General features: G+C 44.6%; 4 protein-coding genes and 2 long non-coding RNA genes across 14 annotated transcripts; 3 read left to right on the top strand and 3 right to left on the bottom strand.

Annotated features, from left to right (window-relative positions):
- Window positions 1-13,392: 13,392 nt before the first annotated feature.
- On the bottom strand, window positions 13,393-17,758 carry LOC113607362 (uncharacterized). Its single transcript, XR_003427922.1, has 2 exons — window positions 17,292-17,758; window positions 13,393-14,175 (listed from the first exon to the last, which is right to left on the bottom strand). It is a non-coding gene; the product is annotated as an uncharacterized LOC113607362 (long non-coding RNA).
- A 16,040-nt stretch (window positions 17,759-33,798) lies between these two features.
- UTP25 (UTP25 small subunit processome component) lies at window positions 33,799-62,399 on the bottom strand. 3 transcript variants are annotated; one of them, XM_027082890.1, is made up of 13 exons: window positions 62,212-62,399; window positions 61,012-61,051; window positions 60,081-60,312; window positions 57,904-58,074; window positions 55,589-55,677; window positions 53,477-53,887; window positions 51,576-51,795; window positions 44,268-44,470; window positions 42,917-43,099; window positions 42,668-42,780; window positions 42,262-42,300; window positions 41,698-41,943; window positions 33,799-34,381 (listed from the first exon to the last, which is right to left on the bottom strand). In XM_027082890.1, the coding sequence occupies exons 1-13, from the start codon at window positions 62,316-62,318 to the stop codon at window positions 34,138-34,140; spliced, it is 2,298 nt and encodes a 765-aa protein (XP_026938691.1). In that variant the 5' UTR covers window positions 62,319-62,399; the 3' UTR covers window positions 33,799-34,137. The 3 variants fall into 3 exon arrangements, with proteins under 3 accessions (XP_026938691.1, XP_026938692.1, XP_026938693.1); XM_027082891.1 differs by lacking the exon at window positions 42,262-42,300; XM_027082892.1 differs by lacking the exons at window positions 60,081-60,312; window positions 61,012-61,051 and having other exon boundaries at window positions 62,212-62,321.
- Window positions 62,400-62,482: 83 nt separating this feature from the next.
- On the top strand, window positions 62,483-70,149 carry LOC113607494 (uncharacterized). 2 transcript variants are annotated; one of them, XR_003427968.1, is made up of 2 exons: window positions 62,483-62,596; window positions 67,698-70,149. It is a non-coding gene; the product is annotated as an uncharacterized LOC113607494 (long non-coding RNA). The 2 variants fall into 2 exon arrangements; XR_003427967.1 differs by having other exon boundaries at window positions 67,674-70,149.
- A 12,558-nt stretch (window positions 70,150-82,707) lies between these two features.
- IRF6 (interferon regulatory factor 6) lies at window positions 82,708-98,462 on the top strand. Of its 4 annotated transcripts, none has more exons than XM_027082895.1 (8): window positions 82,709-82,924; window positions 87,339-87,515; window positions 91,082-91,286; window positions 92,306-92,434; window positions 94,651-94,809; window positions 95,845-96,237; window positions 96,952-97,070; window positions 97,727-98,462. In XM_027082895.1, exons 2-8 carry the CDS (start codon window positions 87,342-87,344, stop codon window positions 97,949-97,951), a joined length of 1,404 nt encoding a protein of 467 aa, XP_026938696.1. In that variant the 5' UTR covers window positions 82,709-82,924; window positions 87,339-87,341; the 3' UTR covers window positions 97,952-98,462. The 4 variants fall into 4 exon arrangements, with proteins under 4 accessions (XP_026938698.1, XP_026938696.1, XP_026938697.1 ...); XM_027082896.1 differs by having other exon boundaries at window positions 82,710-82,838; XM_027082894.1 differs by lacking the exon at window positions 82,709-82,924 and adding an exon at window positions 82,936-86,318.
- Window positions 98,463-99,288: 826 nt separating this feature from the next.
- Window positions 99,289-104,519, top strand: CUNH1orf74 (chromosome unknown C1orf74 homolog). Of its 3 annotated transcripts, none has more exons than XM_027082898.1 (2): window positions 99,289-102,618; window positions 103,320-104,519. In XM_027082898.1, exon 2 carries the CDS (start codon window positions 103,415-103,417, stop codon window positions 104,204-104,206), a length of 792 nt encoding a protein of 263 aa, XP_026938699.1. In that variant the 5' UTR covers window positions 99,289-102,618; window positions 103,320-103,414; the 3' UTR covers window positions 104,207-104,519. The 3 variants fall into 3 exon arrangements, with proteins under 3 accessions (XP_026938699.1, XP_026938701.1, XP_026938700.1); XM_027082900.1 differs by having other exon boundaries at window positions 99,289-102,622; XM_027082899.1 differs by having other exon boundaries at window positions 99,289-102,696.
- On the bottom strand, window positions 104,420-127,858 carry TRAF3IP3 (TRAF3 interacting protein 3). Its single transcript, XM_027082893.1, is given in 17 exon segments — window positions 104,420-104,667; window positions 105,270-105,383; window positions 106,156-106,238; window positions 106,241-106,282; window positions 107,376-107,435; window positions 108,925-108,987; window positions 109,522-109,657; window positions 111,650-111,787; window positions 111,910-112,050; window positions 114,334-114,405; window positions 121,031-121,126; window positions 121,220-121,249; window positions 121,511-121,535; window positions 121,815-121,878; window positions 122,011-122,158; window positions 123,793-124,196; window positions 127,751-127,858. Coding segments are annotated over 16 exon segments (1,629 nt in total). The 5' UTR covers window positions 124,138-124,196; window positions 127,751-127,858; the 3' UTR covers window positions 104,420-104,595.
- Between the last annotated feature and the right edge of the window lie 14,644 nt (window positions 127,859-142,502).

The following is a 142,502-nucleotide window of genomic DNA, read 5'->3' as shown; positions in this document are numbered from 1 at the left end:
CAAAACTATTTGTCCATGACAGATAGGGAATTTTTTTAAAAACATACTGGTTCATCATCACAGACAGTATGCAAAGGACTGAAGTAACACGCGTTGAACACTTAAAACGGCACCGGACATTTAGTAAGTGCTTAATAAATGTTAGCAAATAATAATAATAGCACTAGATTCTAACAAAATGAGCTATCTATCCCAAAGATGTATGTTCCTGAGATTTATCTTCCAAGTCATTGTAAGTTCATCCTCAGTTCTATTAAATCTCTTTCCTACAGTGTGAGCCATTAAGGGAAGTGCTACTCTACTCCTTACTCGTTTATCATATATTATCAGACACTAAATATTTTAACAGCTGGTGTCTGCCATTGGTCCCAAAGGGAGTATCATCAGCATCTTATGTAGCTATTCTGGCTGTTATTCTGCCACAAAAGGTGACATAATCTTACACTGTGCCCCAACTACCAAGGGGTCAGTCTCCCTGACTCATCCTCAGGTAGATGTCAAGGAAAACCAGAGCTAGACAGTAGTTACAGTGGTCAAAACAGATTCTACTCAGTATTGTTGCAATGTGAGAAAAGAGACTTTAGTATAGAACCGGGCTTGATTCCAAATACAGCATGGGCAAATGGGAATTTATAGCCAAGGAGCACGGTGGGGGTCAGGGGATGGAAAATTTCTAAGAGGAAACAGCGGGGGTCGGGAGATTCTGCTAGACTGACCTAACAGGATTCTTGCTGAAGACAGGCCAGAGTGATCAGATATCATCTGGTGGAGGATGAGGAATGCCATCAGATAAAGAGGGTGATCAGATATCAAGGGCCAGGGGCTCTTGCTAAAACTGGATTTTACAAGGAAGTGCACAGACGGGCCTAGGGAGAAGGTCCAGGATCCTAACTAAAGTTTGGTCAAGCAAAGAATCTTGGTCAGAGGGAGACCACTGACTCACCCTTCCTGCAGTATCTTTCCATGGTCCAGCGTCCCCTTCCTGAGGTACTACACTCTTTACCAGCCCAGGCATTACTAGACCACTGTTCTGCAGTTCCCTTCAATAAGGCATCAGAGGTACACTTTCCAAACAAAACAAATTCCAGGATCACAGAAATATTAGTGCTGAAATGGTTATACCTCTCCTTGATATTATTGACTGACTACAAGTTTTCATTTAGTAGATAAATGCAAGGGGTGGGAGAAATAAAAAGAAAAATCCATCACATGTAGGTGGTCCAGCTCGCCGGACAAGAATGCGCACTGACCTCCTAGAATTAATGTTTGCCTCCCTCCCTCTGACCTACTCCGCGCAGCCTATTTTCTCTATCCTCTCTTGAACCATTAGACTCATATCACCTTCTCTTCTGAAAGCCCCAGTGGTTTTACAAGGTCATGGGCAGGCAGGTCCTGACTCTAGCCAGCCTCACTGTTCTTCCAAATTAATGCTGCCCTGATACCCTCTGACTTAAGAATCTCTTGAGAATTTGGTGATGCCCTTTAGGATAACCAAATTTGCAATGACTCATTGGAATCACAAAACAAAGGTCTAGAACAATTTTCCTAAAGACTCTCATGGCTCACCAGGCCAGGTACCAAACTGAAACTTCCTGTGGAACAGTATTACGCGAGCCCTTTTTTCCAAGAGTTTTTCATCTGGAATAGGAGTCAGAGCCCTTGGAGAGTCAGGACGCGGGGCTCACATTTTCTTCTTTATTGAAGCTCCCAGGGAGGGCCTCTTACCTGCTTAATCATTCACATCATGATAAAATCTCTTCGCCCCAGGGGAACGTGACTAGATTTCTTTTGTTCAAATCTCATTAAAGCCTGCCTCAGCCTGTAATAATTTGTTAATAGATGGCAGTGCTATTTGGCTGCTACTGGGTTTTCCTTCGTTTCTTCTCAGGTCTCATAATTGTTGCCTTATCTCCAAGGCATTTGATTGTCACTGAAGTGTAAAAGATGCTACTGCCACTGCAGACCGCTGGGGGAACAGCCCACATTATCGTGAGGAAAGGGACGCCTCATTAGTTCCTTCATTCCTCTTTTCCCTTTTTAAGAGTCTTTTTATTCAGCTGAAAAATATGGCTCTTCTTATAAAGCCAGGCCAAATCCTAGGTATTTTCCCTGCTCAGTAGTTTGAGTTAAGCCTACCCGCTGAGGGTCTCTCCCTTGGGTTGTGTCTTTACAAAACCACCACAGCAGATAGTTTAGATTTTTTCAAAAGGTGTTTTCTGAGTGTCCATGCAAATGGAAGCAACTAGAGCATTTCTAGAGGTATGTGACAGTGTCTGTCTATGGGTGGGGAGATAAAAACCTCAGAGGTTTGTGGTAGAAATCACAAGGGATCATGGAGGTGGGAGTGCCTTATAAACTCTAGCCCATGGAGACGGAGGATCAAGAAGTGATTTGGAGTACCTGGCCTCTGGCTGAATTTTGGGCGGCCCTGGTGCCCATAAGCCTAAATAGAGGCACAAGTACTCAATACTAGACCTACCAGGCCATGAATTCCCTTTACAAAATATAAAGCAGGGCGTGTGGGGAGGAATGCGTTGTGTGTTTTCATCTGTACCGCTCTATCTGTTGATCAATTTCTGCCATCAGTCAGAATACAAACATGATGCCTGAATCACATAGTCATCCCATACTCTCTCTGACAGTTACGGGGGTAAAGATTCTTCTGATGATTTGATAGGGAAAATGGAATTCTATAAATACTACTACTAGTACTAGTCTTACTGCTACTGCTAACATCAATAGCTACCATTTACTAAACACTTACTCTCTGCCAGCCACTGTTCTAAGATCTAAGATCTTTACTTGTATTAATTCCTTTACTCTCACAATGACCTTGTGAGATAGGATTATTATTAGTCCCATTTTAAAGAAAAGGAAACTAAGGGTTTAGTGATGAGCAATAGAACACGAGCATTCTGACTACAGCGGTTCCTTCCTTATCTATTTAAGTTCTTTACATTAGCTAAGCTAAAGTGTATTTCAATTTATACTGGAAACAGAGGGTCAGTTCACCTTCCTTATGCCAAACCACCATAATGGACATAAGAGTGGGAAGGCAGTTGAATTATCCTGAGCTATTGGCCAGCTACGTCATCATTATTGCTGTGCCTTAAATCTAACTTCAGACTTACCTGCTAGAGAGGGAGGCTCTCTTGGAACAAGTGACTTAGCATTGGCATCAGTGAGAGGCAGAGGAGATACAATGAATAAGGTACGGAGATGTAAAGAAGTGAGGATGGCCTGGAACAAGGCCGGTGGGAAGGGGGATGAGGCAGGTGGGGGCCTTCACTAGAGATAAAGTTGCAGAGTTAAGCAAACTACCTCAAAGACCATCCTAAAAAGCTTGGATGGTGTGCTGAGGGTTTTAATCAGGTGGGAAGCATGAAGAGTCTGTCATAGCGTTGCAAAAGATAGATCAGGGAAAACCCTTACTACTGGAGCAGTGCAAGGGAGAGATGATGAGAGCTTAAGTTGGGGTTGGGAGCAGTGGTAGAGAAGAAGTGAGGGGTCAGGAACAGAGAGGGTAGGAAGATGTAAGATTTGCAGGTAGTTATAGGGGTGTGGGGATGGAGCAGAAGTTGTCTGAGAAGGTTCCCAGGTTTGGGGTTTAAGTGATTGGGTGGATGTGGAAGCCAATATAAATAATTCAGGCGGAAGAGCAGATTCTGGGGGAGGCTTAATGAATTTTGTTTTTGACATGCTGCGTCGGTCCTGGATGGAGAACACTGAAGTGAGACTGTTGATCCTACAGTTGGATGTGGAGGTTTCATGCTCAGAGAAAGAGCTGAGACCAGAGACGGAGACTTGGAAGGTTTCGGCCTAAAGATGGCAGAAGTGCAATCGTGTGATTACGCAGATCTAAGAAGAAAAGGGGCCAAGGACTGAGCAGCCGTGGGAGGATAATGGTATGGGACAGTGCCTGGAACAACTCATCAAAGTTCTGGAACTTCTGTGTTCATCCCACGTTTGGAACATCTATGTACCCTGGTTTTTTCTTTCTGGTGGCAACTGGATAAAAACGAACAAAAGAGCCCGGGTGTTTGTCTTTGAGGATAGCAAGAAAGAGTGTAGTTAATGAGTGAATAACCTTCTCAGAAGTTAGTCCTGAGGAGAAAAGTGGTCTTAGAAGAGTAGGTATGAGGGACACCTATGAGGGGGAAGGAATGCAAGCTGACCCCTGGAGAGGCATCGGGGATGAAGGAAGGGGAACCAAGGCCCCTGGAGCTGGGCTGAGACAGTGTTTACCTGGCAGGAGACCCCTGTGTTTTCTGACCTGAGCTGAAGGAATGGCCTTATTGTCTTCCAGGGAGCATGGATAATGTCACCAGATCACAAAAAGCTGACTGCTATGAATGCCAGGTTGGTGCCAAAGGGATTTCCTTCTCTGGTAGGCGTGGCTTGATACTCCCATAGAGGAACAGGGAATCATTCAACAAGACTGCTTCGGGTCTTCTGTGTTGGGAAAGAAGAGGTGGGTTGTCTCACCTCAGACCCTTCACCTTCACATCTGATTTTTCCTTCCCAACTGGAAGAAAATATATCATGAAGACACTTTGAAGCCTATTAATTTTTTTAGCATCTTTATTGGAGTATAATTGCTTTACAATGGTGTGTTAGTTTTGCTTTATAACAATGTGAATCAGCTATACATATACTTATATCCCCATATCTCTTCCCTCTTGTATCTCCCTCCTTCCCACCCTCCCTATCCCACCCCTCTAGGTGGTCACAAAGCACTGAGCTGATCTCCCTGTGCTATGCGGCTGCTTCCCACCAGATATCTGTTTTACATTTGGTAGTGTATATATGTCCATGCCACTCTCTCACTTCGTCCCAGCTTCCCCTTCCACTTCCCCATGTCCTTAAGTCCATTCTCTTCATCTGCATCTTTATTCCTGTCCTGCCCCTAGGTTCATTAGAACCATTTCTTTTTGTAGATTCCATATATATGTGTTAGCAAACGGTATTTGTTTTTCTCTTTCTGACTTACTTCACTCTGTATGACAGACTCTAGGTCCATCTACCTCACTACAAATAACTCAATTTTGTTCCTTTTTACAGCTGAGTAATATTCCATTGTATATATGTGCCACATCTTCTTTAACCATTCCTATGTCGATGGACACTTAGGTTGCTTCCATGTCCTGGCTGTTGTAAATAGTGCTGCAATGAACACTGTGGTACATGTCTCTTTTTGAATTATGGTTTTCTCAGGGTATATGCCCAGTAGTGGGATTGCTGGGTCATATGGTAGTTCTATTTTTAGTTTTTTGAGGAACCTCCATACTGTTCTCCTTAGTGGCTGTATCAGTTTATATTCCCACCAACAGTGCAAGAGGGTTCCCTTTTCTCCACACCCTCTCCAGCATTTATCGTTTGTAGATTTTTTGATGATGGCCATTCTGACTGGTATGAGATGATACCTCATTGTTTTGATTTGCATTTCTCTAATGACTAGTGATGTTGAGCATCCTTTCATCTGTTTGTTGGCAATCTGTATATCTTCTTTGGAGAAATGTCTATTTAGGTCTTCTGCCCATTTTTGGATTGGGTTGTTTTGTTTTTTGATATTGAGCTGCATGAGCTACTTGTATATTTTGGAGATTAGTCCTTTGTCAGTTGCTTCATTTGCAAATATTTTCTCCCATTCTGAGGGTTGTCTTTTGGTCTTGTTTATGGTTTCCTTTGCTGTGCAAAAGCTTTGAAGTTTCATTAGGTCCCATTTGTTTATTTTTGTTTTTATTTCCATTTCTCTAGGAGTTGGGTCAAAAAGGATCTTGCTGTGATGTATGTCATAGAGTGTTCTGCCTATGTTTTCCTCTAAGAGTTTTATAGTGTCTGGACTTACATTTAGGTCTTTAATCCATTTTGAGCTTATTTTTGTGTATGGTGTTAGGAAGTGCTCTAATTTCATTCTTTTACGTGTAGCTGTCCAGTTTTCCCGGCACCACTTATTGAAGAGGCTGTCTTTTCTCCATATGTTCTTGCCTCCTTTATCAGAGATAAGGTGACCATATATGTGTGGGTTTATCTCTGGGCTTTCTATCTTTTTCCAGTGATCTATATTTCTGTTTTGGTGCCAGTACCATACTGTCTTGATTACTGTAGCTTTGTAGTATAGTCTGAAGCCCAGGAGCCTGATTCCTCCAGCTCTGTTTTTCTTTCTCAAGATTGCTTTGGCTATTCGGGGTCTTTTGTGTATCCATACAAATTGTGAAATTTTTTGTTCTAATTCTGTGAAAAATGGCATTGGTAGTTTGATAGGGATTGCACTGAATCTGTAGATTGCTTTGGGTAGTAGAGTCATTTTCACAATGTTGATTCTTCCAATCCAAGAACATGGTATATATCTCTCCATTTGTTTGTATCATCTTTAATTTCTTTCATCAGTGTGTTGTAGTTTTCTGCATACAGTTCTTTTGTCTCCTTAGGTAGGTTTATTCCTAGGTGTTTTATTCTTTTTGTTGCAATGGTAAATGGGAGTGTTTCCTTAAGTCCTCTTTCAGATTTTTCGTTGTTAGTGTATAGGAGTGCAAGAGATTTCTGTGCATGAATTTTGTATCCTGCTACTTTACCAAATTCAATTGATTAGCTCTATTAATTTGTTTTGTGGAGACCAGCTGTCTGGGCTGCATGAGATGTACCCTTCAAAGTGTCCTAGATTTGTAAGCTCCTTAATGACGAAGATTGGAACTTCTACTTACTAAATTTTCCTTTGTCAGACTATGAAACAGGCTCCATTTCAAATCCACTTTTTCTTGCTTTTCTGGAACTATACTCATTATCTCTCTACCATGTCTATATTCTTTTTCCCCTCCACCGGGTCCCAGAGCCTTCCTTCAAAACTCATTCGTGAGAAAGAGTCTCAAATTGTTCATGCTGATAACACTTAACAGGGCTGCCATATACAGCTGTGCAGGCTGGCGCTGTGCAATTCTGAGGCTTAATTGGTGACACTTCAAAGGCAAATATCAAGCCAAGGAAAAAATCTGAAATGGTGGGATTTTAGTCATCACTTGAGCAGATGAGGGGTGTCTGAGGAGGACTAAGAAAACTTCCCCCAGTCCCTGAAATGAAGTAAGCAGCTACTTCTCCCGATGACAGAAATCTGTTCTTGCTCCCAGTGTAAACTCACAGGCAATTAAAGTCAATCCCACGTTGTCATTAAAAAAAAGCCAATTGACATTATGTTGAAAGACATCATGTGTCAGCCATTTGCCCTCTCTGTAGACCTCCAGCTTTTCTCCTGCACTAAGGCTAACTTTCCTTCAGAGGTTTTATATAAGGCAGAGTTATTTTTGCTCTTTGAGCCTGTGGGATTTTTCTACTTCTCAAGTAAATACTTTTGGTGAAATAGGTCCAGCTCTTTGGAATACAAATCCTTAGCTTGAGGTTGCTTGAGTGGAAATTTTTAACAAGCAGTTCCCTCGGCTACAGAGCCATGCAAAATGTGATTTTCTTAATATGTGTGTTGCCACAGAAGCTAATAAATGGACATTCCTCTGGTATGGACACATCCTGTTACTCAGCTTGACCCTGATATCACTGGCAAAAAACCCATTTGCTGCACTAGCAAACAGCTGAATTCATTATGTCCAGCTGCATGAATAATCCTCAGACAGATTCTTGTTGACACAGACAGAATGCCAGTCACTGAGGGGTGACAGGGCTGCCAGGAGGAGCAGCCGGTGTTGCCATGGTCCCTCCTGCTGCACCTGTGGTATCCCACTAATCAGAAGTCACCACTTGCTGCTGATAGGGTGATGGATGGCAAACTCATGATATCTCGTTATTTCTGAGACAAAGGGGGGAAAAAAAGGACACCAGGAAGGAAGGAATAATCTCCAGGTTTAGGTTGGGGGGTGGGGACTGATGCACATCGGAAGATGAAAGAGTTGAGTTAACCACACTTGCCATCACTCAGGGAGCTGAAAAATAGGTCTTCAGTATGCTGCCAGTTGCAAGGAGTAATCTTGTATTTTCAGGCTGAATGGGCTCTCTGAAGGACATTTGGGCTCCTCCCTGCCTTGGGGCTGAATCATCCCCATGCCCATACCAGCCTGGGTTGGGAAGACTTCACTGAAAGGAGACTGCATGGTCACCCCATCACTCATTCTGGGTAGCACAACCCTGTAGAAAACAAATTTGGGAAGGACTCCTGGATTCAAGCAATGACAACCCTTGAGAGAGACAGCACCTGTCATCTCTTGTGAGAATTCCAATGGTCAGTGGAGCTTTCAGTGAGAGGCCTTGCCTTGTGGAGCATGAAGTGACCCTGCAGGCCACCAGGCAGTCCTCTTAGCAATCCTTTCTTGGCCTGAAGCTACCTCCATTTTCCTGACAATTTCCCAGACTAGTCAGAGGAAGGTAAAATCATCCCACCAACCCACACAGGCACACATCTGACTGTAGTTTCCATTGTATTCAAGCAAGAGTTAATTGTTAGAGTGTTCGTTCTTTCAAAGTGTTACTGTTCCAACTGGTTGTGTCCCCTGTTTGTTCTCAGCAAAGTTATTTTCTTCTTGGGTTATCCTTGAACTCCAGGCATCCAGTCCCCTAACTCTTCATTGAAAAACCTTCTCCATGAAGCTCTTTCTAAACCAAGCCTTCAACCTGATGTAGTTTCCTCCTCCCTTGTACTCCTATAGCAGTTTGTATGCTACTGTCATTCCACTCATTCATTCATTCATTCATCCAACAAGTATCTACTGAGCGCGTACTATGTGTAGACCAGGCATTGTTCTAGGCCGTGAGGACATAGTTATGAATAAGACAGATGATGTCCTGATCTCATGGAGCTTACAGTCTAGTGGGGGAGATATTCAGTAAACAAGTTCCATCTACTGTTGCTGAGAGTAGGGTCAAAAATTTTTACAGCTGAGGAAATAAAAATTATAAGCCCACCAAATTCTCTGATTCAGCCTTGGTTCAAATTATGACAACAGTTCACAGAGATGTTTGACAAGCCTTGGGGTGAAACAAATTTCTCTCTTAATAAACAGTGTCCATATTCTGTTTGAAGTGCTTTCCTGAAGCTGCCAACCTCCAACTTTTTGTGATCCCCAATTCCCCACTTCTCCTTCTCCAACAAGAATCTTTATTCTTACAGGGCAGCCGCTTAACTAGGTATGAGAGAAAGCAATCTTCCTGAATTAATTCATACTAATGTGTGAATGACTAATCCACACATAATTCTCAAAGTGTTTTTGACATTTTGTGATAATCTTTACTGACCCTAAATAATATCTAGATTTTTTTCAGTCCTCAGTATGAACTGGAAAAAGAAAGGCAATATAGGAAAAGTTTCTATTAGGTTGTAGGTTATGGGTTCCTTGAGGGCAGATACATTCTCATTTTTGGATGCTCAGTTACCTAGCCCAAATGATTGGGTATCTAATCAACATTTATTGAATTGAAAAGAATGGAGTAATTCAGAGAGAGATGATAAGAAGAGGGAGGGAGAGGGTAGAAGAGCAAGGCACGTGAAGGAAGGGGGGAAAAAGAAAAAGGAAGGAAGGAGGGGAAGGCAAGAAAATCAGGAGGGAGAAAGAGAACTAACAGAGCCCAAATTATGGTACGGTTTCTGATTTATTTTGCAGTCAAGGCCCTCAGAGAAACTGTAGCAAGGAGGAATTTATTCCAATAGAAAAGGAAAAAAATGCTTTTGCTCCAGAGTGCCGGCAAGAGAATGGAATCAGGAGATGCCGAGCCCTAAGGATACATATTGATCAAAGCCATAAATTTCTCTTTTCCAACACGATAGAAATGACTCATGACAGATGCCTGGCCACTGTCAATTAGCCTCCCTGAGGGTCTTTTGGACCCAGAGGAATGCGTCCGCGATCATCTAACAAGCAGAGGAACTCAGGAACTAACACTGTTAGGGTTATAAAAATTGATCTCTGTAAATTCAATATAATTAAAGAGTCTGCATTCATCCATAGAAGGCCGCAGTGGAATTTTCCACTGAAGCCAAACTAAAACAGAAACTTGAGAGAAAAGTGGAGGTAAAAAGGCAGGGAGCCAGGACCACCAATTTTCTTTTGGGTTTCAGGAAATAAGAGAAGAAATATTTTTTAGATGCTAAAGAAAAAAAGTGAAGCCGCAGACTCTGGATACAGGGTACCCAAGAGACCAAATGTTCCAGCATTTAGAGAGAAATGGGCTCAGGGACTCTGAGCAATGGAATCCTTGAGCAAGCTGGGCCCAAGAACCAAAGGGAATTGGCATCATCTTTGCCAAGATACACCCCAGTGAGTATAATCTGTATGGTCTGTGATGGGCCTTCTCTAGACAGATCAGAATACTTCTGCTCAGTTCACAGCCAGTAAAACTGTATGTATGTATTATTTATTTATTTTTAAAATTTATTTATTTTATTTATCTATTTTTGGCTGTGTTGGGTCTTTGTTGCTGCGTGTGGGCTTTCTCTAGTTGCGGCGAGCGGGGACTACTCTTCATTGCAGGGCGCGGGCTCTAGGCACACGGGCTTCAGTAGTTGTGGCACACGGGCTCAGTAGTTGTGGCTCGCGGGCTCTAGAGCACAGGCTCAATAATTGTGGTGCATGGGCTTTGTTGCTTCGCGGCACGTGGGATCTTCCCGGTCCAGAGCTTGAACCCGTGTCCCCTGCATTGGCAGGTGGATTCTTAACCCCTGCGCCACCAGGGAAGCCCTAAAACTGTATGTATTTAAATGTTTGCTTCGATGCGCACCAACAGTGAAACCATGGTGCTTGGATTTAGAGTCAAACAAAACCCTGACCCTACCGCTCACTAGTTTTATGACCTTGTTCAAACTACTTAATTTCTCTAATCCTCCATTTCCTCTTCTGTAACGTGGAGAAAACGGTCTCTCTCTCTACCATTTAATAAGTGTTTTCTATTGCACACACTCTTCAAATACAATCTTCTTTATTCTTCACTACCACCCCAAGAGGGAGGTGTTATTCTTGTCTTCTGACAGGTGAGGAAAATGAGGCTTAAAGCGATTGCCACAACTTGCCCAAGGCCACAACTTGCCCAGGGCCACAGAGCTGCTAAGTGTTAGAGCAGGAACTGACACTTGGTCTACCTTCAGAGTCCACAGACTTACACTGGGTGGCATCGCCCCTCCAGCTGTCCTAAGACCGTGCAGCTGAACAGAGGTGAAGATTTCCCATGTTTCTGTTCAAATATAGCTGAAGGAGTACCCTCCTTTCCCCATCACTTCAAGATCTACGAACAAAAAAACAAAAAGTCCTCTCCTGCTTCTTTTTCAGTTAACAGAAGGCACAGAGACTTTTTTTCTGGGTTTGTTTTATCTCAGTGACATAGAATCATCCTAAACCTAAGGATTGGGAAACACAAATCTCAGCCCCCAGGTCTCCAGTGAACAGAATTGTTACAAGGAACTGCCATTTGTCAGGTTTCCTCATTACCCTCCACAGGGCAAGGGCACTGCCAAAGCATGGACCCTGTTTCTGTGGACCGTCAGTGGCTACAACCTTGGGATTCAACCTCTCCAGCTTATTAGGACAACAAATTACACAATACGAGAGCTGCGGGGTGCATTCAGGTGGAAAATGGTCTCTTTTTTATGAAATGATTTAATTAGGAGCCATTTTCCCATCAGCTCAGTTATCAGAGCACAGCCAGGGCAGCCACTGAGAAAAGCACTGGGCCTCTGCCTTCCTGGCATCCTCCGTTCTGCTGCCGCCTCTCAGAGAAGGAGGAAATTGAAACCACTTTAGGAAAGAACAGTTCAAGCTGCGAAAGGAGCAGATCAGGCCTGAGGGCCATTTTGTACAATCTTCCGGGAGTCCACTGTCTCAGGCTGTGATTCCCCTATTTGTAGACTGATTCTCCAGCACAAGGATTTTTCAAGCTCTCTACTTCCTGTGCTTCTCCCTTCTGCTCCTTACCCCCTAGTCATGACCTCCTGCAGCTCTGGTAGCTGAGAAAACAAAATGAATTTCAAAGGGATCCTTGCTGAAAGTGTATAACTCTGAAGGATGTTTGGGGTGGAGTACTAGTGGCAGGTTGAATCAAGTTTGGTCTGTGCTGTCCAGAGGCTGAAAAGTTTCTACAATGGTATTGGAAATCTAATTATATATACATATAAGAGCCTATGTTCCATTCCAGACCAGCACGATTTGGACATTTTTGGTGCACTGCCATTACATTTTCAGCACTCAAATATACAGAATTTGGATCTGTAGAGATGACATGTCACTCTGTATTACAGATTGGCGCCTCCATCCCCCCTCTCACAGACTTGGGAATTAGCAGGGCATGAGTCTCCCAGACACCAATAGGCATTTTTTTTCTTTGCAATTTCCTAGAAGGAATGAGGTAAAGATGAGGTTTAGGATTAGTGACCGCAAAAATGTACATCAGTGTTGAGAGGATCAGAGCTCCATGAGTTTAGTCTGGAAGGAATTCACGGAGAAAGTGATCTTTGAAAGTGGTTTGAAAATATTTGACAGATCTGTGGCTCCCTTTATGCATATTTAAACTTCTTTTTACCCAAGAAAACCCAATATTCGCAATTCTTTCTGCTCACTTATGGAATGTAGCATACACATGTAATCTTTTAAAGGGATATATTTGTTCATATTGTTGTAAGAAAGTATTCCTTTTCGTTTGGTGTGAGGTTGTGATGGCATATGAGTAATGCCTAGAGCAGTGTTCATCAAAAACCAAACTGAGCTGAGACCTTTTACTGGGTTGTAAAGTCAACTGAGTGGGTCATGACCAGCACTTTTTTTTTTTTTGCGGTACGCGGGCCTCTCACTGTTGCGGCCTCTCCCGTTGCGGAGCACAGGCTCCGGACGCGCAGGCTCAGCGGCCATGGCTCGCGGGCCCAGCCGCTCCGCGGCACGTGGGATCTTCCCGGACCGGGGCGCGAACCCGTGTCCCCTGCATCGGCAGGCGGACTCTCAACCCCTGCGCCACCAGGGAAGCCCATGACCAGCACTTTTTAAAAGGTGATAATCGAATGGAGGAGAAAAGAACAGAAAACATCAGTTTAGGAATTTAGGTGTGCTCTTGCATGCACACTGGGTCACAGTATAAAATGCAGTTCTTACAGCTCTGAAGGCAGCATTGGAAGACCTAGGTTCTAAATTTGGTTCTTCTATCAACTAACTATGTGACTGAAAGCAAGTACTGAATAACCCTTCACTAAACTTGCCATTTAGCATCTGTAAGATGAAGGGCTCTGGTAAAATTCTAAGCTTCAGTGAGTCCATAAGATATGAAAAATATACATTTATTCCTGCACAAATGTACTGCATCCCAAAGTCAAGTAGAAATGGGTTGAGGGTGTTTTCAATTATCTGCACTGTTGCTCCTCCAATGACATACATGTGGCCATTGAAGACTTGGCTAAGATAAGACTTTGGATCCTCTAGCCACACTGTCAAAGGCATGCTGAGTTTATTGCAGGTTTTATGGAAAGGATATATCAAGTCATGATGACATTTTAGAAATAAATATGTCAAAGACAGAAATCTTGGCACAATATCTTGCTTGTGGTCTAAGCATCTCCTCTACCAACACTTCATCTCCCTGAAAAAAGAAGCATAACAAGAAATACAAAGCTTTGTGGAGCTGGGGACGGTGCCCCGTGAGGGTTGACACACACTCTCGCCACTGTTTCCCATTTATATGTAATGTCGCGGACGCATTCCAAAATGAGAGGTTCCCTTCACGTGTTCTGTACCCTAGGCTACTCCTCACCTACAGAAAGTCTGACTTTCACCTCCACTGGCCGCCCCTCAGGCCTCAAGTGCCACCTGTCATGACATTGCTCTGTGGACCAGTCCCAGCCTGAGTCAGGACTTCTCTGAGAAATCATGACCATCGGTTCTCACAGGAATGCACTTCAGGTAGTCCAGCCGATTTTCTGTATATCCTACACGTGTGACATGGCAAAGTCCTTGAACCCGGTCCCCTCTATCCTCTGAAACTGAGATGTAATGGAACTTGATTTGTCTCGATAACTGATTATAGCACAATTATCGCAATAATTGTAATGTTTTGTAATTATGTAATTACTTGATTATCTCTTTCATTACCCTGTGAATAACTTGAGGTGTACAATTTAGTCATTATATCGTTAGATTCCCCTACAGCATGAGCACCTCCTGGCACATTCTAGGCTCTTCATAAATGCAGCTGAAATTCAGTTCATCACTGGGGAAGACAAAAGAAAAGATGTTATCTAAAAAACAAGTAAACTGGTGGTGTTCTTACATTTGGGATCTTACATTTAAATGTATTGGTGTCTGGTATCGAAGTAATTCACTTCTAACCTAAAGGAACTGTTGAAACTTAAAGAGACTTTGGAGACCACCTAGACCAAGGGTTGACAAACTATGGCCTGCGGGTCAAATCCAGTCCACTGCCTGTTTCTATAAATCATATTTTGTTGGAATGCAGCCATATGGTGTCCATACGTAGCTGCTTTTGTGCTACAACTGCAGGTTTGAGTCGTTATGACAGAGACTGTATGACCCGCAAAGCCTAAAATATTTATCTGGCCCTTTACAGGAAAGGTTTGCCGACCCCTGATCTAGACAGAGCACCACTCTGATTTTACACGTGAGGGCAGTGAGGCCAGGGAGAGGAAATGACTTGCCCAGACTTGTTAACAACACAGTTGACATGATGCTCTGGGTCTCCACTGCCCTGTATCTCTTCTTCATTACCTCACTTTTTCTTCACCTGAGTAACAAGAGCTCACTTTAGAGATATGAGTCAGAAGAGGTAGGAAACTGTCCCGTGTTCCTCTGCTTTGCCAGGGAAACATTCCTGAGCCTCTCAGAGCTGCCGGGTGATGTCCTATTTTCCCATGTGTGTCCATTTGAAGGAGTAATGGGGTCTCAGCCTGAACCTGAACTTTGTCCAGCCTGGATTCAGACAAACTTGGGCGTGTTTGGAGAATCATAGCACTGGGCCTCCTAAGAGGGCTTTCCCATGAGTCTCCCAGGAAAGAGTTCATCTTATGGAGCAAAGGATAAGTCCATGTGGGAGGAGGAGAGACACGCAGATGCTTCTCCCTCCATGCACTAAGGACACCTGCCTGAGTCCTAGGATGAAAGGCTGCAATAAGGAAAGAATTAAAACTAAGTGAGCAGTTCCACAGCACCTGGCAGGGGCAAGGAGGGCGTAAGACAGGGGATTTGTGGGCCTGCAGTTGGGGGCTTCGGCACAATGAGTGGTGGTCTGTGGTTGCCTCCAGGTGGCTTCAAGGGCATAAGCGAGCTCTCTGATAGACCTCAGCCCAGCAGGCTGGGGCACGACTGGAAAAAAATGACCAGTGCTAGTGATAACCCAGAGGACTCTTCTATGTGTGCATGTGAGACGCCCCTTGGGGTCTCCTGGAACCATCAGGGAGGGCTATGACGAGGCTGGAGGGTTCACAGCAAAGGGGGCTGAACAGGTGAAATGCTATTGTTTTTATCCCTGGCTGGTAGAGCAGGTGGCACTGACAGTTAGCAGTGCGAATCCCCTCACCCGTCTCGGCTGGTGTTAGAGCACCGCAGAGGGCGAGTTCGGGCTCTTCCCAAGCCATATCCTCGGACGCGGACAGTTCCGCCTCTGAAGCTCTGTTGCTGAGTTTATTAATCCTGGTTCAATAGGGCGGGGATAAACTCCAAGTCATCCAACAAGCAATTCCCTCATTGTCAGATACCACTGCCTAAAAATAGTCAATGTAGTTGATGGTATTGGCACAGCCAACCTAAACTTGAGTGGGATCCAAAGGAATGGCTTTTGGCCTGTGAGGGAAAAAGCAAAAGAAAACAAACACTTGCTTAACAACTGTGATTCCCATCCATAGTAGGAAATATTGGCTTACAAATATTGGCTTGTAAATAGGGCTTAAAATAAGTCAGACAGAGAGAGGTAAGTCTCTTCATTCCACATGGGTGGTTACTGCCATGAACTAAAGACCATGGACGGAGGTGTGAAAATGGCAAAAGAGTGAGGGCAGGGAAAGTAGGCAGGGTCTGCAGTTTGGGTTAGATAACTTCTGAAAACCATTTTCTAGGCTTACCTGTGATCATGTGTGGTGACTTTATTTGTAGGCAAATGGTATCTTATAAGGAGTGAAGCTGTGTATTAAGAAAAATTACCTAGGGACTTCCCTGGTGGTGGTCCAGTGGTTAAGAATCTGCCTTCCAATGCAAGGGACGCGGGTTTGATCCCCAGTCGGGGAACTAAGATCCCACATGCCATGGGGCAACTAAGCCCGTGCCCCACAACTAGAGAGCCCACGTGCCACAACTAGAGAGAAGCCTGTGTGCCGCAGCGAAGAGCTTGTGTGCCACAACTAAGACCCGACGCAGCCAAATAAATAAATATTTAAAAAAAGAAAAATTATCTAAAACTTAGAAACAAGACAAAAAAATATTACACATGCCATTTAATGTCATGCCATCACATTGTCTAACAAGCCCACCTAAGGATCATCTGATGCTCAAAGAGAGGTAACTTATAGTTAGACTTACTAATTACTAATGATTTGGGCCCAGACTCTGTAAAGTTAGATGTTAACTTGAGAATATGGCTAGGCTACAAATGACGTCTATTCAGTAGAAATGCAAATGAATTCTTTCAGAAAGAAAACATAACCTCAAAGGGTCTGATCTTGTTGCCATATATGACATTAACTAGTTATATCTTCTTTGCGAACCTACTTCCACATCCTTTCTTTTAAGGATCATATGAAACAGTCCCTTGTATCCTCCTTTGATTGACTGGGCTTTGTCATCCTGCTGATTCCCTCACTAACGAATTAGATAAATCTTTGACTACATGTCTGTAGGACAGTCATGTTTTTTAACATTTTATAGAACCCCACCCCCACCAAAATTCACTGCGGGCTTCCCTGTTTATAATTATCCATCTTATTCTCTGTGCATCATAACGACTTAGACTCAGCTGGCAGATTAGACAGTCTTTTTGTTTTTCAAAAAATGAAAGTTCCTTTTGTTTCTACTTTGAAGCTGATTCACTTCAGCAAGTTGCTTAGTGACCTTTTGGGCCCAGCGTTGTACTGGTTACTCCATGAATTACAGAAGATAGGTCAGAGCCCTGTCCTTACATATCTTACAGATGAACTGGGAAGATGAATCTTACGCATTTTTTAATAGTCATCTACATTGAGACATTGCTATGATATGCTCAGACCAGTTAGCTACCTGGAGCTCTGAGGCTAATCTAATTTTATTCTAGGATCTAGAAAAAAAAGGTAGCAAGAAAGATGAGTGTAGCTGTAACAAGTTTCTGCCTCTCTTGGCTCTCACCCAAACTAATCGGCCTCAGAGATTGATTTCCCCTCCAGCCAGCATCTTGTTCAGCATTTCTGCTCATCATGCTTCTGGCACTGCTTCCTCAGAGGACTGTCCATCATTCCTAAACCATCGCTGGTTCTCTTGATAAATCAGCAGACAGATGCTGGGGATACAGGATGGAAATTCAGAAAATATACTTGATTCACAGACTCATTCCTCCCTTCTTGTTACCTTGCTTAGCCTCTCAATCAGAGAGAATCATCAGGCAGTGTGGCAGTGAACCAGGAGGAGTGTGTATTTGTGTCTGTGTGTGTGTGTGTGTGTGTGTGTGTGTGTGTGTAGGGTGGGGGTGGGAGTACTTGGACGAAAAGTGAGAAGATTCCTGGGATGAATTTAAGGGAAGAAAGCTTCTAAATGGGGTGTCCTCTAACGCCTCTGAATTTTTTTTTGCGGTACGCGGGCCTCTCACTGTTATGGCCTCTCCCGTTGCGGAGCATAGGCTCCGGACGCGCAGGCCCAGCAGCCATGGCTCACGGGCCCGGCCGCTCTGCGGCATGTGGGATTGTCCTGGACCGGGGCGCGAACCCGTGTCCCCTGCATCGGCAGGCGGACTCTCAACCACTGCGCCACCAGGGAAGCCCTAACGTCTCTGAATTTTTATAGGCCTGTCTTTGAGAAATATTTTAGAGAATGATGCTGATTGTACAGTCTCTTCAAGGTCAGAAACAAAGGCCAGTGTGTTCACTGTTGATACAAAGAGAGAAGGAGGAAAGAGTGCGCTTTGGCACCCACATGTCCATTTGGATAAGAGGCTAAGGACTGGGTTGGGGTAGAGTGGGGAGGAGGTGGAGACACATCTGGCCATACTTCTATTAAACTACTTTATCAGTGAAACCCAGCTGGGGTCTCCCAGTCCCTTCGGATCCAGATAAGGTTTGTTTGAACTGCCTGGATTATTCCAAAGAGAGAGCCCTCTCCCAGATTTCTGTGAATTACTAGGGGCTCTATATGATCTTGCTCAGCTCTGGCTCTAACTTTCTGCCCCTGCTGAGTTCTTGTTCTCTGCCCTATATCTTATGACTGTTCTGTTATTTTCACCCTGGCTTTAACCCAAACATGAAAGAACTTGGTCCCCTTTCCATAAAACAACCATTCGCACATGGAGATGAAAGAGATTTATATGCAGCATATAAACTATTTAAAAGTGAGTAGTAGATATTCCTCTTCTTAAAAGTCCCTTGGCTATTCTACCCTATTGCTCTGCTATCCCCCCAAATGGTCTTGTTCTTTTATGCAAAGGCAGTGTTGTGTAATGGTTAGGGACATGAAAGCTGCCTGCTGGAGTTCGTATCCTAGTCTAACCCTCACCAGCCGTATACTTTAGGTAAGTCACTTCACCTCACTGTGCCTCAGTCTTCTCATCTGTAAAATGGAGCTAATAAGCCACTTACCTCATAAACTAGTTGTTAGCATAAAAGAAGACATATATGCCAATAAGCACATTGAAAGATGTTCGGCATAATTAGGTATGAGGAAAATGCAAATCAAAACCACGATGAGCTACTACTTCACACCCATTAGGATGGCTAGAATTAAAAGTTTAGATAATAAACAATTGTTGGTGAGGATGTAGAGAAATCTGATTACATTACATCAGAGATGCAAAATGGGGCAGCTCCTTTGGAAAACAGTCTGGCAGTTCTTCACATGGTTAAACGTAGATTTACCATATGACTCAGCAATTCCAAGCCAAGAGAAATGAAAACAAAAAACTTGTACCTGAATGTTTGCAGCAGCACTATTCATGGTAGCAAAAAGGTGAAAACTATCTAAATGTCTATCAACTGACGAATGTATAAATAAAAGATGGTATAACCATAGAATGGAATATTATTCAGCCACAAAAAGGAATGGAGTATTGACACATGCTATAATGTAGAAGAATCTTGAAAACATTAGGGTACATGAAAGAAGCCAGTCACAAAAGACCACATACTATATGAATATTTTCATATGAAATGTCCAGAATAGGGAAATCTACAGAAAGTAGATTAGTGGTTGCTTAGGGCTGAGGTGGATGGGGGTTGCTAAAGGAGTTGATAGCTAAAGGATGTGGGGTTTCTTTGTGAAGTTGATGAAGTGTGCTAAAAATGACCATGGTGATGTTTGCACATATCTGTGAATATTCGAAAAACAATGGAATTGTGTACTTTAAATGAGTGAATTGTATGGTATATAAATTATATCTCAATAAAGCTTTTTATAAAAAAGGGGATGGGGCTTCCCTGGTGGCGCAGTGGTTGAGAGTCCGCCTGCCGATGCAGGGGACACGGGTTCATGCCCGGGTCTGGGAAGATCCCACATGCTGCAGAGCGGCTGGGCCCGCGAGCCATGGCCGCTGAGCCTGCGCGTCCGGAGCCTGTGCTCCGCAACGGGAGAGGCCACAACAGAGAGAGGCCCGCGTACCGCAAAAAAAAAAAAAAAAGCGAAGATGTATGTTTATATTTATAGCAGTACTTAGCACATAGGAAAGTTCTGAGTCCTGAGAGGAAACCATGGAACATTTAGATGAGTTATGAAGGAGAGATCAATGAAAAGTCTATTCACAAAGGTATAGGAAGGGTTAGGGGAAATTAACAAGGTGGAGTGTCCCAAGGGCAAGAGGAGGGAATCCAGAGAGTGGGCTGTAGTAGCAGAGGGTGGCCAACAGGGTCTGTGGTTTTCAGAGTGAAAGCAGTCACTGCCTATCAGCAGCCCATCAGGGAGGAGCCAGGAGAATGAATGCTTCCTCATGGTCACTCCCCATCTGCTGGGGAGCCCATAGATGTCGTCCATACCAATTGTGTTTCCCCCAAATCCATCTGTTGAAGTCCTAACTGTTGAAGTACTTTAAGCTGTAACTAATTTGGAGATAGAACCTTTAAAAAGGTGGTTAAGATAAAATGGGTTTTATTGGGGTGGGCCCTAATCTACTATGATTTATGTCCTTATAAGAAGAAGAGGTACAAAAAATGCTGGAGAGGGTGTGGAGAAAAGGGAACCCTCCTGCACTGTTGTTGGGAATGTAAATTAATACAGTCACTATGGAAAATAGGATGCAAATTCCTTAAAAAACTAAAAATTGAACTACCATATGACCCAGCATTCTCACTACTGGGCATATACCCCGAGAAAACCATAATTCAAAAAGAGACATGTACCACAATGTTCACTGCAGTACTATTTACAATAGCCACGACATGGAAGCAACCTAAGTGTCCATCGACAGATGAATGGATAAAGAAGATGTGGCACATATATACAATGGAATATTACTCAGCCATAAAGAGAAACGAAATTGAGTTATTTGTAGTGAGGTGGATGGACCTAGAGACTATCATACAGAGTGAAGTAAGTCAGAAAGAGAAAAATAAATACCATATGCTAACACATACATATGGAATCTAGAAAAATGGTACTGATGAACCTAGTGGCAGGGCAGGAATAAAGACGCAGTGTAGAGAACGGATATGAGGACACAGCGGGGAAGGGGAGGCTGGCATGTAGTAAGAGAGTGGCACTGACATATATACACTACCAAATGTAAAATAGATAGCTAGTGGGAAGCTGCTGCATAGCACAGGGAGATCAGCTCAGTGTTTTGTGATGACCTAGAGGGGTGGGAGGGAGGCTCAAGAGGGAGGAGATGGGGGATATATGTATACATATAGCTGATTCACTTTGTTGTACAGCAGAAACTAACACAACATTGTAAAGCAGTTATACTCTAATAAAGGTGTATAAAAAAAGAAGAAGAAGAAGAGATTAGGACACAGACAAACACAGAGGGACCATACGAAGACACAGAGAAAGAACAGTCACCTACAAACCAAAGAGAGAGGCCTCAGAAGAAATCAACTCTGCAGACACCTTGATCTTGAGCTTCCAGAATTGAAAATAAATATCTGTTGTTTAAGCCACCCCGTCTGTGACATTCTGTTATGGCAGCCCTAGCAAACTAAAACCTCCCCATTCCAGAATGTCTGTTGCTCACCCTTCTCCTCCACCTCGGCCCTAATTCTTCCCCACCCCGACTTTTTTTAGAAGGCTGAGAAGAAGGCTCCTTGAGTCCCATTTGGGGTTTTGCTTCCCAGTTCTGCCCTATTGTTCACTCATAGGAAGAGTGTATGGGGTGCTATACTAATATTTTGATTCAAGTATACATTCTGCTCCATAAAATTTATTTTATATTTTTGGCCATGCAACGTGGCCTGTGGGATCTTAGTTCCCTGATCCCCAGGGATCAAACCCAGGCCCCTGGCAGTGAAAACGCAGAGTCCTAACCACTGGACCGCCAGGGAATTCCCTGCTCCATAAAATTTAGAATTATAAGCAATATCAGATTTCATTTTATTTCTTCAAAACAGATTGAATCTGTACTGAACCTCATCCTTCTGAGTTGCCTAGAAATTCAATCTCAGTCACAGCTGGGCCTCCCCTTTCCAGATTTGTGCAAAGGTCTTACGGAATCTTACAGTCTACAACATCGAGGAAAGGCCTTCTGAACTGGTCTTCAGTCACTCTGGCCTCTTTTGACCTGCTCACTTTCCAGACTTGTGTGATCTCTGAAAGAGAGCACTTGCATTGCTTTTGGACCAGGCTTGGGCACAGCGGGTCTTTGCAATACCCTTCCCTGTCTGGAAGAAGCCCTCAATACTCTTTTTTTTTTTTTTTTTTGCGGTACGCGGGCCTCTCACTGTTGTGGCCTCTCCTGTTGCGGAGCACAGGTTCCCGACGCGCAGGCTCAGCGGCCATGGCTCACGGGCCCAGCAGCTCTGCGGCATGTGGGATCCTCCCGGACCGGGGCACGAACCCATGTTCCCTGCATCGGCAGGCAGACTCTCATCCACTGCGCTACCAGGGAAGCCCGTCAATACTCTTTTCCTTTGGCTGCTTCTGCCTCTTTTCCTCCAAGCCCGGCCTCAATGTCCTCTTCCTCCGGGACCAACCAACAAAGTTCTCTTGGCCTAGAAAATGCTGCTTCACCTTCCTCCCGGTGCTCCCCAAGGCAGAGAAACACAAAGGAATGCTAACTTCTTGGTGGGAATTGGCAAGAATATCTACAGCAATGAAAACAGAGCGTAGATTACTATCTGGGTAAGTCACCAGAACTGCTTTGTTTTGATGCAGTTTAAGGAAACTGCCACAGTTTCCTCTCTTGAGAGCTCGATCTCAGGGGCAGTGCAGCTGGAATTCTGTCATGGAGGGAGCAAGCCCAGGACTCGGCTGGTGTTTCCTCTAAACTCAGATTCCTGGGGGGCATCAAGCAATCCTACAAACGATGGCTGCTGGGTTACATTCCTTTCTGTGCCCAAGAGCCCCAAGCTGCTTTTCTGATCAGGGGAGCTGAGTCAGCACAGCTTGATTTTGTCTTTGCCTGAGGTTTCATAACAGATGGAACACAACCAGGACACCTCCCTGCCCACACCCAGTGGCTGGGAAGAACTCTGTGACAGGTGTTGTAGATACATCCATTCCTCCTGTCAAACACACCTCCTCACCCCGTGTAGCTGGAGGTGGAAAGGAAAATAGGCAAAACCTCCAATTCCAGGGTGCAGGGTGGCCACTTTCTAGGAAATGATGAGGACTCCAGGGGGAAGCTGTGCTCAGACCCTGAGTACCTAATGAAAAAGGATGAATCTGCCACTGTGGTGCTGGAGCATGGGTGACCCAGGTGGCTGAGGGGGTCAGTGAGGGTCAGGTGGACTCATAGCCCCCAGTGTCCTTAATGTACAGGGCCTTCATTCCAGTAGCTCCCAGAAAGCCAGCTTCCTGCAGGAAGCCTTCTTGGGCTTTTTCGAGAAAAGAGAACCAGTGTCCCTCCTGCTAGAAACACCCATATGCACAGTGCGGATGTTTCATTCTGCCATTTGTTTGGAAGGTTGTTCATTTGACCCCTGTAGAGGTTCCAGGATGTCTGCTCCCTTTCTTTTCTCTCTCCACGCGAGGATTTGCCACTCACAAACTGGCACATCAGGCAGTTTCTCAGGGTGATAGTGTCAGCTCTCCTCTGCAGTATATCCAAGGAGCTTTTCTTGAGGGTGGATAGTGGTTTGGAAAGTGCAACAAGGAGTAAGACAGAGCACTTGTCCTCAGTCCCACAGATAGATTTGGACAGCCAATGGGAAAGTCTAGAGAGGCCATGATTAAATTTGATAGTGAGCCGTGATGATTTCACGGAGGGGATCATTTGAAGGGGGTCTTGAAAGGTAAGAGTTCCACAGTGGCGACAGGGCATTCTGTGCAGAGGAAACAGGATAGCCAAAGAGCTCTACCCCTTGACCTGCTCTATTTTCTTCCAGCATTTAGCACCATCTGAAATGATATTTTTATCTAGCTTCTAGTTGTTTATTTTCTGTCTCCCCCATGCACTCTAATTCTCCAAGTGCAGGAAGCAGGTCTATCCTAAGTGCCCAGAAGAATTCCTGGCACACGGTGGGTGCACAGTACATATTTGTAGCATGGATGAATCAGTAGGCAGTCCAAGCAAAAGGGAGAGAACGGGATTTGATGAGATCCACAAGTACTTATGTGGTTTCATTTCAACCTCACAATTCTACTCCCTAAGAAAGATGTCATTATCTCCATCTTACAAATAAGGAAACTGAGGTAAGACAAAGGCAAGCAACTTGACAAAGGTCACACACCCAGTAAAAGGTAAAGCTGGGATTGAAGCCTAAGCTAGCAGGTTCCAAAGTCTGGACTGTACCACAGGAAGAGGCTAACAAAGGCCTGAGCTAAGTAAAGCTGTGGGAAAGGGAGTCAGAGAGAAGAGCTCATGCTTAAGAGTTGCTGTGCTTAACAAAATGGACCAGACATGGCCACAGACTGAGAGAATCCCCTGCAGATTCATCTCCATCTGAGCCGCCAGTCCTGACCTCCTTCTCAATCACATGGGGATGACAGAAAAAACATGCAGCATTGGCCACTAACTAGCTGCTTAACTTTGGAAGACTTAGATATCTAATTTCTCCAAGCATGTTTCCCCCACATGAAAAAAATGGTGACAGATACTAGATTTACGGTTGGTATGAGATGATGCAGATACAGCACCCAGGACAGTTCCTGGCCCATAGTAGGTGTTCAATAAATATTAACTTACTGCTCTTTCCCCGTGGCCTCCTGCTATCTTTTGGTCCGGGAAATACTGTTCCCAAGAGGAGGACCAAAGAGGGAGGAAGTGTTAGGAGGGCATCTGCTCTGGGGCAGGTATGGAAATGGACAGTCTCAGGAAGGTAGTGAGTGACAAGCCAGGCCTGGAAGAGGTGGGTGGATAAGAGGCTAGGAAACTACCCAGCAGTTTTCTCTATGAGGAAAATTCTGACCGCCCCCTATAATGAAGGTTCAGACAAGCAACCAGAATTCCAAGTCATGTCCCCAATCTTTTCTCTGCACAAAAGGTGTAGCCAGAGCTTGGTGAACGGGAAGCAGGGGACCATTTGACTTGGGCCTCATACATACAAATTTGGTTGTATTTCCAAAGGAAGTTATTCATCAAGTTATTATAATTTGGGGTTTGTGTTTAAAATGTTAATTTTTAACAGTTATCTGTGAGTTTAATTATGGATTGCACCTAGTAGTGATTTTCCATTTCTTAAAACATAATGTACACTGCTCTATACAAACTGTTTCCTGAAATAAACATGTTATTTGTGGAATCATTTTTAAAAGGTGTTAACTTATAAACAATTAAATTATACCACGCGTTTTTGTAACTGTCTTTGAATTTTCATATTTCCTATGTGTTGGAATTGTTTCAAAAAGAAGAAGAAGAAGAAAAAAAAGAGGCTTGGGTTTCTGGGTCCCTTCAGCTCAAGAGGGCACAGGGCAGTGGCAGCCCAGAGGCAGCCAGAGGGGAGGTGAAGAGCCTGTTACTGAACTTGTTTACAGCACCACCTGGTGTTTATAACTCATCAAAATGTCACACTTCCTCGTCCTTAAGCCCTGGAATTTGCTGAGTAAAATCCTCACAGCTATTTTCTGAAGCCCTCGCTCTCTAAATTTCTTTTTCACTCACTTAAAAAGAATAAGGCTTGTAGGCAAGAATAACCCCAAACAGAAGCTGATGCCCCACGACTTTCCTTTGTTTTCTTTGAGCTTTGTACTGTGGGACGGAAGGTCTGTAGGTAATACTAGTTCAGACTGACTGAGCAGTGACTATGTGCCAAGCAGTACTAAGTGCCCTGCATGGATTAAGTAACTTAATTATTATAACAACTCTAGAGACAGGTATTACTATTACCATAAGCCCATTTTACAGATGTGGCTACTGAGACACAGAGAGTTTAAGGAATTTCATAAAAATCACTAGAAAGTAGCAAAGCAAAGATTTGAACCCAGGCAGCCTTGCTTCAGTGTCCATGATTTTAAACACTGTTATGCTGCTTTTCCGTGTAGGTGCATGTTTCAAGAAAAGGTATCTTCTTAATTTTTATTTGGCCTGATATTAAGAATTAAATTTCCCTGGGTAAAGCTCAATGGACCAAGGATAAACAGAGCAGCAAACAAGTTAAAAATATGCCTTCAATAATCATCTGCTATATGAGGCATTAAGCTTCTCAGAAGCCTAGACCACCCTTTAGAATGTCATACAATCCAGAAGGATGGCATACAAAACAATTTAGTGTTTGTTTATAACAACGCTACCACCACCAATAATGTATTATAATCCTGTCTTTTTAAGAGTTCAACAATTTCAGATCTCTCCTTTTAAAGGGGTAGTAATAATAATAGCTACAATCTATTGAGTGCTTTTTTTTGTTTCAGAGAAGCATCAACTAGTGAAAAACAATGTGGGTTTGGGGGAATCATACTACCTGGGTTCAGATCCTAGCTGTTATTTTTTTTAATGAATTTTTATTGGCATATAGTTGCTTTACAATGTTGTGTTAGTATCTGCTGTACAGCAAAGTGAATCAGCTATACATGTACATATATCCCCTTTTTTGGATTTTCTTCCCATTTAGGTCACCACACAGCATTGAGTAGAGTTCCTTGTGCTATACAGTATGTTCTCATTAGTTATCTATTTTATACATGGTATTAATAGTGTATATATGTCCGATGGAATATTACTCAGCCATGAAAAGAAACGAAATTGAGTTATTTGTAGTGAGGTGGATGGACCTGGAGTCTGTCATACAGAGTGAAGTAAGTCAGAAGGAGAAAAACAAATACTGTATGATAACACATATATATGGAATCTAAGAAAAAAAAATGTCATGAAGAGTTTAGGGGTAGGACGGGAATAAAGACTCAGGCCTACTAGAGAATGGACTTGAGGATATGGGGAGGGGGAAGGGTAAGCTGTGACAAAGTGAGAGAGTGGCATGGACATATATACACTACCAAACGTAGGGTGGATAGCTAGTGGGAAGCAGCCACATGGCACAGAGAAGTAAGCTAGGTGGTTTGTGACCACCTAGAGGGGTGGGATAGGGAGGGTGGGAGGGAGGGAGACGCAAGAGGGAGGAGATATGGGGATATATGTATACGTATAGCTGATTCACTTTGTTATAAAGCAGAAACTAACACACCATTGTAAAGCAATTACACTCCAATAAAGATGTTAAAAAAAAGTATTAAAAAAAAGTGTATATATGTCAATCCCAATCTCCCAATTCATCCCACCACCCCCCCTTCTCCCTTGGTAACCATACATTTGTTCTCTACATCCGTGTCTCTATTTCTGCTTTGCACATAAGATCATCTATACCATTTTTCTAGATTCCACATATATGTGTTAATATATGATGTTTGTTTTTCTCTTTCTGACTTACTTCACTCTGTATTACAGTCCTGTTTTTTTTTTTTTTTTTTTAAGAAGGCCTCTCAGAGACAACCTATAGGCGACTCAGGGGTCAAGCGGCAGATTGGACCACAAGACCTCTCTAAGTTGCCACCAAACTGGGGATCCGGACTCATTTCCTAATTTTGCTTTGCAATACACCTGGAGAAATGAAAAACAGGTGGTCACCAACTTTCAGAGAATTGAAGTCTGTTTTCTTGCCAGTTATTTTTCTGCTACCATCAGTTTCCATAAACCCTATGAGAAGACATATGTCCTCCCTCATTCTTATAGATCCAGTTGAACTGGAGATTACGGAAGTGATGGCACAAAGCCAGACACGTCTTAGCGCTCACTCTGCACCATCACCAAATGGCCAGGCGTCAACCTTGAAGCACAATGTCTATGCTGCTTCCTGCAGACAAGAAGAAAGAAGAAAGAATAGGCAGAGCCTTTGGACTTCAGGACTTGTGATCCCATTTTTGTCCTCTGTAGCCGTTAGGACTTGGCAATTCAGCCTGAGGCCAACAATACAGCCTGGCCTCAGTGGCTGAAACAAATGAGGGATTTAGGTTTTCACAGAAAAGTGTGAAGAGAGACCACGCAGAGCTGGGACGGCAGCTTCAGGATATGACCTGAGAGCCAGGCTCCTTCTGTCTTTTGGCTCCACCATCTTCTGTGCATAGGGTTCTGTCCTTTAGAGCTTCAACCATCACTTCTGTGTTGCAGGCAGGAAAAAGGGAAGAACAAGAGGAAAAAGTGGTGTCCCTACCAGTTTCAAAGGGCTCTCCTAAGAGTCTGCCCCAAGGTTAGGGCTCTTTTCCCTGGCCACACCCTACCGCAAGGGGGACTGGGCACTTTGTCAGCCAATAAAATCCAGGGTCCTCTTACTAGGGAAGTAGGAGGCGAGTACAGGGCAAACGACAGCAGTCTCTTCTACTTTCTCTCATGTCCCTCTGTCAGGATAGTGGAGACTCTACCCCACTTTATAAAGATAAGAAAGCTGAGAGGTGGCCAGGAGGACCTGCACGGAGCCACAGTGGGTTGGTGGTAATGTCGGTGCCACACCCAGCTCGGGGTCGGTTTTGAAAAATGATGGAGAACATACAAGGCAGAAAACCCATGAACATCTGTGGGCAAAGAGCAGCTGTGAGCCCAGGGCCATATCTGTGGGGAGTCAAACTGACAGATGAGAGGGGCTGCAGAGGGCAGTGAGAATGAGGGCTGCAGGACACAGGGCTCCATGTCATTCCCTGGGTTGGCAAGAGCTAGACAGCTTTGGCCTTGGCTCAGTTGGGAGAACAGATGGGCAGGAATTCGGCACAGCTTCCAAATCAGCCAAGCAGCAAAGACTGCCTTCTTTCCCTGTGTCAGCCGAGGCTACAGCTCCCACCGGTCCCAGCCAGCTGCAGAGACCCAAGCCTGGAGACCATGACAACTTGGCCAGGACTGTGCCATGCCCCGCCCACTGTGGGAGCCAGGAGGACAAGCAAGTGCAGGTGTTCCTCCCAGCAGTGAGGGTGACACCTAAGTGGAGCTGCCCACCAGGTTCAGATTTCTCTGTGCAGGGCGAGCAAGCCTTGTAGCAATCCACCCTCAGCCCTGACTCCTTTGGCGCATAGGACTCTAACGACTGAGACAGCCGGCCCATTTGATTGAGGCCCAGACCTCTGTTCTTTCTCATGCTCTCACCTCCCACAGGAATGATGGCAACGTGGCCAGGGGTGAAAGGCAAATCCAGGAATTATACTGAAATGCAAGTAATGCAGAGGGAACTCCTTCCCACATCTGAAGAAAGGAGGGTCCTCACAGAAACAAGGCAAACGATGAGGGGATAGGAACGCGTGTTCAGCTCAGAAACAGGACATGATACATAGAATTTTACTGCAGCTCTGGCTGGAGCATATGGCATAAGAGGAAGAAATACAAGTCTTTAGAAAGAAATGCACTTTGTGCTGTCAGCTAGACGTGGTAGATTCACGTGGGAGGGATGGCTAGGCCCCAAGGAAAGGAGAGGGAGCTGTCTTCTCTCTTTCCCCCTCCAAAGACTACATGAATTTTGGATTATCTGTGTATCTACTCCCAATTCACTGACTCTGGTATTAAGAGCAGACTGAAATTTGTTTAGAATTCTACTTAGCTAGAAAAGTTTTTTGAATGAGACTGAAGTTTAGAATTCTGTTTAGCTAGAAAAGCCAGAAAAGCTTTTTGTGAATGGTGCAAGGATGACTACCATAACTCCTTTAGAGAGAGAAGCTGGGGGCTTCCCTGGTGGCGCAGTGGTTGAGAAGCCGCCTACCGATGCAGGGGACACGGGTTTGTGCCCCGGTCCAGGAAGATCCCACATGCTGCGGAGCGGCTGGGCCCCATGAGCCATGGCCGCTGAGCCTGCGCATCTGGAGCCTGTGCTCCACAATGGGAGAGGGCACGACAATGAGAGGCCCGCGTATCCCCCCCCCCAAAAAAGAGGGAAGCTGGGAAAGAGATGGGCAAGAGAGTGGGAAAGGAGAGGGCGGGCCAGCTGTGAGGGCACCACCCCCAGGAGGATGCTCCCTGAAAGGAGCCGTCTGTGCATGCCCACTACATCCCTCCTCCGTGAGGCTCTGGCGCCCTGCAGCCACCTGCAGGTTGCACAATGAGGCTCTTCCAATGATTATAAAGAACCCCCAACCCTGTTCCCTTACCCCAGGACTTCTGTAATCTTGAGACCCTAGACTCATCAAAGCTACACTCTGCAGCCCGAAGATCTGTTCAGGCAGCCGAGGGAAGGCTGGGCAGAAGGCAGCCAGCAGGCTCTCGCACCACCTGCCTCCCCTCCTTCCTCAGTGGCCCCCACGAGGGCACAATCAGGGCTGGGAGGCTTCATGAGCCCCCCTTGGCCCTCTGGGATGTGAGGAGTCAGCAGGGATTCATACCCATCCTGCCGGGACCATCTGCACTCAATTATAAGCCCTTTGGGAGCCAGCAGAGGGCTGTTAAGCTGCCGCTGGTTCTCTATGATTAGCTAGTTCTTGTCTTTTGAATACTGCATATGGTGCAGCCAGCTGCAGAAAGCATTCATGACTCAAAGCTTTTTTCCCCTCAAAGAGAAAAGTGCTAAGCTGTTATTACTATGGGAAGAAAATAAAAAAGTTTAAAACTCTTACTTTCTGGTTAAGTTCCTTTCCCTACCTTAAAATTCTACCTCTTCCCAGGATTGGGACCATTCTTTTGTCTATTTTCTACCAGCACTACATAGGTACTTGCTTGCTGAAGATGAGCCTTGCTAAGAAATATCAAGATTGGGTATAATTCCAGCTCAGGTTTTATCATCCGTGGTCCAGTAGACCCTCTTCTCTCCCTTATTTTGTGTGAGTGAGAGACCTGATGTTAAGGCATGTTTTTAATGAAACCACTCCAAAAAGTCAACTCTTTGCAATCAACTCAGGAGCCAGGGCCACTGCCGAGGCTTACCTTCTTTCCCAGGTGCTGAGCCAGGAACAGAAGCAATACTGCTTGGTTCGCACTTGAAACCCTCAGTGTTCTCTGTAGGTGAGAAGCAGTTAGCTGGCTATAAGCTAACATTAATATCAGTAGGAATGCTTAAAAGAATATGTATTTCTGGGGCTATATCACAGACTTGAAATCCAGGCTCACATGTGAGTGGAGGTCCAGAGAAGATGGAGATTTGAGAGTCTTGTGAATAGTGATAATGAAAGCCATGAATTAGCTACAATTCACAGGGAAAAGAATATGGAAATAGAAGATGGGGGTAATCAGAGTCCCTTCTTCCTCATATCTCTGAACTAGGCAAATAACTCGTTTCTTTTCTCATAATACACAGGCTCTATGGTAAACACAGCACAAATATGCCAATACCCACCGGGCACTCTACGGATAAAACAGTTCTTTGTAGAGTGGATACATGTGTAACTGATTTGCTTTGCTGTACACCTGAAACTAATGCAACATTGTAAATCAACTATACTCCGTTTTAAAAATACATATTAAAAAAAATGTTCTTTGTAGCATGAATTTGGCTGGCTTAAGCCTATAAATTTGCAAAACTTTAGGAACCCATCTATATATGGAATGAATAGTTCTACTCTTCATGTTGAGAGAGAACTAAAAATGCTTATTTAAATATCTAGCAGGAAAAGTACACCAAAAGTGATTTCACTTTTTTTTTTTTTGATGAGCAATTTTAAGCATGTCCAAGAGGAAGAAAATCTGTACCAATATGGGTTGTTCCACTGAGCCTAATGGGAGCCACATGTCTCACTATGTGAGAAGGGAGTTACAAGTTTGGAAAGGGAGAAAACAAAAGGAACCCTGTGTTGTCAGTCTGAAATTGGAGGTATGGTGTACATTCATGGCTTTCAATATATGGACACAGAAATAAATTTAGATGTCGTGGGCACATAGGTATGTGTATACATATACACACATGCAGATATTCCCCAGCTCTGACCACTGAGATGGCCTGGGACCACCAGTGGCTCCACAATGGTATTGAGTACACTTAGCACTCAAATCTTCGCTTTAAGATAATTTTCCACTAAAGAAAGCAGGGCTGGAATAGGGAAAGTATAAGACAAACTTGGAATGTCTTATAGTGTCAGAAAATAAAAAAATGCCCAAGTAAAAGGGGGATGTGTCAAGAAGACACAGGAGCCAGCTTGAAGGTGTTCCTGCTGGCCATATCTGAGACCATTTAAGCATCTAAAGGAATAACGATAGTAACCAATTACAACTCACTGAATAAAAAATGAAGAATCCATACTTGTAATATTAATATAAATTAATAAAGGGGGAATGAGTGATTCTATAGTGAAAAAGTCTGGCAAGCACCACCTTAAACAAGTGGTCAGTCAGCGTCATAATGATGGGACAGGTGGAAATCATGCACCGCCTGAAGAGATGCAGCAAGGAAGATGCAGCATCGGTTCTATGCTGCTCCTGCCAAAGATGCATAAACTAAACCTAACCTAACCTAATCTGACAGGAAACACCATCCAAAATAACTGGTCTGTAATCTTCTAAAGCGTCAACGTCTATTACTCAGCCATAAAAAGAAATGAAATTGAGGGCTTCCCTGGTGGCGCAGTGGTTGAGAGTCCGTCTGCCGATGCAGGGGACACAGGTTCGTGCCCCGGTCCGGAAAGATCCCACATGCCGCGGAGTGGCTGGGCCCATGAGCCATGGCCACTGAGCCTGCACATCTGGAGCCTGTGCTCCGCAACGGGAGAGGCCACAGCAGTGAGAGGCCCGTGTACCGCAAAAAAAAAAAAAAAAAAAAAGAAATTGAGTTATTTGTAGTGAGGTGGATGGACCTAGAGACTGTCATACAGAGTGAAGTAAGTCAGAAAGAGAAAAACAAATACCGTATGCTAACGCATATATATGGAATCTGAAAAAAAAAAAGGTTCTTAAGAACCTAGGGGCAGGCTAGGTAGACGCAGATGTAGAGAATGGACTTGAGGACACGGGGAGGGGGAAGGATAAGCTGGGACGAAGTGAGAGAGTGCCATGGATTTATAATATACTACCAAGTGTAAAACAGATAGCTAGTGGGAAGCAGCCGCATAGCACAGGGAGATCAGCCCAGTGCTTTGTGACCACCTAGAGGGGTGGGATAGAGAGGGTGGGAGGGATACACAAGAGGGAGGAAATACAGGGATATATGTATACGTATAGCTGATTCACTTTGTTATAAAGCAGAAACTAACACACCATTGTAAAGCAATTATACTCCAATAAAGATGTTAAAAATTTTTTTTAAATTTTTAAAAATTAAAAAAATAAAGTGTCAAGGTCAAGAAAGCCAAGAAAAAGCTGAGGTACCATTCAGAATAAAGGCCACTACAGAGACATGACCACTCAAAGCAGTATGTAACTCTGAACTGCATCCTTTTGCTATAAAGGTTATTATTGGGACATCTGGCAAAATCTGAATGGGGCCCAAGGATTAGTGTCAATTTCCTGATTTGACGGTTGTTTTGAGGTTACATAGAAAAATGTCTTGTTTACATGAAATACATACTAAATTCAGGAGTGATTTTTAGGAGTGACAGGCCCAGCAACTTGGCAATTTATTTTCAGATGATTCAGGTTCTGAATTTGTAATTTTTCTGTCTGAGAATAGTTCAATTTTTTTTTTTTTTTTGGCTGTGCTGCGCAGCTTGCAGGATCTTTGTTCCCTGACCAGGAACTGAAACTGGATCTCGGCAGTGAAAGCACAGAGCCCAAACCACTGGACCGCCAGGGAACATCCTAAAAATGTTTTTAAAACTGTAACTTCTTTTCCTTTTCATGTTCTATGACTTAAAAAAATGACTATAGCAATGAAGACAGTGATGTTGAAGATGAATTTGCGACATCAAGAATTTCACAAAATTATTTCTTGAAATAAAGTAGAAATTAATGTTATTTTATATAATGTGATTTTTAAGTATATATTTTCACCAAAACATTTAGGAGTTAAAAAAAGATCAGTGAACGAATGTGCTCTTCTAGGTCGAATTAAAATAGAATATTTAAGGTTTAAAAAAGTTTGGCTGGGGAAAAATAACAGTTTTGCAAAACCTGTGTGATCCAAAACTAAGATGATATTCAACAGCAAGAAGTATTCCAATTTCTCATAACCAGTTCTCACAAGCAAAGAAATGCATGCCTCACTTTAAGAAGGTGTCAAATAGAAACAGGCAAATCTGAAAGAATTTACCAAGTGTAATAAATTAGAGGTGAAGTCACAACAAAAGAATTTATGGCGTACAAAAAAATTCACAAGTAGAAGATTCCTTCTATCAACTTCTCAGAGTCCCATGAGCTCTCTCCCCTGACCTCTGAAAGATGGGTTTTACCAAAATCTGGTTTACACTGAACTTTTCAGGTATATATCATCTGAAAAGAAGGAAGTATCTGATAAGAACCTGCCTGGTGCTCCTTCCTTGTTGCAGCCCTTCTTGGTGTAAGTGATCAGAATCAGGTCCAAGCGACACAGAACCAAGCATGACATATCACACCAAACACCATTTCCTGTCCAACCAATTCTCATCTCTCTCCAGTAATGAAGAGGTGGACGTTCTTCTTGGACTGCAGCATCTGTGCAGCCCGCTCCACCCCGACCACAGCAGCCAACCTCTGGGCATCGTACTTGGAGTAGAGGACAGTGCAGGTCCAGGCAGCTTCCTCTCCTCTGGTGGTGGCTTGCAGCATGTTACAGACTTCACTGTAGAAGTGCGGATATGTTGGCAGTTCATAGAAAATCAGGTTCCTGATGCCTTTTATTGTGTATCTGTTAGAAGGAGAAAGAGAGGCTATGTCTACATGAGAAATTTTATGGAAAAGCCACCGAAGAGTTTTACAGGGACACAGTCACTCTCGTTGTTTCACGCAAGGAGAAAGACCATGGCACAAATAACACACAGACCAAAAGTTACTCTAATTTGAGCCGGAGGGGCTCATTTTTTGTGACAGCGTATTTGAATTCCTAATGTTTGGCTTAAGATAATGATAAAATGAATTTGCACTTCTTGAGCCTAATCTGAGCAGACTGAGGTAGGGTGGGGAAGAATAGTAGACAAGGATTAGAAATCTGCCACAGAAAATTTGAAAAGCAGGCATTTCCAATTTAACTATCCTTATTATAATCAGGCAAAACAGTGTTCTATAATGGAGATGAGGTCAGACCAGACCCAGTACATAAAATAAACTGCATAAACTGTAAATGCACTCCCATTAGTCTTTTCTTGTCATTCTGTAGACATGTTAACTCCATGGCAGATGTCCCAAGTTCACCCATTTACAAAATCCTGCCCGAGGACCCATTAGGCATTATGGGAAGGCAATTAATTTCAACAGCTTCCTCGCTTCTTTCCCTGCTGCACAGGCCTGCATGGTGGCGGGGGGGGGGGGGGTGCATGCAGACCCTAGGGACTCGCCTTACGGTTCAGGTTGAGATCAATCATTTCCTCTTGGGCTCCATGACCAAAGATTTTATACGTTGACAAGGTTCTGATTTTTCCTGTTAGACTCTCATACAGGGCTGATGTCAGACTCCCTCGGGAATTTTATTTTATTCATGGATGATAAGTTTTCCTTGTCTTTTTATCCCTTAGCTCATCCTGATCTCTCTGGAGACCCTCCTCTCCCAAAATATAACTGCAGTCAATTACTTGGTTCATCTTTCCACATCCTCTTTCCATAAAGGAATTTTAATGGCTAATGATGTTGAAAAAACACAGTTCTATCTCAGTAGTTATCTAAACAAACAAACACAGAGTTCCATTTCTGCTTAGTATGTAGAAAACTCAAGAGAATACTGCTCCCATGCTAACAACAAAAAGATAATCTACAACAGTGTTCCTTTTCCTGAGCCTAGACAGCTGATGTCACAGGGAAACCAAGTGAACTGATTCAACGGTGCCCTGGTGTGTGTTTAACAACTGATTCTCAGTGGGGGAGGATAGGTGCTGATTTGAAGCATTTGCCAATTTCTGTGGTGTAAATACTCCATTTCAAGCTACCAGTGTCATGTTGCTGAACTTGGAACTGGGAAGAGATGTGCAACCATACCTTAAGAGCTGGTATGAGCCAGCTTCAGCCCATCACTGACTGAATTCCAAAGAGTGACAAGACTGTCTGAAGAAAGACAGGACATATGAACCATTTCACCTTTGGCAGAGCACAGTGGGGAAGAGGGCAGCTGCTAAGAAAGTGGGTAGGAAGAAAAAAGCTACACTTTTAACAAGTTCTTAAAGGGCAATTATGGGCTTGCACGGCAGTTCAGAATCCCTGGGATTCCCGGACACTCCTTTACTTCAGTCATGAGGGCTTTTCCTAGGTCTCCACTGGGAGCCCTGGAGAGACTGGAGGCAAGGCAGAAGACCTGAGACACCCCGATGGTGGTGCAGACATGAAAACTCACTCTCTTCCCAGAGCCATGTTGTACATGAAGCTAAAGCCTGAAGCCAATGAGAGGGGCAAAGGTCAACTGCCAGGGTGGAGTCAGAAGCAGCAAAACTGTGTGCCTTAAGGGAGGGGCATTAACCCCTCACCCCATTCCTCCCCACCACAGGACTTACATCCAGTGAAAAGAGCAGTCTGTCCTGGGGAAAGGGCATGAAGCCTGTTCAGTCCAAGATCCTGCACTGATGGAAGCAGATGTTTGCCACCACCGCAGAGAAGCTGGGAACTCTTTCCCACCAAGACCCCTCGTAGAACAAGGCAGAGGCTGGCCGCCGTGGAGGCTGGTGCAGGAGCCCTGAGAAAGCACCAGCTCCAAAGCCCAGGATGGACAGAACCTGCCTGCATCTGAGCTGGACCAGGAGGAGAACACCTGCCCCACTTCAAGCCTTAGGGGAGGAGCGAGCAGGAGCAGCCTGCTGCTGGGGGAGGGGCCCGAGCGTGGGAGAGGCTCTCCCTCGGCACAGGGGTGCAGGGCATGGTGAAAGCTGAGAGGGGAGCAGGACACTGAGACAAGGCCCTCCAGCACCGGGCCCCACAGTGGGCCACTGTCTGCTGGAGGAACTGGCAGTCTGTGGTAAATAGAAGGTAACTATGGTAACAACCAAATCCTAACTAGATTCACACCTGCCACACTAGTGGCCTGACAGAAGAGGTGTCCAGGCCAACTACTTACTCAGGCACTACGTTCAACTGACAATTACAAAAAACACAGAAGCAAGAAAAAGACATTAAAACCATGAGGTATCGTTTTGACTATCAAGTCACTGGAAAAAAGTAGGGTTTTACAGAAATAGGCTAATGGAGTATAAATTATTGTGAGTGTGTATTTTAGCGGGGAGGGGAGAAGATGGGAGTGGCAACACACAGCAAATTGTAAACTGGGTACAGCTTTTGAACAAGTAAGTTTTCCTTTCCAAATTTATCCTAAGGAAATGCCCAGGCAACTATGCCATCAACTACGCATAGGGATGCTCTTGGCATTATTGTATATAATACCAGAAAACAACAAGTCAATATGCCCATTAAAAGGAAACTGGCTTAATTATATACCCATACAATGTAACACTATGCAACCATTAAAAAGGATGCTATACACACCTTAAAGATTACTTATAATTACACAGAAAAGGTATTTTTACAATGTAAAGGTTTAGCAGACCTACCTTGACCAAATGATTACATTTAGTATCACCAAAAATGGGATAAACTGACACCTTGGGCCTCTTGAGGAGATGCAGGGGGAAGAACACAATATCCTCTATGTAGAATTCTTACTAAAATAATGTTTAAATCTTTGGTCCCTGAACTCTGATGCTCATTGAATCACCTATTTGTTTTTGAAAAATACCTGTAATTGGTCCCCATCCCCAAACACCATGATTTAATTGATACTGGGGTATGACCAGGGCATTCAGATTTTTTTTTTTTTTTTTTTTTTGCAGTACGCGGGCCTCTCACTGTTGTGGCCTCTCCCGTTGTGGAGCACAGGCTCTGGACGCGCAGGCTCAGTGGCCATGGCTCACGGGCCCAGCCGCTCCGCGGCATGTGGGATCTTCTCAGACCGGGGCACGAACCCGTGTCCCCTGCATCAGCAGGCGGGCTCTCAACCACTGCGCCACCAGGGAAGCCCCGGCATTCAGATTTTTAAAAGCTCCCCAAGGGGATTCTAATATGTAGCAAAGTTTGGGAACACTGATCTAAATAATAAGAAAACAGCCAAATCCAGATGTGGGACATTCTACAGGAAACTGGACTGGACTCTTCAAAAAATATCAGTATCACAACAAGGAACAAAGGAAGAGAATTATTCTAGATCAGGGGTTCTTAACCCTGGCACTACTGCCATTTTAAGCCAGGTAATTCTTTGTTGTAAGGGCTGTCCTGTGCACTGTAGGACGTCTAGCAGCACTCAGGCCTTGACCCGCTTGAACCACTAGACCACTAAAATAACCCTCCAACTGTACCAACCAAAAATGTCTCCAGATATTTCCAAATGTCCCTTGGGGAGCAAAACTGCTCCTGCTTGAGAACTGCTAAAATAGACTAAAGAAACATGTCAAGCAAATGCAATGTAGGATTCTTAACTAAATCCTGGATTGGGGGTGGTGGTGGTGAGAAACAGCTGTAATAGTCATTTTGGGAACAACTAGGAAAATTTGCATACAGACTAAATATTAGATGGTATTACTGCAGTAATGTCAAGTGGTATGTTAATGGTGTTGTGGTTAGATAAAAGAATGTTGTTTTTAGGCTCTACAGGCTGAAAGATTTAGGAGTTAATAAGTGTCATGAAGCCTCCCGTAATTTACTCTCAAATGGTTCAGGAAGAAAAAATACGAGATGTGAGTGGAAAGAGAGAAGGAGAGACAGAGAATGTGGGTGCATGAGAATGTGGCAAAATGCTAACAGCTGGTGGAGTCTAAGTGGAAGGAGTTAGAGATGTTCACTGGGAGAGTCTTCACTGTCAAGAAAAGGCAAAGGGCATGTCTTTGAAATGAAATCTTCCCAAATAAAAAGTTGGAGTGGGGGCAACATATAGTAGAACTATATATATATTAACTTAAAAATACATCCATAACATACAAATATATACCAAAATGCTAACTTGTTTAAGAGTTTTTTCAATAAGCACATAAAATATTCAAGATAAAAGAAAAAAATCCAAATGTATCCACTGTGATCCCAATTTTGGTATCCTTTTTAAAATGCCTGTGTCTGTGCACGTGCACGTTTTTTACATTAAAAAGACAGGAAAGAAATACACCAAAATGGGTATTTATATCAATAAGATTATAGGTGATCCCTTTTTTTTTTTTTTTGCAGTATGCGGGCCTCTCACTGTTGTGGCCTCTCCCGTTGCGGAGCACAGGCTCCAGACGCGCAAGCTCAAGACGCGCAGGCTCAACGGCCATGGCTCACGGGCCCAGCCGCTCCGCAGCATGTGGGATCTTCCCGGACTGGGGCACGAACCTGTGTCCCCTGCATCGGCAGGCAGACTCTCAACCACTGCACCACCAGGGAAGCCCGGTGATCCCATTTTTTTAACCTAGATTTTCTAGGTTCTCTACAATAATTGTTTAATACTCTTATAATGAGAGTATTTTTAAAGCAAAATAAAACAACAAAACCAATTCCAATAGGTATTACATTTAAAAACCAAGAAAATCTCTCTTAGTACCAAATCGTCCACAGTAGAGACTAGGCATCTCCTGGAAATAAGAGAACGTGACCAGAACCCCTTCAGAGGGGCAGTTAGTACCAACTCCCATGATCTTCTGCACCTCTTCCCCTGCCTTCCTCCTCTCCTGTATGTGCTTTGGGTCTTCAGTGACCCCTACAAATATGGCATAACACTGTGACAGGACCTAAAACTAAGGACATTCCAGATGTCTATGTTATCTGACAACTGTTAAAGATAAATGAGGCACCCACAACTGACTTGCAAGGCTGGCTCCTGCATACAGTCTATAAAGACTAGGTCTGTTACTTCTACAACTGGGGTTCTCCCTGGGGCAGGGAACACTCAGAAACACCCCACTAGCGTTTCCCACCTCCAGAAATCCTACCTCCAGAGTTTCTGATTGCCCCCTGCTTAAGAATCCTCCTTCCTGTGCTAACCCACTGATAATGCTCAAAGAAAGAACTGTGAACTGTCCTCCCCTCAGGAGGGCCATCATGACCAAATGCCCATCCCATCCTAAGAATCTACTAGTTTCATCTCCCCAAAGAAAACAAATCCTCAGGTTGAAAGTTTTTTGCTAGCTCACAAACGAACTGCAATATGTCTAACACTGCCTACTTCCATAGAGAATATAAATACAGAATTTTAAAGCTGGATACTAAAGTTTAAAATACATGTACTTTTCCCAAGGTAAAATGAAAAAAATCAAATCACAAAGACACTGCAGATCAAAATACCCATCATCACCTTGGTGACCTCTCAAGCAAAAAAATCTATAGCTAGGAACTCTGAGATAATTGGCAGTTGTAGATTATCTCCATTCAACTCAAACACCCACTAACCTGGTCCAGGGTATAAAGCTAATGGCATGTGTTCGGTTTGTCTTTATAGTGACTTTGGGGACAAAACAGTTTGGTCAATAAATGAACAGTGTAAGACAGGAGACTGTCCTGCCTACTTAAGAGAAAGGGCTCCTTTGACATCATGCCCTCTCCTTGAAAAGCTGCTACTTGAGAGCAGTCCTCATCCCAGCTTAGTTCACACTTGCTACAGACAATCACGCTGGGAAGTTTCCCAATCCATCCACTTCATTTAAAGGACTTGCTTTGATGTATCAAGCTTTTGGAAAACTGAGGGCTCATTAGACCTGCTGAGTGCAAACTCCCCCAAAATACCATTTCCAACATGAATGAAAACAACAACTCACTGGAACAAAGCAAATAATGATACCAGCAAGAAGGCATTCGTTAACACTCTTGGGCCAAACAGCCTTGTCTGGGTAGCCAAGAATGAAGCCCAGCAAACACAAATGTAGTCACTCCTCAACTCTCCACTAGCAGGTCATCTAGGCAGCAGAATACCCAAAGAAGTCATGTCACGCCAGCTTGCTGCGCTCCGGCAGGCTGCTGGATCCCTCCCTCCCCATCCTGGTAAGGAGAACGTTTCGGAGGAACACCATCCTAATATCGGCATGAACTAAAAGGCAATGCAATGCCAAGGTGTATCATCTAATATGTTCCAAAGCCTAGAAGATTCAGGCTTAGATGTTAGGGATTCTCTGAGGAAACGTGCCCCTCATTAGCTTATAATTGAGAATCAATAAAACAGTAAAGTCAGAACTTAAACTCACTGGACATTATTGTGAATCAGGAAAGAAAAGGTTATAGGATGCAATTTCCAGTCTCTCTAGGTAAGAGCTTAAAAGGGGCTTTTACATTTGGCAGCAGAGAGAATTCGCAAAACAGTAAAATAACCAAACTCTGGGGGCACAAAGGGCTGCAACTAATCCAAATAGTAACAGAAGGCTCAATATTACTAACACTCTAATTAGAATTAAAAAAAAGAAAAAGAAAAAAAAAGGTCAATACAACTTATTTTGTCAAAGTCATATGGTGGGGAAGCTAAGCAAACCCTGAAACCCTTAAATATTCAACTCTAAGCCCCTCACCTTTTGCTTCTCATAAACTTCAAGGAGCCCCTTAGTCCTGGTTCTCCTTGGTGCAGAAGTTGTGTGTGCACTGCCTCAGGACAAATGAGAACTTTCTGAACACTGACACTGTACTCAACTTCCATCTCCACAGACCACACAGTCCCCAATGTTTCATCTGTGCTTCTGTGACAGGTTCCTCCCTTTCCTGTATTCAGCTGAGAGCTGCTCAACTCTGTAATGTCTTTCTTGAGGGGTATACCCACAGCTACAGGAGGTACCCTAAGTATGGACCCACTCCAGATCTATATACAAGTTATGCTGTAGTCACTCATTTGTTTCTACCACCTTTTCCAACAATGCCCATTTTGGAAGAAAACCAACCAACCAATCAAGAAAAGTCTGTCCAGCCCCCCAGACTCTGGCTTGTCTGCAGGAGGTGAAGCAAGGGAGGACTTTATAACACAGCAAAGCCCACCATGCACTTGGAAGCAGGCCCTCCAGAGAGGACACTTGAAACCTGGCCCTACTTTACCTTTTGTAGAAATGGAAGCGCTCTGTGAGGAGCAGGAACTGCTTCTCTCCTTGAAGGAAGAAGTGTCTGGCCCTGGAGACACCAGACTTCTGGGTGTACTCGCAGATATGAGTGAAGTTCAGGTCCTCCTTCTTGAAGTAATTTCGGAGACGCACAAAGTCAAAGTAGGAGGGGACATAGATAAGCGTGTGAGACATGACTGCATCACGATACTGAGGCAAAATCTTGTTGACGAAAAAGTTAAACCTGATTTGGAAAGGCAAAGGGCAAAGTCAGTGGTCTAGAGGTGAGCCATAGTGCCACTGCCGACTGCATGACCCTGGGCAAGTCACAATCTCCTTCTACCTCCCCTAAGAGGCCAACTTGGCCTACCTCATTGCAAAGAGATTATGTAAGGATAAAACTTGTTAAGCACATTAAAAAGCAAGTGCTAACACTATTCATCATGAAGAATAGATGTGATGCTGGTATATCCCAGAGAATTATTCTAGGAAGTACATAACTGTATCATTCATTCATTCAGGTGTCAATCAGTCAGTCAACAAATAATTACTGAACACCTACCATGTGTTAAGCACCATTCTGCTACCATGGGTCCCCTGACTAAACACAATGAGAAGACAGGGGAAAATTACATAGAGAATTAGAAAAACAGATCTTGCCCTGAAGGGCTTAGAATTAAGTTGTTGACATGCGGCATTAAAAAATTAATGTAATTTTAAAACGCCACAGTCTAGGGGAAAGTACCCCTGATTTACTAACCCTGCCACTATTGGAACTAGGACAAGACACTACTTCTCTGGCCTTCAGTGTCCTCCTCTGTCAATGGCATGACTGGATTCAACTATCTCATTTCATTTTGTAAATGGTTAACTAATAAAGCCAACATGGAATACAATTCTAAATTTGAATGCCCAAGTAAAATCCCTCTCTGTGACCCCCAGGGGTCCAATGGGACAGGGGAGGGTACCTGGCATCAATCACTGAAGCTAGGTTTTCAGCTTCCATCCTCTGGAAGACATGTGGGAGCTGCACCAGGACATGACTGATGCAGCCTGTCATCGGGACGTTCCTCACAGCCACCTGCCAGGAGTCAGTGAGAACATTAGGAAGTGAGCTATCCCCATTGTTGACCAAATGCTATCCTCTCCTTCTGCCTCATGACCCAAACAATACACAATACTTCAAGAAAATTCAGAGAAAGAAGGAGAGAACCCACCTGGCCTTGCACATTGACGCAGTACTTGTTGAATACAGAGTTGATCTGGGCATCCTGCAGGGCCCCAAACAGCAGCGTCTGACGATAGTACTTGGACCAATTATTGAGGCTCCACATGCGCACTCGAGAAAAGTCCACCCCATGTGAGTCCAAGGGCAGTAGGTTCATGTGGTTCATCAAATGCTTTGAGCAGAAATAATACTCTATTAATACTTATTGAACAGTTACCTGTTGGGCATTGCTAACCTTTCTATAAGCCCATCATCTTATTTAACCCCATGAAGTACATACTATCATCTCCCAAATTACAAGAAAACAGGCTCAGATGGCTGAGTGACTTGCCCATAGTCAAGTGAACAAGAAGAAAAGCTCAAACTGGCCACCTCGTGGATCTTTCAAAAAGGATCAAGATGCTACCTATACAGAATATTTCTTTTAAAGGAAATTCTGAAATGCCACTCTGGTCACTCTATAAGCAACTCAGTTCCAGATTTGGACAAGAAGGGAAATGACATGGAAAACAGAGCTGCTGTCCTTCCATGACTTAGTTCCCAACAATGTTAGAAAATTCCCTGAGTGACTACATGTGCCTTTTGCTCAAAATAAAGATGACTCAACAATCGACATGCCTTTTCTATTTTAATCATATTTTTACCTTGTAATGTATATTGAAGGGTCACAAGTACTATAAGATTCTTCCCTACTTTATAAATAAGTACTCCCCTTTATTTGTCCCAAACTTACTCCAAGTCCTGGGGTTGCAGAAAAGGTAAATTCTCACATGCCTTAGAAAAATAAACCTATAGTTCTGTGATGAGGATTGTTCCAAAGCACAACCCTAAACCCCAAAACATTGCAGGGTATGTTGAGAGGGAGAAAAAAAATTACAGCACAAATTATAGTAGGGGGACAAAAACATCTTACATTTCTCTGCAAAGCATCACAAATTAAGAAACCATGAGCAATGTTTTCCCATCTCCACTGAAGAGAAGACCAAACAAAAGAGAACGAGCATAAATAGGAGGAACTGTTTTAGATAAAAACATTCCTGGTGAGGAGGAATTTCAACCAACCAACCAACCAACCACACTAAACTGGTCTATTACTAGAAGCAACTTTTAAGGGGAAGAAATCTTTTCTGGAGATTTGAAAATGTTGACAAGAATTTTTATTTTTCTGGATACTTTACTGACCAACTTGTGGGTAGAAGAGGGGACAACATTTCCCATTTTCAAATTGGAAAATGTGGAATATTTCCATTTCCAAGCTGAGTTTTAATCTGGACTTTAATAACCATTTCAGACTCAAACCACTGAGCTTCTTGTCTGTAAATGTTAATGACCAGCATTACCAAGACATGCTCCCAGTTCTGCATCAGGTAAATGTCAGCTTGATCAATGATGAGAAGCTCAATAGAAGACAGAAAGTCAAAATCTCTCTTCTTCTCTCCTTCTCCACCAATGATGGTCCTCAAGCCCAGAGGAGAGGCAATGAGGATGTCTGACGAATAGAAGGGGGCATAAAGTCGGATGCTTCTCTGCAGTATTGCCACTCCTATACACAAAACAGCCAAGCACACATCAGTTCATGAGTCACCACCAAGCCATTAGCTTCCACCCTCTCAAACTGCAGCCTCCCCTTGTACCTTCCACATCTTCCCCTTTGCATATAATTGTGCTCAAACTGCTTTAATTATTAAAATCATCATCATCATCCCTCCTTTGCATCTACGGTCCCTTCTAGCTCCCACCCTCTTCTTTTCCTTCACTGGCAAACCTTCCAGAAAATTGTCTCTACTTTAAAATCTCCCACTCACTCCTTAATGCACTGCAATCTGCCTCTGAGTCTCAGGACACCACTGAAATGACTCTTGCTAAGGTCACCAACAGCTCTCAGTTCCCAATTCAATGGCACTTTAGTGTTTCTTGTCACAAACGCATAAGCACACCCTCCTTGAAATGTTCTTTTCCTTACCGGTGGTTTCCACGACTTTAACACTTACTTCTCCTATTACTGACCTGGTCCTATCTATTTTTCCATATTCAAAGAGCTCTTCTACAAATCCCTGGATTCACCCACAAGTTCTCTTTCACTCTACATAAAGCTTTGGATAAATATATTCACTAATTATGGCTTTGACATTATCATCACAAAAATTTATATTTCCTGCCCACATCTCTCTCCTAAGCAACAAGTAGCAGTTTGTAGAGAGCCCAGATCATACGTGAAGGAGATTCACTTGCTAATCTTAAAGCACCTACCAGAGGGGCAGAAGCTGGCTGGGACTCTCTCTGGGGACAGAATGCTGGCAGATGCTACTTTTACAAGTTCCCTCTACCGTGATGGCACAGGTGGGTGCCGTTTTTTGCACTCTCACTCTAAGTTGCTAACAGTGGTGGTGGGTGAGTACCCCCTACCCCACTTCCCTGCACTACTTCTGTGCAGCACTGACAAACATGGCCAACCAGCAGCCATGCCTACCCCATCTCATGCCACTTGCAGGACACGACCTGAGGCAACAAACGCATGCAGCCCACACAGGGGACACTCCTTGAGCACCAGGCTCAGGCAGATGGGGGTGGGACTGCATTTCTAGACTCCATGGGAGTGAAACAAACAGAGAGAGAATTTATAAGACAACCAAGAACTAGGAAAAAGTTAAAAACACAGTTCATCTCCCACACAGGGCCACTCCTTCAAGACAGGGGGCAATAACTGTTTTGCATAATACATAGAAACAAACACAGAAAGTCAAGCAAAGTGAGGAAGCAGAGGAACATGTTCCAAATGAAGGAACAAGATAAAACCCCAGAAAAAATATTTAATGATAAAGAATTCAAAGTCATTGTCATAAAGTTGCTCATCAAACTTGGGAGGTGAATGAACGAACACGGTGAGAAACTCAAGAAAGAGATAGAAAATATAAGAAAGTTCTGAACAGAACTCACACAGCTGAAGATTATAGTAATTGAACTGAAAAATACACTAGAGGGAATCAACAGCCGACTAGATGGTAGAAAAGAACAGATCAGTGACCTGGCAGACAAGGTAGTAGAAATCACCCCAACAGAACAGCAAAGAGAAAAAATATTTTAAAAATATGAGGACAGTTTAAGGGAACTGTGGGACAACATCAAGTGTACTATCATCGGTGTTAAGGGGTCACAGAAGAAGAGAGAGAAAGGGGTACTAACATCCACATTATAGGGGTCCCAGAAGGAGGACAGAGAGAAAGAAAGGGGCAGAAAACTTATCTGAAGAAATCATGGCTAAAAATGTCCCTAACCTGGTGAAGGAAACAGACATTCAGGTCCAGCAAGCACCAAGAGTCCCAAACAAAATGAACCCAAGGAGATTCATATCAAGACACATTATAATTAAAATGTCAAAAGTCAAAGGTAAAGAGGGAATCTTAAGCAGCAAGAGAAAAACAACTAATTACAGATAAGGGAATCCCCATAAGAATATCAGCTGATATTTCATCAGAAACTTTGTGGTCCAGAAGGAGATGGCATGATATGTTCGAATATGCTGAAAGGAAAAAAAAACTTCCAACAAAGAAGGAAGGAAATAATAAAAGCCAGATGAGAAATACTGAATAAATGAAACGGAGACAAAAAAAAAAAAAAAATCAGTGAAACTAAGAGCTGGTTCTGTGAAAAGATAAACAAAATTAACAAACCTTTAGCCAGACTCAATAAGAAAAAAAGAGAAGGGGCCCAAATAAAATAAGAAATGAAAGAGAAGTTATAACTGGCACTACAGAAATACAAAGTATCATAAGAGACCACTATGAACAATTATACACCAAGTCAGATAACCTACAAGAAATACATAAATTCCTAGAAACACACAATCTTCTAAAACTGAATCATGAAGAAACAGAAAATGTGAATAGATCAATTACTAGTAATGTGATTGAATCAGTAATCAAAAAACTCCCCCAAAACAAAAGACCAGGACCAGAGAGCTTCACTGGTAAATTCTACGAAATATTTAAAGATTTAATACCTATCCTTCTCAAACATATTCCAAAAAACTGAAGAGGCAGAAACACTTCCAAACTCATTTTATGAGGCCAGCATAACCCTGATACTGAAACCAGACAGAAACACCACAAAAAAAGAAATGTACAGGCTACTATGCCTGATAAACATAGATGCAAAAATCCTTGACAAATTATTAGCAAACTGAATCCAACAATACATTAAAAGGACCATACACTATAATCAAGTAGAATTTATTCCAGGGATGCAAGGATGGGTTGACAAAGTGGGTACAGAGGGAATGTATCTCAACATAACAAAGGCATATATGATAAATCCACAGCTAACATCATATTCAGTGGTGAAAAGCTGAAAGCATTTCCTCTAAAATCAGGAACAAGACAAGGATGCACACTTCTGCCACTTTTATTCAACATAGTATTAGAAATCCTAGCCACAGCAACTAGGCAAGAAAAAGAAATAAAAGATACCCAAATTGGAAAGGAGGAAGTAAAACTGACTATTTTCAGATGACATGATACTTTATGGAGAAAACCCTAAAGACTCCACCAAAAAACTGTCAGAACTAATAAATAAATTTAGTAATGTTGCAGGATACAGAATTAACAAAAATCTGTTGCATTTATATACATTAATAATGAACTATTAGAAAGAGAAATTAAGAAAACAATCCATTTACAATAGCATCAAAAAGAATAAAATACCTAGAAAAAAATCTAACCAAGAAGGTAAAAAACTTGTACTTGGAAAACTACAAGGTATTGATGAAAGAAATTAAAGATGACACAAACATGCAAAAATACACCATGCTCATAGATTGGAAGATTTAGTACTGTTAAAATGTCCATATTGGACACCAAGGGGGGAAAGTGGTGGTGGGGGTGGGGGTGTGATGAATTGGGAGATTGGGACTGACATGTATATACTAATATGTATTAAATGGACAATAAGAACCTGCTGTATAAAAAAATAAATAAAATTCAAAAAAAAACGTCCATACTACCCAAAGAAATCTACAGATTTAATGCAATCCTTATCAAAATACCCATGACATTTTTCATAAAACTAGAATAATTCTAAAATTTGTAGAGAGCTGCAAAGGACCCTGAATAGCCAAACTGATTATGAGAAAGAAGAACAAAGCTGAAGGTATAACACTACCTGATTTTAAACTACACTACAAGTCTACAGTAATCAAAATTGTATGGTAATAGCACAAAAACAGACACAGTTCAACAGAACAGAATAGAGAGCCCAGAAATAAATCCATATTTATATGGTCAATTAATCTATGACAAAGGAGGCAAGAATATACAATGTGGAAAAGACAGTCTCATCAACAAATGGTGATGGGAAAACTAGACAGCTACATGCAAAAGAATGAAACTGGACCACTAGCTTACACCATCTACAAAAATCAACTCAAAATGGATTAAAGGGCTTCCCTGGTGGCGCAGTGGTTGAGAGTCTGCCTGCCAATGCAGGGGACACGGGTTCGTGCCCCAGTCCAGGAAGATCCCACATGCTGCAGAGCGGCTAGGCCCATGAGCCATGGCTGCTGAGCCTGCACGTCCGGAGCCTGTGCTCCGCAATGGGAGAGGCCACAACAATGAGAGGCCCGCGTACTGAAAAAAAAAAAAAAAAAAAAAACACCCAAACAATCCAATTAAAAAATAGCAGGGGACCTGAATAGACATTTTTTCCAAAGAAGTCGTACTGATAGCCAACAGTCAAATGTAGAGATGTTCAACATCACTAATCATCAGGGAAATGCAAATCAAAATCACACTGAGAAATCAAAACTACAATGAGGTACCATCTCACACTGGTCAAAATGGCCATCATTAAAATGTCTACAAATAACAAATGCTGGAGAGGGTGTGTAGAGAAGGGAACCCTCCTACACTGTTGGTGGGAATGTAAGTTGGTGCAGTCACTATGGAAAACAGTATGGAGGTTCCTCGGAAAACTAAAAATATAATTACCATATGATCCAGCAATCCCACTCCTGGGCATATATCTGGACAAAACTATAATTCAAAAAGATACATGCACCCCTATGTTCATAGCAGCACTATTCACAATAGCCAAGACATGGAAACAACCTAAATGTCCATTGACAGATGAATGGATAAAGATGTGATACATATATACAATGGAATACTACTCAGCCATAAAAAAGAACCAAATAATGCCATTTGGCAGCAACATGGATGCAACTACAGATTATCATACTAAGAGGAGTCAGTCAGAAAGAGAAAGACAAATACCATATGATATCACTTATATATGAAATCTAAAATATGGCACAAATGAACCTATCTACAAAATAGAAGCAGACTCACAGACCTGTGGTTGCCAAGGTCAGGGGTGGGGAGAGAGAGATGGACTGAGAGTCTGGGGTTAGTTGATGCAAACTATTACATTTAGAATGGGTAAACAACAAGGTCCTACTGTATAGCACAGGGAACTATATCCAATCTCCTGGGATATGCCATAATGCAAAAGAATATAAAAAAGGATGTATATATGTGTATAACTGAGTCACTGCCATACAGCAGAAATTAGCACAACACTGTAAATCAACTATACCTACTCCAATTAAAAAAAAAAAGAAGAAGAAGAAGAAGAATGTATCAGGTGGCTAGTAAGTGCTGTGATCAAAATGAAATAATATAAAATGATAGGCTGTGATTTTGGAGTTATAAATTCTTACAGCCACCATGTATTGTAAGTTGCTATTAACCAAAGCATAGAGAGAAAAAAAAATACAATGAGATATCACCTCAAACCTCTCAGAATAGGCCTTATCAAAAAGACAAGAAATAACAAATGCTGGCAAAGATGTGGAGAAAAGGGAACCCTTGTGCATTGTTAGTGGAAATGTAAATTGATGCAGCCACTATGGAAAACAGTATGGATGTTCTTCAAAAATTAAAAATAGAACCACCATACAATTGAGCAATTCAACTTCTGGGTGTTTATCCAAAGAAAAAAAAACACTAATTCAAAAAGATACATGCACTCCTACATTCACTGCAACATTTATAATAGCCAAGATATGGAATATGGAAGCAGCGTAAGTGTCCACAGATGATCATGTCCACAGATGATGAATGGATAAAGATGTGGATACATCCACACACACACACACACACGCACGCACAATGGAATATTACTCAGCCATAAATGAATGAAATCTTGCCATCTGTGACAACAAGGATAGACCTTGAGAGTATCACAGTAAGTGAAATAAGTCAGACAAAGACAAATATCAATAGCATGTGATTTCACTTAGATGTGGAATCTAAAAAACAAAACAAACAAAAAACCAGAGTGATAGATACAGAGAACAGACTGGTGGTTGCCAGAAGGGAGGGCGGGGTTGGAGGGTGGGCAAAATGGACGGGGGAGATCAGGAGGTATAAAACTTCCAGTTATAAAGTGAACAGGTCACAGGGATCCAATGTATGCCATGGGGAATATAGTCAATAATATTGCATTAACTTTGTATGGTGACAAATGGTAACTATACTTATTGTTGTGATAAGTTTGTAAGGTATAGACATTGAATCACTATGTTGTACACCTGAAACTAATACGTCAATTATATATCAATTAAACAAAAGACTGATCTATCAGCTGCTTGTTGGCCACCTGCATATGTTCAAAACTAACCATAAGCTCTCATCCCCTTGCACTGCACACTCCAGCCATGCTACAGCCTCTGAATCTTAGGTCTATTTGGTTTATTCGCCCTGATGCCTCCACACATGCAGTTTCCTGTCTGAAACTTTTTCTTCCACTCTCATCACCCCACTTTGTACCTGGCTAAATCCTACTCAGGTTTCAACTTAGTATGGATGGTACCTCCAACAGAAGGCCTTCCCTAACGGTCCTGTGCCCATTTTGAGTAAGGATATTTGCTTTAACTACTTTAAATAGAACACCCACTATCCTCTAACCATAACACATCTCATCCCATACTGTCTGATTTGTCTTAAGGCTGGACTTGTTTAACAGTAACTTTTAATCCCGTATCTCCAGCTTCTTAACAGTGCCTGGCACATAGTAGATGCTTAATAATTGGTAAATAGGCATACGTGACTAAAAATATTTTCCAGGAACTTTTTCAATGTACAACCAGCCAAGTACATGGGAGCTGAATGACAGACAAGCAAAAATGTGCAAAGCTGGGTGGGAGTCAGTAAGTCCAGAGTGGAGATAATTCAGGTGTGGGCACTCCACATGGCAGGCAGGAGGTAAGTCCATTATGTACAGATGCTCTAGTTTATTCATCTTCCCCAGACTGACCCACCCAGCCCTATCACCTCCAACTCCCCCAAGAACCCCTGTAGCATTGACCATGAGCTACCAGCTATAGGCATGCTGAGACATTTGTTATAAACATGCATGTGCCTTTCATACATGCCTTCACAGACACTCCAACCCATTAGCCAAGTATGTACCCCATTAGCCAACGCAAGACTCTCCCCTGGCAGACGAGTCGTCTCAAATGCATCCTGGTTCTGCTAGGAGGCTGAGTCAGTGATCCTCTGAAAGAATGCCTAATTCCAGGCTTCTAGCTTCCAGCTATGTGCACCTCACACCTCAGGTCCCTCAGGGTCTCAGTTTTGACAAGGAGGAATTACCAGTCCTGAAGTGGTCATCGATGTTGCCGACAAATACAGCTTCATAATCCTCAGGCCTCTTCAGGTTGGGTGGTCTCTCCTCGGGATCTGAGCCATACTCTCCATTAAACCTCTTTTTGTTGCTTACAGTTATTTTCTTCTTGCTGTCGCCCTCAAGAAGACTGATGAAGAGCTGTACCACCCGCAAAGCAGCTTCCCGGAATGGCACCACTATCAGCACCTGTGGAGGGAGTGATGGGCAGCCTTGGACGGGCAAGGGGAAGGAAGGACAGCTCGAGGTGAGCCTGCTGAGGACCTAAGGAGCCCTCTGTTCCGCAGCCCCTGGCCAAGGACCACATCCGTGTCACCCTCTTTACACAGGACCTGGCTCAGTACTGAAGGCTGAGCATCTTTCCGACCCACAGCACCATGTCCTATGGACTTCAATCTCATGGCTCCTTGCGGGGCGGGGGGGGCAATTCTTAAGCAGAATGTAGAAATATTTTTTGAGGTTAAGTCAATGCCTTTAACAGAGGTGTCCATTAGCAAAAACCCAAGGGCATAAACACACAAAGCTCTTTCAGGACAAGAAATGTTACTCATTTCTGTCTCCCACAGAACTTAGTTCAGTATTTTGATCCGTAAGACCCAAGGAATATGCTGAACAAATGAATTAGATGTATTAAGTAGAGAATAAAGCTAGTAAGGAGAGGACTAAAACATCATTACTTTTCTAGTACATTTTTCAGAAATGATGATAAAGGATTTCTGAAATAAGATCATATTTCAATGGGAAATATAGGATTCAGTTTTCCAAACATTTCGAAAAGTGCTTAATTTTAACTGTTGAGGAAAAAAACCAGAAGAAGCTTAACAAATGATTAACTTCTAACTACCCTTGTGTAAACAATACAATCAATGGATATAACCCCAGTCAGATCAGGCAATTCACCAAATTCTGAATGTGATTCATGGGTAATCTACCTCATACTCTATTTTGCAGTTCTAAATGGAAACAGATAATCTTATTATCCTGATGTTCAAGATTCTGAGGTAGTTTCCCAGAAGGGCAACCAGCACAGCCAGATGGGTGTAGTGATTCAGTTTGGTACAGTGCAGGGATGATGGATCAGTTTTGAAGAGGGCCAAGTTACTGTCCCGGCTGTCACACTAAGTAAGTGTCTAGGCTTTGGTTTCCCCAACTATCAAACAAGAGGGTTGGACTAAGAAATCTCTAAGAGCCATATCAGTATTAAAATCCTAAAATCCTATTAAGCTCAATGAGAAGAATCTAAGAAGATGAGGCTTCTTCAATATAGACACAGAGGCTAAGGGGTAAGGGGGTATGGGCGGCACAGAATCTACCTCCAGGACATCATGAAAAATGTAGACAGAATTAAAAGATGTAAGCCCCCAATCCACTGGAGCTTAGGCTTATGAGCCCACATAAATGTAATCATCACTTTAAGCAGCAATAATGATACAATGCAAAAATAGGGATTTTGTTTTCCAAGGTTTACATATTTATGTGGCTTAGTGAAGAGAGTCCTTGGTCTCTGTCCACAGGTGTAATAAGTAGGGATTGAATAAAAGGCTCCTTAAGGTCCCATCCAGCTCTCACAATCACAAAGAAGAGATTTATAGTGGAGTGTTACTTAGGTAGGAACAGGGTTTATCTTTAAGGAGAGAATTATCATGGAGGTACCTCCTGCTCCAGTTTCCAGTTAGATCTGCTGTTAGAGACAGTCCACTGAGCTGTCTGCAGCACTTCTCTGACATTACCTGGCCCATCTAATACGCTCATTCTTGGACTCATTCATTATTCCAATCATTAAAACATCTGAGAACCTGCTAAGTGCCAGGACCTATATGTTAGTGCCTTACAGCCTCCTTGAGGGCAAAGTTCTGCTGCTGCCACTCACCTTGGGCCTCGTTAGCCCTTGGTCCCTGAAGTCATCATCATCACCCACCCCAAGTTTCTGGCTTCGGCATCTGCTGTTGTTGGCAAGCACCTGGGCATTGGCTTTGAGGACGTGATTTATCACATGCAGGCAGTACACGTGGCGGATCTCTTCCCCATTCTTCAGGGCAGTCCTTTCTGGGTAGAATAGGTCCCGGTAAGAATTCATAATTAAGAAGAGCTCTTTCTGGAGGGGTGTGAAGGGGCTACTTGAATTTGGGGGGCCAGAGAGGAACCGGCTGTTGGTCTTGATCCAGGTGGATTCCAGAGGCTTCTGGAGATGAAGTGACTTTAAGTCAATGTCCTTTGGGGGTTTAAAGGTTTCCAACTGTTGAAACCTGGATGAAAAGACAAGCTGGCCCAGGATGGGCCACTGTGGGAGGAATGATCAAGAACTAAGTTAGAAATGAATTATAGTACCTTACATTCATATAGTGCTTTATAATTTACCAAGGCCTTTCACAACTTACAGATCCTCTCACTTTATCCTCACAACAACCCTACAAGGTAAACACTATAATGCTCTTCTTGCAGTTTAGGAAATGCTGAGATTCAGAGGTTATAGGATTCAGACAAACAGGGGAGAACAGAGCTAAGGGTTAGAGCCCAAGGTTTCTGACTTTAGAAACCTTGTGAGCTCTTCACTAGATCAGTGGGTCACAAACTGTCCTGTGGACCACACTGTAGGAAGTCAAAATTTACTCTAGACAAAAGAAAAGGGGGCCCGACGGTCAAATAACTTCGGTAAACACCACAAAACCTAATCCCCCTCAGGGAGAGTCACATGCAGATCAGACACTAAAGGTTCTGCTGAGTCCTGTAACAAGGACTCTGTTCCACTTCGTTTGACCCAGAGTTTTCCAAATTTACTTGGACATGGAACAAGGTTTTTATTGTTGTTTTGGATTTTTTTTTTGGGGGGAGACATATATTAGAATCGTAAAGAATAATATTTTGTGGAATAACAGTCTGGGAATTTTTGCACTGTAACAAAACAGCTGATCTTAGCAATAAAGAAAGGATGACCTCTGCAATAAAAAAGAATTAACTATTGATATATGCCAACAACTGGGTGAATCTCCAGGGAATTATGCTGCGTGAAAAAAGCCAACCGGTATGATTTTATTTGTATAACGCTTTTGAAATAACAAAATTATACAAATGGAGAACAGATTAGTGGTTACCAAGGGTTAGGAATGGGGGAAGGGAGGTGGGTGTGATTATAAAATGGCACCAGCGAAGAGGAGGGATCTTTGGTGCTGGAAATGCTCTGTATGTTGACTGTGGTGGTGGCCAGGGCAACCTACACGTGATAAAACAGTACAGAACTAAATAACACAAAGGAGCAGGAGCAAAAGTGAGGAAATCTGAATAAGACAGGTAGATTGTATCAGTGGAAATTTCCTACTTGTGATATTGTACTACAGTTTTGTAAGATGCTACCACTGGGGGAAACTGGGCAAAGGGCACACGGGATACCTTTGCATTATTTCTTACAACTGCATCTATAATTATTATCTCAATAAAAATTTCAATGAAACAAGGAAACAAGGATGACCAACTCTTATGAATAGCATCAGTGGTAAAAAAATATCACCGAAAAAAGAAGCAAAAACTGCTCCATACTGAATAATTTAGGTGTGAACTTATCTCAGATATTTCAAACAAATGAACAGCAGTAGCTACTATTTGACTGAACACTTTGTACGTATTTTCCAGTAAAATACTTTATTTTGATGCAGGCATTACTGTCCCCCTCTAACAGATGAGAACAGTGGAGATTAAAAAGGTAGATTAACTTGCCTTAGGTCATGAGATAGCCTGTTGCAGACGTTGGTCTAAACCCTGGTGTACCTGTCTCCAAAGCATTCTTATCTCATTGGTCCCCACCTTCCAGCTTCCCAGTGCCTTTGTTAGCTATGTCTGTGCCTTACTGGGCTCTTCCAGTCTTCCTCTGTCTTGCTTCCTATCAAGCCATCTGCCACAGGTGTGTATCATACATTCAGGGAGACCACTAAAACCCAAGACCATTGCTTTTCTCCATTTGTGACTGTGATGATGAAACAATGCTTACTTTTAGTTGGTGGGTAGTTTTGGGATTTGTGGCAACAGCCTGGATTTCTTTTTCTTTCAGTTCTTTGTTTACATGTTGTGCAAATGGATCTAATTCAGAAATAAAGAATATTAGAACACTTAAAGCAAATGACAGGGATTTTCCAGTCTTCCCCTGTGAATGACATCCTGTTTTCATGATGTTAACTCATCTTTTTCCCCATCAACTTTCCCCATCATTTATCCCAGTCCAGAGCTTAAAAGTTTCTGACAGGTTCATCTCCCTAAAGCATTTCTTTAATCACATTATTCCCCAGCTCAAAAACCTCTGAAGAAACGTCTCGGTCTGAAATTCAACATACACCTCTAACTTACCTCTCTAATGTAATTTTTGAATTACATGGCTCTCAAATTCTTCTGCCACTGTGGCTTTCCTTCCTTTAACTGAAAATTCTATTCTCTGGTTCACCACATTTCTATATATCCAAATAGTATCAGTTGAATGTTACCCCCTATTGTGATAGCTATACCCCCTATAGCTATCACAATAAATAGCTATTTCCCAGGAGCCTACTGTGTCAGGCACAGTTCTGGCTCCAAAGAAGCCATCTCTGGTCCCCTACAGACAGTCATCACTTTCTCTCAAGTGCCCCACCCTGCCCTCAGTTATCCACACCAACACATATATGTGCATGTCCTACCTCACCTAACTAGACTGCAAGATCCCTGAGGGCAGATTCCATGTCTGATTTAACCTGCACTGGAAGACAAATATAAATGCTCAACACTCAACTGAGGTGAACAAATGATCAAAATGGTAGGGTCATTGCTCAGGGTATCAGTGCTCTGCGCTGGCCACCCAATCTTCTCTTCCAGTCCCACTCATGTAAGAAGCAAAGTTAAATGACCCAATCAAGGACCCAGGTAGTAAAACTTCAAATGCAGTGCACCTTACATTAAGACCTAAGATAAAGGTGAACAATAGGAAATAAGAATTCTAGGTAATAATATATCAGTACAGACCAAACAACCAGAGAAACTTCAGGATAGTCAAGCTTCCTAGTGTTTCCTCCAGGTTTTTTTTTTTAAGTTTTTTTGAGTTCAGAATGCAGTTTGTGCCCAAATTCTACCTGCTACTTCTTCCTCTTGTCTAGAATAGCTAACAGAACCAAAGGAGGATTAAAATTTCAACTTCAATGGCACAGCTGGTTGAAGAATGGCACTGGGACCAAAAAAAAGGCAGTCAGGACACAGAATGAGACCAACCTGACTCGCCCACCCAGGCACAGGCTAAGACACAGGGATCTGAGAGACAGCAGAGCCCTGTCTCAGCCTACCAGAGGCTTGTCTAAGTGACAGTCATGGGGACAGAGGCATGGCCCAGAGTGTTCTGTATCTTGACTTTGGCGGTGACAATATAGATATACACATCTGTCAAAACTTATCGAATTACATACTTAAAAAGGGTACACCTTGTTGAATGTAATTCATACCTCATTAAAGTTGATTTTAAAGTTAAATTAAAAAGTCACCTATGGGGACTTCCCCAGTGGCACAGTGGTTAAGAATCCGCCTGCCAATGCAGGGGACACGGGTTCGAGCCCTAGTCTGGGAAGATCCCACATGCTGCGGAGCAACTAAGCCCGTGAGCCACAACTACAGAGCCTGTGCTCTAGAGCCCGCGAGCCACAACTACTGAGCCTGTGTGTCACAACTGCTGAGCCCGCGTGTCACAACTGCTGAAGCCCACGTGCCTAGAGCCTGTGCTCCACAACAAGAGAAGCCACCACAGCGAGAAGCCCGCCCACTGCCACAAAGACCCAATGCAGCCAAAAATAAAGAGAGAGACTGGGGAGACAGGGTGGAGCTTTCTGGCTTCTGAGGTGCTTCCTGGTAATAAGGACCAATCAGATTAGCCACTGCCGGGTCTCACAAATCTGGAAAATTACTGCTCCAATGAGGAAGAGCAAGTGAAGGATAGAGAGAAAATTGCAAAGTACTTTTCTCCTCTTTCTCTCCCTTCCCTGCTTGGGGAAAAAAATCAGAAGTCTTCCCCTGACTCCAGCTGTGGATGTGAGCTTTGGGGAACTGGCCTTCCCTGCTATCATTCTTCAACTGTTTGTTCTCCTGAACAGCCGCGCCCACTCCCAACACTGCCTAACCCTGAAAAACACAAAAGATCTTGGAGAAGCATTTCTTTCCAGCTCTACATCTAGCTGCTAAACTATCTGTTTCTATTACTGCTCATTCCAATAACAGGAGATTTAACAGGTATTAGACCACAACCACCCATACTAAGCACCAGCTGAATTCAAACATCACGAGCTGTGCTGTGACCTTGTAATGCTTTCAGAGAACAGTTGCCTTCTCTTTCCTCTTCGAGAAAGTTGGTTTCTAGGCTGAAGAGTGACTCATGTTTTGCATCTGTAAACTCCTCTGGGGATTCCTCTAATGTGCCAGGTGGCCCGTGCCCATCTTTTCCCTTAGGGTCAGCAGGTAAGGCTGCATCTGCAGTTTTGATAAAACATTTTGTGAAATTATTTACTACTCATAAATATAATTACACTTCTGTTGACAAATGAAATCGAATTCCTTAGGCTATCATTTACTTTTAAGCAAATTCAGGTAGAAGACATAAGTTTCAAAATTGAGCTTGACTACTGACCCGGTACATGTAAAGATGTTCAAATCAGCGTTGATATAACAAATAACTAGAAAAAAAATGATTTTGTCATTTCTATCGATGGGGTACTAATTAAATTACCACATATTATTTACAATGGAATACTATGTGATTAAGCTAATGTGAACCCACAGTTACACACGTTATATTATTAAAGAAAAAAAGTAAGTTACAGAAATGTACGAGACCATTATGCACATACACACAAATATATGTAGATACTTGTATTCACTCATATCCATAAAAATGTAGTCTGGAAGGTTCTATAAAATGTTAAAGGTGTTCATCTCAGGGTGGAGGAGATATACGTTAACTATATTACCCTCTTAAATTTTACAGTAAATATATATTACTTTTATAATTAAAAAAAACAAACTTTTCATTTTTAAAAACCCAAAACATGAAAGAAAACTGGAAAACCAACAAAATTAAACAAAAAAACCCCTAAGTCTGAGGCAACGAGTTTTTTATCCCAGTACAAGTGATAAATTAAAATACTAAGAATGGTGTGTGACACCTTAAAGTATAGAAAAAAATACAGTAAGGCAAATAGGCATTAAGATAATAGGATATAAAAAGTTACCCAGATATATTCAGACAATGGACTACTATTCCAGTAATAAAAGAAATGAATTACTAACATGAACTATGCGGATGAGTCACAACATGAGGAGCCAAAGAAGCCACACGCAAAAGGGTACTTATTGTATGCTTCCATTCATATGAATTTCTAGAATAGGAAACACTAATACATACAGAAAGAAAGATGTCAGTGGTTGCCTGATGTCAGGCCTGGGAAACTGACTGTAAAAGGACAAGAAGGAACCTTTTGTAGGTATTGGAAGTGTTTTGTATCTTGACTTTGGTGGTGACAATATAGATATACACATTTGTCAAAACTTATCAAATTACATACTTAAAAAGGGTACACCTTGTTGAATGTAATTCATACCTCAATAAAGATGACTTTAAAGTTAAATTAAAAAGTCACCTATGGGGACTTCCCTGGTGGCACAGTGGTTAAGAATTCGCCTGCCAATGCAGGGGACGTGGGTTTGAGCCCTAGTCTGGGAAGATCCCACATGCTGCGGAGCACCTAAGCCCGTGCGCCACAACTACAGAGTCTGCACTCTAGAGCCCACGAGCCATAATTACTGAGCCCGCGTGCCACAACTACTGAAGCCCACGTGCCTAGAGCCCATGCTCCACAACAAGAGAAGCCACCACAGTAAGAAGCCGGCACACTGCAACAAAGACCCAATGCAGCCAAAAATAAATAAATAAATAATAATAATAAAAAAATAGTCACCTAGATGTCTGAGTGAGACAGAGTTCCTTGAAGCTTTCAATCCCAGCTCTTCTCTGAAGCCTCCCCTCATTTACCCTGGCAGCATGTGACCACTTTGCATCTCTTTAACACCTTATATTTTATCGGTTCCATTCAAATTTGATGCTTGAAAAGTTTTGTATATTTTATGTCTATCTTCCATTAAACTTGGTTCCTCTAGCGGAGGAACAATAATCTTTCATAAATTGAGACCATTACAAAAACAGAATTATGTTCCCTTTCCTCTCAATCAGGGGAATTTGAACTAGGATTGATGAAATCCTGGAAATCATAAGCAAAAATGTCATTTCTGCATTATTATGGCCAGAGGGTCCTGTGTTTTCATCAGATTCTTGACGATATCACAGAGCCCAACAATGTTAAGAATCTCTGCTTTGAATCCATGTGCTTTCACCCAGCTCATACAGTACAAGGCACCATGCCCCTGGGGCAATCTGTCTGTGGTCCCTGCAAAGATGATAAACCCACATCAAAGACACTTACTCTTCTGCACGTCAGTAGACGCTACTGCCGTCTCTTCCTCCACACTGATGTCACTATCGCCATCTTCAAGATTCATTTCTGTCTCATCTATAACACTGTCTTCTTCCTCTTCCTCCTCCTCATCTTCCTTGGAAATATCCTTTAATGTGGCAAGTAGTCTGTTGTAACCAGAAACTTGTTCTGGTTCACTCTCTGCTTCACTTTCAGAACTTGAAGTATCTAAACTCTCTGACTAAAAGGAAAATAGGGATTTTAAAAACAAAAATTATATTGTTCTTGTTGCTACCCCACGACTATCAGGCCCACAGTGGAACCAAGTTCAGACTTTTCTAAATAAACACTAGCTTTTCTGCAAATATGCAATCCTATCTATTCAACCAAATCTAGCACCAAATTTGTTTAAAACAGCTTATCTAGCTATGATTCTAGAAGCTCTTCCTCTTCTTTGAACTGCTAATGTTCCACATGGAAAGACAGCAAACTAAACACATGGAGCTTTAGGTTATAAGGCGATCTAACCTATGTGTCAGACATGTGGCATCTTTAAAAGAGCAACAGGAAAACTTACAACAAAAAAGTGTAGTTTACTTTTGAGTCTGTGGTAATGAAATAAGACCTTTGATGATTTTGCACTCTATTTTATGTTAAGCAAACAAGACGTTCCCTCTTAGGATTCACCAAGAGCCCTCTGGTAAGCTTCCTTAACAGGTTCTAACAGGCTTATCTCTCAGGACAGTTTCATACTCTATACTATATTAGTTATCACAATGGCATTTTAACAGACATCTGCACTTAAAACTAAGCAATATTACTAAAATATAGCTTACATCTAAAATCAAAGAGTGGAAATATAGCCAAACTTTATTACTATATATAGTCTTAAAAGTAACAGTCCAGAATCAACTATCATAAAGAAGTTATAAAGCATTACCAGTTGACAAGTCTGTGGTTTTGCTTCCTTTCTGGAAACCCTGAGAAGAAACAGGTAATGTTAAACTTTAACTACCAGCATGTAGCAATTAGGAAAAGTCTAATCATACAACTTTAAATGAACATGGCAGACTATACTGTTATAAATACATTATATCTATTGTCAAGTAAAAACTCCATATGCATTTGGACAGGTTTTGTAACAATATGCCAAACAGATAATAAGAGACAAATGAAAAAGTCTAACAAGACCACATGACAAATACTACAGTCACACAGTAACAGGCTCTCATCCAAAAGATGGGAAATTTTGGCAAATAAAAGCCCTCGGGGTTCACCTTTTCTAGCAAGTTTCTTAAGTAGACTATCCTTCTAACTGTTGATAAAGCAGCTCAAAGTGGTGGGATGAGCGCTAAGATCATAACTGAGAGTCTGGACACTTATAGAGGAACCCACAACTACCCAAACATTAGTTTCCTCATTGTCATTGAATAGATCGGTGATGTCGAGGGTCCCAAGCAATTCTTTTTTTTTTTTAACTTATTTAATTAATTTATTTTTGACTGCTATGGGTCTTCGTTGCTGCGCCCGGGCTTTCTCTAGTTGTGGCGAGCGGGGGTTACTCTTTGTTGCGGTGCGCGGGCTTCTCATTGCGGTGGCTTCTCTTGTTGCGGAGCAGGGGCTCTAGGCTCGCGGGCATCAGTAGTTGCAGCACCCTGGCTCAACAGTTGTGGCTTGCGGGCTCTAGAGTGCAGGCTCAATAGTTGTGGCGCGCGCACGGGCTTAGTTGCTCCGCGGCGTGTGGGATCTTCCCGGACCAGGGCTCGAACCCCTGTCCCCTGCGTTGGCAGGCGGATTCTTAACCACTGCGCCATCAGGGAAGCCCCCAAGCAATTCTTTAAAAACATATAAAACGAAAACAAGCTTATAAAATCTCTGCCCAGTCGCCACACAGGAGGCGTGCCGTCTAGCATAAAGCTACCGGCTAAACAAAAGGTAGAAAGACCGGTGAAGAACCCCATCTCAGGCGGGAAGCCGCCAGGATCCCCGGGCGAGCTAGGCCGGCGCCGGGGCAGCGTGGGACGCGGCGGGAGCTGCCCTGTCACTATCCCCGGGCACCGGCGGACCAAACGCGGGGACACGCGGGCTCCCACCGGGAAAGGACGCCGGCAGCGCCGGTCCCAGCCTTGCCTCTCCATACCTGTCATAGAAGGGATGCTCCTCGCCGAAATCCCTTAGATGCTTCTTCTGCTTTTTGGTTAGGGAGTTGAGCAGCTGGCTCTGGCTCCGGCTCCTGCGCTTGCCCATGGGGTAGACGTCAAGTCAGCCAGCTTCCAAGAACCGCGTTTTCCACCTGGAAGTAGTCTCGTCAACCCACTCACGCGGGATTTCCGACGGCGCTTTACGGCGGAAGCAGGGTGCCGTAAAGCAGACCCGCTTTACGTCGCGCTTGTACGACAGGCGTTAGAACTTCCTGTTTCCCATTCCGGCCCCTAGCGAGGCTCTTTGGAAGCGCATGCACGCGTGCGCAGCTTTTCTCCGAGCCCTGTAAGGAAGGCCGGCAGGCAGGCTTTGGGCCTCCCCAGGTGGGTAAATGGGTGAGTGTACTTTGTGCGTCTGTTTTGGCTGTGAGAATCAGACTGCATAAACGTGTAGTAACCGAGATGGTTGAATGCAGTGCCTTTATATTATGCCATAATACAAATACCAACTAACATTTAAGGCTGCCGGCGCATCTCAGTTCATCCTCACAACAGTAAACAAATAGGCCTTGTTAATAAGCCTGATATTGGAGATGAGAAAGCTGATGCTTACGAAAGGTTACATACACACTAGCAAGAGAGGAGATGGAAACCACAGGCGACCACAGGCTTTTCCCACTAGGATCTGCCACATGCGTGTGCTATGTGAAGAATGGGGACGCAAGGCTGAGATTCCCGCCCTTACCCTACCCCCTCATTTTCTGAAAGTATTGCAAGAGCCCCTGGTAACAAATGTCTTCTGGCATTTTTCATGTTATAAAAGCAAAAACACATCCAGAGAGGTAAAGTTCCTTTCCTAAATCACCCGGAGAGTCGATGTTAGAGAAAGCAGTAAAACTCAGTAAAGTGTCTCAAAACTGAATTGGGGCAAATTGGGATGGAAAACTTTTAAAGGGTAAGTAACTTTTCTATATCTGGATCGTGGTGGTGGTTACACCTTGTATACAATTACCAAAATTAATAAAACTGTACCTTTAAAATGGGTACATTTTAATGCAAGTAAATAATAATCTCAATAAACAAAGAGGAAAAAACAATGCAACTGGACTGAATACTCTAGAGACAGGCAGAGTGTGCAGGGATCCTTAAAAACCACAGGATAAACACAGAGACACTTTTTTTCTAATAGTAACTTACAATGTCAATCATAAACCACAGAATTCACCTGAATAAGGTGAAATAGGAGCCATCAAAGACAGTGTTCACTGGCTCTGCTATTAGAGGAGCGTCTGTGAGAGAATCTGAGCTTTGTCCAATACCATGTCACACCTATAGAAGTCGCACTAGAACTATTAAAATCCTATTTTTGTGGTTAGATTCTGGGAGGTTAGGGTGGGGTAGGGAGGCGAGGGGAGGGAGTATCAAGAAAATATGCAAACAGCAGGTAGTGCCAGCAGATGGCCCAGCCAAGGAACCCATAAACAAAGAGACATCTGTCTTCTGTCTAATTTCAAGATAAAAAGTACAGTCACTTACGTCAACAAAAGGCTGTTTGCAAATGTCATCATACATATCAAGGCGCTATGACAATAAAGTCATACAATGTTTTTTCTCCTCCCACCCTATTCCAAGTGCCCCAGCTTCCCTCCCCAGAGGCAACCAGTTTCTTGGTGTTCTTCCAGAGATCTGCTATGAAAAGCTATACTCTTGAGCACTTGATGTGACTCTTTACTCTCTCCTGGTTTCCATGTCATTGTAGTCCTATGGACAGGTCTAGACTGTTCCCAGGTTCAGACAGAACTGTGCCCTAGCTCCACCCAAGTGGTCTCATCATTGGCTCACTGAGCCCGCTTCTGAAAATATTTATATTAGCCTTTGACAACATAAAAGGGTATGCTTTGTGAAATTTTAACCTGAGAGTTCGGAATTTAAACATATTTTTCATGCCTCCAGTGAAAGTTCTCTTAGTAAAACCCACACAAAGAAGATGCATGTGCCAACTAGTGAAGGCCCTGGGAAAATTGTAATAAAGGCAAAATTTGTTCTTCCTTTTCTTCTTCCCACACTCAGCCCTTCCTTTTCCCTCCTGCAGGGTTTTCTTTGACCTTTGCCCTCAGGGACTCAGTATTTTCAGGGGTAAAAACAGTCCAGGAAATAATCTTTTGTACTAGTTTGTAAAGAGAGGCTGATGAATTAATGTTACTTGGGTATTTTCAATTCGGGGAGACTCCCTAGGATAACGATCTCAAGGGGTGGGAGGGGGGTGGCTGTCCCTTAGGACAAGATGGTCAGAATATTCAGAAAAGTGTTAGTTTTTCTTTATTAAAAACTTTTTCTTTGGAAAATTTCAAGCATATACAAAAGTAGACAAAACAGTATAACACACTCCCATGTTCCCATCCCTCGGCTTCAATGCAAGGCCATCTTGTTTCATTTGTATGCCCACACACTACCCCTAACTCCCGCCCCCGTATTATTTTTGAAGCAAATCCCAGACATTGTATTATTTTATCTGTAAATATTTATTTTTAAATATCTGAAAGATAAGGGTTCTTTCTTTAACATAGCTACAATAGCACTATTTCACCTAAAAAAAAAGGTGATAACAATTATTTAATATCATCATATAACCAGTCAGTATTCAGATTTCTGATTGTCTCATAATTGTCTTTTTTTTTTTTTACACTGTTAGTTGAACATGTTCTGCTGTTCTCTGTGTTTCTCGTGAATACATTGTGGGATTTAGAACTTTGATCAGATTTCATTATAGCTAATATTTTATACTTCCATCAGGAGGCGTATACCGTCTGGTTGCCTTTCATTCTGTGATGTTACCAGTCATTGGTAGTCAATGTCTAAATTGGTTAATTCATTAGAGGTCACATTCTAATTCTATCATGAGGTGATATTCTATCATTTCTTCTTCACTTACTTGCTGGACTATTTCTATGAAAGCAAGCTTTTCCTTCCCCTAAATTTTGCTTACCCAGTGGTGCTGTTTGTATAGGAAAAGCAGAAGAAATGCTTGATTCTCTCCCTTCATTTACTAATTTTCAACACAAGGAGTCAATTCACTAGATCTTCTAATGTTGACCAATCAAGTTTTTAAAAAAATTTTGAGTATCATTATGAACTCATGGAATTATACAAATTGATGTGTTTTAATCCCTTGCAAATATTATGGTGTACATGATTTGAAAGAGCTTATTTGACATATGGTGATGTATTTGAAAAGACAAACTATGTCCTAATACAAACCACAGAAAGTAAACAGGAGTCTGTCTGAGATTCTCAACAGAGCAGGAATGGGAAGGTGGGGAAGGAGCACAATTTGAGGATACAGATCAGATGCTGGGGAAGTTTGAGTTTTGAAATTTATGTGATAATATAAGTGATGACAAGGGCACATGTGTTCAAGATATGTTGACAAGGAGCCATATATAATCCAAAGGTATGACTCTCTAATTATGAAAGCTCTGACACCGTAGCTACTGATTTGGGAAGATTCTGGGGAAAGTGTGTGTGCACCCACACATCTGTCTGCTAGTTGCCTCAAATCAGACAGTCTCCTCCACCACATGTATGCATACGTGTCTGTATACACCCCAAAGCCATCCAGCCTCTTCCTGAGACTGCTGGCAGAAATCAGTCTCTTGCTACCCGTATAATGAAATGAGCTCATTTATTCATTTAAAAAAATGTACTAAACACCATGTGCCAGGTGCTGTGCTAGCAGCTGAGGCTGGGGGAAAGAATAAGATCCAGTCCAGCCTCTTCAAGGAGCTCTCAGCCTCACCCAGGTATGGATAAGTATGCAGACTATTACAATACACTGTGATAAATGCTAAACTGATAGATGCTGGGTGCTAAGGAAGCAGCTCGGTCAGGGTTTGGGGGCTGCTGGGGGTTGGGGGCTGGGGGGGAGGGTCATCTGCTGCCCTTGAGCGTTTGTCAGTCTGTCACGTTCATTGAACATCGGTATTGAACTTGAGATTAATCTAGATTCTAGATTTTAGGCTGTATGAATTGTTTCAGCTGACTTCATGAACAGCATGTGTGTGTGTTCAAGACAGGATATGAGGGATATAGGGCAACAGGAAATTAGAAAGCTGGGTAGTCATAGGATTCCACAGCGTTTATTGTGTAAGGAGCAATGAGCTTTCTAGGTGGAGCATGTTTTAGATAACAAGATTATGTCTGAAAGGAGAAAAGCTCTGTAATGCGTTTCAATGCACTCTACATAACTTGAAAATGTAAAACACTGTTTATATATAGTGCCTACCCTTTCTATTCATCTGTACCCAGAAGAACTACCCATTGTCAAACCCAGAGCCTGGCATAGAGTGACCTGTAATAATTACGTTTCCTCAAGCTTATCAGAGGTTGTTTTATATTAGGTCTAGCCTAAAACTGAAATATTTTATCAGATTATATTCATCTGACTGAGAACAAGGCTAAAATGCTACACTAGAGGGGATAAAGTTTTACATCCCTCCCTCTAGTGGAATGTTGGTGTAACTACATTCTGTTTTTCACATTTTTCTGGCAGAGGCTTAGCAGGCAAACCTTCATTCATTCATCAAACATTTTCTAAACAGTTACCATGTTCCTGTCATAATGTTAGGCATTAAGGATTTAGAAAGCTCAGACCTCAGGCTTTCCCCTTGAAGACCTTTGGGGAAACAAAGCAATTAACAAATAATTATGCTGTCATGGGCTAGATTAGAAGGGTGTCTACAAAGGGTTTTAGGAACCCAGAAGATAAAGGAGCTCCTCTTGCTGTGGAGGAGAGAGGAAAGGTCATGGGGAGTTGCACAGAGGATGCACTGAGTCAGGGTTTCCTGGGAAAGAAGGTTCCAGGGAGTGGGAGTAGCATGAGCAAGGTGGAAAGATGTGTTTGGAGAACTGTCTGTGGTCCCTGTTGCTGAGGTGGGTGGGTGGGAGTAGAGAGGTTGGAGAGACGGACAGGTGAGGATTCAGCCCACTAAAGGCCTTGCGTGCCTTGCTGGGGCATTGAGGCCCAATCCCATGTAAGGTGAGGAGCCCTTAAAGGATTTCAAGCAAGGGGGTTATGTGAACCGATTTGGACTTTAGCGAAATCACGGTGACGTCTGTATGGGTGACAAGGACATTAAATCTTCCTTTCTGACGCCTTCCTGGAGCAGCTGATTCGCTACTGATGCTGCCCACTTCCAAAAGACTTTGGAGACTTTTTCATGTTTTTACCAAAGGCTTCCTCCCACTTCTCAGCATTTCTTGAAACTAGTATTTCAAGTCTCTCCTGATAGAATTATCCTCAGTGGAGACTGTAGTGAATTCACTTTGTGAAATCCACGCCATCCATGCTAGTTCCTGTGTGGGGCGTGGATACAACATGAGGGGATCGTAGGGGCCAAGCTAATGGGCCGTGCTCCCCATTGCTGTTAACTGCTTCTGTTCTTCCTCTGTTCCTGGGGCTCAGAGACGCTTATATCCATCTTGACAGATACTAAAATGATCGTCTGGGTCAATACTGCCTTAATGAGAACATCTGTGCATTCTCGCAAGGTAAAGTTTCCTTCCTTGTCATTTTGGTGACTGATAATACTCCTGTAAATGTATTTGGTTTTTTGAAGCTCAGAGGGTATTAATATGTTGGAGCACTATGTAAACTTAAGTCATAAACAGCATTTATTACTTTGGTATATCAAAAAAAAGAATGTCAAGATCATTCAAATCACACATTAAATTTGAGGTTGCTGTTAGACATCTAAGTGAAGAGGTCCAGGAGGTAGTCAAATATGCATGCACATCTGGGATTCAGGGGAGAGTCCAGGATGCCCAAATGGGAGTGGTCAGCCTATAAATGAGACTGAATGAGATCATGACGTGTAAATACAGAGAAGGAGCCTGAGAACTGAACCCTGGGGCCTTGTAAATTCCAGGGGCTGGGTGGGGGGATGAGGAAGAACCAGCAAGGTGATGGAGAAGAAGCAGCCATTTGGGGAGCAGGAAAGCTGATATCGTCTCCCATTCACTGATCAATCCTTCTCAGGAAAGGCAGGTTTACAAAGGGCTTAAGACCGAGGGTATTGGACTCAGTTGGATCTGGATTCAAATCTCCATCACAGTAAGTACAAAATGAGTTTACACTTCATATGTGCCACTGGAACTAGTATAGGACCTGGAGGGTATTTGTTCAGTAATCACTGATAGTGCATTAATGTACACTGGGCATATATGGAGTGGCAAGGGAGTTTATGAGAAAGAATAAAACAGAGGCCCTGGCCTCAGGGAGCTGAGTCCTGAGGGAAGGAGGAGTCCTAGAAGCGGATGATTGTCCATGACATCACAACATGATAAATTCTTGAATGAAAGTATGAGCCATGCACCGAGAGAACAGAGGAGGAGTGATTAATCCAGACTGCGATGACCTGACTTAAATGTGATGCTTTCTTTTTTTTCTCATTCACCTTTTACGTGCCATTTTGCCTGTAAAATTCATGACTCTTCTGAGCACCACCAGTTAACCTACATGACAGTTTATGAGAATGCTTTTCTTTAGGAAAAAAGAAATGGGGGAAAAATCCTCAGGATATAGACTACGGTCCTACATTAAAAAAAATGAAGTTAAGAATTACCATCTTGAATGAAATTGAATCTATAATTGCCTCTTAGCCCAAATTGACAGTAACTGCTATGTTCTCCCACTTTTGACTGTTAGCAAATCACTCCCCGGTGTGGTTCTCCCATCACAGGCGTAACTGCCCAGCCTGTTACATCTGGTGTGGGAGGCTTCAGTGATCTTAATCTTCTTCCTTGGGCGATGATTTACCTTCCATTTTGGAGGCAGCTTATTCAGATAGTGAAGCCCCAAGAATGTCAGCCTTTCACATATTGAACAACCATACATTTCTCATGAAGAAGATTTCTAGCATCTTCTTGTGGTTTTTATTTCTCCTTGTTTTCCTCTCTGCATTTGTTCTGACTAGAGCTAAAAATTTTAGAAATAAAGTTTGCAGCTAAAGATGGCCTTCATGAATTTACCATAAATTCTTGCACTGAAAATTCCACAAAGGCAGATTGCAAAGCTGCTTGTTAAGTCAGTGTTGAAGGCGGACTACCTTCATTCTGCAGACTTAGAGCTCCTCCAGCTCTGCCTGACGAGGGGATTTGGGAGCCAGATGAACGTTTGGATCATTGTGTCCTCCAATCCTAAAGTAACTGTACTATAGTCTCTTTGATGGCTGGGGTGGATGACAGTGAATGTATCTGGGACAAGGCAGGAAAAGAGATGAGGGCAGCATGGGTAAGTGTTGAGCATTGTTAGCTGGGACCCAAGGAGGACATTCTCTTCAACCAGCCAGGAATATATCCAGGAACCAGTGTTTGTTCTTCCCAAAACAAAAAGACTGTGAAGAAACATTAAAAGAAAATAAAATAAGACAATTGTGTAGCCCTGATTCAAAAATGAAGAAAACACTAGCCTTTTCTCTTAGAAAAGATAGTTAAGGTTTATTTCCTATGAAGGGTATATATTATTTGAAGAATAACTGCTCTTCAAAGTTGTCCCTGTACTTCAGCCTTTAACTAAAGGGACCAAGTCTCTTTTAAAGTAGGAATCCCAACGAGACACTGAGTACAATGGACTGAATATTTGTGTCCCCGCGCCCCATTGCCAAATTCATATGTCGAAATCCTAACGCCCAATGTGATGGTAGCAGGAGCTGGGGCCTCTGGAAAGTGATTCGGTCCTGAAGGTGGAGCCCTCATGAATGGGATTAGTGCCCTTATGAAAAGGCCTCCAGAGAGCAACCTCGTCTCTTCCACCATGGGAGGACACAGCAAGAAGATGGCCTTCTAAGAACGTAGAAGTTGGTCTTCACCAGGCACCAAATCTTCTTGGACTTCCCAGCCTCCATAACTGTGAGAAATAAATATCTGTTGTTTATAATCCACCCAGTCTCTGGTATTTTGTTATAGCAGCCCAAATGGACTAAGACACCAAGTTTCTCCATGAGTAGATTAGCAAGGAGTTCAGTCTTCCCTCTGGTTTGGCCAAGTCTCTCAGTGATGCTGACCCAGTCCAAAGGGTCAGTCCTGGTTACATTCATCAGCAGTCACTGCTGAAGCCTGGCTGTGCTCCAGGGGGCAAGAGCAGACATTCTCCCCAGCTCTCCCTGTGCCCTCCCACAGCTCCCCCCAATTTGTTATACTCAGTCTCAGGCATGCCACTAGCTCCCAGTGGTATAGCTCTTTAGGGTCCGAGTTCTTCCCTTGATGAATGCATGGCCATTTCCCTTGGCACACCCATAGTGTCAAGGCAGGTGGGTTGGAAGGAGGCTTCAGCGTCAGCCTCATGCCGTTCCCAGAGCCAACTCACCCCTATGATGGGCTCCAGGCCCTAGGTCATTACTGTCTTACGGTGAAGGTCATTTCAATGGCCTTGTCACAACTGTCTGTCATTGAGCCTTGTCAGGGCCCCTCTAGTTCATCTGACATGTTCTGGTGACTCTGAATCTCAAAGAGACTAGATCTACAAAGCTCAATATGAGCCATTATTGTTATTGAGCATCATTTGCTGTCTAAGCATAAGTTCCTATTAAACTGAATGAAATAGGAAGGTGGGGAGGACTTGACTCTGCCACTCACGGATGAGTGTGTGTGTGTATGTGTATGTGTGTGTATGTATGTTGTGGGGAGAGGAACAGGCTATAAAGACCTGAGAGCACATTCTACAGAGGTCCAGGACTCTAATTTTCCTTCTTGTGATTTCCTAAGAGAGTCTAGGGTAGGACAATACCAAGATGTTGAAGACAGATTTGGGATGACAGGGAAATTTTATAACCTCTAGCCGTCATCAGAGTCAACTGTCTAAAATTCTTGAACCTTCAGCCAGTTTGGGCAGAGGCCTTGCACTGCCAATAGTAACAACATAGAACACTTCTGTACGTTTTTACAATCACATAACAGGCCAGATAAAAATCATACAGTAGGTATGTCAGGAAACCCAGAGAGAGCTGCTAAGAGCCCTGGGAATGCAGAGAGAGGCAGACATGCTTCTTTGGTCTATCACAAACATCAATTTTTCGCAACCCAATTAGTAATGCTGAGCATCTCCTCTATGCTACGCCTTTAGGGAATGGAATGCTCTGGCTCTTCCTGTGCAAGAGTTGATCACCTCCTTGGGGAAAGCAGAAGGATGCACCCCTAGAAATAAATAATGAAGACAACAGACTCTGGACAAGGCCTCTGGGCATGACCTTTAGCTGCCCTGGTTACCATTGTGTGACCAGCTACCTTCAGAAGGAAATGCTATATACCTCCCACATGGCCACTCTACACAGCAACAACCTGATTCCTGGCATCAAGGAAGAGTTTGCTCCTAGTGGTCGGGGCATTTGGGTTGAGAAGTGAGATGGCAGCAGCTGGCACCCCTTCTGTCCGTTCCAGAGCTAGGGTAGACCGGACGGAAGGCTTTTTACCATTTACCAAAAGGCTTTACCCCAGGCTTTACCATTCATCAAGAAGGCACAGACATCTCCCGGGAGAGGGTGGCTACTGTGCCTGGAGAGCCGGGTGCCTTGTAGTGAAAAACCATCTGAACAAGTAAAAAGACAAGGCTAAGTCAGGGTAGGTGGGAGCAGGGACTGGGGCTGGCAGGGACATCTACCCTCGTATTGGATTAGAAGAGGTTGGCCATCTCCTGGGAGAGTGAGGTAGGTATTTCTTACAAAAAGCAAAGTCCCCCAGTTTCTTACAGGGCTATGAGCAAAAGTGCTGTTAATTATGTTAATTACAATAACAGAGCACTTCACTTCTCAGGAGAGCTTTTCATCTTCAAAGGGACTCCAGGATGGAGCATTACCGGTTGACATGAAAGTCTCTGGAGTTTCAGAACTGAAGTCTGAAGTCCGAGGGGCCCTAGCTGTGTGGGACAGGCAATGCCCAAGGAATTCTCTTGCTTCAGGGTGGGGAGCAGGTCAAAGCAGGGTTATGTGTCCAGAAACTGGCCCTTGCCTCCCTGAAATTGGAGAGACGGGGATGGAGTGTCAGCCTCAGTCCAGTTCAACTGAGTCCTGCCTCCTATATTGGGGTTGCCAGATAAGTTCAGTTAAATTTGAATTTCATTTAAGCAAAAAGCGCATGGATGCACTAAACAATTATTTGTTGCACACACACACGCACACACACACAGCCCCTGCGCAATCAGAGGCTGGGCTTCCTACCCAGAGACTCCTACCTGAGAGCTCAGCAAGTCGGGGCGTGTTCCCCCAAAGCCACAGGGAACAGGTGCTCTCCAGACCTGCCCAGACCCAGCCTCTTTCCCACCCTCCTGTAGGAATGTGAGAAAGTCCTCCTTTCAGGGACTCAGGACTGGGCTGCTGGGAAGACAGTCCAGCCTTCCCAACTCCCTTATTTGCCTTGGATTTGGGGATGAAACAACCTCAGGGATGGAATGTCTCAAGCTTCCCTTCCCTCCCCTCTTTCCTTCTCTACACACTGATATCCACCCCACCACTCTGTAGCTTAAGCGAGAAGAAGCCTGTGGCCACCCACCCACCCCCATCGCCCTGAACTGCTGGAATAGAAATTCTTCTGTGACAAAACCCAGGGAGAAATGGTCCCTGGGCTGAGATGAGCTTTCTGCCTAGGCGGTGGAATCCAGGCCACCAGGACGGGTCCGGGCCTGAGCTAGAAATGCCTCCGGTTTCCCAGGCTGGGCGGGAAGGGAAGACAAGCTGGCACTTGCCACAGCACAGAATAGCAACTGGGAGGTGGCCATGCCTGCTATGAAACAGCGAAACTCTTGGGGCCTGCAGACATTGAAGCACTTAGAGGGAGGTTCCCAGGCCCCTAAACCTCCAGATCCAGCCCCTGGGTTCAGTCAGTCAGGGTCAAGGACAGAGCGTCTTGCCTTCTTCACGCCCCCAGGACAGACAGATGGTCATGCACATTCACATCCTGGGATATTACTTCAGGCCCGTGGGCAAGATTAACATTCCAAAGCTTGGGTTCCCCTCCATGACCTAATGCAAAGGACACAGAGCCAGGCAGATCGGGCCTGGCCAGCTTCCTACTCGCCATTTACCAGCTGGTAATTTATCCATTTACCTTGGATAAGACTCTTTTAAAGATTAAATTTAAGAAAAATCCCCTGATGGACTTGAAAATAAATCCATTTAAGGAAAATGAATGTGTGCAAGATGAACTGACTGGCCAGCAATGCAGTGCATGGGGTTCTGGTTCAGAAAGCAGAGCACTGAGCCGTGACTGTACCTTCAAATACAAGATTCTGGAAAGAGTCCAGAAATTGGTAAATTACTCTCAGAATTGTATAGAGGAACAACAACAGCTTTCCCCTGCGAATTGTAATAGTTGGCAAAACACGCTAGTGTCTCCTTCTCTCCTTATCCCTTCTTAATAAATTGAAAGTGTATGAATATATGAATAAAATGTGACACAGTTCACGGGCATCATTCAAATCATCACCTGCCAATTATGGGAGTCTGTTGAACACTGAACAACAAATGTTTCTTGACTGACTAAACTACTGTCTGATTAGATGAAGGGAGGAAGAGAGGAAGAAAGAGGGAAAGGAAGGAAGGATTGATTTTATGTCAACTGAGTAGGTCTTAGCCTGACTCTGATTTTAGAAGCCTCAACCACTGATATTCTATTTCCCCAAATCCCCCTTCACTGGCTCTATTGTTTTCCCACCTCCTTTCATTTCTTTCTTTTTTTAAAATTAATTTTTATTACTTCACAATGTTGTGTTAGTTTCTGCTGTACAGCCCACCTCCTTTCATTTCTACTTATGCAGCAGCCATGAGCAGCTCTGCTAATAATGTTTGTAAAAGAGTGAACTAGATCAGAAAAAGCTACCTTATAGCTACCTGGTACCCCTAGGGATTTAGTTGTCCAGGATCCTGGCCAGCAAGATCTGGTGGGTCCTTGTTTGGATTTGAAATACCCAGAAGAAACTGCTACTGCTAGCAACTCAACGTTTTACAGATGTCACTGTGCTGGGGAGGGACAGGTGGTGAGTGGGCTGCCTCATCTCTGATTCCTAGGTCTGAATAAGATAAGAGAGGGAAAACAGTCCCAGAGAACGGGATCAGAAGTTTCCCAGGGGGGTTAAAATCAAGTGGGAGCCACACACAGGACATCTGAGCTGTCCCCACATCCTGGATAGGGGATAGGGGGGTGGTGTAAGGGTCTGACGAAGAGCTGTTTCTACTCTTAGTCTATCTTAATCCATCTTTCTTGCAAGACATTTTGTCTATTTCCAAGTTCAGAGATTTGAACTTGAACCTGAGTGTGGCCACTTCCCGTGTCATCTATTATCCTCCATGAGCCTCAGTTTCCTCAAGCGTACAATACGAATACTAGTAACTAACACATACATATACATTTAGCAAACATGTATGAACACCTACTGTGTGCCAGGCTCTGTGGCAAGCACTGAGAACACAGTGGAAATAAGACAAAGTCCCTGTCCTCCTGGAGCTTACTTATACTCCAGGCAGAAGCCCCCAGAGGGTGGCTACTATGCGGGGTTTTATATACAATTAAAATTTTATACGTAATCAAAATTTAAAAAAAAAAACTTGTTGCAAACATATAAAAAATTGGAAGATTTTATATAAAAATCTAGATTTCCCAGTGGCAAAACTGGGCCTGTCTTTCTGTACAGCAACCATCAGCCAGAACCCTGGCTGCTTCCTTTAAAAGGAACGCAGGCTTTCCAAGTAGACACAGTCCTCAACATTCCCGGACACTCTTACCTTGTTCAAACTTAAACAATATTTTTGTTTACTTATTTGTTTACCTAAAACCTTTCAAAGTTCCCTCACTGTAAACAGGAGAAAGTCTAGCTCTTTGATTTGACATTCCATTCAAGGCCTTCCAGATCTGTTTCCTGCCTAATGCATCCCTATAAATGCCACACACCAGTAAACTGCAGTTTCCTGACCATCCCATGTGGTACCTCTGAACCTGTGCAGTGCTATTTTCTTTGCCTTAAATGTCCTTTGCTTCTGTTTTTCTATCCAGATAATTAATGTTGACATTTAAGGGTCATCTTAAACATCTCCCTCTCCCTTTGTGCAGGCTTCCTGTGAGGAAATGCCTAGAGGGTCACATGGTCTGGAGACCCTCAAAGATGCAAATGGTCCACTTGAGACCAAAGGGGAATCAATTGTTCTTTATCTTATGGTTGGGCCCAGGGACCTTCGAATTGGTGGCAACTTGTAAAAAGCCTCAGCTTTCCCAATACGTGGGGACAAAATATAAACATTAAATGAGATAATGTCTGTAAGTGAAATTAGACAATGCTTTTTAAAAAATTGAATGGAATTATTGATGCTGGATAAGTAGCAGCTGTTATTCCAGGTGTTATTATTATTCGAAGTGGAGGCCACTTCATCAAGGATGATAGGTCAGCAGCTGCAAAGTGTGTTCAGGGAAGAAGAGTCTGTTAGGGCTACAGGGTAGCAGAATAGTAAGAGATGTGATTGGACAAACAGAAGAGGGCCAGCAAGGGGCCTTCCAACTCATCTCCCTGCTTGGCCATTTTCTCTTTTCTCTTTATTTTAAACACAGCAGCCAGAGTGATCCTGCAAAACAAGTCACCCCACGTCACTTTTCTGCTCAAAACCCCTAGTGGCCCCCTATCTCTATCAGAGTAAAACCTGCAGCTATTAGATCTCAGATCTCACATGCCAACCGTCTCCCCTCTCTCCTCACTCTGCCAGACACTGGGCCTCATTCTGACCTCCCTGCTCATCCTTTAAAGTGTGCTCTTACCTCAGGGCCTTTGCACTTGCCAGCCTCCCTTTCTGGACCCATATTCCCTCTGCTATCCCCAGGGTTCCCTCCTTCATTTTCTTAGATCTTTACTTAGATGTCTTCTTCTTGCTGGTTAGTCTATCTAAAATTTTACTTCTCCCTCACCCCTCCACTTCCTGACCTGTTGCCTTATTGTTCTTAGAACTTATCACCAACTAACACGCTTTACTTATCGTACATGTTTATCTTGGTTATTGTCTATCTCCCCCACTAGAATATAAGCACTATGAGAGCAGAAGTTTTTATCTCTTGCTCACTGCTGTATCCCCAGCACCTAGAACAGAGCCTGACACATAGTAGACACACAATAAACATTTGTTGGATGAGTGAATCAAGTTTCTTGATTCAATAAACATTGGGAAATCACAGAATGTTTTTGACCAGAACAGTAAACTGATCAGAGCTCACAAAGGGGCTTAGGATAGATTAGGGTAGGGGATAGGATGGGGCCACAATAGTAGAAGGATACACATGTGAAAGTTTAAACAGAGGGCTTCAGTAGGAATAAAAGAAAACAATAGGAGGCCGTAAGTTTCATGAGGGTAGGGATTTTGTCTGGCATATAAGAGCCGCTGAATAAATATTTACTGAAGGATGAATGAAGGAATGATGCTTGTGTCTCATGTGGGATGGACCCAGGGCTCTGGTTTGGGTCTGTCTTAGAAAAGATATAAATCCTTTTTGATCTTGACTCGGATGTGCTCGTGGTCAGGGGTTACACGAGATCAACACTGAGCTCTTATATCTGTATGTACATCTTCCCTTTCTTCCTGGATTGGGCTAACCCTCCATGGCATTTAGTCACCTTGTAGGCCTCAGTTCAACTCAGACAAATTGGGATTCAGACTGTGGTAACTGAGGAGGGGGGTCGAGCTGTAGGTGTCTAGGAGCAGCATCCAGATCGAATGACCTGTTCGAATGCTATACAACCAAAGTTTTAAGTGATGTGGAGAAGTTAGTGTGGAAGGCAGCCCATAGTGTGGAAAATCAGTGTGCCAGTCCAGAGCCACTCAAGACAGAGGAAATCCCTGTGGACACCATCTTTACCTTTTCTGCAGAACTATAGGTAATGGAATAGGAGGCTAATCTAGGTTGAGGCTGTGTATGTGGACACTGTTAAGAGAAAGTTCCCACAGTGGAGGGGTGGAGGGATGGAGGGTACTTGGTCAAAGAACCTCTCATTCATGCCCTCCCTTGTCTGCCCTTTAGTTAGCTACCTCTCCTCAAAGGAATTATACTAGGCTCTGATATCCACACTTGGACCTTGCCCCTAATACAATCAACAGAAATGAGGTGCTTCACATTCTCCCTGCCCCAAGAATAAATATAAGAGTAACCCATTTCTGAACTCTTCGGGTTTTAATTAAACCAATGCCTGGTGCCCAGAACTATGCCAGATCCTTGCCTAAATATGGGAGGTGCAGCAGTGGAGAAGACATACATTTGCTGCTTTACTTATTTGTTGCTTTACTTATTTCATTTAATCCTTTTGTCAGTCCTGAGAAATAGGCAGTATCCTCATGCATGAGTTGAGTAAACTGAGGCCCAGCCAGCTCACACAGCTAGGAATTGAAAGAGGGGAAATCTGAGACAACTTTTGACTAATTCCAAAGCACAGGTTGTTCTTCTGAGGACGTCAGTGCTGCCTCTATAATTTACTTGTAGAACTAGGAATTGTTAGAACTGGAAGGTGATTGTGGGATTTGTTCAACTCCTTCAGATAAAGGGGCTCAGGCTCAGACAGCGACGGTGACAAGCTCTGCTTGTCACCAAGTACCAAAGAAAGATCTGACACCCAGGTCTCTCCTGAGTCCCAGGTGCTCTTTCTTCTTTCTTTAAAAAGAAATACTGATAATAATGTTTTTCTTAAATTTTATATATATCTGCTTTAAAAATTAAATAGTCCTGAAACCTTTATAATCAAAATATCAGCCCTCCCCACCCCTTATTTTTGTTAACATAATATTTCATCTCCTAATATTTTCTGTTGAAATCTTTCATCCATCTTATCTCCCCGCCTGTGCTTTTGTCCTCTCTTAACCTTGTGGGTTAAAATCTTTTTTTTTATTCCTTCATTGTCATTTTACTGGAATGGCCTGGGGAGGGAGACAAGATAAAACACATTTGGTCAATCAGTCTTATTGAACAGAAGTCCAGTTTTTCGTCTCACTGACCCCCAATGATCCTGTATCCCCAGGTAACTCATTTTTCTGAAGTCAACACATTCTCCGCTGCTCACGGAGATCACCCTGCCCCTAGCCCTGTGCCAGGAGCTCCTGACTTACAGGAGTTCCTGTCTGGCCTGTGCCTTGCTGCCCTCAAGGACTTGACTGAGGCCTGGAGAGAATGATTTACAGGAGGAAACAAAAAGCAGATAATAGCAGTGAGAAGCCCTCCCATCCACACAGCGCTTGTCCAATTTCAGAGAGCTTTCATATCCACGATCTCATATCATAGCCATAGATAATCACAGGATAGGTAGTTTGGTGTTGACCAAAGTCAAGACACTGCTCTGTCCCAACAGGGAAACATATTTGAAATCAGGACTATGAACCCTCATGTTCATGGTACTTGTAACTTCTTGTTTGGCTCTTTTATCTGCAGGTCCAGTGACAACTTTCTTTGCCAGGGGAGATGGAAGTGGACTGTTAGATTGGTACTGAAGGGAAGAAGTTTGGAGGGAGGGCCCCAGGTGGGCAACGTACTTCCAAGGGAGTTACTGAGCCTTCTTTTTCCTCCTCCTCCTCTTATACAGATCCAAGTTTGGAATAAAGAAAGCTGCTTCTCTGAGAACACGTACCAGTGAGCAGCTTGGTCCAAGGTTAAGAAGAGAGTCAGAAACAAATAATTCTGAACACTTTAGTGGAGAATTCTCCTAAAGTCCCAAGCCAAAGTCTGTTTCATTGTCTGGGTTGGAAAGTGAGATTCATTTATGGATTTCTGCTGCAGCTTCTGTTGCAGAAATCTCAGTGATTCTAGGATTTGGATTGCATTCTGGGATGCAGTCTATGGAGGGTAAGGGGACAGAGGAAGGGGCAACACCAATGTGCACTACAATTTAGGTTGTTGTTCAGGCAATGCGTTAGGCCCACCTGTGGCCCCAGTACCTTGAAACACTTGATGGAGCCAGAGATAAACCAGGGCACAGAAAGGACTGGGGGTAGACCTGATGGATTCCAGAATTGCCTTCCAGAGGCTGGCTGGGGTCTGAGTTCCTCTGAGAGAGCACAGAATTGAATTGTTTAGCTTGAAGTCCCTAATACCCCTTCTTCAGCAGCTCCACTGACGTGCAGCCCAGTCTCTGAGATTATTCGTTGTCACGGATTCCAGGAACACCCTCCACTATAGCGAGCCATTGGGAAAGGTTCCAGTTGCCATGCCCTCTACTCTGCCAAGAAGAGGGGGGGATTTGGGTCACATTTGGGCTTTATTGTCATATGTTTGATACTGCAGAGGCTAAAGCCACAGGGTGGTGAAAAAGACCCCTCCTCACCAGGTAAGAGTTGCCTGGGAGCCAGAGAGGGAAATTCCCTGATTCCCTGTAGTTGTGAATCACGGCCTCTGTGCTCAAACGTACATCTCACTGCCTGAAACTCAGGCTCACAAGTGACTCAGTAATGCCTCACCTGAGCAGGGACATAGGGCAAAATGCTGGGAACACTGCAGGCTCAAGCCATACTGGGGATGTCTGAATCCCGTGAGAGCTCTTTTGAGAACATAGAACTGATTCCTCTAGAGCCCTTGCAGGGACTCACAAGGTGTTCTTCTTCCTCAGACCAAGCAGATGAGGTATGTCTCAAGCAAAGGAGACTTCAGGGTGGCCTATTGCCAGCTCTTATAATTTGAAGAGCCAGAAATTTCCTCCTGATCTCTACCTTAATTCCTCCGGCTTTATTCCCTTTCATTAATTCTTCAGTAGAGTGATACAAGAGTTGTTCACCATAGTATCGACAGTGTCTAGATGCATGGGCAACTTTAAAAAAAAAACTTAACGACCAGTGCAGCACAGTCAGAATAGAGTCTGGCTGGGGTGCTGAACAGAGTCCAAGCGGGAAGAGCTCTGGGCTTGGGTTCTAGTCTTGGCTTTGTGGCTAATTTGCTATGTGACCTTAAGCAAATCACTTGACCTCCCTGGGCCTCAGTTTTCTCACCTTTAAAAAAAGGATATTTGGACTAGAGGTTGCAAACTCATATGCCTACAGAATCGGGAGATTAAAGTAAATGAGTGAATCCAATATGATGGGGCTGTCCTGACTGCTACCTGTAGACTCTCTCTAAATGGGCAGCTGTTGCCTGTTGGAAATGCTGACCTAGGCTGTCCAGAGCATTTGACTCTTCAAGAGATGCTAAGGATCTGGATGTTTATGTGAAATCTCCCAATGTTTAAAAAACTGTGTGGGGGACTTCCCTGGTGGCACAGTGGTTGAGAATCCTCCTGCCAATGCAGGGGACACGGGTTCGAGCCCTGGTCTGGGAAGATCCCACATGCCACGGAGCAACTAAGCCTGTGAACCACAACAACTGAGCCCGCATGATGCAACTACTGAGCCCGTGTGCTGCAACTACTGAAGCCCATGTGCCTAGAGCCCGTGCTCTGCGACAAGAGAAGCCACCGCCATGAGAAGCCCGTACACCGCAACGAAGAGTAGGCCCCGCTTGCCGCAACTAGAGAAAGCCCATGTGCAGCAACGAAGACCCAATGTAGGCAAAAAATAAAAAAAATTTAAAAAACCAAAAAACGTGTGGGTCAAACAAATATCTCTAAGCCAGTTTCATCCCGAGACTAGAGGATTTGAAGGGCCCTCCCAGCTCAAATTTTCTGATTCTAAAATATGTGTCTTCCAGGGAATTCCCTGGCAGTCCAGTGGTTAGGACTTGGAGCTTTCACTGATGTGGCCCCGGGGTTCAATCCCTGGTCAGGGAACTAAGATCCTCACAAACCACACAGAGCAGAAGAAAAAAAAATGTGTCTTCCAGAGAAGATCACTAAGAAGTCACCTTAGTTATGGTAATTTCAGCTACTGGAAAAGTGAATGTCCGTGTGTGCACTCATACTTGTATGCCATTGGGCTTTTGGCTCCCCTCAAATGACACTCCCCTGGTGGTCTTCCTCCATCACACACACCTGCAGTGGACTGTTTGCTTGGTCTCAGGAGCCCAGCCCTCGGCCAGATGGAAGATTTGGCTTGTCCGGTGAGCTCATCAGGAGTAATAGACCGGCTGTGCTGATGAGATAGCCCTTCCCTTCCCCTGAGTGAAGGGAAGAGTGGCCACGAGCAGTGACTGAGACAGAGGCTGCCTGAGTCAGGATCTGGGCCTTGCTGCCTTCCCAGGCCTTTGCTGGCTATGTCACTAGGCTGAGTTGGGACTAGGAATCAAGTCCACAGTATTGCACAATCACATTCTGAGATACTGCAGGTTATAGACCTCAATATGTGAATTTGGGGGGGACATAATTCAGTCATAACACTACTCCATCATGGTCTCTAACTCATTGCTTTAAACTCCAAAAGCTAAGTACCCTGCTTATGCCCCTTCTTACCTGTGACAGCCTAGTGCTTCCACATCTCATGTGCTAGTACACAGCTCACTGTAAGCGTGCACTTTACATGGACTGGAGTTCTCTGCAGTGGGAAAGGTGAGGGAACTTTTATCAAGCACCTGTTAGGGGACATACAGGCCTTGAATTTCACGTAACAGTAGATGTCTGTTTATTCCATGAGGCAATGCCAATATGGTACTTTTTATCCTCACACCAATAAAAATGGTATTTATACTGCACTTGGAAAGTGCCAAATACTGTTCCAAGCACTTTATATGAAGTAATTTTTTGAATGCCCACAACGCCCCTTTGAGGTGGGTACTATTATTTACCTCCTTCTACAGATAAGAAACTGAGGCCCAGACAGCTTAAAAAACTTGCCCAAGTCTGTAGTAACTGATGGAGTTGGATTTGAATATCAGTAGTTGGCTCCAGAGGCCATGCTTTTAATCATTACCTGATAGTATTTGGAAAAGGCAGGACTATTATTCTCATTGAATAGATGAGGAAACTGAAACTGAGCAGCTAAGCAACTCACTCAGGGTCACAGGGGTAAAAGGCACAGTGAAGGCAGAATTCCTGCCCTGTAAGCCACAGGGCTTCCCTCAGAAGGGACCAAGTGTCCTGAGTCCCTTCCCAATACCCCACTCCCCTTATACAGGCCCACAGGTATTAGGGCCAACCCAGAATCTCTAAATCCTTATTTGTAGTTAACCGTCTCCATACCGCAGGGTGATTATGGGGCATGAAGGAAGGGAGGCACCTTCTCGACTTAGATCTAAGTCTTTTCGACTTATTTTTCCTCCCAGTCGCTTCCAGTTCAGAAGACCACTAGCCCCAAGGGGTCAGGTCGAGACCCCAGTCCCGGAATTTTCTCAGCCCGGATTAGAAGCGGGGGAGGGCGGTGGGGAAGGGGCTGGGGTGGGGGGGCTGGGCTGCCCAGGAACACAGAGTATCATATTTCTCGCAACCCGCCAATCCTGAACGCATGGGGGCGTGGCCACACCTGGGAGGCGTGGCCGGACGGCAGATGGGTCCGCGGCGTCCCGAGGCGAGGCGCTGACGTGAGCTTGGCTTACCTGGGCGGGGAAGGTGAGGGCCGGTGTGGGACTGGGAGCGGAGCCTGCAGTCCCTACCTGCGCAGAGCCAGGTGTTGCTTGCCCAACCGGCCGAGGAGAGCAGTGGCGACGGGTGATCCTAACTGGGGACTTGGTTCGGAGGGACGTTCGCTTCTCGCAGCCGGATTGAAGAAAGGTGGGGGCGCCAACGTCTGGAGCCTCGCTTGAGGGAGGGAGGACACGCCCGCCGGTGAAGAAGCGTCCCCTCCAGAGTTTGTGGGGGTGAGGAAAGCTTGCTTAAGGACATCTGTTTGTTTGGGGATACCCTCTAGGGCTGGGTGCCCATCGCTCTGCTTCAGGTAGCTTTCGGGCGGTCCTAGCCCGGGGGCGCTGGGCCCTTACCAACCCCCTACTTCTGTCGACTCCCTTTCCCTCCCGCCCAACTGGAGTGTGCGTCTCTCGGGCCCCTACCCACCAACCGTCGGGGAGCGCTAAGGCTCCTCCACCACGCTGGTCCTCCCAGCTCACCGCTCCGCAGGCCCCTGGATCCCGAAGAGGGGATTTCCCAGGCCGGCCGGCCGGCCCTTGATCTTGGCGGGTGTTTTGGGAAATCGCGCGTCGGGGCGGCCAGTAACTTTAGCCAAATCTCTCCTGGGATTTGTTTAGCACAGTCAGGCCCCTGCCCTGGGCCTGAGAGACACCCGTGAATTTCCAAGTAGCTAAGCTACTTGCCGGCGAGGGTGGCGCCGGGCGTGGTTGCTCGGGGGGGTGAGGCCCTCTTCGCCTGAAAGGGCTGGAGGCCTGGTATAGACAAGTGGGGAAAGTCTTCCAGGCCAGACTGGAAAGCAGGCCCAGGGTGCCACTGTTTACAGGGAGCCTGCTGTGTGGGAAAGGGGTCGTCCCTACCCCAGCCCTGCTCTCTTGGTGGATGTCACAAGTGGAAGCCAGGGAAGGGAGAGGAAGAAGGCGTCTGAGTAGGGGTTGGTGAAGGCTGGTGTTGACCCAGGAGAGTGGTTTTCGATGTTTGTATAATGCGTGACAGCAGCGCCTATACCCTGTAGCTCCCTCTCTCCAGCCCCCAACTTCAATCAAGCAGGGAGGCAGGGCGTGGGAATTATGGCTAGAGGTCCAGAATTTACCCCTAAACAGGGCTAAACTAAATGGAGGGAAGACTGGGGAACTTGGAAGATGGCATTTCAGGTCTCTCCAGGAGGAAGGGAAAAAGCAGGACCACGCCTGTGGCCTGTCTGCAAGAAATGAGGGTGTGTGTTTTACTCTGAGCAAAACCATTGACGACTGAATCTTGGCTTTGGGGTGGCCATGTTCCTGGAAACTAGTCTGGGCAGGGGCCGCAGAGGTGGCAGTACAGGTGTTTGTAGGGGACCTGTTCCCTGGAATGGGGGTGTGAGAGAGGATGGTTTATGCCTTGGGGAGGTTGATAGTGTCCCTGCTCAGTGCCCAGTATGAGGGGAGTGGATGGGTTAAATCTTTGTTCTTTGGCTAGTTGAATACCTGTTGGAGACACAGGCCTTGAATTTTGCTGTGATGGCAGCTAGAGATACCAGAGCTGAGTTAAACTAGGCTAAGCTTGTTCTGTGGGCATTGGGATTTGGGTGGTGAGAGTGTTCTGAAAGAGAACTCTGGTTTAGGTGTGTTTAAGGGTGGGTGTCATGCAGTCTCCTCCCTAACCACTTCGTTGGCCCTCCATGCTGCTTGGATCTTTGTTGATGTTTTTCATTTAATTTCTTGGTGTATAGAAGAAGGGAGGGACTTAGAAGGCTGGGTGCAGTGGCAGGATATGGTACAGCACACTCTGACTGAGAAGTGTTGGGTCCAGGCCCCACATAAAACACTTTGCTGTGCCTCAGTTAACCCAGCTGTAAAATGGGGATGATAACAATGGGGATGATAATTTCATTATGAGGATGAAATCAGACACGTTAAATAAAAGCGCATGTAAAAACTGTTAAGCCTATGTAGATAGAGGATTGCTGTTACCGTGGTTTCATTAGCTGAAGGCCATCATCTTTTATATCTCCCAGTGGCCAAGAAATGTCTTAGCTTCCTGTGGTTAAAAAAAAATACTACGTAGTGTTTTGTTTTTAAGTTGTGAATCGAAACACGTCATTGTAGGAAAATGTGAATCGTATATAAAAGTACTTAGGCACGTATAAAATTCACCCACAGTCCTATCACCAGGTAACCACTAAGAACAACTTGTTGCATTGATGTATTATTTCTTTCCCTTTTCAACAATTCTCAGTGCTTATGTACACAAGTGCATGTTATGGTACAAGATGGAGACACTACTATACAGTCAATATTGTATGATGCCTTTTCCCCCCTTAAGTACATATTTAAACATTTTCCCAAATCCAGTAAACATTCTTCAGATGCCTCGATGTTAATGGCTACTTGATATTGCAGCCTATGAATGTCTAATTAGATATTTTTCTCTGTGATTTTGGTTGGTTCCAAAGTTTCCCTCTCTGCCTGTTCTTATAGTCTTAGGTGCTGGGTGGCTGGTGGAGGAGATCTCGGTGGACTTTCAGAAGGTGGAGAGGGTTAGCTGTGATGGAGGTGGGGCATAGAGGAGGAGGAGGCTGGGGCAGCGTTGCTCCTGTGTACTGCCATCTTGGGAGAACGCTGAGAACGCAGGGCTCTAGATCTTAGTCATCGACCTCTAAGGGCGGCTGCCTCTCCCTCCCCGTCACTCTGTGCAGTTCCTTGCGTTGGCCTGGTTGCCTTAATTTTTTTTTTGATGTGCTGTGGATCAACTAGGATAAGCCCTTTTCTTCAAAGCCCATGATCTGTCAAGAGGTGGATTTCACGTGTCTGCCAGGCCTCGACACAAGACTGACCAATATTGCAACAGAAATTCTCGGAAGTCCCTCACTAGGTGGACCAGTTTGCTGCCCATTTCCCTGTTCTCTTTGTTCTTCCCTTACCCCATCCCCCTTCCCGCAGGCCAGGACTGAGGAAGAGAAGGCTAGAACTTGCCCTGGGGAGAATATGCATTCCCTCCTCCTTATAAGGTAAATGTTCTCTGTGGTTTGATAGCTTGACTTTGCTGTCCTACAGAGCAATCTACATCAAGGCCAAGAACATGGGGGTGGGGGGCCCTTGAATACTGGGTACTACCTCACCTGCCCACTGTGAGCTGCTCCCAGGGGGGAAGGTTTCAGTTGCAGAATTTGGTAATTGGGTCAGAAGGCTCAGGTGAGAGCAGGTCCTGCCGTGTTCTTAAAGTGCCAGTGACCGAGCTGGGTTTGAGTTTTCCCGTTTGCTGGGAGCCTGGCTGGGGAGAGAAGTGGCATTAGGACCCACCCCTTAAGCTAAGTTCCTCCGAGGGGGAAGCCTTCGGCTGACTCAGCTGGTTTGGTTTCTGAACCGCAATCCAGGTGGGAATCTTTCTGGGTGGGAAGGTGACTTATTTATCTTCCTTTTCTCAGGTCAGTGGATGTTTGAGCAATTCCAATGTGGATTTCTTCAGGGAGTCTGATGAGGACATTGTGTTTAGTAACTAATGTCGCTCTTGTCACACAGTAGCTGACAGACAAATATTTGTTGAATGAACGTTCTTTTGCAGGCCTGTCTTTCTCACCTGAAGTAAAAACAAAGAGAAATGAGAACGCCAAAAAATCTAAACACAACACCCCAGGCAAACACTTCTCCGGTAACTGCTTTTTCCTTTAGGCACCCAATCTGGGCAGGCCTTTGTTTCCCGCTGTGAGTGCTGGCTGCCACCGAATGTTATCTGCTACGCTATGCCCTTTATGAGAATCAATTGCAGACTTTACCCAGGCTGGCTCCAGCAACCAATCAGTTCAATTCAGCCTCTGTGGGGAGGTAAACAGACCCAGGTGAGGAGGCTGTCCTAGCGGTACAGACCTTGTCTTATGACTGGTTTTAGTATTCTATAGGGTTAGGAACTGTGGTATTTGATCATTCTAGGGCATCTTAGCTTTACCAGACTCAGATACAGGGCAGGGTTCTTACACTTTGTCTCCAGTGCTCCCAAGCCTTCTCCTAGACACTGGATTGTCGTGGGGACCCCCCCCCCCACCTCGCATTTGGGTGGCCCAGAGAAAGGAAAACTGACTTGAGGCCCAGCTCTCAGATCCCTGTGGATACACTTCCTGCTCATCTATGTAAGTGAGGACTTTGGAACCAGGGACCATCCCTCGCCTACTTCTCTCTCATCACGATGCTGTCATTTCTTACTAAGATATTCCCATTCACCTTAGTTGTCTAAGAAGAGAGCATGCTTCAAGTTCTTGCCTATATACCTGCTGTTTCCATAACTTTTTTCTTCCTTCTCCCGAGATGAGATTGAAAAGAGCAGTTTCTCTTCTCTTCCCTTGGTACTTGCGGAAGGACTGTTTTGCAGCAGGGATGACATCATCTCTTTATTTTTCTGCCTCAGGATTTAAATAGAAGAAATGTGATCTACTTACGTGATAAGTCTGATTTGGCTAGAGCATGAAAAATAAATGGCTTTGGAATAAGAATCAAAAGAACCTTTTAACCTGTTTTCTTTTCTTCCCCACCTGGCACAGTTTATTCCCATATTTAGTTTCTTTGCTGTAATCTAGTGAAACTGTAGCTCTATCATATGGGAACAGTGGCTGGGAACTTTTCCCAGGGGCTGGCCTAATTCTCCTCTCCCCATTTCTTCCCCCTCCCGCCAACCCAGATCATGGCTCTCCACCCCCGCAGAGTTCGGCTGAAGCCCTGGTTGGTGGCCCAAGTGGATAGTGGCCTGTACCCTGGGCTCATCTGGCTACATAGGGACTCGAAACGCTTCCAGATTCCCTGGAAACATGCCACCCGGCATAGCCCCCAACAGGAGGAGGAAAATACCATTTTCAAGGTAAAGGTATTCTTTTACCATCTGACTTGAAGTGTTTTCCAGTTCTCTCAGACCTTTCTGGTTTTTTGTTCTTCTGTTTTCAATTTTGGCTTGAAGAAGGTACTAGATCCCAAATGCTCATGCAACAAAGAGAATGTTTATGATGTGGGGCGGGGGCAAACTTAGCAGGCATAGTAATTTCTCTTGTTGGGGCATGTCTGTTATGGTTGAGGCCGCTTATTCTTTCCCATTGGTCAGAGCCACTCAACTCACATCCCAAGGGATCCCAGGTGTGACTGGCTAAACTCCTGTAAGCGCGTGTATGCTGTGGTTGTTCTAGAGCTCCCAAGGGTCAGCCAGCAATCAACCCTTCATTCACTCAGGGCTCTTGCCCTGGCCCGGGAATGGCTGTCCAGATCAGGGCACAGCTACTGAGTGTTAGCAGGCTCCTAACAGCCTGTAGCATGGGTGTCGAGGGCCCTTTGCAAGTTTTTCTTTTGATGTTAAAACATTTTGCCCCATCCATAACCTCCACTTAAAAATGAAAGGCGATTTAATCACAGGTTTTTATTCTACAAATATGTTTTCTTAACCGAAGAGTAGCTCTGATGTGAGAGTTATTTTGCTTCACTGAAAATAAGATTGAATCACATGGCATTTCATAAAATGTAAGTGAAACCAAAGTCTAAGACAGAAGTAGGTGGGAAGCTAGTTGTGGGAAGGGGTATTATGTGGTTTGTAACTCCGGAGCCCATGCCTCTGCTTTCAGACCAGCTTCTCTGTGCCAGTCAGTCTTCCATCTCATGAGTAGCTTTAGTTCCTGCACTCCCAAGACACGGAGAAATGAGTTTCCCCATTTCTCCCCTGACTATAAGCTGGAAGTCAGAAGTGAAATCCAGTCCCTACCCTGAGCCCCTCAAGATTGATGCTCCAGGTTCTTGCTGAGACTGGGCCAGGAAAGGTGGGCTCACACCTCAAAGGAGAGCCAACTTACAGTTGTTTCCCACCCAACTCAGTTATATTGGGTGTAGAGATGAGAGGTAGAGAAAAAATTGACCTGTGAATACTTAGAAAGTAAATGAATGCTTTTAATGTAAAAATTAAATAATGACATGAAAGTGGTAAGGAAAACATCCGTAAATCAGCACCAATTATTGGAGCTGGCATCAGAGGGGGATGGGCCTGCCCTGGCCCAGTTGGCCTCTCGCTGTGGCCTTGGTCTGAAACTGGACTTGCTGTTGAAGTGCCTGGTGGTGGCTGGCCGCGGGGGAGGAGGCTGGTTCCTGAAAGCTCCACTCGTGAGAATGTTCTGTATGCTTAGGGCTTGAGGAAAAATTGGCTGTGGGAAGCTGCTTTGTCTTACTTATATCTGTGTATCTGTTTGCAGAATGCTAAGGGAGGGCCTGGGTGTCAGGAGAAGTGTGAGGGCGCTTTCACAGATCCCAAGCTCTGACAGGCCTTTGGCAGGATATGGGGTGTGGGCAGTTCTGACTAGCATTAAGTGGGTGCCCGCTGCCTACCCTAGGTCCGTTATCTCATTTGCTTCTCGACAACACTGTAAGGGGGGCGGCACCCTCATGTTATAGATGCAGAAGCTGAGTCTCAGAGGGGCTATGTAACTTGCCCAAGTCACACAGGCAATAAGTGGTGGGGTTAGGGTTTGAACCCAGGCCTATCAGCTCCCCCATTATCAGACGGCCCCTCCTGACCAGGAGCTGGAAGACCTGGCTTCAGATCCTACTACCATCACTTGCATGTGTGCTCTTGAACAAGTCACATAATCTCTTGGGGCTTTAGCTTCCCCTTCAGTAAAATGGGGCTAAAACCAGTCTTGCCTGCCTCACAGGATTGTTGTGAGAATTGAGTGAACTCAGTGTATGGGAAGGGACTCATACATTGCCATAAAAATGCAGAGACTTGTGTCCATTTTAGGAAGAGAAATAGGGACCTGCCCAGTGACCAGACTCTCAGAAGCAAGACTCAGAATGGGTTTGAATAAGGGATGTTTATAAAGCACAGCGATTGCCACGTGGTGGGTACCACCCTCTGCTGCCTCAGGCTCAGGTTCTCTGCATCATCTGAGTGGGCCCTGGGGAATGGCTGTGTCGTGAGCAGGATGTTAGTCTGGCTGCTCTCTGTGGAGGGGCAGGGATTCAGGGAGCCACAGAAAGCTTGCAGACCTGGGCCAAAGTCAGCACAGCCCAAGCCAGCTGGATGGGGCCAGAGGGGGAGCGGGCACGGAGGATCCAACAAAGAGAGGGGAAAACGTGAGGAGGCAGCAGCCAGGTACTGCCAGGTGCAACTGGAGATGTGCCTCTCCGACACTAGGGACTGGTGAGGGTGAAATCCCCTATGGGGATTGGATGGAATGGAGTCTGCTGAGTGCCCAAGGGCAGCAGCTTTGTCAGACTGCTTCATTCCATACTGCACGTCAAGTGGAGGAGCCCCCAGGTCTGAGAAGATGATAAGAAGAAATGAGTGAATTGGAGGAGAAGAATTTAGCTCGGCTATTGGGAGAAGCTTCCTCGTGATTGTGAGGCTCTGCAGGGATTGACTGAGGGAGACCAGAGAGCTCAAAGGATGGGGCCAGAAAAATTCCATTTCGGCTTGAGGAAGTGGTCTACGTTCAGGAGCGGAGGCGGGGAGTTGGGACTGGACAAGCGATATGCCCTGTCCACTTGAACAAGCTGCCATGTACTTCCTGATCTTGAGTCCTCTGCAAAGGACATCCCCCTTTTCTGCACCAGCACATACGTCACAAGCCCTGAAGAAAGTGTAGACATCTGAGATATGTTCACAATGGGGGAGGGCTGATATCCCGTGAACAGACACATAAATGCCTGTTAGACCTGGAAATTGAAAACCAGAGAGGCGGGGCCACACTGGTTTTGGCCCAGGCCACCAGCCACTGGTGTTCCCAGCAAAATGTTCCCAATGTGGGAGTTTGAGGAAGCAGGGAAAGGCAGGTGGTGTGAGTTTATTAGGACTTGACGCCCTCAGCCTCCCACTGAGGCAGGCTGAACCCCCAGAGCGTGCTTCCTGCCCTCCTATGGTCTGCTACTCCTAAAGGTACTTGGTTTCAACAGTTTTTGTGCATCAGATGGAAGACTGAAGGGAGAGGGAACAGCAAGCCTAAATTCTTCATATCATACGGCATCTCCCTTTCTCTTCTTATTATATAAGCAATTCATGTGAAAAATAAGTCAAAACAAAACAAAATTACCTGAAATCTTGCTATCCAAAAGTTACCATTAGTATTTTGGTGTATATTTGTTCCAGATTTTTCTTTATTTTCAACTCTTCATTATGGCCATTGTAGTCTTGACAGATGATGCTGGCACAAGCACTTGAGACGAGGCTCCTCTTTTTAAAATATTGTATTTGCATTTGGCTTAATTTCTCTCAGGCCCTGCCTTGCCTGGTCCCCAGTGTGGTGTTTCCTGCTGCAGTCTCTGTAAATTGGAGTTGGGGTGATGGGGCGGTCAGGCAGGGCTGTGTGTATCTGTGTCTGTATGAGGGAGGGCGGGCACACTTTCCAGTGTTTCTGGGCAACAAGCAGGCACTCACTGCAGTTTCCTATCCCTCAGGCCTGGGCTGTGGAGACAGGGAAGTACCAGGAAGGGGTGGATGACCCCGACCCAGCTAAATGGAAGGCCCAGCTCCGCTGTGCGCTCAACAAGAGCAGGGAATTCAACCTGATGTACGACGGCACCAAGGAGGTGCCCATGAACCCAGTGAAGATATATCAAGTGTGTGACATCCCCCAGCCCCAGGGCTCTATCATTAACCCAGGTGAGACCCCAGCTGCTGGGGAGAAGGTGGACAGTGTGCCGGGTTCCGGGCTGGACCCTTAAAGCGATAGTCGACTTGAAAGTCGCCTCGCTTACAAAGTTGAAGACTGGTAAAGCAAGAAATCCTGTCCCTAGAAAGAACCCAGAGAACAAAAGATATAAACTCAGCAAAGTCTTCCTGCCCACCCAGTGGAACAGTAAAGCATTAGAAAGAAGAGGGGGTATTGAGTCCTGTAAAAAAATAACTTCTCTTGGGACTCAACACTGAGAAGAGAGGCCAGATAGTTTAGAAGAAGGAGGGATTAAAACTTAGAAGGTCTGAGTTATAAACCTCGTTCTTTCCATTTCACTACTTGTGGGACATTGAATCAAGTCATTCAACCTTTTGAGCCTCAGCTTCTTCCACTATAAAATCTGGGTTCTCATCTTTCCTGCGTATTTCAAAGGCTGTTCTAAGAATCAATTGACATGACATTATGAAGGCTATTAAGTTCTCTTTATAAATGATGGGTAAGTGATCATTTAATTTGTATGGTATTTTTCCTAGGAGAATACCACCTGATCCCTATGTTTACTCTATGTTTAGCAAGTTCCGACTAAGAGCCAGATTATTTAGACTTGACCTCCAGTGAATCTAGTGAGGCTCTGCCATGAGGGAAGGGTCTGTCTTCACATTAAGCTTACAAAGGAGAGAAGCTGTGCTCCTTGGGTCCTTAGAAGGGATGCTAATGTGTAGAAAGGGGTTTAGAGTAGGAATTAAAAGATTTCTAGGAGAAGGGAGTAGGGTCTGCAGCTCCTGGATAGGGGAGGGGATGAGAGCTTGCACTGGGGCTCCGTAGGAGGAGCTGGGAGTGGGGTGAACACCCTTGGTTCCCACTCTTTGGCATTGAGGGTGCACACTGAACCCAAGGAGCCTCTGTGCTGGCAGTGCCTAGCTTGAACAGTGGGTCAGCTGCAGGGATGACAGTGCAAGGTGAGCGGCTCACCTGTGACCTTTGTGTGTGTCTGTTTCTCGGGTAGGATCCACTGGATCTGCTCCTTGGGATGAGAAAGATAATGATGTGGATGAAGAAGATGAGGAAGATGAGCTGGACCAGTCACAGCACCACGTTCCCATCCAGGACACCTTCCCCTTCCTGAACATCAATGGTGAGTGGGGTGGGGGGTGGGACAGAGGCATGGAGAGGATGTAAGGGGCTTTGATTTTGCAACCGTTGACACCATATCCACCACTGCACTGGGAGCAGCGACCAGGCCCTGTGACCAGGCTGCCAGTCTGTTACCAAGTAGGAGTCATAGGCAAAGGAACTCCGTAGGCATAGTTATCCCAGTGGGGTGGCTTCTAGGCAGAGAGAGCATCTTCTGAATCTTATGTGATAATTCAGAGAAATTAAAAAATTAAATTCATTCTCAATCCCGCATACAAATACACAAGCTGTTATAAATTTTGCTGATTTCCTTCAGGCCAAGTGCAGAGATCATTTTCGTGAATTGTAGGCAAACTCTTCTGCTATTTCCCTCGGTATAAATTTTCTGTCACTGCCTTAACAGCGTCTGCTAAGGCTGTATCATGGGAAACTTGTGGCTCTACAGCTCTTAATACTAGGCTCTGATAAAATTTATCTACTAGAGACTTTTATCTTTTTTTTAAATTGACTTTTTGAATTCAACTTCCCAGGAAGGATGAGTTTAGAGGTTGCAGGGTCACTGTGAAACAGAGCAGGTACTGCATCTCCCATTGCACATTCTGAGGGTGCTCAAACACAAGGTGAATCGCTCTTCCACGGCATCTTCACTTGAACTTTTCACTGACATGCTCCTAGTCATATGACTTGCATTCAGTTGAGTAGCTTTTCACTACTTTTCTAAGTTCCATCTGGCTGCTAGGGTCAAATGAGATACTTTTGCCACCTAGGAACTTTAGTATATCAAGATGATTCCTGTAGGATTTTGGAGTACCCTACTCTAGGTGATGCCCCTTCTCTTGAGAATCAGGAAATGACTCTTATCTGTCTACTTGCCCTCCTTCACTTACCCTGTCATTTATAACTTTGCAACCAAGTGATGAGTAAAGACAACGATCATAGAGCTCTCTCAGGTTAATATTGCTACAGCTACATTCCCACTTGGTGCAATTTTAAGATTTGGACATTTGGAAATGTGAGATCCTTTCCCAAATCTTTGGCTGACTCATTCTGTTATTCTCACCCCTTAAAAGGATGCAACCCATTTCCAGAATCCTGATTTCCCTTTTTTTTTTTTCTTTTTTTTGCGGTACGCGGGCCTCTCACTGCTGTGTCCTCTCCCGCTGCGGAGCACAGCCTCCGGATGCGCAGGCTCAGCGGCCATGGCTCACGGGCCCAGCCGCTCCGCGGCATGTGGACCAGGGCACGAACCTGTGTGCCCCGCATCGGCAGGCGGACTCTCAACCACTGTGCCACCAGGGAAGCCCCCCCTCATGTTTTTTTAAAGCTAATGTTGTGTGGCCTTATGTTATGGGCCACCTTGGATCCTTTATGGAAACATGTGAACATATATTAAAAATAAAAAAGTAAAATACATAGATATAACCAGACTCGTACACAAAGGGTCAAAGAAACCTTAACCTCTGTGATTTCAGAGCTGTTGGGCAGAGGAAGAAGAATTGTTGAAGAATAGATGCTTAAAAGGTGAGGCTAGGAGGAAAAATCTGTAAACTTTGGAGTGAGCCAACTTTGACAATAGCAGGGATATAGGATGTGTTTTTCATTCTCTCTTTTAAAAGCTTTAACTGGATACTTTTGAATAAATAATACTCTTACATGGTTTAAAATTCATAATGGTACAAAAAGGAAATCAGCTGAAAGGTTTTCCTTCTAATTTGTCTGAACAGCTCCTTCCCTGGAGGAGACAGATCTTTCCAGGTTCTTGAGTATCCTTCCAGATGTTTCATGCATGTAAAAAAGTATGTGTTTGTTTTTAAAGGAATTTCTGTACATTAACACTTATTCGAAGCTAATCAATCAATTTAGTTGAGTTCATTTTATGGAAGACAACCAGTTTCTGTTTAATCGCTGGGTTCAAATTTTGTAACAGGGAATCTCTCATTCATGCCTGCTCTAATTTAACCCCAGAGAGTACCCACTTGTCTGTTAATCATCAGCAAATGCATGTTTTCAAAATTATGAGTTTATGAGAGAACTAATAAGATTAGGAAGCAGAAGCAGGGGAACCTTATTTCTTTTGGTGTTTGTTGGGGGAATTACTGATGGGCTGCCACACTGAGTTGTGGTCCAGTGTTGGACCTTTTAGATTTGAGAGCTTCGGACCCAGGTGATATGCACGTGTGGTGCTCCTGCCTGCTCACCCACATCCTTCTTTTCTAGGTTCTCCCATAGCACCAGCCAGTGTGGGCAACTGCAGTGTGGGCAACTGCAGCCCCGAAGCAGTGTGGCCCAAAACGGAACCTCTGGAGATGGAAGTACCCCAGGCACCTATACAGCCTTTCTATAGCTCTCCAGAGCTGTGGATCAGCTCTCTCCCAAGTAAGTGAGCCTTGATATTCTAGGTGGATCTTCAGCTCCTATTACAGTCCATTTCCTGCCCCACCTTCTGCCTCCATTTCTTTGCCATGTATAGAATAGTCCCCCAGGCAGCCTCTGTGTCTGGTTCCTGGCTGGCTGATGAGTCACCAGCCCATACCTACTTGCCCATGGGGGTTCTCTGATTGGTGCTGTGCAGCTCTAGGTTACTCACCTATTAGGTGGGTGGAAGGCCTGGGTTTATCAGTTTGCCCAGGGGATTTGAGGACAAGGTCAGTTGTGGGTTGGGGAAGTTAATGACTGGATTTGATCAAGGAGGCTCTTGGGTTTTGAGGGACTTTAGGACCCAGAGAAAATCTCTTTCTGAATGGGGTACAAATTGATCTCAGTGAAGAATCATTGTCATTGCACCTCCCTTTCACACTACATATGGTAGGGGAGGTGCCAGGGGAGTACTAGCATTTTGTCCAAGAGGCTGATAGCTTTGATAAGACCTATAGGGTTCAATGGACACTTGCTGAGTGAAAATTTACTTTGTTGTGCACTGTGTCCTTCTGTGATATATTATTAGAACATATCAACAGTGTGTGCTCATCTGTGTAATTTTCAGAAATATGCCTTGGTATTTCTTATTGTTCCTCTGGTTTCTTTAAACAGTGAGTCAAAAATGATACACAAACCAGATGCTGCCTTAGTTTTCAGCTCCTTCCAATGCCTATTGATGTAAAGACTCAGTCAGTACAAAATGGGGAGACCGGGACCCAGAACTTTGGTTGGAGAAATTCTAGCTTTAGGGTGTGGTGACTGAACAGTGATAGTATAGATGGAATTTGAGCTATTGGCTTCAAGGCAGCCTCTTGAGTGAATATTCCAGGGATATGTTGATGTCTCCCTTTGTTGCATGAAGGATAACTATGGCAATGGCCTTCCTGAATGCTGGTTGAAAGGTGGCTTGATCTTGATGGACTTGCATGAGTCCTAGGGATGGATGGGCAGAGCAGCAGAGCAGGACTCTCACTGTCCCCCCTCACCTTGCAGTGACTGACCTGGACATCAAATTTCAGTACCGTGGGAAGGAGTATGCACAGACCATGACGGTGAGCAACCCCCAGGGCTGCAGGCTCTTCTATGGAGACTTGGGTCCCATGCCTGACCAGGAGGAGCTCTTTGGTCCCGTCAGCCTGGAGCAGGTCAAGTTCCCAGGTCCGGAGCACATCACCAATGAGAAGCAGAAGCTGTTCACCAGCAAACTGCTAGACGTCATGGACAGAGGACTGATCCTGGAGGTCAGCGGTCATGCCATCTATGCTATCAGGCTGTGCCAGTGCAAGGTGTACTGGTCTGGGCCATGTGCCCCATCGCTTGTTGCCCCCAACCTGATCGAGAGACAAAAGAAGGTCAAACTGTTTTGTCTGGAAACGTTCCTTAGTGGTGAGTCTTTTTTCAGACCATTGATGATGGGAACTGCTCCCTGCAAGTATGTCTTCCTCCTTCCTTCCCCCCTTTCCTATCTCTGCAAAGATCTTAACCAAACAGTTTCTTCTGGAGGAAGTCACGGTAGAAGGGGACCTTGATTCTGAAAAACAAAAGTGACCTGGGCAACAAAGAAGGGTGTTCCACTCCAAAGCTGTGCATTTGAAGCCAGTTTTAGGTGGTTATGGCTCCTTTATTGGCAGAAGAAGAAGACAGCCTTGATATTGCTCCCCACATTCTACCAGCTTATCCTTAACTTTGGAAGGTGACCCTGTTCATCATAATCAGCAAAACATATACTCTTCTCACTTGGGACACATTTGCATGGCAAATTTAAACAGACATATTTAGGGAGAGCACTGAGATGTGAATTTTCCAATGTGATTTGAACCCTAAGTCTGGTTTAAGCGGTGTCCAATAGAACTCTCTGAAATGATGAAAATGTTCTATATTTATGTTGTTCAATATGGTAGCTACTAGCCACATGTGGCTATTGAGTATGTAGATGTAACTAATGTGACTAAGGAACTATTTAATTTTAATGAATTTAAATTCAATACCCACATGTTGTGGCCAGTGGCTACTATTCAGGACAGTATAAAAGAAAGTGTTTACTGAGTAGGTGTGGAATGACCCAGTACCCCAAACTCCATGCTCTTCCATGTTCTGCAGATCTCATTGCCCACCAGAAAGGACAGATAGAGAAACAGCCACCATTTGAGATCTACTTATGCTTTGGGGAAGAATGGCCAGATGGGAAACCTCAGGAAAGGAAACTCATCTTGGTTCAGGTGAGGAGATAATAATGTGTCAACAACTCTTTGCCTTTTTATCAATGCTTTAGCCCCTAGGTCTGGGCTTGAGCCCTGAGTGAGGATCCATCAGACTCTGTGGGTTTTAATCCCGTCAGATGTAGCAACTTGAGCTTTGTACGTTGTACAAAGTAGGACCAGGCTGGAGAATACAGTGTCCTCAAAGCGAGTGACTGATTCAGGGGAGACCTTATTCTCTTACTGACGTTAGAGTCTTGCTGAAACCTAACAGGATATGACTCTTTCTAGCTCTTTTAGTAACACCTTTTGAGGTACTTTTAAGAACGTGTTCTCATTCTGGAAAATGGCAGCAAGACCACTTGGGTCTGGCTGTGGATTTGTGCATCAAGACAGGCAGCAGATGAAATTCGGGTAAAAGTCTTGCTAAATAGGCAGTTATTTATTTAGGCATGTGATGTGATGCTACTTCTAGGTTCTTTACCTTCATTTGAACCACATTCTAAAGTGAACCTTGGCAGGATGGTCCAGAGAGATGAAGGCATAGTCTGTATCTAGACATTAAAGTGGTGGGTTCCCCACAGCCTCACTGGTCCTTCCGTCAATCTTGGGCCCCTCCTGCTGTTTAAAAATACCCTTTCCTCAGTGGATAGCTGTGTGCTCTGTGTCCTGAACAGGTCATTCCAGTGGTGGCTCGGATGATCTATGAGATGTTTTCTGGTGATTTCACACGATCCTTTGACAGTGGCAGTGTCCGCCTGCAGATCTCAACTCCAGACATCAAGGATAACATTGTTGCTCAGCTGAAGCAGCTGTACCGCATCCTGCAAACCCAGGAAAGCTGGCAGCCCATGCAGCCCACCCCCAGCATGCAACTGTCCCCTGCCCTGCCAGCCCAGTAATCATGAATGCCATCTTCCTTCTCTTTTTTACAATATTGTACATATGGATATTTTTTATTAGATTTAACCAGCTTTTAAACCTTTCTTCTTTCTAACAATATTAGTACTCTCTGACTCTCCAAATATGCCTAGCTTTTAAAGTTGATTTAATTTATGGAAAAATCACCCTTCATACTTTCCCTTTCTCTTTTAAACCTCCCCATGGTAGTGTAATGTAGTAGAAGGAGATTTGGCCTGGGAGTTTGGACACCAGGGTTCTAGCTGCAGCTTTGCTTCCAGTGGTGTGACCTTGAACCAAGTCATTTAGCCTCTGGGCTTCAGATTCATTACTGTAAAATGAAGGAGTTGGAATGATGCCTGAAATAACGCCAGCTTTAAAACTCTGACTCAGTGACTTCCTTCTACTTGTACAAGGCAAAACTGCCTGGAACAGAACATTTCTGCCTTGTTCTTGCACCGCATTTTTTTTTTTTTTTTTTTTTGCTTTCATTAAAGTTCCCTCAAGCACTGATTTGTCCAGGATTGATCTCCGTTTGACCTGTTCTGCTAGTATAGTAAGCTGGCTCCCTGATGGGGGAAGAGGGAGGGAGGGGCGCCGGCTGGTTGCTTGGGAACCAAGCTAGATATCTAAATAGAAATAGGTGCCAAAGTCTGAAAGTCACCCAGCCTGTGGAGTAAAAACTCACACACTGAGCTTCTAAGGGGAAGGTGTTGATGTAGAGGCTTAGGGATTCTGTAGAAGAATTGGCTGTCAGGTTTTCAACTTATCACCACTGAAATACGGGCATACCTCGGAGATATTGCAGGGCTAGTCCCAAACCACTGCAATAAAGTGAATATTGCAATAAAGCAAGTCACAAATTTTTTGGTTTCCCAGTGCGTATAAAAGTTATGTTTACATTATACTGTAGTCTTTTAAGTGTGCAATAGCATTATGTCTAAAAGTACAAATGTGCATACCTTAATTAAAAATACTTGGGAACTTCCCTGGTGGTGCAGTGGTTAAGAATCTGCCTGCCAATGCAAGGGACATGGGTTCGAGCCCTGGTCTGGGAAGACCCCACATGCCACGGAGCAACTAAGCCTGTGCGCCACAACTACTGAGACTGCGCCCTAGAGCCCACGAGCCACAACTACTGAAGCCTGCACGCCTAGAGCCCGTGCTCCACAACAAGAGAAGCCACCGCAATGAGAAGCCTGTGCACTGTAATGAAGAGTAGCCCCCGCTCGCTGCAACTAGAGAAAGCCCGCGCACAGCAACAAAGACCAAACGCAGCCAAAAATAAATAAATAATTAATTAATTAAAAATAAATAAAGATACTTGATTGCTAAAAATGGTAACCATCATCTGAGCCTTCAGCAAGTCATAATCTTTTTGCAATAGTTACATCAAAGATCACTGATCACAGATCACCATAACAAACATAACAATAAAGAAGTTTAAGTATTGTGAGAACTATCAAAACATCACACACAGACATGAAGTGAAAAAATGCTATTGGAAAAATGGCGCCAATAGGCTTGCTTGACGCAGGGTTGCCACAGGTCTTCAATTTGTAAAAAACACAGTATCTGCAAAGTGCCATAAAGCAAAACGATAAAATGAGGTATGTCTGTACCACTGTGTGTGTGTGGTAGACAACAGTATGTAACTCAGTGATAACCTTTGGAGAGGATAGAGCTCTCTTGTTCTTTTTTCCCCTCTTTGAGGAAGACCTGAGAGTGAGCTGGGCATCCAGGACCAACTCCTGTAACCACAGAGGAGACAGGGACAGTTCCTCCTTGTATGGAGATGTTTACAGTCTTCCTGTCATTTGGAGTTTTTGTGGATGGGAAAAATGGGGTGTTGAATGTGTTAAGGTCAAGGTGAAGAAGGGCTGGGCAGTGCTTTTCTGGAAATGGCTCACCTAGCACAAACCTGCTTGCCTCCCTTCCTGGTGGAGGTAGCTGGGTGTGAACATTTAAGGTGAAGAGTGTAGATTAAGGTGTAGAACATTGCAGCTATGGCTACAATTAAGGTGTAGAACATTGCAGCTGTGGCTGCCACAGACTGGTCTGATCTATTAACTTTTGCTCTGTCCCTGACCCTTTGACTCTGTTTTGTTTTTGTTTTGTGTTTTAGGATGAAATTATACATAATTTAAACTCCAGGACCTAAATGGAAAACAAGATGCTTATCTCTGGTTGCAGGTTCCAACCCTCCTGAATACTGATACCTATGTGTGCCATGCCATATTAAGAAAGTCCATGTCTGGTCTGCTACCCTTAAAGCAGGCCACCTCCTACTTGCTACTGTAGTTGAGCTAGCTTTATTTCAAAAACCCCTCAATCACAAGTGGCAATGGACTTATTTATTTAGAAAGCTTAAGCTGTGGTTTTGGGGTCTCTAAGGGACCTAGTAGAATCTGCTGTTACTAAAGCATGACCAAGAGAAATCTGGGTGCTCAGGTGCTCAGCTGTGAGCAGAAGTTGGGCTTCTAGAGACCAGGAAATGTGCAAGGTATAGGAACTTGATATTTTGGGGGCATTCTGTTGAGTGGGTGAAGTGAGGGATTTGGTCTTGATGTCTGGCTCCCTCTGTCTCTTATCTGCAAAGCTCAAAGTTAAAAAGAACCCACAGAAAATACATTGGGAGGGCAACTGCTGGATCTGGGCTGGGCCCTTCCCCTTATTCTGTGAGATGCTAACAGCCAGGCTGTACACCTGGGTGGGGGCCCAGAAAATGTGAGCTGGCAAAGGGTGTAGAGAACAGTGTTCTTAAGTGCCAAGAAGGATTGAACTTTTAGTATGTGATTGTAATGAAAAGCTGATGAATATGTTAGAGGAATGGATAAGTGGTTTTATGTAGTCTTAACCCAGTAGTGTAGTTTCTTCCTTGTTCTTTATCCTTTTCAGAACACTGGGAGAGTGCATGCAGGGCTCTCCGCTGATCTCCCTCAGTGCTCCTTCTGTGGTCCTGATGCCAGGTGTCCTTTCTTGGAGACTCAGCCTGCTATCTTCTTTGGTGGCTACACCACTCATTCCCTTGGTGTTTTCTACTTCCTTGCCTTCAGCTTGCTTAAGACTGGGAAGGGAGTTAGGTGGTGTCCCCAGCTTTTCATTTTCTCACTGTCCACCCCGCTAAACTAGATTAGCTGTAGGTGTAAATTGGGAGGGCAAATGTTGGATCTGGACTGGTCCCTTGCCCACATAATTAGGTCCCTGGCTATATGTTCCCATAGCACCCTATAGTTCCTCTTTCAGAATAATCAATTCCTTGTAATTACTCAGTTTGTGTCCTGCATGACTACAGACTTGCTGGAGGTAAGGACTGTTTGTCTTGGACTTTGCTGTCAGCCCTTAGCACAATGTCTGGTACATAGTATGTTCTCAAATATTTATTGTTAGAATAAATGCATTAACTCAATACGTCCTTCATTTCAGAAACTGATTGCTAACTACCATGGGAAAATAAAGTAAATATGGGGATGGAAAAAATTCTAAAATTAGTTTCTGCTCTGCTTCTGGCTCCACGTTAGTGTGGGAGCCCCTACAAGCTGGACCTCCTTCCAGGCTGGCCCCACCTTTACTCTACAGTGGTCTCTTCAGTCTGAAGATACCACCAAGGTACAGCCAGGAGTGAAACTTCCAGCGTAGGTGACTGCAGTTCCCTTAGCCTCTGCCCTGCCCACGTATCAATAAATTTGGGCTATTTCTTCAGATACGAATTTTCTCAAGAAATTCTCTCCCTTCGTGGTATGGGTCATATCACTGGTAGTTAACCTTTCAGTGAAATAACTTTTTCTTCCTAATGACCTGAAAAGCTTCTGCACCTCTGCCTCTCATTTCTCATGTGAAGTCAGCAAACTGAATTCCTCAATTTGAGCTCCAAGAAGGTGGGGTTTTTGTCTGTTTTCTACGCTGTAATACTTCCAGCGCCCAGAAGCATACCTAGCACACATTTGTTCGGAGTGAATACTCATGCACTTCACACCCTGCTTAGAGATGACAAACTTTGGCCAGGACACCTGTCCACCCACTTCTCGGAATTCAGCCTCTCAGGATTTAGGTAGGTCAAAGTAAAAAACAAAAAACTTTCCAGCACCCACAGGTGAGGATATTATGCAAAACACGTCGCTTGTCTTGAGATAAGTTTCGTTTGGAGGGGAAAGTACATTTCTCCAGAGACGAATCAAAGCGTGCTTTTGCGTCGAGTGCCCTGCTTCCGCCTTCCGGGTCAAACGGGACACCGGACTTAACACAGAAGGAGGGCAAGCGGCGGAGCCGAGGGCGGGCGGCGGCGGGATACTAGCTTCACCCGCCTCTTTCCATTCCTACGCAGACGGGTGGGGCCCACATCTGCGTAAGAATGGAAAGGGGCCGGAAGGGGCCGGGCCGCAGGCGCCCAGACTTCCGGCACTCAGCCGGGCTGCCCTGCGGGTAGTTCTAACGCGAGGCGCGCGAGCGGACTGGGTGACGTCAAGGAAGGCAGTGGGGCGGGGGACGTGTTGGGCATGCGCAATAGATTGACTTCGCCCACCCTGGCCCCGCCGGCGTAAAGGACCTGACCACGCGGGTGGGATTTCCAGTTTTGTGGCAGAGGGCGGGCGCCTAGCGGCTTTCTTGGCAGCGGGCAGGAAACTGGCAGGAGTTCCTGAGCCTGAACGTGCAGCGGAAGTAGAAGAACGTATGTATGTGTGAGAGAGACCTCTGCCTCATTTAACAAATTACGATACTATGCTCAGGAAACGGTGTAGGGGTTGAGGTGAGCCCATCGTCCGAGGGTCCGTGGATGTCCACTAGTAGGGGAAGGCGGGACCAGCAGAAGTTAAAGTACAACCCTCTTGCAATTCTACCCGATTTCATTTATTTACTTTTCTGTCTCAGGGTGAGATGGTTGGTAGTCCACATTCTAGTGTATATTAGTTTAATCAGATTGCTATTCTTACAACCATTGGCGGGAAGCGAAGGGGGAGTTGGCAGTGAAGAGAGTGCATTTGGAACCTAGAACTCCATCTCAGAGGGCAGTTTTAGGTGAAATGCTCAGAATTTTGCCAAAAACTCCCCTGCTTCCTTTCTGCCCCAAACTCCTTAACCTTTGAATCAGAGAAAATAAATTACAACAGGTAAAATTCAGCCAGAGAAAATATAAATCTAGGCGTAGGCTAGAAAGACACATGAATTTGGGACTGATGGAGGCCAAGTCAACCAAAAAATCAGATAGCATTGTTGACCCCATCTTGTCTGGGCTGGGTTAGCATTCCAAAGCAGAGGGAGGGGAAAATGGCCTCTGGAAGATGCTGTAAGACTTAAGGGAAAGTTGTTGGCAGGTTTCCTGGTATGTCACTAGCTGGTGTTAATAATCCACTGCTACTGCTTTGATTTTAGGCCCTTCTTCAAGTGTCTGGAGCTCAGAGATGCAGCCCAGGGGAGGGAAATGTGACTAGTTGAGGAGGCCATGCTTACTGTTGCTGCCAGGTCCCATGTCAGTACCAAGTCCTCAGCTGCTGGTGGCAGCTGCTCAGCAGACCCTGGGCATGGGAAAGAGACGAGGCCCACCCCGAGCTGTCTGCCTTCATCTAGCCGGAGAGGTGCTGGCTGTGGCCAGGGGACTGAAGCCAGCTCTGCTCTATGATTGCAACTGTGCAGGGGCAGCGGAGCTCCAGAGCTATCTGGAGGAGCTGCAGGGCCTGGGCTTCCCGGCCCAGGGACTTCACATCCTTGAGATTGGAGAAAACAGCCTGATTGTCCTTCCGGAGCAGGTGTGTCGGCACTTGGAGCAGGTGCTGCTTGGTACCATAGTCTTTGTGGATGTTTCCAGCTCTCAACTTCACCCTTCCATCTGCTCCCTGGACCAGCTTCAGGACTTAAAGGCCCTCGTGGCTGAGATCATCACACATTTGCAGGGGCCACGGAGGAACCAATCCCTGGCAGTCTCCTGCAGCAGGCTCCGTTCCTCAGACTGGAATCTCTGTACTGTGTTTGGGATCCTCCTGGGCTATCCTGTCCCCTATACTTTTCACATGAACCAGGGAGGTGACAACTGCTTAGCCCAGACTCCACTACGGGTGTTCACCGCCCGGATCTCATGGCTACGTGGTCAACCACCAGTCTTGCTCTATTCCTTTAGTGTCCCAGAGAGCTTGTTCCCATCCTTGAGGAACATTCTAAACACTTGGGAGAAGGACCTTAGAACTCGATGTAGGACTCAGAATGACTTCGCTGACCTCAGCATCTCCTCTGAGATAGTCACACTGCCGGCTGTGGCGCTCTGACTTTAACTCTTTTCCTGTGTAGAAGGAGCTCGGTAAATGATCAGCTCTAGGTCAGAGATGGCACACAGGAATCATCTCAAGTGCCAATTCCGAGCATCTCGGGGACCTAGGGAAGAATGCTGTAATAAATTTGCCATTTTTATGCTGAACTGGACTAGGGAGAGTAGACCAGGATGCTTCAGGAATAAACAGAGTTCTTTGGAACAGAGGCCATCAGGTGAAGTTTGTTTATTTTTACAGCAGGTTAAAAAAATGAGAGTCAGAAATCTCAGTTGAGTTGGAAAAACCCACACATTAAAGTACCCAGACCTGAGTTTTTTACTGAATTTCTTGCTTCTGATTTTCACCCAAGGCAGCTGTCACCAGTTATTCAGAGCTTCAGGCTGTCCTTATTGGCCAGGAACACTGCCACTGCTATAGCAATCAGTGCCATCAGCATCAGAAGCCATCGGCCACATTGCCTTTGTGAGGAGGGAGGGGGAGAGAAGAGAAAGAGGCCATGGGTTGGTCAGAGAAGATGCAGGCAAAAATAATCTTCCTTCTTCCCATTCTAGCCCAGTGGAAAACCTTGGGTTGGTGGAGGAGAAAAAGCTTTTTATATCTCTGTCTCTCTCACTTTGCCACCTCCCTCGGGATAAAACCACTTTCCAGTGGTCACTGGCCCAGCGAACCACAGCCAGCGGGGGCCAGGTACTTCAATACTGATATGAATAATCAAAAGTGGAAAATAACTCAGCAAAATTGTATTCTGTTTATATTCCTTTTCTCGTCACTCTGTCCTTGCCACTATACTCATAATAGACTAAAAGAACACCGTTTCATAATTCAGCTAGTAGTAAGTTTTTCCCTTCAGGCTCAGGCTTTCCATGAAAATTAGGCTTGGAGGCATGAGCCAGTGTTTCTTTACATGGTTGCTATACTCTCAGTACAGTATAAACCAAGCTGAACGGGGCCGGCTGGTCAGATGTTGGCAGGGGCTGAACAATTTTATGGGCAAGATTTGGCTAAAGGAGGAATCATCCCACGATCACCTAGGGCTGTACGGGAGGATAGACCCTCTTACTCTGGGAGGCAGCTGCTGGCTCTGGTTCAGCTCTTCTCGACAATGCTGCAGCTTACGCAGGCAGGAGAGATACTCATCACTGAGGTGGTCTAATTCTGAATGCAGTTCTTTGCACTGTGTGGGGGCGGGGGGGGGGCGCGTTGCGGGAGAACACCACCAAGGTCATCTAGACAGTTCTGTCAGGGACAGAGCCCAGGTAGGGGAGAGGGCCCTGTGTAAGTTGCCCTGTCATTCATTTGGAATTTTTACCTCCATCCTCCCTTCCCAGCTTTTCTTAGAGCTTTCAGTTTGCCTTCTGACTGTCTCACCTAGTTTGTTTGTAATGTGTTCATTTAAATGATTGATTATAATGCATATTATTATATATTACACATGTGTGACAGTTGTATGTGCCAGTGCTTTGTAAATGGAGACACACAAAAATGAAGTTCCTATAGCACACACAACCTGGAAGAGATCTTAGTGCAAGTCTCTTTGCTGGGAACTAGTTGCATGTGAACACTTCAGGAGCTACGTATTTCTGTGAGTATGGAAGATAGGAAGAGATAGGAAGAGTTTTGTTATTTAAAAGACACTGTATAAAGTTTTAAGATGCTCAATGTAGGACAAAGTTTGAGGAGTTAATGTGTTTGTTAAATGTGTTTGAGTTTAGGTTGACTTTCTGAAAAGTAACTCTTTAGTAAAACCTTGAATAAGGGTTGGTATAAACAAGAGAAAAGATTGACAAGTTAACCCGAAAGCAAAGATGTTTTATTCAGGCCTAAATGAATACCTGCAGGCACCCAATCACAACTTAAGCTCAGAAATGCCTGTTGTCTGGCTGCCTCCCAGCAGTTTCCCTGTCACTGTAGGATGAGCCCCTTACTATCGGAGGTCACCATCTCACCTCCTTTTCCTTGGCCAGGAGCTGCAAAGTTTTCTTTTGGAGCTGGTCTCTGAAATCCCAGTCCTTCTCCTTCCCTGGACCACTTCGTTATGGGAGGGCTTTGGACTCCACCCAGGCAAAGCCTGATCTAAAAAATCAGCCAGATTCGCAGTGAAAGTGAGGCCCATACCTCTGAGGAATGGTCCCTACACACTGAGAGAAGCCCTAAGCGGGAGGGAATAAGGAAGGGCCTGTCCCTGGCCAGACCGTGTGGATTGCAATTCTCTGACTTTTAAAGAACATCCATTGGGATCCTGCCCAGACTGGACAGAGAGTGGGAATTTGAGCCCCTTGAGGGCAAGGTTGGCATTTTACTTTTGTCTGTATCTCTAGTCCTGTCTAAAGCCAGATACTTTTAGAAAATACTTATTAGTTTAGTTTCTTTGGTTGCATGTCACATCTTTCAGACTGGGAGGTTTGCTGGATGCTTCAGTATAACTCCATTTTCCTTCTGTCCTTGTTTCAAAATGATGAGATGAGAATGGCAGTCATGTAACGCATCTTCATGTAGCTAAAGACGGTTTTTCAGCCACCTGGCAGTCTGCATCTTGGTGAAGAGAGCCCTGGCCTGGGAGTCAGAAATTCTGGATTGTGGTCATAGCTGTGTCCTTAATTTGTATGACCACAGACCTTCATTGACCTTCATTTTCTTATCCATCGTATGTGGGCATAATAATTCCTTCTTTATATTCTACCCAGTGATTGTGATGACAAAACAGAGGGCCATGTGCAGTGGATAAATGAGGAGCTTTTGCCCCTCCAGATGTATGATGAATTCTTCTCAGGAAGCTAAGGCAGCAGACTTGAAGGCTGAGAGTGACGTGACTGTTCCATGTGACGTGGTTTCTACGTGGGGAGCTGGATGTGGTTTGGAAAGTTAAGGGTAAAAATTAACATAAAATCCTGAGTTCAAAATCAATTTATTGAAATAGTCAATGCAGACATATGTTTTCAGAGGGAGTAGGAATCCTTTTCACAGTTTATATACCTCTCAGGATAGGAGGCTAACTAAACTATTCTCAGAGCCAGTGATGAGTCCTTAAAATGGCCCTCTAGCTCCCTGACCTAATAGACTCCCAGAACTGGGTGGGACTCCAAGAGGTCATGTAGTCCATCCCTCTGTCTCTAGGCAGACAGGGAAAGGGCAATATCTTAGAATTTGTGGAAATAAATTTGCTGACCTTTCTTTGTTAAGAGTTTCTCCTGTTCTTGAAGCTGTAAGGATTGATTCTGAAGCAGACCTGTTGGAAAACACAAGCAACTTTTCTGTGCCAGCATATTTACTGCGAAGAGTATCTTTTCAGAACTTTGCTTAGAACCTTAATGATTGTGTTCCCATCTGTGGTTGGTTGACTTGTGTCTCCCCCACCTGCCCCCCACAAATTCATATGTCAAAGCCCTAACCCCCAGTACTTCAGAAATGTGACCCTATTTGGAGATAGGTTCTTTGCAGAGGTAATCAAGTTAAAATAGGACATTAGAATGGGCCCTAACCTAATATGACTGACGTCCTTATAAGAAGGGGAAATTTGGACACAGATGTGGATGGATGGAAGACGTGTGAAGAGATGGACAAGACAGCCATCTCCAAAACAAGGAAAGCGGTCTAGAACAGATCCTTCCCCCAGAGCCCTCAGAAGAACCAACCCTGCCTGACACCTTGATTTTGGACTTCCAGCCTCTAGCACTATGAGAATGTAAATGTCTGTTCTTTAAGTCACCCAGTTTGTGGTGCTGTGTTTTGAACACACCATCCTTATGTCTTTTCCTACTATGTACATTTAAGTCTCTGCTTAAATGTTACCCTAGAAGAAAGACTTCCCCAGATGACCCTGTGTAAAATAGCAACTATTTTCTCTTTAACCTGCTTTATTTTTTTCTCTGTAGCCGTTATTAATACCTGACACATATTTGTTCACAGAAACTCCGTAGTCCACTGTAGTGTTTCCTTAGAATGTAAGCTTTGTTAGGGAAGAAACTGTGCCAGCTCTGTTCATTACTGTATCCCCAGTGAGTATCTAGGGTGTCTGGCACTTGGTAGGGGCTCAATAAATATGTATTGAATAAATAAAGGCATGATTTTGAAGTGACTTGCCCATTCAGCTCCCGCTGTGTAGGAGCCCGGCTTCTGCTGGTGTTCTTTTCCCCTTAGCCCTGTGGCTGCCTTGCTGTTTTCATATTCATTGCTGTTTGCATGAAACTTCTCTGTCAGGGTGTCAGAGGTTAAGGTGTGAGCTATTAATTGAATCAGGTTCTCCAGCTTTTCAGAAATTGCCTGCTTTTCTTCTGAGACGTCCCTTTTCTTCTTTGGCCTCAACATGTAATTTTGAAGTGGACTGAAGCATATGTGGTGTGAGCTTATTTTCTGAACCATTCCTAGTGACAGGTCTATGTGACATATGTACATAATAAATTAGAATATATAAAATAAGAAATACCTTAGAAAACTCAACACGTTTTGAAATCTGCAGTTCTGGGGGAAATGCAGGTGGTTGTCAGAGAACATGGCGGAGAAAAGTAGAAACAAAAAAACCCAGAGGCTAATGTGGAACTTGTGAAGAGCTGTAAATGACCTCACTGCAGAAGAAGAGGGTCTGAAAATGCAGAGGTAGAGGATATGCCAAGGACCAGGCTCCCCATCCCTCCTTTGGGTGCCTATCGTGGGGCAGGAGCCCCAAGAATACCAAAAAGCCACCTGTGCTACTTTCAGAATCTGGAAAAGGGACTTACTCTGCAACTGCTGTACTTTGGTCACCAGGGCAAGTTTCTCCTCCTCTGACCTCTTTAGTTGATCTGAAAATGAAATAATGCAAACCAAAATAGACGAACCTAAGACTTAATGAGCTCACCCCTGAGGCTGGAAATTAGTAACAGATGCTGTCTTGCCCATGGCATCTGACAAGTGTCCAGTGGAAGTTGCTCTTTCTTCTGCTTGTCCCAGTTTGGAAGAGGTGAACCAGAACCCGACTACCTGGGATTTCATCTGCATCAACAGTGGGCTGAATTAAGGGTTATATGTGCACATAATTTGGTCCTCTCTCAGCTGACAGAGGCTGTGACTGGGAAACCTTCACTATGCCTTGTGTTTCAACTGACCTTTCCCTTTAAATTAGGAATGCGCCCTTGACACGTGACTGCTGTGTTCTGGCTTAGAGGAATGGGCTGGATACTTTCAGTCTTGGATGATTAAAACAGCCTTGACTTTTTCTCAAAGTCAAATGAAATCGCCAAGTCAACCAAAAGAACAAGTGAAAGACTGAAGCCTTTCTCCACCCAGCTTCCTTTCTCTGGGCTCCTTCAGCCAGAGGCCTCCAAGGAGAAGGGTACCTTGTAGGTGCTGGGTATCCGAGCTGCACAGGTCTCTGTCCCGCTGCAGGCGTTCAGTCTTGGTCTGCAGCTCCTGGCGCTCGTTCTCCAGAAGCCTTAGGGCCTGGTTCATCTGTAAGTCTCTACTGTCTGCTCCCTGGAAGGAGGAGGAGGGGTGGACACAAGCAGGTCAGTGCTAGGGTGGAGGTGGGGGGCAGATCCCAAGGAAGAGGAAAACTGTAGAAAATTGTGGAATTTTAGAGCTGGAAGGAGCCTTAGGGAAATGGAAAAATAGGAAAAGTTTTTAAATTCTTTGCTTTGCTCTATTCCTCACGCTTACAGCAAACAGTGCATTAGATTTTTGATGTTCACAAGGGATACATTTGGGTAAATGCCCAAATTAAGGATTACTGAATTATCACTTTTCTAGATGTCTTCACTTTGTCTTTACTTCTCATTCTCACGCTATCCGGGGTGGCGGGGGGAGGCGGGTTGGAGGGGGAGGAGGCGGGTAGGATCATTTTTCACAACGGATTAAGGTTAAAAAAGAAAAGGGCCTTCAGGAGGGTTGCCTTGTAGGTGATTCGAGGAAGAGAACAGTGGGTGAGATGTGGCTGCGGTGCAGCGCCCAGCGAGGTTCCCTCCTGTGATACGACGACTCACTTGCTGTTTCTTATCAAATGGGCTTTTTTTTTTTAAAAAAAAAAAAAAAGAATTTTAATGTCCTTTGAGAAATTCTTTGCCTTTTAAAATAAAAAATTAAAGAACAATATAAGAATAATTTGTACATAAGAATATAAAAAGTGAGAAGCAAAAAAAGCGAGAAGCAAATTCTAAGGTTTCTGTTTTTTAGTAGATTTGAAAGGAAATCTATAGATAAATCTTTTTTGCGGTACGCAGGCCTCTCCTGTTGCGGAGCACAGGCTCGGGACGCGCAGGCTCAGCGGCCATGGCTCATGGGCCATGGCTCACGGGCCTAGCCGCTCCACGGCATGTGGGATCTTCCCAGACCGGGGCACGAACCTGTGTCCCCTGCATCGGCAGGCGGACTCTCAACCACTGCGCCACCAGGGAAGCCCAACCTTAAATGGTTTTAACCCCCATTCCTCTGTCTGATCGGTTCTTCCTTTTTCTACATTTGGAACATTAATTCTTCATAAACAAATATGTCTATGAGTACAAACTGCTCGAGGTAATAAGGGAATTACAAATGTCTTTTTAATGACTTTGAACTAGAGTTGCACTCTTCTTCATTGCTAATAGGATATTGTATATAAAACTCAAACACATTGATATCTGGACCACCATCCCCCCAACAAATTCTTTACAATCACTCAAAATGTTCCCTTTTCTCCCTGCTCACCTTAGAGCCACACATTAAGGTTTAGGTTGTTAAAAAACATAACAAATCAAACAAAAACAACTTTCACACTTAATTGATCTTATTTCTAGAACTGGCACACACTAGGATTCTCAGATCCCAGCTTCAGTAAAAGTATAAAGAGACACTTTTGAGGTGGGTCCTCAAAATTCCAAACCAAGTAAAATCTGTGAAAAACAATAGCTAATATCTATTGAGAGCTTATATGTGCGAGGCATTGTGCTAAGTGCTTTGCATGGATTTCCTCACCTAATCCTCACAACGATCCTATGATAGAGGTACCATTATTATCCTCATTTTACCGATGTGGAAACTGAGGCTTAGGAGGTTAGTTAACTTCTCCAAGGTAAACACGGATTGGAAATGATGGAACCCTTGAGAATGCCAAGGGTCTACTGTAATGGCTTAAAAAACACATTGGCAAGATGTGTTAGTTGATACTCAAACTGTAAGTAAACTGGTGACATTTATTCTGCCCCAATAGTGGGCATTTCTGAACTGGATGCCCTGCTGGGATGGGGTGCAGAGAGTGGGTTGGGGCATGACAGTAGGCTGATGACTATTCCAGCCCAGCCCTTTGCATTCGGATGATGTCATTTCAATGAACACTTAGGTCATTTGCATGAGCAGTGCAGACATCCTTGCTAAACTCAAAATTAGCTTTGGGTCCCCCTGCCTAGCGGCAGCTTCTCTCATCACTGCTGTCAACACCTCCCTCCCCTAAACCCTGCCTTCCCTCCCCACCTCCCTACTCCCAGGGCCTGGTACCTGCAGTTTGGACTGAAGCACGTGGAGCTGGCTCTCCAGCTCCCTGTGCTGGGTCCCCAGGGTCCTCCAGTCCTCCTTCAGAGCCTCGTACTGGCTCTTCCACTCTTCACACTTCTGCTCGGCCAGAGCCAGGGACCGCTGAGGGAGATCAGAGGAGAGGGTGGTGCCTTGGGGGTTCCAGGAGGTCGTGCAGCTGGCTCCCCTGCCACCCAGACTGCCCCAGGGTTCCCAGCCCCAAGGATTATGGAGCGTCCCCACACCTGTGTGCTCTGCAGCTGCTGTTCTGCACTCATTTTCTCCTCCAGCACTTTCTGCAGTGACTCCTTGGCCTTCTGCTCATAGCTGTTTTTCTGGTCTTCCATCTCTAATAGCACCTTATTCATTCCCCAAGGAGTGTATTTCTGTAAATTTGAGGCAATTCAACAAATACACATTGAGCTACTGTGTGCTAAAGCCTGAGCAGGGATACAGAAATGAAAAGAAATTGGTCCTTGCCCACAGGGCAGAGATGTCAGTAATCTGGTGGACCTTCTTCCAGGCTGGAGGCAGGCAGGGAGAGTCCCTCAGGTGATGTGAGAGGTGAGTGGGGATAAAAAACTGCCCTGGGCATGCTGGGCATTCTCCCCTAGGCCTTCCACAGGCACTTGAAATCCAACATTTCCAAAGGGAAATCATCTTTCTAAACCTGCTCCTATCTCAGTGACCAGCATCACCACCCACCAAGTCTCCCAAACCCTAAACCAGGGGATCACCCTTGATTTCTCTCTCACCTTCTTCAAGGAATCAGTTCAACATCAAGCTTTGTCAAGTCAATGTCTTTAACAGCTCGTACCTGTATCCTCTATTCCTACTGCCACCTCCTTAGTTCAGACCCCAGTAATACTATTATATGGATTATATCGAGACTATATATTATCTTCATGCCTTGCCTCCCTTCAAACCCTTTTCAGTCCTGCAGCTAGGGGGTTCTTTCTAAAACTTAAATCTGATCACGTCACAACCTGCTTAAATCTCTCAGTGGTTCTCAGTGTTCTAAGAATCAGGTCCAAACTCCTTGGCATGGTTTCTACTTACAAGCCCAGACTTTCATCTCATGCTGCCTCCACGCAAGCTGAACTGCTTGTAGCTCCCCTAAGCACTGTGCTTTTCAGCCTCTGCCTTTGCCCATAAAGCTTCTTCTACTTAGAGTATCGTGACCCACACTTTTCACCTGGTTAACTTCTACCCATGTTCAAGATTAAGCCCTAGAATCATAAATTCTGATAAACTTGGCCAACCATACCTACCCCCTGACTCTTTATGGATTAGGTAGTTTTACTGGTGTTCATATAGTATCTATATTTCTAATCTATTGACTCATCTGTCTCCTTTAAGGGACTGTAAGCTCCTTTGAGGCAGGGAGCATTTTTTAAAAAATAAAATTATTTTTGTAGGCTTGGGGATCTGAACAATATTCAGTAAAGTCAAGTTTTAAAAATTAATACATTAGTATTTTTAGAATTTCTCCTGGCTTCAAGATCAAAAAGAAAAAGACACGAGCAGCTTTGCAAATTCACTGGGGGTCTTGCCCTTCCAGTGCTTTTCATTTTTATGCCCTGTGATTTCATTTTTATGCCCTCCTGGGAAAGCAGGAGTCTTTTTTCTATCGATTCTGGGTTACCCAACTGGGTAAGAGATAGTCTAGATAACGCAAATTTAGAGTTCAATATCAAATCATTTCCATTTAGCTTTGGAGTCACCTGAAAATTTGGATTTAAATGTTGAGTGGGTCTTATGTTCTTGGAATTGTCATTAGAAACCAGATACAGGAGTTACTGGTTGAGATCATACATGGTTATGTCCAGGTTATTGGACTTAACCATGCTGGTCACTGACCAGCTTTATCCCCCATTGAAAACGAGTAGACTGGCATTCTGGATTATATGTCAGTCTCTTATGAGCTTGGTTGGCATTACTGAAAAAATAAAAGTTGTGGATCCGCAAACCCATTGACTATATAGACTATGTTCCCCTGCAAAATTCTAACTACATGGCCACCTTATCTTCCTAACATCAAGTGGGAGCAGTCTGGCCGGTTCATCTCGTTCTCTTGACTTATCTCCCCGCCTGTCAGAAATCTATCACTTCTCGAGTGTGAAAACTGACTTTTTTCTATTTCATATAATCCAAGATCAGGCCAATCAAGAGATTACCGGAGCTGGATAACAATGCCACAGAAAGCCAGGAGTCACAGTCTTTTACTTTCTCCCAGGGATTGCTGCTAGATAAAAGTTGCCCATGGCATGAAAATCATTTTGCGAGACTTCATTGTAATATCCAACTCATCTGTTCAAATATTCGGGCCTGTGAAGTTCTATCCAGGTGAGCTGAATCTTTACCAAGGGCCTCTCCCTACGTTTCCAGGTATTCTCAAGGTTCCCCTGGAGCTGGCAAAGCGCTTAGTGCTGGGCTTCCTTTCCTAGGGTACAAAGTGAAGGACACCAGGAGAAAGGGAGAGGGGGATGGAGATAGTGTTTTGGTGAATTGGAGACCAAAGTGAAAATGGTAAAGGCCAGAACTGGGTGAGTAGGGATGGGTGCATTAATCTCTAGCAGGTGATGTTTCTAGAGAGTAAGCTTGACGTTCAAGCATTCTCTCCCTTAATTCTAGATTCCTGGGCTAGAAGTGTCCTCCGGAATGCTTACCTGGGTACAGGTGTACAGCTGGTTTTCCAAAGATCTCAGTTTGCCCTTCAATTTGTCTTCATTAAGCTGGCCCTGGAGCAAATGGGATGAGTTAGCCAGAACACAGCTTGGGCCAGAATACAGCATGCAAAGAGTTTTGTTCCGCATTTCCAGCCTACTGCCTAGAATAAACAGTGTTTGTGGAATTGAGCTCTTTCAGGAGGTAGAGAGAGGGAGAGATGACAGATGTTTGGAAAGAAAAGGATCTTTTCCTCTTTCTCTGTAATAGGAGAAGGAAGAATCAGACTGGCCCCCAAAGTCTTCTGTGTACCTTGAGGTTTTGTATCAAATGGCTCAGGGTATCGTAGCAGGGGCCCATTTGAAGGAAAGCTTCTAAGCTCTCCTTTTCTTCTTTCATTACCTCTCTCCCCTGTCTGTCCAGGCACTTATATACTCCGCACCTCCTCCCAGTCTAGTACATGGCCCTTTACCTCTAAAGGCCAATAGGACTAAAGGGGTCTCCCCTCCCAGGGGGAACATACATCCCTCCCTTACCCCCTGTTATGGGCTGAATTATGTCCCCCTAACCTCCCCACAACGTTCATACGTTGACCTCCTAATCCCCAGTACCTCAGAAGGTGACCGTATTTGGAGATAAGTTCTTTAAAGAGATAATTGAGGTCCTTAGGGTGGGCCCTAATCCAGTATGACTGGTGTGCTCATAAGAAGAGGAGATTTGAACATCAGGATATGCAGAGGGAAGACCATATGAGGACACAGGGAGGAGAAAGCCATCTGCAAGCCAAGGAGAGAGGCCTCAGAAGAAACCAACCGTGTCAACACCTTGTTCTCACACTTCTAGCCTTCAGAACTGTGAGAAAATACATTTCTATTGGTGAAGCCACCCAGTCTGTGGAACTTTGTTATAGCAGCCCTAGCAAACGAATACAGTCCCCTCCCTGCCCTACACACACACACACACACACACACACACACACACACACACACACACACACACAAACACACGACTCAAGATGAGAAATTCTTTAAGAAAGCAGGAAAGGGAGGAGGGATATTAGAGCAGGGTGTGTATGCGTGCGTGGTAGTGACGGTGGTGGTGAGAGGACCTCCCAGAGAGCCACACGCTATTTATTCACGATCTGGGTCTGTCTAGTGGCATTTTGGACATTCCAAGAGGGACGTAAATCTCAAGGGCGGGGGTGGTGAAAGGCAGGCAGGAAGGCCAGTTATCTGTTTCTCAGTTTTGCAGTATTTCTGCTGAGCAGCCGACAGCTTCCTTGCTGCCTTATTCTTTCCTCCATGTGTAGACATCTTCCTTTTTCCCAGGTAGGGGTTTTGTCCCTCCAGTCCTGAGTCTGATTTAAGGTCGTGTGTGTGAGGGGGTGAGGGTGGGGAGGTACCATGGATGAGAGCCAGTTTCCCAGAGAAAAGGCCATGGGTCTCTTTAGCAGTAACCGGTTCTCATATCCTTTCGCTGGCTTTTCCAACCAGGCCCCGTGGGACGCTTGTGAGGTCTAGAAATTACATTTCTCCTCAGGCCTGAGACGCCACCGTCCCTCTCCGTCGGGAGACGGCTTGGACAAGGCTTGGACGTTTCCAACCCTTACAACGTTTCTGGTCTGTAATGGCCAGAGGGCAGAGGAGCCTCTGTTTTTTTTGTTTGTTTTGTTTTTATTTTTTTCGGTACGCGGGCCTCTCACTGTTGTGGCCTCTCCCGTTGCGGAGCACAGGCTCCGGATGCACAGGCTCAGTGGCCATGGCTCACGGGCCCAGCCGCTCCGCGGCACGAACCTGTGTCCCCTGCACCAGCAGGCGGACTCTCAACCACTGCGCCACCAGGGAAGCCCGAGCCTCTGTTCTGAGGTCTGTCCCCCTCACTGAGTTTCAGGGCACCTGGGAGAGGCAGGAAGTGGTATCTCACAGCTCCTGTTTTGATCTTGTTTGGCCGATTCTTCTAACCCTGGGAGCCAGGGTGCACCTCCACCCTTTTTCCTTCCTGTATTCCTCAGCGGGGTCTTGCAAAAGCAAAAGGCTTTGCCAAAAGTAATTTTTCAAAGTGCCTCCTGCTATTAACGTTTTTCATAATGTCTGGTGTGAGAGCCGAGAGTCAGGATTTGGCATCTACAATAACCACAGGGCTTTGGGACAGATAGAACAGATGGAAAAGACTTCCACTGTTCTGGGCTCCGGAGTAACTGGGAAAAGTTACTCCCCTGCATGGCCTGTTCATTCTTAATCCACAGGTCCTGAAATCAACTCCCTCCACCTGTATGGCAGCTCCAGGTTCAGAGAGTCTGACTGTGTATTTTCCTTTGCCTAAACTCTTACTTTGCAGGATGCAATGAAACCCACTAAGTTTGACAGTTTATCTTGTGGTAGTTTCAGAAGAAAACAAACAAGCCCAAGGCAATATTCTTACAGTTCCCTCAGTCTCCTACCCTTTCTGGGTAGCTCCCTTCTCCTTCCTTAGTATGGTTTCTATCCAGTATTTTTGCCTCTTCCAACTGTTTTTGTGTTTTAGCCACTCCCCAGATTACTTTTCCATTCATGTTGTAATAGAAGACAATTCAGTTAGCCCCTTCAGTGGAGACGAAGGGCCACCCAAGTCTGGGGCTTGAAAACATCTCTGATCCACAGCTCCGCCTGCCCAGACTCCCTAAGGCAGGCAGGGAAGTTACGGCCAAGTTGTTGCAAATGGGGCATGTGGTTTCCTGGTCTGAGCCCCAGCTCTCCCCACATGAAGCCCAGTGGTACAGTATGAGGAAAGGAGCACTTTTTACAGGCCAATTGTGGAACTTTTTTGGCAGTAGCATCCCAGGAACCCAGGGTTCAGAGAGCATAGTACCCCCGCTTGTAAAAGGGAGCAAGGTGGAGGCCATACACACCCGGTCTGAGGGCTTCAGCTCCTGCCTCTGCTTGGCTTTCCCCTGCCTCTGATCTGCTCTCCAGAAACACCACCGCCTCACTGCAGAAGCACCAGCCCACTTATCTCTCTGCTCTACTAGAGGTTGCTTAGGGCCTGCAGCCAATCCCCCACTGCGCTGTCATCTTAAGATCTCATTTCCACTTTGCAGAACTTAAAACCCACGTGTGCCCTGCTCTGGGTTTGTATTGCCCCATACTGAGGGCTTGCTTTCTCTACTGCCCGAACTGTTTCTGCTCTGAAGCTTGCAGCCAGTCAGGAGTCTCTGCTGTGCCCCAGGGCCTGTCACATCCAAAAGGCCCAAAGTCAGCTTGAAGGTGGAGGCAACAGAGGGAGCTGATCTCTGGTGTTCTAATAGAGTTTGTGGTGAGCTTCTCTGCATGTGCAGTTGGAGATTCAAATTATGGAGGCCAAATGGAAAAAAAATAAAGGCCTGAACTTGGCTGAATATCGGAGTCCCTGTTCTGGCCACATTCTTCCACTTACTTTTCCCAAGTACGGCAGTCTGGGACTGTCTTTTCATTGAAGTTGAGCTTTCCAAGGAAGGGGTAGGGGGTTGAATTGTCTTGTTTTGGGGGAAGCAAGAGCTGTTAACTGAAAAAACCTGAGACTATTTTTCTTAAAAACAGGAAGCTGAGGGGTTTGTGGGGAGGAAGAAGACAAAAAGGGTGAATATTAGGTGGTGGGGGGAGAAGGGAGGGAGAAAACCACAGCTGGAGGAACTCCTGCCCCCCGCAGGAGCATGGAGCTAAACCACCCTCAGAGTCTACCTTGGAAATGTCTCTTAATAAATCCTCCCCATTCCCACCACGCTGGCTGTAATTCAAGTTCTGATTGTGTCTTACCTGCAGTATTGCAAGAACTTTCACCACCCCTACACCCACTGGTAGCCAGGGTCCTCATTGTTGTCAGAGAACCTTTTATAAGGTTTATAAAACACAGATCTGATCAATCGCTTTCAACTCAGTTCTACAGCTATCTTTTTCATTTCATTTAATTAATTAATTTATTTCTTGGCCACGCCGCACAGCATGTGGGATCTTTCTTCCCCGACTAGGGATCGAACCCGCACCCCCGGCATTGGAAGCGTGGAGTCTTAACCGCTGGACTGCCAAGGAAGTCCCACCACAGCTATCTTAGTACACGTGCTGCCAAGCGAGTGCAACTCCACGGCTACTGGACAAGCTCCTTCTCAGGATGGGCTGGACACTGCTAAGCGTAGGGCTTTAAACCTGAGGAAAATGTGGTCCCACTGCTCCCCTGCTTATTGCCTGTGGCAGTGTTTCTCAAACTGGGGTGGCATGCATTCTCATGATATATATATATATATATATATATATATATATATATATATATACTTTTCCTTTAAGAGGGAATCTATAACTATTAAGTTTGAGATACCCTATTCAACAGAAAAAGTTTAAGCGCCATAATTCTAGAGACCTATCGGAGGCCCTTTCGGTCTTATCTTTGGAGCTACTCTGACACAGTCCCTTCATTTCCATCACACTCTGCTATACCCTACGCTTTGTTACACCTAGGCCTGTAATCATTCTGATTCCTTTACTGTAAGCACCCTTTTCCTTTTTCCTTCTTCTTACCCTTCATCATTCCTGCTTCTGTACTGGTAAACTCCTATTCAATCCTTCCAGACCCCGCTAAAGTGGTCCGTTTCCTTTGGAGTCTACCCTATACCACCTCAGGCAGAAGAATTGCTCCCTTCTCTTTTCTCTGTGTCACTTTGTAGAAAGTGCTGTTACAGCTTTAGCACACTGCAGTAGAGTTATTTATGACCTGTCTGTCTCTTCCTGGCTGCTACTGGAACTCCTAAAGACAAAGGACCCTACTTCTGTCCCTGTAGCACCCAAACCAGCACATAGTTGGAACTTATCAGACGTCTGTTGAATAAACGAATGAGACAATCTCAGTTTAGTTCAGCACCGGAAACCACCTGGCAGGCACAGCTGTCTGTCTCAGGCTCCTACTCAGTTATGAAAACAACTTCCTTAACCAGCAGGAGCCCTGAACATAAACACCTAAATCCGGATACAGTGACCGACGCGAAGAGGGAGGGCTGAGCCTAGGAGTCTCTTCGACATCACTGCAAACTTCTTAGTTTTGTCCCACGTCCTCCCATCCCATCTCTCTGTCTAAGCACAGCCATCTACGTGGTAAGGTCAGATGTTCACGGAGGCTGGGAGGTTGTGTGTTCTCTCTGTGCACCCGGGGCTTTCTGCTCCAGTCGCATCAAACTGCTTATGCTCTCTGAACATTAAAGTCTAGGGGTTTCGATGTGGGGTCAAAGGACCCCTGGGAATCCAGGATCTGCAAGGTCTTCCCTTTTCCAACTACATATCTGTGTGAGGCTGGATTTTCCTCATATGCTTCAACCAAAACAATGTATTAACAACAGACTGAATGCAGACGCAAATACGAGAATCTAGCTGTCTTCCGTTCAGACATTAAAAAGATTTGCCAGCTCGGTGCTTTGCGACCACCTAGAGGGGTGGGATAAGGAGGGAGGGAGGAGGACGCAAGAGGGAGGGGATATGGGGATATATATATGCATATAGCTGATTCACTTTGTTATACAGCAGAAAATAACACAACACTGTAATTATACTCCAATAAAGATGTTAAAAAAACCCAAAAAACAAAACCAAACAAAAATTTGAAAAAGCATAAAACAATGCCACTCCTCTCACTATTTTTTAAAAAAAATATATACTTATTTTTCACAAAAATATATAATTTAGGTTCACATGTAATCTATTTACTATTGTTATTTTAAAATTAATACATATTTTAAGATTCCTTTTTTCATTTCAAAGTGGTAAATATAAAAAGTTCTTTGGATTTTAATAATTTTTTTTAAAGAGTATAAAGGGGTCCTGAGATTAAAAAGCTGGAGACCCATTGCATTAGCCTATATCATGCCTCTGGTTCTTTGCCTATGCTGTATCCCCTGCCCAGAATATAGTTCTTGTTTCCACATTTGCCTGGAAAATACTAATATAACTATAAATATTTCCCTGGTTCTCCCCTTCTGTGGAGTCGTTCATTCCTCCTTGTATTCTACTATATCCTCAAAACATTTATTTCTCACATCTCTGCATTGTTTAGGCTTCTGTCTCCCTGACCCGCAGCCTCTCTAAAAGCAGGAACCCTGTCTAATTAATCTCATTTCCAGTGCTCAGTGTAGAGAACATGACTTATGAATATTTGTTGAATGAATGGACTAAAATCAGGAGGTCTGAATTTTAGTTCCAATTCTGCCTCTAACTAGAAGTGTGAATGTGGACTAGTCACCTGACCTCTCTGACACTCAGTTTCCTCATTGGCAAAATGAGAAAATTAGCTAATCTCCAAGGTCCCTTCCCGCTTTGACATTCACGTCTGGGCTGACTAGTAGGTGTAGGATGACTTGGAATTAATATTGGTGTGAATCCCATATGAAAATAGTTGCATTTATCACAGTCAGTAATATTAACTGAATTGGGACCGTCCTTTCTTTCTTCCAACAAATTAAAAAATGGAAACTCTTGCCTCTCTTGGTTCTGGGTCTTCCCTGGGGGTGTCCTCAGCTGACCACCCTGGACTGAGCCAAGCTCAATACTGTGACATGTTTGACCTTTAGGTCTTAGCACCATCCCCCACCTTCAGCCTCTTCAGTAGCAAAAAAGCCCCTTCTCTTGCTGGGATGGTATGGAAAGAAGAATGAGATAGGCACACATAGAAATCCATGAGCTTTGTTCAAGCAAAGGTTTCCCTTACCTTCCAAGAGCTGTCAGAGGCCCGAATCAGGGCAGACAGTAGGTCTTGGAGAATCACCATTTTCTGTTTTAGAACCAGCTCCCTCTGTAGGGCCTCCTGGGGGGCAAAATGCAAGAGGGTAAGATTAAGTTGGAGGAGAAGGGAGCAGATGGATGGAGGAGCTGCAGGGAGAATTCACATGTTACTTACTTTGAGGTACTCAGAAAGCTGGATGATTTCCTAGAGAGAAAGAAAAAGGTATTTAAGAAGATCGTAGGTTCCCTGAAATCCTAGAACATGGAACCCGAGCCAGGATTGGCTTGTGCTGAGTAAACTTTCTTCCTTGACTCAGGGTCCCTCCAGGCCCCCATGTCTATGCTCATCTAGGAAGAGGGTACCCCTCCATCCCAGCTGAGTTTACCATGGAATTCCAGAATGTCAGAGCTTGGAGGAGATTAGATGCCACCTGATTCAACACCTTCACCATGAGGATTTTCTTACCTTATCTAGAACTGCAACTCCATAACTGGAAGAGAAGAAAAAAACAAAAAAATAAAAAACAAAAATGACAATGGATCAAAGAAATAAGAGTGTCAGGAGGCAGTTGTATTGATTCCTTCTCTGATCTCTTCTGAAGAGCCAATGGGGAAGCGGGGGGAAGGCCTTCCTTTTTCTTAATTAAGGTGGACGTGGAAGTTCCTTGTGCTCCTCTCCACATTCTGGGGGAGGGTTCAGGTAAAAGCTTAGGAGAGAGGAATGGATGGGCTGTGAAGGAGTTGAGGTCAGGAACATGAAAGGTACTCACTTGGTTTGCTGACTGGCATCATGCTTAATTGTTGGCTGTGTTTCTTCTGCCTTTGTCTGAGTGCCTGAGGGATAGGGATAAGGTGATTCAGAACCCATGGGAGAGGCAGTGAGGGAAGTGGGGAGGGATAGGGACTCTCCACTGCCAGCGAGTGGAAATGCCTCGGCCCAGTGAGTGAGGAAGGCCCTGCTCTTACCACGGTGGTGTTTGGGTGGCTTCTTGATGGGAGGGTCCTGTGGTGGAAGGCCCCCAGCCTGGGAGGGGAGGTGGTCAGCCGGATCCCTCCAGGAGCCTGAGGGAGGCTGGTGTTGGGTTGCAAAGACCTCGGAGCTGGTCCCTGACACCTGGAAAGCAAATGCGGGATGCTGAGAGCATCTTAGAACAGGATTCTCCAGCTGACTGCAGAAAGATGAGCCAGTGATCAAGTTTCAGGTCCAGAAAACCAAAGGAACCCATTCAAGCCTTCAAAGCTACAAGGTTATCCCTGCTCCTGCCCTTTCTTGTCCTGGCTGGTGGGATCGGTCCTCCTCAGTTCAGGCAAATGGGGAGCTGGGCTTGTCTCCAATTACTCTCTCTAGAGTCCCTGATCCCGGAAAGAGAACCGGTCTGAGGTGGGAGTGAGGGGATCTGGGATCAGGTCCTGCCTTTTCTTGGTCTCAGTCTCCTGGCTGTATAATGAGGAGCTTGGAGTAGATGGTGTCCAAGGTGCCTTCCTATTCTAGAGGTGGTTTCCTTCCTCTTAGTAACAGCTGGACTATTGTTGAGGTTTTGTGTGAAGAGAAGGTAAATTAGGCAGCTGTAGGGAGGAACGTAGCAGCAGTTGTCACAATTTTGCTTGCTATTTTTATATTTTCTTCTTACAAACTAAAAAAAATTATGTTTGTAACATAACACTAAAAGGCTAAGAAATGCATGTGGCAGCTAATCCTGCAGACTAACTCTATCTCAAGAAACCTTAAATAACTGATAGGCTCAGGAAGAGTTCTTTAGGTAACTGTGTTTTCTGTTCTATTTCTCCTTAAAATTATTTTTTCAACCGAAAGCACGTAGAAACCTTCTTGCCTTAGAAAGTACACAGTTGGTTTTATTTTACAGCTGGGCTCGAGGATCATTTTTCTGAACAGCACCTCCTGTTGTGGATAACACATGCACTGGTTAAGAAGGCCCAACAGAGCACCTACTCTGGGGACAGTACAATACCAGTTACTTCCAGGGAATCCGGAGGACCCATCCCTGCTGTCCACATGCTCACAATGTGGATAGGAAGACACAGATGGTTTGCTGGCTGAGCTCATTTCAACGTACCCTGGCTTTTGCCAGCACTGCTCCTTCCCAGGGCGGACTAATGGGCCCTCTAAAAGTTATACAATCTTCGAGGATTTATAACCTCATAAAAACCACAGAGAGCAGAGGTGGCCTGGAGAAGCTAGGGAAGCTAGGGCTTCCTGGGCCAGATGCGGCCTTAGGTGAACGATATTGGAATTGGGATGGCCCAAGAGAAAGAGAGAAGGTGGGTGATGCAGCAGGCTTACAGGAGAATAGAGATGAGAAATGTGTGTGTGTGTGTGTGTGTGTGTGTGTGTGTGATTTGAGGGAGACATTAAGAAGATTGGTCTGTGTCCCTGGCCTACAGTAAGCATTCATTGAATGTTGAATGACGGATGAATGAATGCTGTAGGAGATATGTCTAGATAGACTGAATTTGAACTAATACTAGGAATTAGCTATGGAATTGTTTTTAAATTATTCTTTTCTCTCCTAAAAGGCAAGTGCAAAGTAAAAAAATAGCTAAACAAAAAACACCCCCAAAACACAACAACAAAGATATCTGTTGAGTAAGTGGCTAAGGGAGACTTTATGATGACTGAGGAAGGACGGACTTCATTTAAATCACTTCTTAGTGACCTTGAGCCCACCCACCTGTCTTGGTGCTGTACCCCATCCCCTCCAGAGCACTGTGTCCCTCAACATGGCCCACCTGCTGTCTGGGGGAAGAAATCCTGTTGGCCCAAGACAAGGGTTCCTTGAGGTCGGTCGCCTGGCCTTGCCTCCTGGAGGGACCTGGCTCCCCGGCCTGCGGGCTCTGTGCCTCGCCTTTCTCTTCCACCTTCAGGTTCCTCCGTCTGAAAAACTGCTGTTGTCGTGCCCTCTGGAGATGTTCCCTCTGCTGGGTCCTCAGCACCTTCCCCACCTGGCGGCAAGTGGTCACATTGGGGCGGCAGCGGCGGCTCTCACGGGTCTCTTGCCGGCGCTCGTACTTGGTCTCGTAGCTCTCAGCCCACCGGGCCAAGCCAGAGGCAGGCCTAGGGTCTGGGCTGATCATGATGGCCTCCCGAGCACCTGTTGTGCTTGGCTTCCAGTTCCTGGAATAGCTGCCCGGATCTGCCAAGTGCCAACAGGGAGGCGAAGAGGAGGGGTCAGGAGATGGGCCGAAAAATGGCCATCTTCCTGGACGAGGGGGCAGAAATAGCACAGCATCCCATATGTGTGGGTTGACAACTGAAGAGGGGATGATGTCACACGGGAACTCAGGACATCTGGATTCAGCCTCTAGACTAATTTCTGCTCTTCTCTGGCCTGCGTCTCCCCTTCTGCAAAGTGGCGAGATTCCTCTGCTGCCACTTCTTCCTTGACCAAACGTCTCACCCTGCCTCCAAGTTAGGGGAACGTGAGAAATAATTGATAAAAATCACTAAAAGCGTCTAGCTTTCTGGAGGGCAGATGGGGCTGTGTTCCTTTTCCAGGGACTTCTAAAGAACCAGTTAAATTGGCTCCCTGATCCCCAATCTAAAAGGAAAGCCAGAATCTTCACTGCTTTCTTGGCCCAGTTGTTACTCACATAGGTGAGCAACTTTTCTCAAGGCCTGGAGGGATAGCCAAACCCCTCGATGTGCTACCAGTCCTATGACCAGCACTCACTGTCCTCTGTTTAGCCTTTAGCAGCTATCTTGCCAGCCTGGTCCAGGGCATGGTTCGGGAGGGACACCCCACGCTATTGCCTACAGTCATGGAGCCCTGACCTCGGTCCCTTGGCACTCCACTCCTGGCCCAGGACTGGGCTCTGACTCTGAGGTACAGGACAACCCAGATCCGCACTGGCTGATTACTTGCCACTTGCCCATCACGGGCCAAAACTCATTTCATACTGAGCTTTCAGCTCAGTATCTCTTCAAGTGGCAGGTTCCATTTTTTTAGCATCACCTCCCTGTTAGGGCTAAGTATGGTGCCGAGTCTGCTTTCCTCAGCCCAGACACAGATGGCGCCATTGAAACCAGCAACGATGTGGATTATACGTAAATAAGGCTATTGCCAAGAAAAAGGAAACCAAAGCGAACAAACAAAAACAGTAACCAAAAGTCCCCAGGGAACCAGGCTTGGAGTAGAGACCACACTTGCTGCCCCTCTACATGGCCTCACCTGCTACTCACATAACCCCACCCTCACCCCTTCTGCCTTCTCCATGCCCTTCTCTCTCTTTCCTACTCTCCCTCACCTACCTTCTGCAAATTTGTTCATTCTCCCAGAACCCTCTGGTAGCTTGGCTGAGTTGGGGCTGGACATGGCTAAGCTGGATTCTGAGCACTGGAAATTCTGGTCCCTGGGGTCAGTCCAGAGACTGAAGAAGGGAGGGGGACTTCCCCTTACAGTTGCCGCCTCTCTCTGTCCCACAGCCTCACTACCCACTGCCCTGGGAATCTAGTTCCCGGGGAGGTCAGTGAAGGGATTTCTCAGCTTCACCAACCAGGAGGCATTTGCTGGCACTGGCCCTTCTGGTTTATTTATAGTCAAACAGACTCGACAGGTAGCAGCCTCTCCGCCCTTTCATTGGAGTTCCCTGCTCCTCCTGGATCAGTCTGGAATTCTCTGCAGGATTCTTGCTCACTCTTTCTCTCTCTGGTCATACGACTCCTTCCGGGGGCTCATGGGTGGGGTCGTATCACACCCTGAGAGGGGGTCTTACACAGTCAGACCCTGTTCGCTCTCCAATGCCTGACTCTCCAGGCTTGGAGGGGCAACTCCTGGCCTTGGGCAGTGCTGACCCCAAGCAGAACTGTTAGGTTGTCAATGCTTGTCCGCTCGTCTCATCCCTGGGTTCCTCTCCCCTTTCTTTAGGCTTTTCTCCTCACTCCTACTCTGTAGGGTCCCCTCACTTCTCACCTGCCACTTTCTTTGTTTAAAAACTTAGGAAAGGATCTGAGAGGCCCATTCATATTAAATTATGAAGGACTGGGTGTGCAGGTAAACTCCACTTTCAGAATCTATACTTGTGGTGTCCTAAGCCATAGGCACTAGTTATTCTGCCGTAAATGGGGGAGGCGGGGTGTCCCTACCCTGGACTCAGACTGTGTGGACTCCTGTCCTGGCCCTGTCATCTACTACCCACGTGCTTTTGAACAAGCTATTAACTGTCTCTATGTCTCTGTCTCCTCATTTATAAAGTGGGAACCTACCTCCTAAGGTTATGAGGATTAAAGAGAAAATGCACGTCAAGCATCTGGGACATAGCACACAATAAATGTTCGCTTTTTATAATAATATGATTATTATCACTCCTGTCCTACTGATCTTGGATATTGAAGACTCAGTGCTATAAGACAAACGCCCCGAGCTAACCTAGCACTCCAGGACCAAGAATGCCTCATCCTCCAACTCCCCTGCCCCCTTTCTCTTTGAAGGGGCACTGTCTACCCCACGGAGGCGATGCTGGTCCCTGGTTGAAATCATATTTACTGTTGCTCTGTTCCTCTGACTTCTGGGTGTAGGCTACAGGGAGAAAGGACTACTCTGTGGTCTGGATACAACTGCCATTTCAGTTAGGCCTGGCAGAAAGGCAAAGAAGAGAGGACTGCCTCTTTCCCACCTTTAAAATGTGGGGCGCTAGGTCCCCTCCCTGTCTGGTTCCAGGTAATCCCTCAGGCTTCGTAGACGAGGCAGATCCCTTGATTGTGGAGAATCATCCTGCCTCCTGCTGTGAAGAAGAGAGGGCTGTCTGGGAGAGATAAGTGTGTGGGCTCTGTCTACACTAGTTCACTGAAACGCATGGCTGCCCTGCTCTGTTTCCGGTGTGGGGGGCGCAGACGTTAGCCCTTGCTACCCAAGCTGGGAGTTGCAGTGGGAAAGTCTCCTCAGAGATGTGAGCGTTCTCAGGCCCCCAGGCTCTCACACTGGGTAGGATTTGGTGTGGCACACCTGGGTAGAATCATACCCAGCTTTCCGGGAGGTCTTGGCTATTCTGATTTGCTTAAACACAAGAAGTCATGTGGACGGCTGACTGATAGAGATGAGCTGTAGAAGAAAATGGAACGGGTCCCCGTGTGCTTCAAAGAAAGGTCACTGGGCCACTGCCCAGGCAGCACTTGGTGGCATGACAGGGCCCAGCTGGAGCTCTGGGAAAGGGTGGTATTGGCTGGGGGAGACTGTCCTCACTGCCACAGGGGGAGATCAGGGCGCTGCCCTCACCTGACAGTGCTTTGTTGCTGCCTTTCGCGGTCTTTGCTCCTAATTCCCTGCTGTGTGTGTGATAAATGGCCTCCCGTATGAATGAACGGTCTGGCCTTCCTAGCCGAGAGCTCTCAGAGTGAGGTAGGAGAGAAGGGCCTGCATGCAAGCTGCTGGGCAGGCAGCTGGGTGCTATGGGGTCCCTGCTGTGAAGGGAGCTGTAAAATGTACCTCCCATCACTGGGGAGCCTGAACCCTTAGTCATCTGACTCACTGCTAATCTGATCTTATGGAAGCAGCAGAGAGGGATGGAAGCTGTGCCTCTGGAGACCAACGCGGGACACCTTCCTGTTCACCCAACCCCCAACAGTCAAACTACAACATCCACTCCAGTGTCTCCCCCTTCAGACCAGGGAAGCTGGCAGACAGAGCCTCTTCTGCCCCACCCCAGAATTGGAGGTCCCCAACCTGGACACAAATGCCTCCTCCTAAGTTACCTTGGGTCCCAGGCTCCAACCCAAGCAGCTCAGGAAAGCATCCCAGCTCCTGGGCAGATCTCGGCTCTGGTCTCTGATGGGGCAAGCTCTCGATCCATGGCTCTGGGCCCCCTTAGCATTTCCCTTCTTGGTACTGTCTTTCTTTTTGCACAGCAGCCTTGCTGAAACAGGAAACCACAATACTTGCTCACCCCAGTTCCTCTCTCTTCCTCTCTGGTGCGATCTGAGGGGCGCCTGAACCCTTGAGGCCTTCAGGGCTGGGCTCAGGAGCTCCTCCCACCAGCGGGCATCCCAGCCACCCTTTCTCTTGCTCTTCGATTGGTCTGAGCTCTCGGTCAGTTTCAAGTCAAAATTCCCTTTCTAGCTTAGACAAGGATGGGTCTCTGGGTCAGATTCAAACCTTGCAGTTTCTATGAAGGGGAAGAAAAGGCCTTTTTGACCTAGAAGAGAGGTTCCAATGTAGGTTTTCATGTGTATCAGGTAGTTCCCTGTGTAAGGATTTTCTCTTTTCTTACTTTACTTCTTCCCAATCCTGGTGTTGTAAAGGCTTTCTGCTCTTCTAAAGTACTGGTATTTTTTTTCAGAATTCTGGAATGAGGTCAGCTCTGAACTTCCTCTTTCTGAAGCAATGGGACGGGACACAGGGGGTAGGGGAAGGTGAAAAGATGGTGGTTGGGTGGCTGGGAAATCAGGGATCAACAGCAGGCAGAATCTTATGAAAATGTTTCCTAGTCCACTGAACTAGGACATTTGGGGAAAAACTAAAAGGAACTTATCTGTGTGCATTAAAAAGAAACTATTACAAATGCGATAGGAAATTTCCAAGAAGTTCAGTATAAGACGGTGGGGAGGGAACCGGATTGGGACAAGTAGACTGAGTAGCTTTGTAACCTTTGTGCAATTCATCTTGTCTGAATGGCCCATTCAGTGTCTGAATGGAGGATTTATGTGTCTCCCATGAAGTCTAAGACTTCACATGTGAGGCACGTAATGAGACTTTTAAATAGCTGTGATAAGATAACAATTATTAAGAGGTTGGGAGTATGTCACAATCTTCTCGGTTGCCTACTACTGCCTCCATTCTCTGAGGAGAGAGAGAACAGGAGAAGGCAGGGGAAAATGAAGAGGATGAATTCTCAAGCACTGGGACTGAAGGGAAATGACATTCCCTCAGGATGAGAGACAATAGCCCAAGGTCCTGTGCCTGAAGCTTGGCACATGGAGATGGGAATGAGGACAGAGGGGCTGGGGAGCCCAAGATGGCAGAGCAAGAGAATGTTATGGGCATAGAATTATGAGAGGGTTCTGGGAGTTTAGGGCGCTAGAGCATAAGAGAGGACAGGTGACGGTAATAGGAGTTCCTGTGGGCCAGCTATTTGGGTTCCATTGAAAGTCAGAAAGAAATGTGTATGAAGATTGAAATCCCTTTTAGGGCTATGCATTCAATGGGATACCACCTGTACTTTAACTGGGGTTTGGAGAGGTTACAAGTGTGAGTTCAAGGTCACACAGGTTTGCCTGGCATCAGAGCCTGAGCTCTTAACACTATGTTCTGAGAATAATACAATTAATAAGGTTGTCATACCTATCTAATTATACGGACAGAAAGAAAGATAGACACACACACACACACACAGAACTCTGAAAACAGAGAATGTACCTTATTTTCAAATGCCCATGAAGCATCAAAAAACTCACTGTATTGATCATAAAGCAAACTTCATTTAAAAAAAGCAAACATTAGTGTAATGCATTGAAAATAGACAGGATTTGACTTTTAGTCTGCTGCTGCCGTCAGTCCGTTGTGTGAGCTTGGCTTCTTATTTTATTTCTATCCCAATTTCTTCATTCATAAATGGGGAGGACCCCTTCTGGAGCTAATATTTTCTGATTCTTTGCTTTCTGTTTAAAAATGTGTTACCCTCAAAAGAATGATGTTGGACCCTTATCACATAAATAAAAATGAACTCAAAACGGATCAAAGACCTAACTGTAACAGCTAAAACTATAAAACTCTTAGAAGAAAACTTAAGGCAAAATCTTCAGGACATTGGATTTGGCAATGATTTCTTGAATGGGACACCAAAAGCACAGTTTGGGATGATGAAAAAGTTCTGGAAATGGATAATGGTGGATGGTTGCATAACAATGTGAATTACGTAAGTAGTTCCACTAAACTGTACAGTTAAAAATGGTTAAAATTCTAAACTTTATGTTGTATATTTCACCACAATAAAAATTATTATATTTCATGCATACAAAAGAATATAGAAAAAAAGACAACGTTAAAACAAGTTTATCTCTTACAGCAGGATTTTCTAACCATAGTACAGTAAAATTAGAAATAAATAGCAAAAGTTGGAAGAAATAAACATTTCAACCTCTTGGAAAAAGAATCCTCCTGGTTTACTCTTGAAATCTAGAGGAGACCAAATCTGTAACTAAGAATGACTTGAAAACAATGCTAATGAGAATATTAAGAACAAAATCTATGAGATGTGGCCAAGGCATAGTCTTAAATATTTTTGTATTCGTAGTCTTAAATATTTTCATTACTTAGATAAGGGGGATTAAAAACAAATTAGCCATTTATTTATTTTCAAATAAATTTCTAAAAAAAGAAAGGAGGTAAGAATAAAAGGGAGATAAAAGGGGAAAGCAATAGAATAAATTGGAATTTAGAGTAGAATTCATTTATTTATTCATAAATAAATTCAGGAACTGGTCCTCGTGTGTGTTTGTGGAGAGAGGTATAAATACCAATAGAAAGAAAAAAGCAATAAAATAAACTACTAGCAAGCCAAATCAATTTAAAAAAGCAAAAGCACATCTGTAAAAATGTATTAACGATACATGGAAAGTAAACATAATTCAATGGAAACTAAAGTAAATTTAGAGTTATTTGTGTAACTATGCTAGTGTTTTGAAAATCTGGATAAGATGGATTTAAGAAACTCTGCTTTACCAAATTAGACTCAAGTAGAGGTAGATGGTCTAATCATCTGCCTGCCTCTGCCTGAGGGTTCCCTTCCTCTAGTGTGGGTTCGTAAAGAGAAGGCTTTAGATCAGGCCCCGGTTGAACTGACCACCTGGCATTTACTGGCCAGCATTCTGTGCTTCTCCTCACTATTTCCAGTCCCTTTGTTGATGGTCATATTCTGAACTTTGGGATATGGTCTCCTTGATAGATGCTGAGCCCTCTATGAGCTCCCATGAACGGGTAAATATAGGATAAGAAACGCTATGCTTTAGAACCCTGTTGCTTTACCCTTCACAACATCACACAAGGAGGTATAGGATTATCAGATTTTATGGTAGGGTTGGGGTAATGACCGGGAATCTCAATCATGAAAGAAAAAATTTTAAACTGTATGCTAATATGACTTTTCCTATACTCCAAGAAATAACACTATGAAGTTAACCCCTAGTTAACCCATGGAGGGCCCCCTATGGGTGCTACTAGTTCTAATCTTGTTCTGCCTTTCCACTCTACTGGATGACTCCTTATTCATTTTTTGGGAAATGGCAACCTTGCTCAAAAGAAGTTGTCCGTCCAATACTTTCTCAGCAATGCCTTCCTGAAGTCTAAGTTATCCACTTTAGAATAAGTTCACAGACATTCAACAGAATAGTACCTGGTGGCCTTGGCAACCCACATTCTGCAGAAGGTACCAGGGGTGTGTGGTGAGGGGAGCTTGGAACTCCAAGTCCTGCAGAGCAGCTCAGGGTGGGCATACTTAAGTCTGTTCCCATTCAAGTTTTCCCCAGTGCAGACTTGCGGACTTTCCTCTTTAGTCTTCCAAGTGTCTAGCTGGTAACTGTTTAATCAGATGTCCATACAAACATCCCTAGGACAAATATTCATTCTCAGAGGTGATACAGTCTAAACTCATCAGGAGAAGATGAATATCTTCTTAACTTGTCCATTTGCAAGTCTGCTTCTCTAACAGTGGAGTTACAACTTCACATTCATGGCAGGACAGAATTCTCAGTCCTCTTCTCTTTTGTTGCTTTGTGTCATCATTGTTGAAAGAGGACCTTTTACTGTACTAACACCTCCAGGTTACGCTGTGAGAGATGATCAACATTGGAATGAGATTCATCTATTGTATAGATGCTAAGAATCTGAAAGGCTTAACCCCAACGCACAACTAACTGTGGATCCATTCTTGTGGGTCTCAGCACTGAGCAAGGAACAAGTTACTTTTCATTCGAGGCTCCTGAGAAGGACCATCTCACTGGCTTTGACCTGGAAGGGCCCAGACAGGATGCAACTTTAAGCCTGGGGGTGGGGTGGAAGGTGTGTGCGTGTGTGTGTGTTAGAATGGACAGATAGAAAAGTGAAGAAGAAGGTAGGCCAGAAAAGGAGGGCCTCCCAGACACCAATCTGTTTGGACTAAAAGGAAAAACTGGGTGTTAGTCTTCAGAGCAACTTAGTTTCTCCCTTTAGACTTTGTTTCGGATTGTGTCCCCTTGGGCCTGTCAGAATACAAAATAAGGTTTATCTCCGAATCAGATATCATCGTGAGTTAACCCCTAGGTATGCCATACCCCTTTCTGAACTTTAAAAACTACTGCTTTTTCGGGTTCAATTGAAGCACTGCCCTCCTCTCCCCAGGGTGAGTTGTCCGATAACAGGACTCTGAGAACTTCTAGTTTATCACTGAAAAGCCGCCTTATTTATTAAAAACAATATACTTACACAAATTACTCAGCTACCAAAAGCCATTTAAGAAAAAATTAAAAATATGAAGCTTCTATTCTTTAAAACATGCTTTCACTTACTTTACTTCACTTGCATATTGTTTTTTCAGGATAGCCTGGGTCGTCGGAACCAGTACCTTTGTCTTAAGCCAAGAATTCTAAGAGCCTCAACAATAGTAACTGTGCTCACTAACAATGTAATTCCAGAGACGTTTGCTCTCCGGTAAAATTAGGTTATTTGATAGTGTTATCCTCTTTCTGAAACTGACAATTCTCCTTCCTAGTTTAAATTGCCATTTTTTGGCCACAGCTTCAGTTAAACAATACCAATTATTTCACAGATGGCCTCACATTCCCAAACTGTAATATCCTCCAGAGCCTTTTCAATACATCTTACCTCTACATCTATACCCTTACCTTTCAGATCTGTTTTAGACTCAGCGCAATCTATTATCCATAACAGAGAATATTTGAATTGATGCAGTAAAATGAACCCAGACTGACCTCACCAGAGGGCTGACATGTTGGACGGCTGTCAGCCTGCTCTGCAGAGAGCATTCCAGGGCTCTGAAGACTAATAATGAAAGCAGCTTGGTGGAGAAATGGGTCAGAAAGCCTTCAGATTTTCTTTCATTTTCTTTTTTTCAGTTCTAAAAAGGGGTAATCTGATACCCTTAAAAGAATTTTTAAAATAGAAAAAGAAAGACTTCATCTTACCACCCAAACACAAATTAGTTTCATAGTTTTTACATTCCCTTCTAGTTTTTGCCTGTATGCACACATCTTTTTTTTAACAATATAGATTTTGTGTTGTGAATCTGCCATTGTTTTCTTTCCACTTGATACTGTATTATAAATAGTTTTCATGTTTTTACCTTTTTTCATATTTTTACTTTTTAGTGTTGTCACGATCTTTCATAATGTGAGTGTGTTACGATCTGTTTAATAATTTCCTTATTATTGAATGACAGCCATGCCTCCCTAGCATTGCTCAGGATAATGATTAACCACTGGTTAATACCATTTAATAGACATAAAAATAACTATGAGTTATAATATTATAATTTTCTGTGATTGCAATGATAAATTCAGAGCTGGGATAACTTTCAACTTTGGAACAAGATTACTTTATGTATCATATCTGATACGTCCTTTTGCTCACTCTGAAGGGTTTTGCCCTGAGTGGCAGCCCAGGGCAATAGAGCAGCAAGGGTGCTCCGAAGTAGGGCTGCCTGTGTTGGAAGCCTGGCTTCACCTTTACTGCCTGTTTCAGTTTAGTAAATTATTTAACCTCTTTATATCTCAGTTTCTTCCTCTGTAAAATGACTATAATGATAATCCCTACCCTATGGGATTATTTAAAGATTACATGAGGGCTTCCCTGGTGGCGCAGTGGTTGAGAGTCGCCTGCCGATGCAGGGATCATGGGTTCGTGCCCCAGTCCGGGAAGACCCCACATGCCGGGGAGCGGCTGGGCCCGTGAGCCATGGCTGCTGAGCCTGCGCATCCGGAGCCTGTGCTCCGCAACGGGAGAGGCCACAGCAGTGAGAGGCCCACGTACCACACACACACAAAAAAAATAAATAAAGATTACATGAGCTAACACTTACGTAGTACTCAGTACATGTTAGCTCTCACTATTATTTTAGCCCTTGTGACCTATCAGTGGTGGAGGTAATGGATCCTCACTTGGATCTGCAGTTGTATGAATATGAAGGAGTGGTTTCAGTGACTTTTTGTCTGGTATAATTTCACAAGTATATCTATAGGATAAAAATGTTTAAAGTTATCACTTCAAAAGACCAATAAGCATGTGGAAACTCTCCATCCATGAGATGATGGCAAAAGTTAAAATATGTAATTTTTGGACAATCTAAATACCTTTATGATTATTCTATTTTTTGTGTTTAATAAAATATGTAACTTTTAAAACTCACTGAACAGACCAGGTTCTTTTAAGAGTACGTGTTACACTACTCTGTGGAAGAAAAATATTTGACGTGCCTCACAGAGCTCCCCCCACATAAGTGTCTGGTAGGTCACTTAACTTCTATTTTTTATTGGACCAAATCAAATGTGTTCTGACATAAATAATGGGAATCAGAATAGCAACTACCTCATTTTGAGCATTCAATGAGTTAATATTCATACAGTAGAATAATGTCTGAACATAGTGAGTATATGGAAATGTTGGCTAATAAATGAAGTTGAACAATCATCCCAGTGTGTCGATACTCTTTAGCTTTTGCATTATGTGACTGATAACTTGATTTATACAGAGGAGCTTAATTTTATTTATATGGAGATTTTGGTCATTTCTAATTTTTAGATTTTACTACGGTGCTGCCAGTGAGCACCTGCATGCATACAGTTACGCGTTTTCTTCTTTTAAAATATATCCTTGAGGATGAAGATCTCAGCAGTGGGTTTGCTGGAGCGGTTTCAGGAAGACGTGGTTTCCTTCTGATGAGAAAGGTTTGCAGGAAGTGGGCCGGAAGGAGTAGGGCTAAGGTATAGGGCACTGCTGGAGATGGCAAAGTCAGGAGAGCTGCAGAGAGGGGAGGGCCCTCCTACCAGCATGATAGCTCAGTGCTGCTGGGTGTTGGCAAGGAGGCAAAACCAGGGTGGTGTGGTGAAAAGAGTAATGGTCTGGAATCTGGAGAAATGACTTTTACATCCATCTACGCCTCTCTCCTGAAATGCAAAGTTGTTTTGTCCCTGTGGGTCTCAGTTTCCCCTAAAGCCTTTCCCAGTATTAGGGTCTAAGAGTCCTCTATTTCTGATATATTAATTAAATACTTTATACATGCCAAGGTCTGTGTTTGGTACTAGGGGTGCAACAATGAGTAAAATACAGCAAGTCCCTGGATGTAGTCATGTAAGACAATTTAAAAGGTAAATTTAGAGTTGGTAAACTCAAGTGATAGGCAAATACAGAAATTTATAAAGGCACGGGAGAGGGGTGGGAGAGCACCCATCCCAGCCTTGAGGGTTGGGCCCTGGCAGAAGGGGGCAAGTTTTCCTAGAGGGGGTAGTGGTTGAGCTGAGTCTTAAAGGATGAGCAGGATTTAAGCAGACTACGGGGAGAGTGAAGAGTGTCTGGGCAGAAGCGGTGGCCTGGGTAGAGGTACAGCGGGAATAGCAGGGCGCCTTCAGAGGGCCAGCGGTTCTGTGTCCTCAGGGAATCCAAAGCATGGCAGGTGACCTGAGGTGTGTCTGGGGAGGTGGCCGGGGTCCTTGCACATCACTGTAAAGAGTTTAGGTTTTCTATGTACCATTTTACCCAAGGATGGCTTTGGGTATATGCTAGCCTCCACTCGCAGCCAAGACTCTGTCTTGATTTCCCTATACCTTGACATTTCTTTCCCCTGGAGGCTCAGAGCACCTTGCTTTTGAGGTTGACCACTAGCTGTCGCTATTGAACAGATCTGGCTGCCCACAGCTAAAGGCCAATGGTGGTGTCCTAGGCTGCGAGCTCCCGGCGGCCCTACCAGATGCTTGAGTGTGCCCCGCCTCCTCTGGGTCTGTTCATCCGTCCTGAGAGGTGACTCCCCGTAGACACGCAGTGAGGAGGTGGTGGTAGCCCTTGAGCAGAACCTGGGCAAGCTGGGGGAAGGAATTGTGGTGAAGTGCGGTCCACCACACCACCGCAGTCAGCCACTGGGTGGCGCTGCCACCACTGACCGCAGAAAGGGAGGCCTGTGAAAAGGGTAAGTCTCTGGATAGGACTGCTTTGCTGCTTTGGGATGCGAACCTTTGCGTCCACTCTGTTACCTGGAGTTCGGGGGCCACAGGACTGGTCAAGGACAGTGTGAGGGAGGTCTGGAAGCACACCGACCCAACAGTCCCAGGTCAGCCGACACTGCCATTTTTCTGGTCCTTCAGGCCTCACCCCTGGCCGGTGTGTGTTTTTTGACTTGTCCCCAGTTTCCACCCTTTTGTTCCAGGTCATGCAATGAGCCAATACACCCTTCCCTTTGGCTTCTCTTTCCTTATTTTCCTTCCCAGCAACTCCCATCTCCAAAGCCTCCCCATTCAGCGGGTGTTCATCTGGGACTTTTCTTTTTTAGGAATCCATTTCCCCCTCTCCTTTTTCCTGTGGCATTGCTGTTCTCTGTGTCTGTGTCCTCACCCTGTGTGTTCGGGATCTGTGCAGACTTAATTCTGCTTCTCCTGGCTTTTCTGCCTCTGGGCGTTGTAGTTCTAAATACTATTTTACCTTTTTAAAAATTCTCTCTTTTCTTGTCTGCCTTTCGTTTTCACATTTGCCCTGTCTTCATCCCTGTCTCCCATTCCCCCACCTTTAAAAACCAGAGAATGTAGACATATTCTAAGTCTAACTAGAAAACTTGTGAGTCTAACAACTAGAGAAGTTAAAGTCTAACAACTAGCGGGGGAGGATATAGCAAGTAAGGGGTATCCTGACTTTTCTTGGCATCCTTCATGAACTGGCGACCCTCTGGGATGGGCTGGTGATCTAGGGGCACTGCGAGGCTGACACTGAGGCAGACTTGCTGGAGACATTGTGAGACAGCATGGGTACTTATGTGTTTTTCTTTTCCCTCAATGCTCCAAGTTAGTTTGGTTCTCATACCTCCCTTGAGAAATTAAGGGATGCTTCTGGGACTTCATTAGCATATGTGTCCCCGTGCTCTGGGATGGGCACTAATGAAGAAGAATGTGGGTTCTTGGCAAATTCCCTGGACAGCAGGCAATGCCAGAAGGGGTAAGGGTTCTACCCAACATGTAGCATCCTCAGAGGGGAACAGGAGTACACTCTGAGCCAAGGGAAGGTTAGGCCTGTAACTAAGGTCCCAAAGGACTGGTTAGTAGCATAACATATGCTGACTGCTTCCTCTCACACAACTTTAGAGGCTTAGTCTCCAAAGGGGATGTGTTGCAGGGACTACTGGGGTGTAGGGAAAAAAATATTAGAATTTCTCTTTATTTTTTTTATCTTGTCTTTTTAAGATTTCTATTTTTGCATATGTTTTGTGCTAGTAAATATTACATGGATATATTGTATAAATAGTAGCTATATATCTATCAGAAATACATGTGCCTAATCATTTTTTAATGATGAAGTGTGGGATCCAGAGTTTCAGAGATCACGGCTCTGGAGAATCTTTGGAGCTTGCCATGGACTCTAGCGGAGGCCTGTGATGCTGGCCCAGAGCAGCCCAGCTGAGGAGAAAGGTCCAGCCTGTGTGGACAGACTTGGCGGCGAGGTGGGACTTAGTTGTCCTTGAGAGGGAGCTCTCCAGAAACAGCAGCTGGATGACTGTCCCCCATGCCCATGTGAGTCACAGCCTCTGAGATCAACCTCAGGGTCCCCTGCTACCCGATATCTTAGGGCCTTTTATTATATTCTTTGCTGAGGAGAGGTTTCATAGTTTCTCAAAGGGAAATTTGAAGAGGTGGGAGGCCTAGGATATTCTGCAGCATGGGGGGAGCTGTGACTGATTAGGACTTTGTAGATGGTCAGGTGGGAGGGGATCCTGTCACCATGGTTAGGAGCCTGGCATCTTAGGGACTGTGTCCTTCTTCTCTGACTGTATCTCAGACTTGTTTCCGAGGTGATTTACATTTGTGACAAATACTTGTGGTTGGCTGACGGAACCCCATTTTTGTTTGGGGTGGAAATGTGCTCAGCTGAAAATTCCATTTCTCAACCTGTCTTGAAGGGAGAGGTGTCCCAAGATGTGACCCTAGCCCAGGGGATGTAAGCTGAAGTCCTCGCTGGGACTTTCCTGTTGGCGGCTTATTAGGGCTCAGAATCAGCCGGTGCACACATTTGACCCTTCACATTCCACTTTTTTTTTTGGCATGATGCTGAAGGTGGGGCAGCTGTCTTGTGACCCCACCGTGACAAGGAGGAAGATGGATAATTGGAAATATAGAAGGAGCCTGGCTGCCGGAGGTGCTGGTCTGCTCTTCCCAGACTTTTTGTTATGGAAGGAAAAGAAATCTCTATTTGATTCAGCCATTGCAGGGGTTTTTCTGTTGCTCCCAGGGGAATGCAGTGCTAGCGAACATGAAGGTGGACTCAGGACTCGCAGACACCTGGGTTAAGGCCATGGCTTCATGCAAGATGCTGACGTCCTTAGAGTTGAAGAGCGTGAGCGTCCCCTGTCTCAGGGAGCCCTTGTTCCCTCTTCTTCTCCAGCAAGGATGGAAACAAGCTGTCCTGTTACTTGCAAGTCCTTGGAAGAGGAGAGAGGCATTGAGCTGGCCCTTTAAGAATAACTAATTCTGTTAAGAATGTGGAAAGTGAAAGTCCGGGCGAGTGCTGGAGCCGGCTGTGCAGGTTTGAGCGAACTGATGGTGCTTAGCTCTGCTAATACAGATTCAGTGGTGGCAGCTGGTGGCTTCAGGTTGGCCATGGTGAGAGTACTTGTATCATGGAAGTAGGCAAATATTACACATCAGGGCTTTTCTCTTTTTTTTCCTTTTCGGGAGAGCCAGTTGTTAAGCATTTACCAACACACCCTTGGAAAGACCACAAGTTTAGTTTACTAACTACCTTAATATCGTTTCATAGCTTCTCTGCTTTCCCCATGCTGTCTAATAAGTTATAAGTGAGCAGAATCAAGAAGCAGCTGATTTCTACTGAACTCAGGCTGGAGTCTTTTATGTATTTATTTTTAAAGATCCTTGAATTTTATTTACTTATTTATTCATTTGGCTGTGTCGGGTCTCAGTTGTGGCATGCAGGGTCTTTTGTTGTGCACGGCTCTAGGCGTGGGCTTAGTGGCCCCGAGGCATGTGGGATCTTAGTTCCCCAACGAGGGATCCAACCCACATCCTCGGCATTGGAAAGCCGATTCCGAACCACTGGATCACCAGGGAAGTCCCAGGCTGAAGTCTTATTATGTCTTTGGGCCTAAGGTGAGCCCTAAAAGTTCAGCCTGAAGGCAAAACTAATTTTAATCTGACTTTGGCTGTAAATTTGTCATCCGGTCAAGCCCCTGTCTCGGCATTCGTCTCCTTTCCACGTCATCAGCCTCCTGCCCCCATCCTGTCGACAATCTATAGGGTCTCAGCTCTTGCAAACCCAGCTTCTTGCCCCAGTTGTGCCACCCACAGAAGCCCCCGATTCTGGGTCCGGAACAGCAGTTTCTCACTTGCATCCACACATCTTATGATCTTCCTTAGGAACACACTCATGCTCTTCTTACGATGTGACATGACACTCCTCTATCAAGAGCTGGGGTCTGTATGTCCTGTCCTTGAAATGGGGTGGATCTTCATAAAACTGCTTCACTAATAGCATATGGTTGGTCGTAATGGGCAGTACAGCTTCTGCCTGGCTCTTTCTCTCAGGACACATGCCTTTGGAGCCCGGAGCCACCATGTAAGAAGTCCGGCAGCCCTGAAGCTGCTGTTCTGAGAGACCACGCGGAGAGGCCACAGAAAGCTAGAGAGGCCCAAGGAGCCCTCAGCTGTTCCAGGCTCCAGCTAGCCAAGTCTTTCCAGTTCAGGCACAGGCTGCATGTGCGACGGGGCCTGCAGATGATTTAATGCCTGGCCTTTGAGCCAGCCCAGCTGTGCTGAGTGGAGCAGAAGTGAGCTGTCCCTCTCTGAGCCCTGCCCAGACTGCAGACTCATGAGTGAAGGAAATGTTTCTCTGAGGTACTGGAGATGAAGCCTTCACCATATCTTTAGTGGGGACACACTTCAACCCACAACACTGCCATTGCAAGAAACACAGGTCTGCTCTTCAGAGGGAAACCGGTCCTAATTCTGTCAGGTCTGAGAAGAGTGTTTCATGCAAGTTAGCCGCCCCATTCCATACACTCACACTGACACTCACACTCACACACACGTGTGCACAAGCCTCCCATTATGTGTGTGTATATATATATAATATAAATATTATATATATAATTTTAACATAAATGGGATTATGTTATACACATATGTAAACAACTTGCCTTATACACTTAACAGTATGTCCTGAAGGTCCTTCCATGTGAGTACGTTTAAATCTACCTCATCCCTTGTTATCATGATATAGTGATTCATAGTATTGATAGGCTGTGGGTAGACAGTAAAGTTGTTTTCAATGTTTTGATTCGAATTAGCCCTAACCACAAATGTAATGTTTGGTGACTTTAAAATTTTCCTAACAGTTAGGACAGTAATTCCTTATGGTAAGAGAATATTTTTGTTAAAAAAATATTTCTGGGTGACCTCCAGGTGGAGTCATAATCCACTTTGCATGATAAATGATGGAGCAGAAGGAGGGTGGGGGCTGAGCACACTGGGGTCTGAGTCAGGGAAGACGTGGAGCTGGGAGGACGCACTTTGAAAGAGACCTGGCCCAGGGGGCCCTTTTGAGTTAAATGATGCCCAGCCATGGAACGTAAAACCAGTCTTCCTTCCCCTCTCTGAAATATTAGGAAAAGGTGACATTGCTCACTAATACGTTCAGTGAGAGTGGAATTGGTTTTAGAATCCACAGAGGAATGCTGAATTTTTTTGTCACTGTGGGTGAAAACAGACATCCTTGCACATATATTTTTGAGCTCATTGTGAAGTGAGCTAGGCAGGCCAGATTCTCTTACATGGAACTCATCCAATGACAAAAGCCTTTAGGCTGCTGGTATCACTGAAATTGGACCTTGCCTCTGGAGACAGTGGGCAGATATCTAGGGGTAGGGGAGCCAGGTAAGGAGCTGGGTTAGGGACCGTGAGAGGGCATCTTGGGAAGGGCTCCCTGAAAAGACCACTACAACCACCTGTGGGTGAGAGAAAGAGCTGAGTTTATTGCTCACTCAGGTAAGGGGAAGTACTACCTTGGATGGAGACTTAGCAGCCTTTCAGAATGGGGAGGGCAAAGTCAGGGTATTTATGAAGTGTTGGAGTCTAGTTTAAGGTGGGCTTTCAGTGTGGTGGCTTGATTAGGATTGGGGAAGGATCGTGATGCAAACATTTCAGATTGGTGACGACAGGGTTTTGACATCAGGTTCCAAAGAGCCTTGAAGAGAATAGCCATTTGATGCTGTCTATTGAAAAGCTGAGCATTTTTAAATGCGTTTGCAACATTTATCTTCCTGGACAGAAATTGCTTGGAATAGTAAGGTCATGCTGCTGAAGACAAGGGAATTGTAATGTCCAGGTTAGTGAAGACAGCAAATGATGAGGGTGTCAATGGTGTTGGTTCTCAGACCTAATTTCTGAGATCATCCCCTTCGGATTCTGGGGAAAACCTCATGTAGTAAGATGTTTAACCTGTACCCAAGCAAATGCTAAGTCGCTTTTAATATTGTCCCCACCCTTCAGTTAAGGAATTATTGCACTCTATGTCATCAACAAAGTCTGTGAAGAGGGAGCCTTATTTCTACAGGAGACTGAGGAGTGTTAATCTGACTGGTCAGAAACCAAGACATCTACTAGACCTCATTTTACATGTGTATGTGTGTGTGTGTGTGTATTATGCTATATAGTCAGAAACCAGACTTCACGTTTTTGGTCCATTTTCTCACACACGGGTTCAGTCAGGTCTCTCCTGCTCCCTTTGCCCTGGACATAACCTGGGAAGGTCCATGTTATGGACTGAGAAAAGTCCAGCCATATTCACACTCCCAGATCCAACTCCTTGTATATGCGGCTGGCAGCTCAATGGACTCCAATCTGTTCTGCTGACCAGCCATTTCGATTAAGAAGTGAGAAAAGGAAATTTACCCTACACTTCCAGACCCATGTCTTGTGTCCCAGCATTACTTCCCGTGGAAACTCTACATTTGGGAGTGTTGGGTTTGGGCTGGATATACACCATCTATCCCTCCAAACGCTCTCCATCCTTTTCCACCCCGCTCTGTGTATGGGTATGCTGACCTGTATGGTTTATATCAATCTACACTTTGCCCCTTTGTTCACCCAGTAGAAAATACCAGCCAGAAATCAGAGGGAGGGAAGTGAATGAGGCTGGTATATTTATTTCCCCAGATCCCTCCCCTGTGGTCCTTGATGGGCTGGTGGTATCCTTTAACTGAATGTCATAGCTCCTGTCATGTGGCGCTCTGCAAACACTTCTTTCTGTCTG

The sequence above is a fragment of the Aethalodelphis obliquidens genome, unplaced genomic scaffold, assembly GCF_003676395.1.
Source record: "Aethalodelphis obliquidens isolate GAN/ISIS:26980383/991018 unplaced genomic scaffold, ASM367639v1 scaffold48, whole genome shotgun sequence".
In the NCBI taxonomy this organism is placed as follows: Eukaryota; Metazoa; Chordata; class Mammalia; order Artiodactyla; family Delphinidae; genus Aethalodelphis; species Aethalodelphis obliquidens.
The sequence above is the reverse complement of the archived record's forward strand: the minus strand, read 5'-3'. Positions and strand labels throughout refer to the sequence as shown.

Bases quoted from the DNA above. Each gene is read 5' to 3' on its own strand.
- CUNH1orf74 (XM_027082898.1), top strand. From the start codon at position 103,415: ATGTCAGTACCAAGTCCTCAGCTGCTGGTGGCAGCTGCTCAGCAGACC.
- UTP25 (XM_027082890.1), bottom strand. From the start codon at position 62,318: ATGGGCAAGCGCAGGAGCCGGAGCCAGAGCCAGCTGCTCAACTCCCTA. The intron at 58,075-60,080 runs GTAAGTGTCTTT...TCAAAACTGCAG, and splicing joins GTCTACTGACGTGCAGAAGA to ATGCAGCCTTACCTGCTGAC. The intron at 43,100-44,267 runs GTAATGCTGGTC...TTCTGCTCAAAG, and splicing joins AGAACTGGGAGCATGTCTTG to CATTTGATGAACCACATGAA.
- IRF6 (XM_027082894.1), top strand. From the start codon at position 86,268: ATGAGAACGCCAAAAAATCTAAACACAACACCCCAGGCAAACACTTCT. The intron at 87,516-91,081 runs GTAAAGGTATTC...CCTATCCCTCAG, and splicing joins AGGAAAATACCATTTTCAAG to GCCTGGGCTGTGGAGACAGG. The intron at 97,071-97,726 runs GTGAGGAGATAA...TGTCCTGAACAG, and splicing joins GGAAACTCATCTTGGTTCAG to GTCATTCCAGTGGTGGCTCG.